This window comes from Lampris incognitus, chromosome 9 (genome assembly GCF_029633865.1).
Source record: "Lampris incognitus isolate fLamInc1 chromosome 9, fLamInc1.hap2, whole genome shotgun sequence".
Classification (NCBI taxonomy): Eukaryota; Metazoa; Chordata; class Actinopteri; order Lampriformes; family Lampridae; genus Lampris; species Lampris incognitus.
Genome location: NC_079219.1, coordinates 31,232,653 through 31,376,831, shown reverse-complemented (window position 1 = coordinate 31,376,831; position 144,179 = coordinate 31,232,653). Strand labels below are relative to the sequence as shown.

Sequence of the window (144,179 nt, the reverse complement as noted above, 5' to 3'; positions counted from 1 at the left end):
TCAAAAGAAGCAAACACGTGTTGAAGTCGAGGGCTTTTTTCATTTAGATGTCATTTGCTCAAGGAATGTTAAATGGTTTTGTGTGCAATGTGAATACTTGCAATTAAGTAGAGGAGAGATGAAGCATCTCCATTTTGTCCCCTGGCTTTATCGGCGGTACTGTACAGCAGATGATCATGAAAGGCAGCAGATATGTTGTGACTGCGGGGCATGCAGACCCTCTCTGATAGAGGGCAGTGCCAACACATCTCTTATTATACCCCCCCCCCCGATAATCACCAACAGAAGGCAGCAGGAATGTCTCTCCACATGCTGGTGGTTTCTGCCCCCCCCCCCGCTTCCCATTGAACACAGAGGAATTTAGGTTTCATACCCGGCAAACAAGAAATTGCTCTCATGATGTTGCCTTCTCAGAACGCCCTGGCTCACTTTGAAAATACCCCTTTAATGACTCTCCAATCTAAGTGATAAAAACATTATCGGAGGAGCAAAAGAAGAGAGCTTTATTCTTCTTATAGTTCTCTCAATCGCTTTGTGGAAGTGGCAGTAGTTTTTGTTTTGTTTTTGTTTTTTATCAGTTGTAGCTCTGTCTAGAGGTGGATGTAGACAGCGGGGTGGTGGGGTCCTGCAGCATGTGGTCTCTGGGGCTCTGGGCCAGGTGTTGCTGTTAATGCAGCAGCCCTCAGAGCACCTGTTCTGCCCACTTTCACTGTAATGCAGCATCCACATGCAGGGAGCCTGGTTTCCCTGCACACCAACATCAACCTCTTTAACTAGAACGACCAAGTGATTTTGGATTTTCAAAGTTTAACAAATTTGTTGGGGGGGGGATACAGATCTGCCGCTCCTTGAATGCGCCTAAAATCGTCTATATTTGCATTAAAATAAGTTTTAGATCATCCATCCATTCCATTATCCAAACCACTTATCCATACCCAGGGTCATGGGGAAACTGGAGCCTATCCCAGCAGTCATTGGGCAGCAGGCGCGGAGACACCCTGAACAGGTGTAAATTTTAGCTCAATTGCACAAAAAAAGTTATTATAAGATCTACCTAAAACGACCATGACCAGGGCTCACAATTTGCGCGTCATGTCACTATTTATGACGTGTGTTGGTCGCGTCATTTCCTTCGCGAAGTTCATTGCTCTGTCCTAGAAACACAGTGTTCTCCAGTGCATAGTAACAGTCTAAACTTGATTTTTGATTATTGCCAACATGTCTGGGTACAGACGCCGTTTCAGACGCACCATGACTACCACCGAGGCGTTGCAGTATTTACAGGCATTGGACAGCGGCCATTTTAAATTGTTTGAAAAATAGTATTAAATCTATTAAAATGTTAATTTTGGCATCAGTCGTTTCTTAACAGACATACTAACATATGCAATGCATTACTATCTCAACTGGGTATTTATCTTGACAGAATATAGAGTTTAAAAACCGAGGGCGGTCATTTTGACCACCCATGGTCGTTCTAGTAGTTTTTAAGTTCAGGTCGTTGTTTGGGACTGTTTCAATATTTATTTTCAGTTCTTTTTTTACGTTTCACATTTGATAGGGCTTGTTACATTTGTTAGATTAGCAATATGTGTTTTCTGCTTTGTTTTTCAGGTAATATTTTCACTTTTTAAATTTTGCTATTCAAGTTCGACCATTTCTCGCTGAAGTTTAAATTGTTTAAAAATAATATTGTAGTTATTAAAATGTTAATTTTGGTGTCAGTCGTTTCCTAACAGACATGCTAACGTATGCAATGCATTAATATCTCAATTTGGGATTTTATCTTGACAGAATATCGAGTTTAAAAACCAGTTGTTATTTTGACCGCCCATGGTGGTTTCAGGTAGGAGTGAAATCCCGGTCGTTCTGAGCTGAAATTCAGCAACGGTTACACCTTTTGTCATACTTACCATCACATGGTTTCATGATTTCAGTGTGGGATCAGCAGCAGATCTAATGTCTGTTTGACTGGTACAAATAAAAGTTATGATAGTCAAGAATTGACAAGGCAAGGAGGACTCTGTCTCTCTCTCTCTCTCTCTCTCTCTCTCTCTCTCTCTCTCTCTCTCTCTCTCTCTCTCGTTCTCTCTCTCTCTCTCTCTCTCTCTCTCTCACTCTCAGCGTAAGTTCATCCAGGAAGAAAGATGTTCATTCTAATTATCCTCACTCACCTGGTCGCCACCTCTCTATTGTCATCCAATCATAACTCTCCTTTAGGTGGGCAGGCTTTACCGTCAGCCAATGGTCACTTGCTAATAGCATTTAAATATCTTGACTGACTCTTCTCTTCACTGTCATTACAGTCTATGCTGCTCGGCCCTCCACCAACCCGCCGCCGCCAAACAGTGTGAAGGCCCTACTATGGCTCCGCGGGGCAAGTTCCCTGAATCTGAATTCATTTTTAGGATCTTTTATAACTTATAAGGAATCAGGAACACTTTATTTATCAATGAAACGAAATATTGTTTTCCCCAGCCCACAGCAGTGCAACACAAAGACAAAAACATTATCCAAAAACTACAAGAACTTCAAGAACATGCAGACTAACTAACACACACACACATATATATACACTACCGTTCAAAAGTTTGGGATCACCCAAACAATTTCGTGTTTTCCATGAAAAGTCACACTTATTCACCACCATATGTTGTGAAATGAATAGAAAATGGAGTCAAGACATTGACAAGGTTAGAAATAATGATTTGTATTTGAAATAAGATTTTTTTTACATCAAACTTTGCTTTCGTCAAAGAATCCTCCATTTGCAGCAATTACAGCATTGCAGACCTTTGGCATTCTAGCTGTTAATTTGTTGAGGTAATCTGGAGAAATTGCACCCCACGCTTCCAGAAGCAGCTCCCACAAGTTGGATTGGTTGGATGGGCACTTCTTTGAGCAGATTGAGTTTCTGGAGCATCACATTTGTGGGGTCAATTAAACGCTCAAAATGGCCAGAAAAAGAGAACTTTCATCTGAAACTCGACAGTCTATTCTTGTTCTTAGAAATGAAGGCTATTCCATGCGAGAAATTGCTAAGAAATTGAAGATTTCCTACACCGGTGTGTACTACTCCCTTCAGAGGACAGCACAAACAGGCTCTAACAGGTACTATTTAATGAAGATGCCAGTTGGGGACCTGTGAGGCGTCTGTTTCTCAAACTAGAGACTCTAATGTACTTATCTTCTTGCTCAGTTGTGCAACGCGGCCTCCCACTTCTTTTTCTACTCTGGTTAGAGCCTGTTTGTGCTGTCCTCTGAAGGGAGTAGTACACACCGGTGTAGGAAATCTTCAATTTCTTAGCAATTTCTCGCATGGAATAGCCTTCATTTCTAAGAACAAGAATAGACTGTCGAGTTTCAGATGAAAGTTCTCTTTTTCTGGCCATTTTGAGCGTTTAATTGACCCCACAAATGTGATGCTCCAGAAACTCAATCTGCTCAAAGAAGTGCCCATCCAACCAATCCAACTTGTGGGAGCTGCTTCTGGAAGCGTGGGGTGCAATTTCTCCAGATTACCTCAACAAATTAACAGCTAGAATGCCAAAGGTCTGCAATGCTGTAATTGCTGCAAATGGAGGATTCTTTGACGAAAGCAAAGTTTGATGTAAAAAAAATCTTATTTCAAATACAAATCATTATTTCTAACCTTGTCAATGTCTTGACTCTATTTTCTATTCATTTCACAACATATGGTGGTGAATAAGTGTGACTTTTCATGGAAAACACAAAATTGTTTGGGTGATCCCAAACTTTTGAACGGTAGTGTATATATAGCCAAACTAAAAAAAAAAAAATCACTTTCCAAGCGAACAAACGCCAGCCATAATGACGATTGGAACTGCTGGTCTGCATGGGCTAGCAGTTAGCTTAGCCTGCCCCGCTTCCACGTCCTGTCAGACCGCCCTCAGTGCTTCCTCCTCAGGCACAACTCCAGCCAGGAGCCGTGGTCCTTGGGCCCACTGGATGCAGCACACCAGGCTCTCCCAGCCTATCCAACGCCAGCTCTCCCTGCCAGACACCCTCGACACACCTTTCCGCACTCCACATGACGACACCAAAAACACCACAGTTAATGCCAAGTGAGCCTGCCGCCAGACCGCCCCCAGTGTTATCGGAATTGCTGGTCTGCATGGGCTAGCAGTTAGCTTAGCCTGCCCCGCTTCCGCGTCCTGTCAGACCGCCCTCAGTGTTACCTCCTCAGGCACAGCTCCAGGCAGGCCATGGTCCCTGGGCCCACAGGATGCAGCAGACCAAGCTCTCCCAGCCGATCCAGAGCCAGCTCTCCCAGCCATCAAACAAAGACAAAACTTAGATGCAGACGTGAACAAAGACACTGCATGGACGGTACTGGGTGGGGCCACCGCAAATGTGAATTCGCGCCACCATCTTCCCACACCAGTACTGGGTGAGGCCGCTGCAAACGTGAATTCGTGCTGCCATCTTCCCACACCGGAAGCGGAAATCATTATTATGAATTATAAATTGCTATCAGTGACAGGGTCAACGCAAAAGTTCTTTTAAATATCGTATCATACATTGTTCCTACTTCACTTTTGTTGTTGAGCATCTTTCCTGATTGGACTATTTATTTATCCATCTATCTATTTCCAGCTGTTTCTTCATCTCGCTCCCTTTGTCCTTTGGCTCTCCTGCTGTTTAATATGTAACCCTCAGCAGAACTTTATAAGACGTTATGACCTCTTGTTAAACAGTGGCACTTTAAAGTAGCCTTCTCCGCTGCACTCCCTCAATCAGAGCTCCTCAGAGACCAAGTTCTTGCCAGAGCTTATCAAAGTTAACAGGATTTTAATGGGTCCAAGGAGACTAGTAAAGAGCCTACCAGGGCCAGGTAGCCAGCCCACAGATAGGCTGCTGCTCCAAGCACGGCCAAATAATAAACAGATGGCCACCACCCATTACAGCCAGCTTTAGTCTGCTACTACAAAGTGACCCCAAAATGAAATGATAGGGTATTAATTCGGGGTGGATACAATTTGCAGGTCAAAATGGAATGGAAACCTTTTGTGGGGCAAATTGGTAGCTAACCTTTGGGGGTTATTGAATAATTCACAGCTGATGTTGCTCATGCAAGGCAAAGGTTTTGCTGTGGCACAAAATACTTTGGAGAAAAGTGAAACGCAGCAAGCGATGAAGTCAACTTGTATTTATGACTGATGTGTGTTTCTCATTTCTCTGCCCTCATTGTAACCTATCCCATCCAGAAATAAGATTGAATGAGTTGAGTTGGTTGAGGGCGGCATGGTGGCACAGTGGTTAACGCGGTCGCCTCACAGCAAGACGGTCCTGGGTTTGAGCCCCAGGGTAGTTCAACCTTGGGGGTTGTCCCGGGTCGTCCTCTGTGTGGAGTTTGCATGTTCTCCCCGTGTCCGCATGGATTTCCTCCGGGTGCTCCGGTTTCCTCCCACAGTCCAAAGACATGTAGGTCAGGTGAATCGGCCATACTAAATAGTCCCTAGGTGTGTGTGTGTGGGGGGGGGAGGTCCTGTGATGCACTGGCAGTCTGTCCAGGGTGTCTCCCCACCCGCCTCCCAATGACTGCTGGGATAGACTCCAGCATCCCTGACCCTGAGCAGGATAAGCGGTTTGGATAATGGATGGATGGATGGAGTTGGTCGAGGGTGAGAGGAGCGTAGTCACTCTGTCTTGTTTTCACATTTATTTCCACCAAATATAGTGTTGACGGCTGCATTGTTTGGTCTGTTTTCTGGTCCTGATCAAAACTCAGGCCTCCACGTGGCAATGAGATGTAAACTAAAATCCCAGATGACTGTGTACACAACGTCTTGTTTCAGAGAAAAACAAAATGCCATTCATTTTTCATAGAATTATGATTTCCTAAAAAAAATGAGTCAAGGTCCACTGTATTTTTCTCCTCGCTTAATGCATTTACACAAAGAGGCTGGCCTGTTTTCACGTTTCGCGAGGAATTAATCCATGCCCTAAACCCCCTTCTGCAAGAAAGTTTTATAATGCTAACCTTGTCATATTCAGCAGTTGTCAGCAAAATGGCCAGTGTACTGGGCCAAGCTGGGAAAGTGGACCATTCATTATCCTAATCTCATTAGTTAAGATCTGTTAAGTAGAAACTGGTTTTAATGCATGCTTTTCCCTTTTAATTATTGACCATAAATACATTGGAGTGCATTAGGGTCCTGGGGCGAGGAGCAGAGCGGTCACTGATAGATTAGAGGACAAACACATTATCTAAATGTACGTATCTAACTCATCATGCATCTGCAGCAGCCGTGTGGACACTGTGGCATCAACTGGAGTCTGGCATGTGGTCCTCATTGTTTCTTTGACATAGAGGTCCTGAGGCTGTCATGTCAGTGCTGCAAAAAAAACAATAATCCTAAAATCGTCTGTGCAGCGCAGCACTGTCCCTGAACCCCTCTCCTCTCCTCTCCTCTCCTCTCCTCTCCTCTCCTCTCCTCTCCTCCTTATGATGATTAAGCCTGTATTGTTATTTCTAAATAGCTCCATAGTTAATCATGTTAGCAACTGAGTCATTTGTGGATTAGTATTAAATACGTGAATGGGCATTGTATGAGCACATGGGTGATCTCATGGGGAAGAGGGGGTGATTCAGAGGGGCAGGAGCGAGGAGGTGAGGCAGGGTCTTGTATTTTTTTTTCTGTCTTTTGTTTTCACTTAATTGCTGTCTGTATACTGCACAGACATTCCACCATTCTTTCTTTCTGTCGCCCTTTGTAACACACACACACACACACACACCTGCATGAACACACACACACACACACACACACACACACACACACACACACACACACACACACACACACACACACACACGCACACACACACATGGTCAGGGACGGGACATGGTGCTATTCACTACATAGAGAGAATCTTTTACAGTTGTTTAAGAGCATTGTTTTAAAGAAGAATAAGGGCATCTGTCTGACTGACTGTTTTCTTCTCTGTTAAGATAGATAGATAGATAGATAGATAGATAGATAGATAGATAGATAGATAGATAGATAGATAGATAGATAGATAGATAGATAGATAGATAGATAGATATAGCTGTGTGTGTGTGTGTGTGTGTGTGTGTGCAGATTTCCTGCTCTGTAAGTATTTTGCAGCATCCAGCATCCTCGAGGCTGAGTGTGAAGTTGCAGTCAGTCCTCAGGTGGTTGTGTGTTGAATGGGTGCTGGCAGTGTGACTGTAGCATCAGGCCATAGAGCAGCTGTTGAACGCCACAGGACAAGCCTCCACTGTCTACATATCCTGTTGGAGATAAACAGAATAAGGACTATTGTCCAGATCAACAAGTTATCCTTAGTGACACTGAATGCGCACATATTAGCATGCTTGCGTTAATATAGCTGTGTGCTTATGTTTGTGTGTGTTTACAATACAATGCATGTACATACCATGCATGTGTACTGTATTTTCACGTGTTTGCTTATTAGCGCTTTACAAGACATCCATATGAGTATTATAACATACAATTTTGAACCCTTACATACTGTTCTGATCAAATTTATCCCATTTTGACATTTGAGAGCAGTTAAAACACCCTAAATGCCATTCTTTTAGCCTGAAATGTTCCCAAAGGGACCAAAAATTGGCAAAATTAAAATATTTTAACGACATTTTTTTTTAAGGAAAATATTTTTAAAACCCGATTTCCCCTCGGGGATGAATAAAGTATTCTGATTCTGATTCTGAAAATTTAGTTTGGTACGGGTGCTGCAAATTTTTGTACATTGATGTTGTTCCAGGTCAAATTTGACCCATATCTACTGAAATGGATTTTAGATCCACCAGTGTGGATCAAATCAAGGAAAATTGTGGTTTTAAGAAATCTTGAAACTGTACATGCCGTTGCTGTGTATATTTTGTTATGGGACAGTAGTGACAGAGTTCAAGAGGGACCCTGACACCGTCACGAGAACTGCCTGTGTTCCCACCACATTTATCCAGGTGCCCACCGAGACAGGCACTTGTTGGTCATTGAAGTGTCTCGGAGGAACCTCCAAACAGTAAAAATGTACAACAGCATAGGCATGATTATATGTGGTGCACATAAGGAGCAGAGGTCATAGGGTGCCTTGACACTGTCGCGAGAGCTGCAGCTACAAGCACAAGCACCTTCAGTGTTCAAAAGACAGTAGTGACAGTCACTAACCTGAAGAAAGTCACAATGGTGGGCACGGTGAGGTGGGACAAGCCTGAGCCGCCACCTGCTCTGATTGCAACAAGGGGGAGAGACGTCTTGTCTTCTAAGTTTGCTTTCACCCATGACACCACAGTTATCTCATATTCAGTTCCAATAACACTGAGGGCGGTCTGGCGGCAGCCTGGCCTAGCGTTGACTGTGTTTTTGGTGTCGTCGTGTGGAGTGCGGGAAGGTGTGTTGGGGGTGTCTGGCTGGGAGACCTAGCGTTGGATCAGCCGGGGGAGCCTGGTCTGCTCCGTCCAGTGGGCCCAGGGACCACCGCCCCTGCCTGGAGCTGTGCCCGAGGATGAAACACAGAGGGCAGTCCAACGGGACGTGGAAGTGGGGCAGGCTAAGCTAACCGCTAGTCCATGAAGACCAGCAGTTTCGACAGTCATCCTGGTGTTCACTCTCTTGGACGGTGATTTTTTTTTTTTTGTGGATATGTTGGATATATGTGTTTTGCAGTTCTTGTAGTTTGAATATGTGTTTTTGTCTTTGTGTTGCACTGCTGTGGGCTGGGGGAAATGATATTTCATTTCATTTCATGTACGCAAGTGCATGAAATGTAATGACAAATAAATGTCCCTAATTCCTGATATATGCAAAAGAAGAACAAGAATGTAAACCTTATGAGCACATTACGTAAGGTTGCAGAGGTCAGCACTCGGGAGAACAGAAACCAGCCAGCATCCTTGACTACAATGCCAACAAAGGAGGAGTGCACAACCTTGACAAAGTAACAGGCACTTACAACTGCAAGAGGAGAACAGCCCGCTGGCCTCTCGCCATATTGCATAACATCACTGACAAATCAACCTATGCCTTTATCCAATGGAGTGAGCTGAACCCTACCTGGAGTCCAAGCAAGAAGAACTGGAGGAAGTTCTTTTTGCAGGAGAGATTGGAAAGGCACTTGTGACTCCTTTTATATAAAGGTGACACAAACTTCCCTGCACAGCAGCCTCAGCAGCACTGGTAATGGTGGTGCATTTATCTGAACTTGGGCCCTGATCATGAAGAAGTCCCACAAGAAGCCACCACAAAAGGGCAGAAGAGAAGCAGATTCAACTTTTGCCCTGCCAAAAAAGACTGCAAAACAGGCACAACTTGCTGCAACAGTGGGAAACACGTACGCAAGGTTTCTTACCACTGTTTAGAATGCAAAGACTAGTTTGGAAGTAGCAATTATTTATTTATTTGTTTATTTATTTATTTTGTTTGTTGGTTTGATGTTAGTTAATGTTGAAATGATAGCTAATAGATGGTAGTTATGAGGATTTTGTATGACAAAGCAGTGAGGACAGTGTTTGATGGTTGTAGTACATGGTTATAGTATATGGTCATATAATAAACTCCACAGTTCCAGCATATTGCCATTTTCAGTTTAAATAAATATATATTGAAATCATGGCTATTATGTTTTCATGTATGGAAACATGTATGTATGAAGAAGTGCAAACACCTCTTCATACATGTTTCAGAGGGGTTTCATGTATGAAGAGGAAACACCAAGGGCGGTCTGACAGGACATGGAAACGGGTCATTCTCTGGACAATGTTTTGGGGTTTTTTTGGGATGTATGTGTTACTTTGGATGTGTGTTAGTTTGGATATGTGTTCTTGTAGTTCTTGGATATGTGTTTTTGTCTTTGTGTTGCACTGCTGTGGGCTGGGGGAAATGAAATGTGTTCCTGATTCATGTCTTAGGTAAAATAGGACATAATACTGTGTGATAGTAAATGTATTTTCTCCATAAACAACTGGTGTAAAACCTAAAGAATACACTCTCTCTGCTCTCTGAAACATCAATTAAGAATTATCAGCCATTTATTAATGTCAGATCGGCTATTTATAAATTCTAAATAGATCTGTAGTTCAAAATTTGTTAGACACTTGGTATGAGGGGATTTTTGGGTTGGGTCTAAATTGACCCAGTCCTTACTGTAAAGGTACAGAATATGAACAGTATGTAAGGGTTAAGCATAATTGCAAGTTGCATTGTAAATATTGATGGAATTATACTATAATGCTAACTAACTCAGGTAATATATATGACCAGAGTTCTAGGCTAACATGTATTGTCAATTTATCCAATTAGAAATTCAACATTCAAGATTACAAGTCAAAGGATATCCAAAGCGCCAGGCAATTTGTCTATTCAGGCTATAGGGAGATCTGTTTGTGTATGTCAGCTGATGGATTTACTCTGATGTTGATGGGAGCCCACACCAGTAACCATCACAGATCCCTGTGAGGTTCTCCAACACGTCGTCCTGTGACGTTGATTAAAAAAGTCATTCACCATACTGTGTTTGCATTCAATACACTGGTAACAGAATTATGAGCTCTCTAATGCAATCTGTCACTGAAATGCTGTATGTGTTTGAGCATGTTCTTGTGTTGGAGGGTGCAATAATACCCTTCTTCTCCTGGTAACCTATTTACCTGCTTCAGCATTACCAGTCTGTTCCACACACATTATGGTCTAATTCAACTCAGGCGGTTAGTGAAGGGATAACGTGCCGTATAAATGCACTGTATTAGAGAGGCCAGACTATCTGACAATCATTGGACAAAAAAAAGAAAAAGGTGTGTGTCAATAAGAGCCCCCGGCAAATTAATTTAATTACAGTAGTAACCTCATTAGGCCCCTTTTGCAGGAATAAATATGGGCTGGCTGTCATAATCTTAAAATGTTGTCAATAATGAGCAAAGTTACTATAATATCTATTGTCTGTGTGTATGTGTGTGCGTGCGTGTGTGTGTGCATACATTTCATTGTTTCTTGTCGATAGCAATTACTGTAGAGCAGCAGCTGTACTGAAGAATATGAATATGAATACTGAATATATATATATATATATATATATATATATATATATATATATATATAACCATCTCATCATCAGCTGCTTCTCCAGGGTCGAGTCGCAGTGACAGCAAGCTAAGTAAGGCACTCTTCCTCAAGATCTGGTCCTCTACCAGAGGCCTGGGAGTTTGAGGGTTCTGTGCAGTATCTTAGCTGTTCCTAGGGCTGCACTCTTCTGGATAGAGACCTCAGATGTTGTTCTTGGAATCTGCTGGAGCCACTCTCCCAGTTTGGGGGTCACAGCCCCTAGTGCTCCTATTACCACTGGGACTACTGTAGATTTCACCTTCCACATCTAATCTAGTTCTTCCTTCAGCCCTTGGTATTTATCTAGCTTCTCATGCTCCTGATGGTGCTGTTGCTTGGGATTGCTTGATTGAAGTCCCACAGGATCTTAGCTCTGCCATTCTCACCACCTTTGGTGTTGTCTCCCATTTCGATTTGGGGACTTCCAGTCTATTCAGTACAGATGTTCCTGTACACTATCCCAGCCACTTGGTTATGCCTTTGGGTGTACATTTTCCCAGCTAGCATCTTACACCCTGCTTCTAAGTGCTGGACTGTCTCAGGGGCGTCTTTGCACAGCCTGCATCTCGGGTCTTGTCTGGTGTGGTAGACCCCTGCCTCAACCGATATGGTGTCAAGTGCCTGTCTTGTGCTGCTATGATCAGAGCCTCTGTTCTGTCCATCAGTCCAGGCTTTACTAGCAACTGGTAGGAATTCTTCATATCAGCCACATCTTCTATCTGCCGATGGTACATCGCATGGAGGGGGCTTGAGCTTCCATGATCATACTCACTCAGTAATTCATCCTGGGGGGCTCTCTTTCTGATGTACTCATGGATGTTCCCTGTTTCATCCTCGAGGACTACCAAGATGTTAGTGACTGATGTAGTAATCCCGAGCGACAGCAACATCAGGAAGAAAGACTATGAGCAGGTAGAGAAATACCAAATGTTGAAGGAAGAACGAGATCGGATGTGGAAGGTGGAATCCACAGTAGTCCCAATGATAATAGGAGCACTAGGGACTGTGACCCCCAAACTGGGAGAGTGTCTCCAGCAGATTCCAGGAACAACATCTGAGGTTTCTGCCCAGAAGAGCACAGTCCTAGGAACAGCTAAGATACTGCACAGAACCCTCAAACTCCCAGGCCTCTGGTAGAGGACCTGACCTTTAGGAAGACACACACCATCCAAAAATGGTGAGAAGGAGATATATATTTGAGAGAGAGAATTGAATTTTAAACATTTCTTTATTTTACATAAAACAAAACTTAAACAATGACATAACAATTTCACAACATAAACATAAGTAAGAGAGAGAGCGAGCAAGACAGAGAGAGAGAGAGAGAGAGAGAGAGAGAGAGAGAGAGAGAGAGAGAGAGAGAGAGAGAGAGAGAGAGAGAGAGAGAGAGAGAGAACATACAGTACAGAGTATTTGAAAATAATAAAGATCAGCATTGCTTCTATTTGGACGTAAACTACTACACTGCATTTTCTGCTCTTTGGTGTGCAGCTTGGACATGCTGCTGACAGGTGACAGACATGAGAGCAACACGAGCGGCGGCTCGGTTTTCTCTGATATTCATATTTCCGCAAGCGTTGGCATCATAACTTAAATGACTTGCCCTCTTCCATGTCCACAGGGTTAATGAATTGAAACAATAAAAGGAATCATGCCGTTTAGACTTTTCATAAATAAAGGAGTAAACAAATAAATAAATAAATAAGAATAAAGCTATTCTTTTTTTTTTTTTTTTTTTTCAAATTAAGGAAAACACCCCAAACCTAGCATCTATTACAGAGGGAGATAATTAATTTGGGCACATTATTTAGATATAATTTACATATAAATGTGTTTTGGGTTCAAAATAAATAAATAATACAAATACACCATAGTGATAAGTGACACCCTCAAGACTACTGTTTATAATTAAAATGTTAGCAGTACTGATTATATTCAAGAACAATTTCTTCTTGACCTTTTTAACTCCGGTAGCATTTTGACTATGTTTGCCTCCGCAAATTAATGTTATTTTTGTTCATTTTGTCAGGGGGCACATTTCCTTGTTCTGAAAGCCTAATTGTTCTGACATCTCAACTAAGCTACATCCAGTTTACTTCACTTTAGTTGTTTAGTTGTGCGCTCAGTTTTCGATTGTACAAAGCTCCGACAACATATGACCTGCAAATTGCATCATGAATTATGTTTCCATGTCATGTGCTACATATAAAGTTGCAACCCCCCAAACTGACTTCTGTAAATGACTTTGAATCTTACATTACTTTAAGTATGCCTTCATAGCACACGAGATGGTGTACTGATTGACTGGCCAACTTTATCTGTCCCCTTGCACAAGAGAAACATGTGCTTTCCATGTCCACATGATGGCAGTAACAGTGTGTGGGCCCACGTTTATTATAGTCACATGCACTGAGTGTGTATCAGGAATCAGGAACATTTATGTCATTTCAATTCATGCACTTGCGTACATGAAATGAAAAGAAATATTGTTTCCCCCAGCCCACAGCGGTGCAACACAAAGACAAAAACACATATAACAACACATATATCTAAACTACAAAAAACACATATCCAACATATCAAAAACAAAAAATAAAATTCACTGTCCAGGGGATCGAACGCCAGCTGGGATGACTGTCGGAACTGCCGGTCTGCATGGGTTAGCAGTTAGCTTAGCCCGCCCCGCTTCCATGTCCTATCAGACCACCCTGTGTGTGTGTGTGCGTGCGTGCATACATGAGTGTGTGCACATTTGCATGTCTCCTGCATGAGGGTTTGTATGTAGGTTTGGGAGCGCGTGTATGTTTATGTTCACAGGGGTTTGATGGCGTCGATCTAAGCCGTGGCTAATGAGTGCAGCCGTTAGGGGAGAACTTTGCTGTTTTGCTGACACACACACTGTCACGGGCATAGAGGTGGAAGGGGACAGGTAAAAGACTGTCTTTACCACATGTCTTTGTTTTAAATAGGCCTGTATAGCCTGTCACATTATTAGTGACATATCAGAGCAGGGCCTGAAGGGCACAGATGCTCATTATCAGTTAGTGTTGCTTCAGAAGAGACTGGTCTGTGTCTTGTACGGGGCGCCACTCAGTAGCAATGAGAAAATGGCTCGAGTCATAAAGAGACTTAAACTAAGATGATAAATGTGGCACAATTTAGGACCTAAAAACACAACTTTTTTTTCTAAAAGATAAGAAATATGTGGTATTTAAGAGGTGTCTTGTCCAAACAGTGCAGGGTGTTGCCTTATTTGTTTAATAATGTTCCTGTCCATACAGTACCCTCCCCCAAGGTGCTTTCTCCACCCAGATAAGGTTACTATACATCTGCATAACTACCAGACAGCTTTTATATATATATATATATATATATATATATATATATATATATATAATGAGTAATTTGATATTTTGGCATACACAGGCCCCCGAGGCAGAGTTGAACCCCGTTATGCCTGACATCACCGTGAGTGTTTTTAATCAAAAAACACCAAACGGCACAATGCGAAATATGAGAAAAATATTTGAATTTCAGTTCCTATCATGTTCCCCTTCTTTCACACAGACTGCATATTTGGAATGTGCCATATTCGTCTACCCAAGGATGGGAGGAGTCACTGAGCATTAAGATGAAGAGCTAGACTGTGGACTAAATGTGGAGAGTAAAAACATGTACAGCATAGTCTGTTTTCCCAGCACATTTGATAAAAGAGTGTTTGGTGAACATTAATGATACCTGTTGCACTTCAGTGTGACTGACCCCAAGACCCCTGGAGCATCTATTGCTTTCATAGTACAGGAATATTTAGATGAATAGCGGACATATAGAGAAATATACTTCTTTTGCTGGATTTAGTGCAGGACAGAATAAAGACAGCAAGACAAGACAGACAGACAGACAGACAAACAGACAGACATAGACAGACAAACATAAATAGATACACTATATGTACAAAAGTAGCTATAACAGCTTCCACTCTTCTGGGAAAGCTTTCAAAAAGACTTTGGAGTGTGTCTGTGGGAATTTTTGCCCATTCATCCAGAAGAGCATTTGTGAGGTCAGGCACTGATGTTGGACAAGAAGACCTGGCTCGCAATCTCCGTTCTAGTTCATCCCAAAGGTGTTCGGTGGGTTTGAGGTCAGGGCTCTGTGCAGGCCAGTCAAGTTTTTTCCACACCAAACTCAGCCAACCATGTCTTAATGGACCTTGCTTTGTACACTGGGGCACCGTCATGCTGGAACAGAAAAGGGCCCTCCCCAAACTGTTCCCACAAAGTTGGAAGCATAAAATTGTCCAAAATGTCTTGGTATGCTGAAGCATTAAGATTTCCCGTCACTGGAACTAAGGGGCCTCGCCCAACCCCTGAAAAACAACCCCATACCATTATCCCTCCTCCACCAAACTTTACAGTTGGCACAATGCAGTCAGGCAGGTAACGTTCTCCTGGCAAACGCCAAACCCAGACTCGTCCATCAGACTGCCAGACAGAGAAGCGTGATTCATCACTCCACAGAACTGCTCCAGAGTCCAGTGGCAGTGTGCTTTACACCACTCCATCTGACGCTTGGCATTGTGCTTGGTGATGTAAGGCTTGCATGCAGCTGCTCGGCCATGGAAACCCATTCCATGAAGCTCCCGGCACACAGTTTTTGTGCTGATGTTAATGCCAGAGGAAGTTTGGAACTCTGCAGTTATTGAGTCAACAGAGCATTGGTGACTTCTACACACTATGCACCTCAGCACTCGTTGACCCCGCTGTGTGACTTTACGTGGTCTGCCACTTGGTGGCTGAGTTGCTATTGTTCCTAAACGCTTCCACTTTTCAATAATACCACTTACAGTTGACCTTGGAATAGTAGGGGTGACATTTCATGAACTGACTTATTGCAAAGGCAGCATCATATGACAGTACCACACTTGAATTCACTGAGCTCTTCAGAATGACCCATTCTTTCACAAATGTTTGTAAATACAGGCTGCATGGCTAGCTGCTGGATTTTATACACCTGAGGCAATGGCTCTGAATGAAACACCTGAACTCAGTGATTAAGAGGTATGTCCCAATACTTTCGCACATATAGTGTCGCTAGATAAAGAAAAATATTTTAGACAATAATGATCACTTTCTCCACTAGATGGTGGTATTGTCCTTAACTGAGATCATACGCTGCTTCCAGTTGAGCAGGGCTACACATGTACTAGCTTTCAATACCTCGTTTACTTTATTTACTTAGAACTGTTTAACTATTTCCTTCCTTTTTCTATCATCATAATGCAATATCCTATTCTGCTACAACTCTGATTGAATAATATGAAATCAAGGCGATATATATTGGCCTTTCACCACTTTCATGTAGTATGGGGGAACAGTGAGCAGTAAAGATTTTGTTTAACCTATAGGTTTATTCATGTAACATCTTCTTCTTCTTCTTCTTCTTCTTCTTCTTCTTCTTCTTCTTCTTCTTCTTCTTTTGGCTGCTCCCGTTAGGGGTCACCACAGTGGATCAACCGTCTCCATCTCTACCTGTCCTCTGCATCTTCCTCTGTCACACCAGCCACCTGCATGTCCTCCCTCATACATCCATAAACTTCCTCTTTGGCCTTCTTCTTTTCCTCTTCCCTGGCAGCTCCGTATTCAGCATCCTTCTCCCAATATACCCAGCAACTCTCCTCCACACATGTCCAAACCATCTCAATCTCTCCTCTCTTGCTTTGTCTCCAAACCATCCAACGTGAGCTGTCCCACTAATATAATCGTTCCTTATCCTGTCCATCTTCTTCACTCCCAACGAAAATCTTGGCATCTTCAACTCTGCCACCTCCAGCTCTGCCTCCTGTCTTTTCTTCAGTAAAATGCATACAACGCTTAAAGTACTGTGGTGACTGGATGGAGGGTAGTCACAGAATTCATTCCTGCAATTCAATATTTAACCAGTAGATGGCAGTAGCCAAACGTGAACCAAGTGCACCCAGTCTTGATTGAAACATTATCAATCATGAATCTTTTTTTCTCAATACTAAAGCTGTTGAAATGGGTGTGAAAGGTGAGGTTTTTGTGCACCTACCCATTTTTCCACATCCGTTATAAGCAGGAGCATGGCTGTCGCACTTCCTGACTGCATTCTGTCTTTTTCAAGCTATTTATTATGGCCTACATGTTGACATAGGTTACTCATGAGCCACGTGGCTTTCAGCTGAAGAGAGACGACCTGCTTCTCCAATAAGTCCCTGTACCCCCTCGAATGCAGACAACAGCGTGACCTTCATCAAACAATGCCCCAAACTCACCGGTGGTACTTTCATCAGAGTATGGTTTTAGTTGGCTGTCGTCACACTTTCCACCTGCTCACTCGGGACCGGCCTCTCTTCACAGTTCTCCTCCGATTGCTTTACATTCCCCCAGTGATGCCAGCATGGCAAACCGACGTGTTGCTCTCTGTGGTGAGGACTCTGTGGTTCAGACATCTGCAAGGTAATACTGTATTTTCATGTCAGAGACATACAGAAGGCACGTCCAAGGTACACATTAAGTCTTTTCAGCTGTGTTGTTGTCCGCTACTATTACTTTATCACAGCATTGATGCAGGGCATAGATTGCTTCTATGACTTGGTAGAGGCCCTCTAAAATAACGCGTCAGAGTACTATTTCATATTTGTTTTGACACCATGCTCAAAGACTTTTGTTGGCAAAGGAATTGTTACATGTGCAAATAAATAAAACTTATTTTTTGCGGCAAAGCATTGAGGGGGTGATTACCTCTGGAACACCTTATTAACCTGAGATGTCATCATGAAAGTCCTGCTCTATCTTATCTACTTTTTTGTTTGATTGTTTTTTGTTTGTTTTTTATGGGGGTGGGGGGGGGGGGTTCCTCCCTTTCTCCCTTTCTCTCCCCAATTGTATCCGGCCAATTACCCCACTCTTCCGAGCCATCCCGGTCGCTGCTCCACCCCCTCTGCCGATCCGGTGGGGGCTGCAGACTACCACATGCCTCCTCCGATACATGCGGAGTCGCCAGCCGCTTCTTTTCACCTGACAGTGAGGAGTTTCACCAGGGAGTCATAGCACGTGGGAGGATCACGCTAGTCCCCCCTGAACAGCCGCCTCGACCGACTAGAGGAGGCGCTAGTGCAGCGACCAGGACACATACCCACATCTGGGTTCCCACCCGCAGACACAGCCAATAGTGAATGTAGAGACGCCCGACTAAGCCAGAGGTAACACGGGGATTCGAACCACTGATCCTCGTGTTGGTAGGCAACGGAATAGACCGCCACGCTACCCCACACTATTAATAAAGTTCTGCTATTCTCCAATTCTAGCCTCCACTGGATGTGGTTTTCATAGAGGGTAGACAACAGATGAAAGATCCTTTATCATGGCTGCCCTGTATCTTCACCATGGAGCATTAACTAACACATGGTTTTGTAAACTGGTGTTCCACACTAACCTGCTGTCTGGTGTGGGGCTGAGAGAAGTGGGACAGCGAGGAAAGGAACTGACGTGGGGCTGCAGGAGCCGGCTCTCTAAGAAACCACATCATGGAGTGGGAACTGGCCTACAAAAGCCTATTTCGGTAAGCGAGTTTCATAACTGTCTGGACATTCAGTGAAGGCCACCTTGCCAGTCAGTCTGCCCTGGGTACGTAATACGAGGTATAGACACAGATCTGGTTCACAGGATGATGCGGAACAGCTTGCAAGAGGGATTTTCCACCTCAGGGGTCTAGGAGCTCACACACACACACACACACACACACACACACCATGTCAACCTATACTTGTGGGGACCCCTCATTGACTACCTTCCTTCTGTAGCCCTTAACCCTAACCTTAACCATCAGAACTACATGTCTAGCCTTAACCCTTACCCTGACCTTAACCTAATTCTAATTCTAACCTTAACCCTAAACCAAAGTCCTAACCCTAGAATAGACCCTTTTCTTCATGGGGACCCATAAAAATGTCCCCACAAGGTAGGTGGTTTCAGGTGTTTCCTATCCTAATGGAGCCCAAATTTCCCCACCAGGATAGAAAAACCTGGCACACACACACACACACACACACACACACACGGACACACACAGACCTGCAAGTACACTCAAACACCGGGCTAATGTGTTCCGACAGAGGGCTGCTCCAGAGCCCAACTGATGCAAAAGAGGGGAAACCTTGCTCGTCTGGAGGTGTCCTCCTCATTCGTATCCTGGCTTGGCTTTTCTGGGAAGTGTGGAAAGCTGAGGCACTGAGTCACTCACAGACGCTGGGTCAGTCTGGTTCGTAAAGAGCTGGAGGAGAACTGCGCTGGTGAGGCCAGTATGCGGTGATGGTCTGTTCTCGGTCCGGGTGTCAGGGATTCCCTCTGACAAGACCTGAGTCTCATTACATCTCATAACAGGAGTTATGCACAGTGTGTTCTGGCTGCAGCGAAGGTGTGTGTGAAGGTGAGGATGTGTGGATAGAAACTGCTCAGACATATTTGCATGTTCAACACAATTGTACAAGTGGAAAGAATAATAAAAGTTCCCGAAGAAAAACCTCTTTGTATGCGTGTGTGTGTGGGGAGTGGTATAACGGGGTGTGTGTGTGTGTGTGTGTGTGTGTGTGTGTGTGTGTGTTATATTTGGATTTCTACGTACATTTTTGCACATGTGCATTGCTCAGCATGCCCATGTGTTTATGTTTGGCAGCATTGCTGGTCCTGATCTCGTTTTACTGGAGGATGATTATGGGCCCAGGTGGTTTCCCAGAAGCCCTAGCAGTTACGTAGGTAGTGGCAAGGTTGTGACACATGGGAGCTGCTGAGTAACCCTGCCTCCAGTTGCCAGGCCTGTTGATCTAACACATCATGAAGGCATGCAGACGTTCAAACTCTTACCCAACCTTGAGTTTTACAGGAAGGGTTCATCTTAATCAGAAATGCATGCGTGCAGGTATCCTGCAGAGTTCAGTACTATAACAGACCCTCCCCTTAGGGGATATCGTGCCATCATTGTTGTGTTAAGTAAACCACTATGCTATTTCTTATTATTCAGCCATCTATCCATCCATTATCCAAACCGCTTATCCTGCTCTAAGGGTCGCAGGGATGCTGGAGCCTATCCCAGCAGTCATTGGGACTGGTTTGGGAGACACCCTGGACAGGCCGCCAGTCCATTACAGGGATGACAAGCAGACATTCCCTCCTAGGGACAATTTAGTGTGGCCGAGTCACCTGACCTACATGTCTTTGGACTGTGGGAGGAAACCGGAGCACCTGGAGGAAACCCACGCAGACACGGGGAGAACATGCAAACTCCACACAGAGGACGACCCGGGATGACCCCCCCCCCAAGGTTGGACTACCCCGGAGCTCAAACCCAGGACCTTCTTGCCGTGAGGCGACCACACTAACCACTGCGCCATCGTGCCGCCCGCCGATTATTCAGATTTGGTTTATTTGTTTTGAGCAGTAAATAAAGCTCCCACACAATATGCTTATACATTATGGATCCTTATAAACATTCTGTACAGAGAGGATTCTCTTGCAGAAACTCCCTATTGGGAAGCACCAAGTGATGCTTTTGTGCTGGAAGCACTTTGCATTCACCAAGGCATATGCCTTTTACTTGCCGTATCAATAGATGCATCCAGAGGCAAGCACATAGGTACACAAACTCTTCCCTGCCCGTTGAAAATATAAGTATAGTATACATTCAGTAGGACAAGGTTGGAGGAAAGCATCCTGATTTTTCTGTGCATGAAATATTTGCCAAGTTGCCCCCCCCCTTTTTTTTCTCCCTAATTGTACTTGGCCTATTTTCTGAGCCGCCCCGGTCTCTGCTCCACCCCCTCTGCCGATCCAGGGAGGGCTGCAGACTACCACATGCCTCCTCCCATACATGGGGAGTCGCCAGCCGCTTCTTTTCACCTGACAGTGAGGGGTTTCACCAGGGGAACGTAGCGCACGGGAGGATCACGCTATCCCCCCAGTTCCTCCTCCTCCTCCCGACCAGAGGAGGCGCTAGTGCAGCGATCAGGACACATACGACTTCCCACCCGCAGACACGGCCAGTTGTGTCTAGGGACACCTGACTAAGCCGGAGATAACAATGGGATTCGAACCGGTGATCCCCATGTTGGTAGGTAACGGAATGGACCGCCACGCTACCCAGACGCCCCATATATGCCCTGTTTTACCTCACCCCTTCCCTGAGCAAATCATTACTACCCATCACACAGTTCCAGCAACACCAGACCCCTGCTTTACAAGAATGTGAATTGCTCAAGAATCAGAGACACGTGAATCATATTTTGAGTCATTCTACAAGAATATCTGACGATGATGAAGTGAGTGCAGTAAATTGGGGTGTGATTAGCAAACGTGACGGTAACACGGATGGACGGTCTCACTCAACGAGGTAGAAATAATAAAATGATCCCAGAGGCCAACAGCTTTGCAGTGATTAGATGGCTGAATTGTAATTTGTCTTGTTGCACCGCTCGCTGAAACGGCGTCATTAGAATACAGAGAGTTAAAGTTATCAACAGGGGCAGCCACCGGCACTCCCCCGCCAGTGTGTTTCCTGGAGTGGGGTGCCTCATTATGCAATTATACTATTGGGTTTCAGTACGGAGGGGTCTAAACTGCAGCATCAGGCGATTCCTCCTGATTGGGATCACTGTCTGAGGTCAGGAACACCACTTTCACATTCGAGTGAAAAACACAGCAAATGATCAGGTTTCCAGAGATGGTGTGGAAGCTGCCGGGCTGCCGACTGGAAAGGGAAGGACCTCAGATGGCTCCGCAGCAGAGAGGAACAGACTCTCCCTGTGGACGCAGCTCATCCAGCGGCACTTGATTATGTCTGCTCAGATATGAACGTGTTTTAATCACTTAGATTGAACTGAGACAGAAGGAATACGGCCTGTCCTCTCTTGATTCATTGTGTGTGTGTGTGTGTGTGTGTGTGTGTGTGTGTGTGTGTGTGTGTGTGTGTGTGTGTGTGTGCATGCGTGTGTGTGAGACCGTGTTTGCATGTGTGAGATGACTATAGTACATGGTGTTTGTGAGGCTGAGTCAATGGAAATTGGCGACCTCTGAGTCATACTGGGAACTTCATCTGGACACATCCTAAACTTGTGTGCGTGTGCGTGCGTGCGTGTGTGTGTCTGTGTCATACTTGGAACTTCATCTGGACACATCCGAAACCAGTGTGTGTGTGTGTGTGTGTGTGTGTGTGTGTGTGTGTGTGTGTGTGTGTGTACATTTAAACAAACAATATGCCCTTAAGCAGACCAAAATATACAAAAAACATGACCTTAATACATTGTGTGTGTCCTCTCCCATGAGCACGTGCAGCACACATCTGTGTCTGCAGCTCTTACACATGTTTAAAATATATGTATGGATGCTATTAAATCTTGCAAGGCCTTACAAAGCTGAACACAACCTGAGGTGAGGCTGATAGCGGTGCTCTCGGTACCCAGGTGTCCGTGTTACATGCTAGAGATAAAGTCAAGCAGAGAGCTGGAGCCCCCCCCCCCCCCCATCTATACAACACAACATGTGGCTTCATTCTCGACGCGATCCATATTCACTTAAGTCCTTTTAGAGCCAGATGAGGGGTGAATAAGTTGAAGGGCTGAATAATGACACTGTGTGAATCACAGCTATCTTTTGACATGTTGCTGTGATAGCTCACACAGCCATCTTTCTTTTTTTTTACAAAACACCTTGAGCGTGTCATTTTCACATGTCGGCAAGCGAGCAGCAGCCCGAAGCACTTTGGTTGACAGATGATATGGTCAGTATCACAACACTATCCTCTTACTTTTTTCCATGCGTCAAAAAACATGGAAAAGGCAAACATGAAAGCATAACGCATCCCACCCATATGCTAACCCCGCAACCTTCCAGCCACCCCCCCTCCTCCACGACCTCCATGACCCCTTACCCCCCCTCTCCCTAAATCGAAACCCAAAAACGGACAACTGGGCAGCTGCCAGGTTGCTGAGCAACTCACACAAATAGCAGGAAACAGACGAGGGGATTCCATCACAACAGCCGTGAACAAAAGGCCGCCATTCGCCATTGAATACAGGCTGGGAGAAAAAGACAAAAAAAGGCAGGGGGGGGGGGGTGTCTCAGATTCAGCAGGCTCGCCAAACCCCCTGCAACACCACCGCCACCATCGTCATTGTGGCACTTATCTTGGATATGGAAATGTTTTGCTTGTGTTTTATTTGGACAAACCACACAGTCCTGCTGAAGTATATTTGGTTTGTTGTGGTTGAGCTTGCGCTGAACTATTTTGATCTTTTTTTTATTTTTTTTATGGCACACTGCTGGTAACCTAAGGACAGTTTACATAGTCCCAGTCACAATAGTGCAGTGTAGCTTCCCTTCCTGACCCTCACTATGTAGATGAAAGACCCCACAAATAACATGGTTACACATGCTGCAAGATAGATAATTTTGAATTGCCCTCTTCCTACATGTCAACTGCCACAATTTAGATGTCAGAAAAATGTACTTCTATTGCTTGTGTTGGTCCTACTCTGTGACCGTGAAGAATGCAGCTCAATGACACTAACTTGACAGATGAGATCCTGTTTCAACTTGTTCCTTGTTCGTTGTGCTGTATCCTACGTTGGCTCTTGGTTGGCTACATTGTGTGATGGACATACAATTGTTGTGCAGTTGGTACAATGAAGATACAAATATGAGCACGATATCTGAAATAGAATAGCTTTAAGGAAATCAAAATTAATCCAACAGATGTATTGTACCATTAAATACCCTCAAAGAGTCCATCAAGCCAATATAATGCAGACTAACCAGTCTGCAAAATGTTCAACAAGAAATCATAAATCTGTTTTAGGGACTATAATTTCTTTGCAATTATCATTTGATCTTAATTCCTGTCATTTTGATGGCATGGAGTCGATTGAACAAACAGTGTACAAGTCTTCATACCTGTCATTGCCAGGTTAGAAAAAGTAGCGCCTGCAGATCTTGGCTAAGCTTGATGAATGAAGCTTTGTGTCAAAGAGAAAAGTCATTATTCAACACTTGCAAAATGCTTCAAGGCCTAGAGAGAATGAATTCAACCCTGTGACTAACCCTTTAACATCAACCTAACCAGGACCCTGGCTGTGTTGGACTCTATAAAGGCATTTAATGTACTGCAGCGAAGCTGGAGAGGCCTGTAATAAAAATGGCCTTGGCATATATACTTGGGTTTAAATCATTGTAATGGACCTTAATGTGACAGTCATAGGCTAGAAAAAAGGAACCATCCACTCTCATAATTCCATACCATGACTATGATTTGCAACAAAACTGAATGGATATGCTTTTTAACAAAGAAACGAAAACAATGTTTCTCATCTCATCTTGTCTGGACCTGACATGATGATCTTAGCTGGACATCTCATCTGAAGAACTGCCATAGAAGTGATTTAGTTAGACGTACTTTTGTCTCAGTGGTCAAACCCCAATAACTTAGAACACTGTTATTGGCAACACATTTTGGATTAGAAAAACAACAGCACAGGCTCAACGGAGCCAAACACATAAAAATAAATGATGCAATTATGTAGTACTCTTCATAATGTGAAAAAGATCTAATATATCACACTTGAGCATTTCCTGAATGCTTCAGTAATAATCACAGCTTGTGTCTCCATCATTCCTTCGATTCATGTGCGTTTCCTTGACAGTGTATCAGTTCATCCAGGGATCATTCCCTATTTTATACAGCGCTGCAGAGTCAATCTTAGTCAATGGCCGTGTGATGGTGACAACTCCAGCTCAACAGTTTGAAAGCCAGACATGCCATACTACTTATTACTCATAAGAGGAATCTATGAAAAAACCAGTGGCTAAACATATGGCAATGTCCAGACATGCCTAAGATAGCTCCAAGTTGTTCTTCATTGTGAGCTGTGCAGCAGTGTAGTTAGTACACACCACTTCAAGTCTAATTTCTAACACAGGAAAGGAGAAGTGGGGAAGTGTGTACAACCCTGGTTGTGAGTACTCCAGTCATCAAGAAGGAAGTAGTCAGATAGTTGACAAAAGACATTCAGAAGTTGTGTGTTTGAAACACGTACTTCTCCATTTAGTGACAGCAAGGGCTGTACCAGACAACAAATCCAGAGAGGGTGAGCTGCCTTTGCAGTCGATGCTAGTTATGCCTCAGGGTTAAACGTACGGGTTAGTTAAGTAATAAGCTCCTTCTTGTCACAACATTGTATACATTTATGATTGCTGACAGCTATCATTAAAAGCAGTCAGATTCAAGTTACGGCACATAAGAAGTGTAATGTAGGACTACTGAGAAAATAGATAATAATAGTGCAGGATGAAATGCTGTTGTACAACATACGTTTCCCAGGATACATTAAATGTGAATTATATGTTGTAAAGGGAGAGGATTAACTGTACAGCACTGAGTGCTGGAGTTTTCAGCTTTGAATATCATGTATTAACAGAGAGTAAGTTGCTCTTTTCTTAGTTTAGATGTCTGGTGACCTTGTCTATATTCCTCAAGTTGTTTTTCCTCAGTGGTGCATTCTTGACGTCAGAATCAGAATCAGTTTTATTAGGCCAAGTATGCATAGGGTTACACATACAGGGAATTTGACTCTGGTTCCTCCACCGCTCTCCATGTATGTACACAGAATATACATACAGCTAAAACAAAGACAACAAGGTAAACATAAACATTTAACTACTATGTACAGATACAGATGTATATAAAAAGTATTGTCTTCTTCTTCTTCTTCTTCTTTTGGCTAGTTCCCTTTTTCTCAGGGTTGCCACAGCAGATTTTACAGTTTCCATCGGTACCCAGTGAGGGCACAGCACCAATGGCAGTCATTGTTAACCTGGGCCTCGACTGAGCCCATATGAGATCTTGACCAATCTGGTATGGTCTTGTCAATCCATGTAATGATTTGGCAAATTTTTTCAATCTGCATGTTACCTTTAGGAAATCTGGTTAGCCAGTTCAGTTGCTTCTCTCACCACTGCTACGCTGATGGCATGCAGCTGAATTTATCAGTTAAGCCAAATGACATGGGTAATATTGATACCCTTCATGACTGATTGACAGTTATTAAGGAATGGCTGTCGATCAATTTCCTTCTGCTCAATTCAGTCAAAAGTAAGGTTGTACTTATTGGTCCTAATAAGTTTGTGTCAGAAGTCAAACCCTGTATCAGCCCTCTGGCCACCAATGTTAAACCCTCCTCAAGAAATCTGGGTGTACACTTTGACCAAAATCTTAATTTCGACCTACACATAAACAAGCTTATGCAAACCTGCTTTTTCCAACTCTGAAACATTGCAAAAATCAAATCAATACTATCAACAATATATATAAAATGCAGCCCATTTACCATTTACCATCTTGAATTACTAATCCATTACTAATCCAATTTTCTCATGCCTTGACTACTGCAATGCTCTTTTCTCCTGTCTCAGCCAAGCAGCCCTGTCCTGCCTGCAACTCATGTAAAATGCTGCAGCCAGGCTGCTAACCAATACCAATCTTAGATCCCACATCACACCAATCCTTGCATCCCTTCATTGGCTCCCAGTAAATAGATTTCAAGGTACTACTTTTTACATATAAAGCCCTACATGATTTTGCCCCATTATACATTTTCGAACATTTGCATCCTTACTCCACCTCTAGGCCGCTCAGATCTTCCAACCAGGGTCTCTTATCTATACTCCGCTCCCTCTGCAAATCCAAGGATGACTGTGTAATGGGGATGTAATTTTTACTTTTCTGCATAACTGTATGTGTATGTTGTTTGTTTTTTTCTAAATCTGTATCTTGTGCAGCAGCACTTTGGAACTTTGTTTTAAAAAGGTGCTATATAAACACACACATCAAACAAAAGCAGTGGACTAACAAAAATAAACAAATGCAATCAAAAGCAAGTGTTGGGAGTGAAACTCTACATTTACTTGTCTAAACTTCAGTATTGTACCTAATGGAATGGGTTGGTTTGTGCGTGTGTGTGTGTGTGTGTGTGTGTGTGTGTGTGTGTGTGTGCGCGCGCACGTGCGTGCGTGCATTCATTGGTGATTGTCTTGGTTTGAGGAATGGCCAGAAGATAAAGGGGGAACCACATCAGTGACAACCCTGTCACTAAAACTGGAAGCAATGAGCGTCTGTTTACAAGAGATGAGCAATAATCATTTTCTTTGAAAAACACAAGCAAAGAGCAGGCCAAGGCCACTCATAAATCTGAGCATAAGACAAACTATGTGTCTAATGCTCTCTGCAGACATGTTGTGGCTGCTCAGTGTGTGAGATGTCATGGGGCCAGATGTAGCAGCACCATAATTTGCATTCTCTCAGGAAATGTATCATTATGGTGAAGTAAAGACGACGACCTCAGAATTCTCTAAAACTTTGAAAATGCCCTGTTATAACTTATCTACCCCTACCCTATAAAACAGATATTCATTTAATCACATTAGTCAACTAGAGGAGTGCGCTCAGTAGAGTGCAGATCTCTGCCAGGCGTAGTATCTCCCCTTTTCCGGTGTTCCAACTGGGTGACAAACCCTTTTTTCACCTACCAGGAGAAGGGAAATACAAGCACACATGGACAGAAACACCAATGTTTTTCCTGCCATTATAAGACTTTTGCACAGGGTCCAAGTCGATTGGACGGGACATATGGAAAAAAACATCTTTTTAGTATGCAGCACTCAAACTAAAAACAAACCCTACCTAATAAACAAGTTTTGCCCATTAGTCTGTGGATGTGCAGCCTCCTAGGCAGACCCTCGCACGAAAGCGGCCAAGTCTGACATGAAATGACAGAGATCAGCCTATCATAATTTCAAAGCCCTTATTAAAAGACTACCAATGTGTTTAACCGTCACGGTTTCATGATGTAAAACGATTGAAGGCGAATGGCTGCTCTGCTGATTGACTTTCATTCATAAAACAACGGTAAGAAAACATAGCTCAGCCATGGGATATGTTTTACTGTAGCTACTGAGCTGATTTCCAGCTGCGACTGTGAATAATCCTACTCTTGAAATTTTATTTTTTATAGCGGAGTTTTAACATTGGAGACGATGCCACTTCGACTGGCGACCTGTCCAGGGTGTCTCCCTACCTACCGCCCAATGACTGCCGGGATAGGCTCCAGAATCCCCGCGACCCTGAGAGTAGGATAAGCAGTTCGGGTAATGGATGGGCTGGATGGGCTATGGCGCTTTCTTGTGGCAGCGAAGTGAATAAGGTGAATAATTTGTGGCTCATCCAGTGTTCCTCCAGTTCTCCTGTGCTGAGATCAGCAGTGAATGATTTGCTGGCTTGCGAAACATTCTCGTTAACTTCTCGTTTACTTTCAAGACACGTTAATGTTTCCACTCAATCGTGGTTGCTGATGCGCACGGCAGCGGTAAGAAAACATAAACCAGCTGCCTGGCGGTGAGTCGCGCATGCGCACTGACTCAGATCGGGCGGCGACAGGAAGCAGCGTCTGGTTGAGCTAGCTGGAGAGCTAATGGAGAAAGGGAGTGGCGATCGCAAGGACAAACGTTTTTTGAAGGTTTTTAATCACCGCAACCACGAGAGCGTCCTCGTCATACTGTGCTCGATGGTGTTTTAAGCCCCCAACGTACTCTTCAAGGCAGCACTGCATGGAAGGCACTCCCCGCCCCCTACAGTTTCAGCCAATCACAGCACTGGCGCTAACCCTAACCTAACCCTAACCAGTGCTGTGATTGGATGAAAGTGTAGAGGGCGGTGAGTGCCTTCCATGCAGCGCTACCTTGAAGAGTACGTTGGGGGCTTAAAACACCATCGAGTCATAAACCTGCGCAAAAGATTTTTGGTTGATAGGTCCCGTAGTTTGAGCGATTAGCTGCGGACGGCGCGCGTGCGACCAAAAAGACACAACCCCCTCCAGGCTACGCCTGACGGAGATAACAAACTGGAAAGACTCAAAGCCAGACAGACATGACAAAGATCGCTGGAATTGGATGCTGTTAGGGAATGTGACACAATGCCTAATAATGAGAGGTGCCGTAGTTACTACTAATAGCATAGGCCATGTACTCTCATACCACTGAGTTGGTGTCAGGGAGACCATTTGATACGTGAAGCCTGAACTGATTGATAAGCTGTCTGATGGAATTAACAGACACTGAACTAATGGTAGCATAGGATCCATCAGGATATGCTTCAGTTGCTGAATGACTAAACCCATGCCGCACTGCAGGGTTGTAAGTGGTAAACAACTAGATATGACCCTATACTGCCAATCAGCTATGCAGTAACTTATTTTTCCCCCTCTTTGCACCGTAATTCATCTTTTAAAAAAAAAGTATGCGATGGCGCTTTTTTTCATCTCTAAACTCTGAGACGCACATCGGCCAAACCACAGCCAATGCCAAAAAAGCTACTGTAGGCAAAGAAAACACAGTGTACCATTACTTTCCCCCCGTGCAGTCTACTTATGCTCACCCCACAGCCTGCCCTCCAAAAGCAGTCTGCTTCTGATTATACGTGATGATCCTTAGTGCTTAAACTTGCCAGCTACATTTCAGGATCACGGGAGTTTTTTTTTTAAATCTGGCCTCCATTCAAAACAAATTACTCCGCGGATTATCTATGCCTTCATAGCTATATTTCTGCTTTACTAGCGTTCCCTTAAAGCAGTCTCTCTCAATTGCAAGTTTACTGATCTTCATCAATGTCTCAACGTATCTCACCTAGATTTTATTGATCACCACATCACATTGACAACAGGCGGCACGACGGTTTAGAGATCAGCACCGTGGTCTGACAGCAAGAGGGTCCTAGGTTCAGTTCCAGCCCATGAGTGTGCAGTCTATTGTATTTTTAAATCGCGCATACATAACACAGTCTGCATGTGTGTCGTGTGGTTTCGGTCCCACAATCCAAAAGACACATTTCAGGTAAAATTAAGTCTCTAAATTGGCCATAGGTGTGAATGGTGTGTGAACCCTGCACTAATGGATGGTGACTTGTTCATTGTATCTCCCTACCTTCTGCACAACGTCAGCTGGACTAGACCTCCTGCCCCCCATGCCTCTGACTTGGATTAATGGATGGATGCATATAGGTTATGGAATGCATTCAAAGTCGACATTGGAACAGATATAAGATCCAATTAAGCTGAAAGAAATAGGCTTAATGATATAAAAATGTTACTGTTGGTGAAGAACCCTTCTATCTGGGGTTTGACCGGGTCTACAGTGATCACTCATTACATTTTAGGCAGATTGGCGTATGGGCCTACATTACCAACTTTCTGTGATGACATCTAACGCAACAACATATCCAAAAGTCATGCTGTAGGTACGTCATAAATGATGAGAAACGTCAATCATTTATGAGATGACGACATTCTGAATAATGCTAAGGATCAAATTAAGCCATTTAGGAAATTGCAGGAAGGCTGTAGCTGACAATAGATATATGTTGAAATCTGAAAATATTAAACGAACATTAAATGTTTTTATGGGAATTTACTTGTATAATATGTTGTGTGAATACAATAGGCCTATGCCCCCCCCCCACAAAAAAAAGAAACTGGTTTTGGTCAGTTTACAATTTCTGTCTATAATCGGAACACATTAACTGAATGTGTTGAATTTTAGGTGTTTTATTTGAATTTCGTACATCTGTTGTGTTTCCGGGCAAACATTAATCGTGTCTACATTTCTTTCTGCCCAGTAATGGACCTACCAAGGGCTTTTACGCATGCGCAGGTTATTGTAAATTTGCGGCTCTGGGACGTGTCGGCAAGGGAGGACAAATCGTACACACACACACACACACTCTCTCTCTCTCTCTCTCTCTCTCTCTCTCTCTCTCTCTCTCTCTCTCTCTCTCTCTCTCTCTCTCTCTCTCTCTCTCTGTCTCTCTGTCTCTCTCTGTCTGTGTCTGTCTGTCTGTCTGTCTGTCTCTCTGTCTGTCTGTCTGTCTCTCTCTCTCTCTCTGTCTCTCTCTCTGTCTGTGTCTGTCTGTCTGTCTGTCTGTCTGTCTGTCTGTCTCTCTCTATTTCTCTCTCTCTCTCTCTCTCTCTCTCTCTCTCTCTCTCTCTCTCTCTCTCTCTCTCTCTCTCTCTCTCTCTCTCTCTCTCTCTCTCTCTCTCTCTCTCTCTCTCTCTCTCTCTGGAGCCAGTCCCCGTGCCAGTTCGCCTCCCACCTTCGCGGATGGGATCCCTCAGCGGAGGAAGCGGAGCTCTGCCAGCTCTCCAGCAAGGAGCAGCCAGCGACGTCACCGGTGGGCTGGGCGGCGCAGGACGGACGGGGTGTTTTCCGGCTTTAAAAAGAGCGAAGCCGGCCCCTTTGCGTCACACATCGGGAGTCTCGTCAAATCTTAATTGGGCTCAACACACAACCATAGAGAGCCAAACTCACCTAAACACGCCAACAGCATCACTTAATCCCCCCAATGTTGTCAGACAGGTAGCCGGTTTACTGCCGTTCAAACTCGGTCTTCCCTCAGTTCCTCCTGGTCTGTCCCTCCTATTCACTTAGCGCGCTCCCGCGCAAGGGCAAGAGTATATATTTGCACCGGTTAAAAGTGTTGGGCAAATGATGCGTTCATTTGTACGTGCATTCAAATAAAGTAGCACCTCCACCCTGTTTCCGAAACCCTACCTGTTCATCGTAGTAGTCCGCGGAGCCGTGCGTCGCTTGTTGAATGCAGAATCCCGTCTGCCTGAGCGTCAACTCCAAGTTCAGCTTTGGACCTTCGGGGGAGCACCGAGGACTTCAGTTTCGCACCTCCGATATGAAGTCTGCAGAGGAAGGTAACTCCTATTTTTCCGCTCGTTTTAAGTGGCGATTAATTTCAAGCTGCTTTCTTCACAGTATTCGCCTGACAGGAGAAGGATATGTGATGCATGGTTGCAACTGAATGGGAATTTACAATGCTGTAGCACATATGCATGGTCGGTTCATACTGCAGACTGCTACAGTGCGTTTGAGTTTTAACTGTACCGTCACGGTGCTGGAGAGGAGCAGCTCCTCCACGTGCGCACATACAGGCTAAATGAAGTTAAACGTTGGCGGTGCATTCTGCGTATTTGTCCCACCTGGATGACAAGGTCTTAGCGAAGCCTTCTGAGGTCTATTTGAATAGGTAACCATATTATCCGCTGTTATTAGAGTAGCTTGATTTTTTTTGACCTAGTTTGTAAAAGAAATATGCAACATTTGATCCTTAAAACGGTCATTCACTCACTTAATTCATAGTCTTCCAGTGCTGATGTCATGGATTTTTTTCATTGTGTGTGTGTGTGTGTGTGCGCGCGCGTACGTTCGCGCGCGCGTTTCTGTGTGGATTTGGGATTTTCATTTTGTCTGAGGTTTCAGATGGATAGTTGTGGGCTGTATTATTATTCATTTCAGTCCCTCACTCTTAAGCCTCATAAATGGTAACAGACGGGAGAGGGAGCGAGAGAGAGGGGGGGGGGAGAGAGAGAGAGAGAGAGAGAGAGAGAGAGAGAGAGAGAGAGAGAGAGAGAGAGAGAGAGAGAGAGAGAGAGAGAGAGAGAGAGAGAGAGAGAGAGAGAGAGAGAGAGAGAACTGTGAGGCGTTTGTTCAGGGTAGCTTGCTTGACAAGGAGATGTGCCTAACCACACACAGCTTCAACGGTCTGCTGACGGCTGCATTATTATCGCACTCATACGTAAACACAGACGCTCACGCACACATCCACCAGCGGTGACTTTGCCATAGTCAGCCAACTGCAAAATGTGGCCCTGAGGCTTTTTACTTCCAGAGGCTGCAGATGACTTCCATGGGCGACCACCTACCTCTCCCGAAGGTCCCTCCTGTCTGAGCCCATGCAGCGCAGACCGCAGTCCCGATGGATAAACCCAAACCCATCTTTAGTCACACAGCTTTGGTTCTGGGTAAAGAGTGTTTTCATGGTGATAGGATAATTGAGAAAAATTGTGGAGGAGAGGGAAAGCACACTGTAATCTGTGTAACAGTCAATATTTTAAAATGAGCTTCGCTTGTACCACGTTTTGAACGCATAGGAGTAAGAGTAGGGATGAGTTCATTTATTTTTTTCCCCTCTCGTTTGTTTTAGCCCACTAATTGCTGCTGTTTTCTTAGTTCAGCAAACAAGATATGTGACCCTGAGATGTGGCGTTCAAGATTGAACGGCGCGCTTGAGTTACCTAGTGCAGCGATTCCGCCAGGCTCCCCCTGGTGGTACGCAAGAGCCTTGCTGAAAGGCTGAACAATTGCACTCCAACTGGCCCAAGTCCTTAACTTAAAACCAAAAAAAATTGTAATTTAATTCAATTTTATTACAGATAACGCTTATTACATCTTCAAATCCCATTACAATGATATAAAAATTACTTGTTAATCATTTAAATATTTCAGAAAAGGTGCCTGTGCTTAGCCACGTAGGGGGACGTTACGTCACGTCCGACATAGCATGAACTAGTAAGGCGTGCTAACAGACTGTGCGATTTTAGCAATCCTATAAGTTTATCGCAAGCCACACTGTGCGATACGCATCTAATAAACTTGGGTGCGACATCAGGTTTTATGTATGTAGCCTGTACGATAACGCTTACTGAACTGCAGGCTACGACGCAAGTCCATAAAAAAACGTCATCAACGTGCGTGCCGCGTAACGCAGACCTTGACCTTGACGCAGTCGGATTCGGACTCCTCGGTCTTTGATTTTAGCTAGCGTAATTAGCCTGTCATGATTAAGTACCGCAACCGAATGGATGCAGTCAGAGGCAGATCTGTGGCTCATGCTGACTGCACTCCCACCTGACATTCTGAGACTATGCCAACGCAACAAGGCTCATCGGTCTCACTGAAATGGTATGTGTATTATTATTATTATTATTATTATTATTAGTATTAGTTGCAATAGCAGTATTAGTGGCAGTAATAGTCAGGGTAGGCAAGGTGGCTCTGTCATTGTTTCGTTGTTGGTATCTGCAGTGGGAAGTGGTACTTGGGGAATTTGGTTTGGCACATAAGTGGCACATGATCTGAAAAGTTTGGGAACCTCTGGCATAGTGGAAGGGGTGTTAGAAAAGAAGAATATTTTTCAGTAAAGTGCATTGAACATACATGCACAGCCATGGGACACTTCCCTCCCTTCCAAACACACACACACACACACACACACACACATAGGCGTAACTAGTCAGTGCCGCACCCCGATGCAATATGGTCAAAGCAGGCCCTGGCCTGCCCATCACAATCATAACATGGGCATCTGGATGGCATGGAAGTCTATTCCGTTTTCTGCCAACACGGGGATCGCTGGTTCGAATCCCCGTGTTACCTCTGGCTTAGTCCCTGCAGACACAATTGGCCTTGTCTGCGGGTGGGAAGCCGGATGTGGGTATGTGTGTTGGTCGCTGCACTAGCGCCTCTTCTGGTCGGTTGGGGCACCTGTTCGGGGGGGGGGCTGGGGGAATAGCGTGATCCTCCCACGTGCTATATCCCCCTAGTGAAACTCCTCACTGTCAGGTGAAAAGAAGCGGCTGGCGACTCCACATGTATCGGAGGAGGCATGTGGTAGTCCGTAGCCCTCCCCCGGATCAGCAGAGGGGGTGGAGCAATGACCATGAAGGCTCGAAGAGTGGGGTAATTGGCCGGGTACAATTGGGAGAAAAAGGGAGGAACCCCCCCCCAAAAAAAACAAAAAAACAAAAAACAATCATAACATAACGTAGTTTCAGTGGCACATGAAAGAAGTGAAAGCATACAGCTTTAAAATGACCAGCAACAGTGAAATGCACTACATAGCTGACACCTAAGGGTGCTTTCACGCTAGGGACCCAGGCCCAGAGTCGAGTACACTTGACCCCAAAGTCCAGTTCGTTTGAGTTGTGGGAACACTGTGTACCGTGCCTGGGTCCACTTGAAAAGGTGGTCTCGAGTACGGTACATGTGTACTCATGGTTAGCATCAGGTGTGAAAACAACTGTACCAAAACACGGAAGTGGACTGCTATGCTACAGAGGTAGTTTGCTGCCAGTCTCCTCCAAAATCTGCTTATGTGCTCAGCCCGAGCCAATCTCGTGTGTAGATACACAAGTGTACCCGGGTACGGAACAACATTACTAAAATGAAAGCTGACCGGTGGAGGGGCAGTCGTACTCAGGCAGGGTATGAAGCAGTCATACCTAATGTGGAATGCCCTAAATGAAGTGATTAGTAGGAGGCTATCGTGCTGTAGAAGAGGAGTCATAATAGCAAGGCCCGGATAGTGACAGACTAGCCAACTGAACAACATCTGGTGTCAGAGCTCCATAACAGATGAAAACATAATCGGTGACGGCACACCTGCACATTGACGACATTATTCATGTCTGTGCTTAGGGCTTATAAACACAAAACACAAGTGTGTGTGTTGATTATTAGTCTAATAAATAATGAATAAGTTCTACTTACATCATAGGTGCGGTCTCTGGGCTTCTCACTGTGGGAAGTCTTGACACTTGGCCAGCTAGCTACTGTTCTCTGTGGATTTTTCTGCACAGTAGTACACATGTCCATAATTACGTGCAGGTACACTTTGCACATTTTTGAACACACTGTATACTGTAGACTCGGTGCTTGAGATCTTTGATACGATAATGGTGAAATAAAGAGGGGTCCGTGTGTGTGGGCCCTAAAGTGTTGCAGGCCCCAACGCAGCTGCCTTACCTGCATTATATGGTAGTTCCCCCCCCCACACACACACACATGCTCTCGCTCTCTCTCTTGCTCTCTCTCACTCTCTCTCTTTCTCTCTCGTGCTTGCGTCTTCCTGTGTGTTCTATAAGACATACAGCACAGGAAGACACTTAAAAAATCTGCAACTGCAAAGTCAGTCAGGCCTGTAGACAGGAGGTGTGTCACACTCACTTGCGTGGGCAGGGGAGCATCGGCTCTATAGATTGAGGACAGGGGAAAAGAGCCAGAAGATTAAAGGAGCTGAAGTCAGACAGAGATAGAACTTTAAGTAAACAAGGTTTTATGTTGTGAGTAGGGCTGCTCTTATCACTAAGAGATGAGTTTCCAGTGCGACGGAGGTGAGAGGACCTCTCCCTCAGAGTTTGATTTCAGCTATCTGTTTGAGTACGGCCAAGGTGTGGAGCACAGATCTGAGCGAGGTAGGTGAGGAGGGGCGACGGATGATTTCTGTGTATTTTTGTACGTAGCACTGTATACACAAGTACAGGTGTATTCCCTGATTATGGCACTGCTATTTGAATCTGGTGTGTTTGCTGCTGTCCAGGGCAATGACTGAGAGCTGTATTGACCGTACATAGCCAGCGTAAACTCCATCACCCAGAATGTGTTCAGAGATCACACACTTTGCCCCAATTTGGTAGCTATTTACTCTTTATTGACCCTCAGAAAATGGTAGACTTCACAATTTATCAGAGAAGATAATAATAGTGATGGTGAGATGAAGTGTTATGTGACTCACGAACAGGTGAATTAGTTCATCCCTCATCTAAGTGACCTCTTCAGTCTCAACTGACTGCAAGTATCCCCACCCTTATAAACAACACAGTGGCATAATGACCGAAAACAACAACTGGTTTTATATGCAAATTGCCATGGCCATTAACTGCAGTCAGTTGAGAGTGAATAAGTCACTTAGCAGATGAACTGATTCAGCTTTCTGTGATTTCCTTACCTGGATTATAAAAAACACAAAGTGTTATATGCCTTTCAGACTGTCTGTATCTTAAGGTCAAACAGCAAATCTTCGGAGGCTTCACTGAAGTAGTTGTGCCGTGCACATTCGATAATCAGACCTGGAAATAGGCTGTCATAAACTAATTTTAGTCTGCCCACGCATTCTGCGGTGTGTGACAAATTTATCATTTTGTGTCGCAGAGCATTGTGGTTAACAGATATAGTACACAGCAGCGAGGGGAATACCCTTAGCTGCTCAACAGACTCTAAATGGTACTCATTTTGTGACAACACACATCCTGATTGAAACAATCCAAAAAAAAAGGCTGACATAGTGATTGATAGTTCTTTGCAGAGCACCCAGACTGAAGGATATATACAAAGTGATGCAACTTCCTTATATGCTCAAAGGAAGTAAACAGTTGTTGTATTTTCTTGTGTGTGTGTGTGTGTGTGTGTGTGTTCAAGTGTGCGTGCAGCTCTGTGATTGTCTGTGTACCTGAGCGAATCTGTGATGCTTCCACAGCTGTAAGCTCCCTTTGACTGACACACAGGTTGAGAGCGATGTGAAAGTGCTGTCAGTTTACCACAGGGGATGCCCTAACTCACTCAGTGAGTGATAGTCAATCAATAAGATATCCATCACCCGGAGATAGAGTCACTATAGACAACACATGACTGTGGGGACTGCCGAGCTAACAAACCTACTGTACAACACATCACTACACATGCTACATATGCTTTGATGCAGTTGCAGGGTTTTTCCAGAAATGTTTGTGTAAAAGATTTAGAGGAGAGGCAGTCATTTTCAACAACACAGGTTGACAGAATTTGTTTAGCAACCATAAGCGGCAATACTAATGCAAAGTAACTCCAAAATCTCGTACATTTTGAAGTTGGACCGGAATCTGATGTAATTTTTCTAAAAACCTTGAACGAGTAATGAAAAAAAAAATCAGCAACAAATGTTTATGTGCAAATGATTAAGATTGTGTGGTTTTGGTTTTTTTTGTAACTTTATTTTTAACTGTTCTCGGTGGGCTTGAGAAATGTAAGTGGACTACTCCTCATTAATATTCATGAGATAACCTTTGAGTGATAAGTATGGACAAACCAGTGCTGGTGAGGGTGGGCGGGGTTTTGATGATTTGATATGATTGGCTATATGTTAATGAGTGTATCTGATGACATGATGAGTGGCTGAAAAGGAGCTGAACTAGGGGGAGCTCTTAAAAAAAGAGAAAGATGGAAAAACCGAATTCTACCCTTTTATAGATGCATTTTCTCAGTTGAAAGAGACAGCGAAAATGTATGATGATTAAAGTTGTAAGTTATGTTTGAAAATATTAGGGTTTCAATTTTGGCCCGACTTTAAAGGGTGTAAAAGTTTTGCAGTCCCAGAAAGTATAGATTCATACATTTAAAATTTACTTTTTTCCTCTGTTTTTTTTCCTTTCTTTTTTCTTCAGAAGCATACAGCTACACACCAAATGTCAGCCTGTCCCTTCCACTGGGCATGGGAAACCCCTGTCTGGCCACGCAATACCACACCTTGCAGTCCAGCCCGGTAATCTCGGTCTCCTCATGCCACCAGGCGGGCTACGGCCTCCAAAATGACAACATAGCAGCCTCGGGCTATTACCTGCCCCAAGGCTTGAGACCCAATGGGGCTCCAGCCCTGGAGAGCCCCCGCATCGAGATCACTGCCTACAGCCCGTTCCCTGAGGAGGAGGTGGAAGAGAGCAACGTGGACCATATCACCAAACGAGGGGTGAACTCCATCGTCACGCTGACACTCCCCAACGCTGATGGTTACCGTGACCCCAGCTGCCTCAGCCCCGCCAGCAGCATTTCCTCACGCAGCTGCAACTCTGAGGCATCCTCCTACGAGTCTGGCTTCTACAACTACGACAACTCCCCCCAGAATTCCCCCTGGCAGTCTCCCTGTGTCTCCCCGAAAGGCTCTTCCTCACTCCTGTCCTGCCCACATGCCGGTGGCCCTGTTGTATCCCCGCAGCACTCCCCATCCACCTCCCCCCAGATAGGGGCAGTGGCTGAGGAAAGCTGGGCTTGTCAACCTCGCGGCTCCAGGTCCAGCTCCCCGTCTTGCAGCGGAGGTGGTGGTAGTGTCGGATGCGTCGGCGGCAGCACAGGGAAGAGAAAGTACAGTTTCAACGGCGCCCCCTACCGTCAGATATCCTGCTCCCCCAACCAGTCCCCTATCCCCTCCCCGCACGGCTCCCCCAGAGTCAGTGTCACAGATGAAAACTGGCTGGCCAACACCAACCAATACACCAACTCTGCCATTGTGGCAGCCATCAACGCCCTTACCACAGATGGAGGGGTAGACTTAGGGGAGGGTATACCAGTCAAGGCCCGTAAGACCGCGCTGGACCCCAGTCCCACTATGAGTTTGAAGCTCGAGCCTAGCGGAGAGGAGCTGGATCCCGGCGGTGAGCTCTGCCATGAGGACTACGCCTCCCGCCTAGCCTTCAAAAAGGAGAACTACTGTGGTAGTTTCCTGGATGTGCCCCAGCATCCTTACACTTGGTCAAAGCCCAAGCCTTACCTCAGGTAGGTGGATGTATGCCAGCTGCTGCTGCTGTGCAGAAGTTAAACGCTTGAATCCACAAAAATGAGACGGCATGACTTCAAAGCTGAACTGGCCACTTTGAAAACCACACAGTAGTCTTCTATTCTAAATTGCCTGAAGGGACATAATGAAGAATACAAAAGTGTTTACTTATTTCAACAATTGTGGACAAGCATTTAGGCAAAGGTTTTCATCTTACATATATTCCAGACAATACAAAAAAAAACATCAAATAGTGCCAGTGCCTTACCTAATTATTGTCCTCTCTTTCTCATATTCAGTATTTATTCATTGCATGGACAAAACTGTTAGTTTTTTTTTATCTTCAAAACTCACGTTGAAAGGTATCAATCCAAATTCTGTATTCTCTTTGCGTCCAAAAGGATTTCTCTTTGAAGATCAAAAACATTTCATAAATCATATTTCGCAGAGATGAGCAGCACAGCATGCGTGCTGCGGTTGCTCCGACAACCAAGACACAAACACAGACACACACACACACACACAGCCCTATAATTGATATCCGACTTTTGAAAAAAAAAAAGGTAACCCTCGTGAATTCAGCACATCCCCTCGTATTTGGCTTTGTCGGGGTTTTTTTTCTTTTCGCCTTTCCTTGCCAATAGCATACTTTCCTGTCGGAAATCAAGTGTTTGATTAAGATAGTGAGCGACAGGAAGCAATGGTGACAAGTCTGGTGAAGGGAAAGCAGTCTGTGGGCTAATCAGCCAGCCTTGTTGCTCCGCTGTGTCGCGACGTGAGCACATCTCTCGCTGCCGCTACTATGATGTCATGCACAGACCGCTCCGATAAATCCCTGCGGGGGGAAGTCGGTTCATTTTGGGTCAACAAAAAGCCTGAAAGTTCCAAGAGGATGCCAAAGATTGGTTTCAGGCAAGCCCCCATAAGGTCAGGGGTTCTTTACTTAACAGGCATCCGGCACAGAGAAATATTGTCTTGCAAATGTTTGTTTTGGTTTAGATATCGTCACTCTGGCCTCTCCATCTTAGAACAATGATGTTAAGAGGAGACGACTGTGGCTCCGAAAAAGCGATAGCACAGAAATCCCAAAGACCAAAGAGATATACCACACTCTTAAGGCAGGGTGTATTCGGCTTGCTGCAATGTAATATTACATGGTTTTTGCTGCTCTTCATCTTCTTTTTTTAGTGATCAAAAATAATACTTTATACTGAATAGGAAAAATAAAAATGTAAATAATAAAAATACTTTATATTGGATGAATATTGGTGGATTTATGTGCTTGCCTTTGGCATCCATGTGTGACATTTGTTATTTTGCCTCAGATATGTCTGAGCTCTTTCTGACTCTTACCACCTACAGTAACACAAATAATAACACAAAACACACCTCACTGTTTCCAGGGACACATGCATCTCTGTTTTATTTTTCATAAAGGGGACAACTAATTACTAGCAAGGCCTAAAGAGTTACACGATTCACAAAATGACTTCAACTGATTAGATTATAGGCTACGATGAAATGGAGACGGCTTAAACATTAAACTGGTTGGCTTTGAATGAAGTGTCCTAATTCGAGGCGGAGCTTTTCGATTTAAACTTTCTTGGCAGAAATGTGAAAATTGAGGGCTTCTATTTTGGCAAATCAAATGCACTTTAAGCTTTTTATTTGAAAAAGAAAAGAAAAGCTAGAGATGAAAAGAAAAAATAGGAAAATACCTTAAAAAAAAGAATGAGGGGAGCCAGAGATAGGAAGACCCACACCCAAATTCCATCTCCTCATTTGTTTGTGACTGTGTTTGAATGTGTAAACTGGAGCAACCATTGTCTCATTTAATCTTTTTTTTTTTTTGGTGTCTTTTAGCCCATCTCTGCCAGCCCTCGACTGGCAGCTGCCGTCCTGCTCTGGCCCCTACAGCCTGCAGATCGAGGTGCAGCCCAAGTCCCACCACAGGGCCCATTATGAAACCGAGGGCAGCCGCGGTGCAGTGAAGGCTTTGTCTGGAGGCCACCCTGTAGTGCAGGTATATCTCCACTCGTCACTTCATCTACAACTGCACCAAACACAGTCCATTTCTTGTCACCGATATTAAATGATTATTTCAAGTGAAGGAAAATCTTTTCATGGTAATATTTTTTTGGATTATTTCGATTATAAAAGCCACCGCTGCAGTCTTAATAAGACTGTGTGGGCCATCTTTATCATTCACCACAGCAAGTGTGTACACACAAAACAGACGGTGTGTTTGTGTTTGTTATGGGTGTGCAGAGAGTCCTGTGTCTGTATCTGTTTTCACATTCAGATAAAATCAGTAAAGGGCACATCCTAAACCTTTACGTTATACTGTATTGGCAAATATTTGCAGTCTGACTGCACTCAATATTGACTGTAAAGCATATCTGCAAACTTTTTTGAGATGTTTAGAGTTGGTAGTAGAATATATACTTTTGAATATTTTAGAACATTTTTTGAAAGTTAATGTTTGAATAGTAAGTGAAAAGTAAGTTTCAAAAACTGAAAACAAGTTCTTGAACATGTATGCAATGATGGATTCCAATTTGAGTGCATCCTCATCCTGTGTGCGTGTGTGTGTGCGTGCGTGCGTGTGTGCGTGCGTGCGTGCGTGTGCGCGCGTGCAAATGTTTGTGTGTGGGTGTGTGTGCGAATGTATGTGTGTGTCTGTCTGCGAATGTGTGTGTGTGTGTGTGTGTACACGTGTATGTGTGTTTGGCTGTGCTATGCCATTAATGGACCCTGAGGCCAAAATTCAATTTTCTGCAGTAAAAGTCACTCTGACCTGCAGCAGTGCATATTGACTCAATTAGTATGGAGCAGCACCATCACCTCTGAGTATTGTGCTTGGCAAAGCATAAAGTGCATATGACAGGCTCACGAGCAGCCTTGCACAGTGCTCAATTCTATTCTATGCTGTCACCACACGATTCTGACATCTTGGTTTGCTTAAGGTGGGGGAACTAGTAGTCGTGTGTGTGTGTGTGTGTGTGCGCGCGCGCGCATGCGCTCGCACGTCTGTGTCCAAGGTTCAGCATTAATTCACTAATGCATACAATTACCATGCAGTCATGGCCAATAATATTGTCAACCTTGTCGCTGCACTGGAGCACAGAAAAAGAACGAAAAAGCTCCCTAAAATAGCTTGTTCTTCACAGAGCTCATGAAATGGCCTTGACTGGCAATTTTTTAGTGAATAGATATTGTTTACATTCAGTTAGGCAATTTCCCTTTACTGTGGAATTAAACACACCTGTGGTGAGGTGTGACTGTGAGATAAAGTAACTAATTTCTCCAGTTCCAGTAGGGAAAAGAGCTCATTTGGCTGCATTATTTCACCTGTGCCGTAATAAAGATGGGGAAAAAGCAGCAGGTAATGGTCAGAGGAGACCAGACACAAAGCTAGAACATAACATGAATAGTGTCAAGGCTACTAACACTAGAACGACCAAGCCAGTCATTATGACCATTTTGGATTTTTAAAGTTTAATAACTTTGTGGGAAAAAAAAGATACAGACCTGCCGCCCATGAATGCTCATAAAATTTCACATATGTACCTAAAAAGATCATGAGCGGTCATTTTGACTGCCCATGGTTGTTTTAGGTAGGAGTGAAATCCCAGTCGTTCTAGTGCTAGTCCACCTTCAGACACCTTGGAGTTTCTCATCCTACAGTCTGAGATGTTATCAGGGCACAGTGCCTGCAGAGGTCTAGCCAATATCCAAAGATGTCCCCACAAAAGATACAGCGGTAAAACATCACAGCACAGTATGATCAATGGCTGGAGATTCAAACTCATTTTTAGGTAGCCGGTTTGTAAGTTTCAATCCTCATTATTTGTCACTGTCTCAGTGAAAGATGGTTATCTGCTTGGATGCCCAGAAAGAGTTCGTTGCTAAAATGGAGACATCCTGACTGGAGTTTGTCAATACAGATCTAGACAAGCCTAATTTTTTATGGATGGTTGTTCTTTGTGCATTTGAGTCCAAATGAGATCCTATTGTTGAAACATGGCATCTTTATTTTAAGAAGAACCAAGTCAATGCATCAAAGAATCAATCACCTCAGCCGGTGAGGAAAATTGGCTGATGTTTTGGGGTGTCTTTGCTGCCTCGGGAACTGGGTGCCTTCAGCATGTGCTTAGCCTTGTGAACTCAAGAAATATTATGGAGTGCAAAGTGGAAGCAAGTGTCAGAGAGCTGGTTCTTCATCAAAGATAGTTGTTCTCCCAGAAAGACGACTCAAAATGCACACCAGAGAGCATCAGGGAATGGACTGAGAAGGCTGAGGGCGCCCTTCTTATAATGATAAACTGCAGTGCATTTCCATCTTCTCTCTCATACTTTAGCATTAGAGATGTAGTGGAGGCTTGTTCATGGCTGTAGGACCTGCTTGATTGCAGCTGTCTAAAAAAAGGCTGTAGTTACAATCATTTAGTCTAGGATCTCAGTTATTTTCTCAATCGCTTTTCCTTTTATTTTCTAAGTAGAGCGATTTAACAAATTCTTTATAAAACAGTTGGTCTGTGATTTTTATTTTTTGGTTATGTTCAACATATTTCACAAGAAAACTGTGAATGAAAAAGAAGAGGTTCCAATAATGACTATTATTGTTAATGAAAGCCCCATCAATATTCACTCATAAGCTGAAATATGTTATTGACTGGAGCTGAGAGAGAGAGAGAGAGAGAGAGAGAGAGAGAGAGAGAGAGAGAGAGAGAGAGAGAGAGAGAGCGAGCACATGTGCCTCATGGCACAGTGGCCCAACCCTACGATACCATTTTGCAAACACAGCAAATACTGAATTTCAAGCAATGTTTTAGACCAGTGTCGGTGGACTGCTGGTCTCTCCCTCCCACATGTAGTGTTAGTTGCTCTCACCTCCACAGCTGGTAAGTAAATAGGTGTTGTCAGCACGTCTTTGCCTGCTCAATGTCAGACCTACTCAACTGCTGTAGCACAACAAGGTCTTGTTATCATGGGCCTGTCAACCTTCAGGTTTTCTCTGTAAATACAGGTAAATATTCCCCCTGTATTACAAAACCCTGTATGTCAACACGCCGGCTCACTCACGTTTTGCACTTGCACCTCCCCATTCTGTAGGGAGAAGCCTTTGTAGTGCCCAGACATGTGTGCACCACCATGTTTGTCTTTAACGACCGGAATTTCACTCCTGCCTAAAACGACCATGGGCGGTCAAAATGACCGCCGGTTTTTAAACTCTATATTCTGTCAAGATAAATAACCAGTTGAGATATTAATGCATTGCATATGTTAATATGTCTGTTAGGAAATGGCTGACACCAAAATTAATATTTTAACAAATATAAAACAATTTCAAACAATTTAAACTTCAGAGAGACATGGTTGAACTTGAACAGCAAAATTGAAAAAGTGAAAATATTACCTGAAAAACAAAACGGAAAACACACGTTGCTAATCTAACAAACGTAACAAGACCTATAAACATTAAATGTAAAAAAGAACTGGAAATAACCATTGAAAGATTCCCAAACAATGACCGGAACTTAAAAACTGCTAGAACGTCCATGGGCGGTCAAAATAACCGCCGGTTCTTAAACTCTATATTTTGTCAAGATAAATACCCAATTTAGATATAAATGCATTGCATTTGTTACTATGTCTGTTAAGAAACGACTAACACCAAAATTAACATTTTAAAAACGTTAATACTATTTTTAAAACAATTTAAAATGGCCGCTGTTCAACGCCTGTAAATACTGCAACCCCTCTGTGGTAGTCATGGTGCGTCTGAAACGGCGTCTGTAACCAGACATGTTGGCAATAATCAGAAGTCAAGTTTAGACTATTACTCTGCATTGGGGGACGCTAGTGTATTTCTAGGACAGAGCAATGAACGTCGCGAAGGAAATGACGTGACAAACACGTCATAAATAGTGACACGACGCGCACGATGACGCGCAAATTACATGCGGTCATTTTGACCGTTCATGATCGTTTTAGGTCGATCTTATCATAACTTTTTTTGTGCAATTGATCTTAAACTAATTTTAATGCGAATATATGTAATTTCAGGAGCATTTAGGGAGCGGCAGGGCTGTATCTTTTTTTTCCCCCCCACAAAGTTTTTCACAAAGTTTCACAAACTTTGAAAATCCAAAAGTCAAAATGACTGGCTTGGTGGTTCTAGTGTGTAACAGTACTTTGTTACCCATACAAAGGCGACAGGTTTAGAAGTGATGGCTTAGTATCCTGGGTAACTGGGTATTCACAATGTTTTCCAGATAAACTTTGATAAGTTGGTTTGTTTGTGCCCTGTTAAAGAAAGCACCATGGTAAAAGAGTCCAGTTGTTGCACGCTGAAATCAAATAAAGTGCAGTGCCAACTTTGAGAGAATATATTTTGCCAGTTTACTGTGTCGAGCAATGATGAAAGGAAGTAGTCATACAGAAAATATGATGACAGCCACTTCAATGACGCACAATCAGCCCCCCACTCACATAGCTCAGATTTTACTCTCACTTTTATTGAACAGTGATTTAATACTTCTGATATCCCGGGTGAAGTGGATTTGGGTTAGTGAGGTTTGGGGGGGGATCACTGGCATCCTGGCAATCAACTGTAAGCAGTCTTCGATTCACAATACAAGTGAAAAATGTAAAAGCGAGGGTTTAGAACCCCATAATATATCAAGGAATTTGTTTAATTGCCACACAACCGCTCATATATGTCCATGCGCTCTATTTTATTTCAGTTTTTTTCACCCCCCTTTTTCTCCCTAATTGTATCCAGCCAATTACCCACTCTTCCGAGCCATCCCGGTCTCTGCTCCACCCCATCTTCCAATCCAGGAAGGGCTGCAGACTACCATATGTCTCCTCCGATACATATGGAGTTGCCAGCCACTTCTTTTCACCTGACGGTGAGGAGTTTCACCAGGGCAACGTAGTGTGTGGGAGGATCACGCTATTCCCCCAGTTCCTCCTCCCCCCAGCCAGAGGAGGCGCTAGTGCAGTGATCAGGACATAAACCCACATCTGGCTTCCCACCCACAGACATGGCCAATTGTGTCTGTAGGGATGCTCGACCAAGCCGGGGGTAACACTGGGATTTGAACCAGCGATCCTCTCTTTTCTTTTTCTTTTTCTTTTTTTATCTTAGTCTCTTTCTGTTTATCTTCTTGTCTTTTGATAGGGCAGGTTGTGGTCCCCGGTGCCTTGTGTTAATGAGAGGCATGCACTGAAAGGGTGAGGTGCAATCATTGAGAATAAGTCAACAATGATTTGAACGGCATTGGTGTATGAAGCAGGTACAGAAAAGAACTGTGTGCGTGTGTGTTTTTGTGCTCAAGTCTGATGGGAGTAGGGGTTGGACAGTGATGGACGAGAGAATGAAAGAGCGGGTGAAAGAGAGAGGGAAGGCACACAGAGTCACCAGACAGACAGGCAGTCGGGGCTTGGCTGAGTCACCCCTGGAGAGGCTCTGCTTCCTGCTGATTAGAGCACGGGTGGCCCCTGGGTTGGGTGAAGGGGTGTGTATGTAGGGGGATGACAAGAAGAAGAGAAGTCAGAGTCCCTGAGCACATCAAATTCCACCTCCTTCCTCCCCTCCATGCACTGCTACCTCCCTCCTACCCTGTGTGTGTGTGTGTGTGTGTGTGTGTGTGTGTGTGTGTGTGTGTGTGTGTGTGTGTGTGTGTGTGTGTGTGTGCCTCCATGTGCCTCTGCTTCGCTGCAAATGTCGCTCCATGTGAGTTGCTCATCCTTCAAACGTCTCCCAAACCCGCACCGGAAGGCCTCTCATTAAAACCTCAAGCTAACGACAGTGCAGAGCTTTCTAGCTTTCTAGCTCATGGTTTGGGAGACATGTATCTATGAGCGGTTGTGACATGTGTATTGGAAAGCATCAATGGATGAAAAGTGGTGGCAAGGTGAAAAATAAGGAAGACACACAACTGTTTCCAAAGCATGCTAACAAAGTTTTGTTATAATAATAATAATAATAATAATAATAATAAATTAAACATATATAGCACTTTTCTAACACTCAAAGTCGCTTTACAATAAACAGGGTGAAACAAGACGACAGATAAACAACACAGACATACAGGGGTGGTTGGGAAGGGGGGTTATGAGAGGGAGAAGCGGCAGCCACAATTATGCACCACTTGACCCCCCCCCCCTCCCGAGAGGGAGCGAGCGAGCGAGAAACAGTCACAGCATCAGAACGTCAAGAAATCCATGTAGTCTTCCTCCTCTCCTTTTATCTCTCATGTACTCATCTGTACATGTTTTGAGTTTTTCTTGATTTTATAGCAAATTCAAAAGGCTTCCCATAATGGAAGTTTTCGTTTTTGGTGGGGGGGGATTTTGCCCCCTTTTTTTCTCCCCAATTGTACTTGGCCAATTACCCCACTCTTCCAAGTTGTCCCAATCGATGCTCTACCCCCTCTGCCGATCCGGGGAGGGCCGTAGCCTACCTCATGCCTCCTCCGATACATGTGGAGTCACCAGCCGCTTCTTTTCACCTGATAGTGAGGAGTTTCACTAGAGGGAAATAGCACGTGGGAGGATCATGCTATTCCCCCCGTTTCCCCCTCCCCCCGAACAGGCGCCCCGACTGACCAGAGGAGGCACTAGTGCATCGACCAGGACACATCCCGTTTCCTACCCACAGAGACGACCAATTATGTCTGTAGGGAATCCGGACTAAGCCAGAGGTAACACGGAAGTTTTCTTTTCTAACAGGCTGACGTCATGCTCAGCTAGGTCACTGCACTATCACCACTGTGGTCTCTGCAGGCTGGAGATACCCTGATGAAGGAGGTCTACTTTCTAGCCGCATGCAAATGAAAACATGTTGTCTATGAGTTCAGCGATTTACTGCCCCTCCGACACTAGCACCAGCTCTCTGTGCTCCTCATTCCAACCTTGCATCATTTATCCCGGGGCCACTTCTTTTCCTTCCCCATGCACTACCTTCTCCTCTTCATCCTCTTCCTCCTCCACAGCCTCCCATTCTTGTGTGATCTGCTGATGGTGTGTGCCTTTCTGCTGTATTTACAGCGGCGGGCCACAGTAAGTGGCTCTGGGGTGCTCTACCGACTCCTTCCGGTACAGACGAGGCTCGCCTGGTTCGCCAAAGTTAGACTACAGGATATATTTTTTGCCGGAAAAAAACCCCCATAACAACTTAGTTTACCTTCACATCGACTATCAACACGACTGTGAATGATGGGTTTTTCCAGAGGAGGAACAAATGGAACAGTAGAAAAAGGAGGTATGACATAGGATTGTTTTCATTGGGAGTACAGTTTTGCTCTTTATCAAGTTTTGACGCCGTTTGTACCAAAGATACAAGAAGAAGCAACATACTTTTAAAGTAAATCAGGAAATATGTAAACTCATGTCGAGGCCTCAGTGAAAGTTAAAACCTCACCTATCATACAGCAAAGCCCTGCCTGTGGCTAGTGGGTATAGTATAATGACTGCCCTCTATCTCTCTCTTTTTTTTCGCTCTCTCTCTCTCTCTCTCTCTCTCTCTCTCTCTCTCTCTCTCTCTCTCTCATTAAGTCTAAAGCAACAGCAGACATGGTGTAATTTCGACAGGATGTGGCCATCATCGCTATTAACATGTGCGTGACTTATTACCCATGCCTGCTCCCCGACAACTGTGTGTAATGTACAATAGACTCTGTATGTTTCCACCTCGAGACCTTGGCAAACATGTGCCGGGTTCTTAACATGTGTGGTTTCACCCTGCGTCCTGGTGCTACATCCCAGCGTTAGGCCATAAGAAACCCTGATCTTCCACCGCCCTACACTGTAGTTGCTAATTTGTTGCTCATTAAATGTGCTGCCACCTTTCTGTTTGATCTTCTAAAATGTCTGTGCGCCCTGCAGGGCTGTTAGGCTTGTGGCAGGGCTGTTTAGTCAGGCCCACAGATTTATGAGATCCGATACTGGTGGGTACTTATGGTATCAGGGGTACAGCAAATCCTTCCTTCATCCCCTTATTTAGGTCTTTTGGATGCTGGCAATGTTGTAACTTATGGCGGGCTATGATTGTTACAAACTCTTTTATATGGATTTTGGACCCTTGCTGGTATAGACTTGGGCCTGCTCTTAAAAGTGTGTCTTCAATTAAAAAGATAGAATAAATGGAGTGTTCAGTACAGTGCAAACTTTGGGGGATATGGCAGTTTTAGTTGCTCATAAAAAAAAATGCGTTGGCCTATGGAAACCTAATACATTAAAGGCTGGCGTATGTTGTCATATATATTTAGGAGAAGGCACTTGGCACAGTACAGATGGGAGTGTGATTGAGTTACGGTCTGGAAGGAGAGACAACTTGGACGAGTGTAGATTTAATTGGGTACAGTGAAGGCTGGCAGTGTGACTGTCAGTGCTGCACAGGGACAGCGGCAGGACAACAAGCTGCAGCCTGCTGTGCCGTTCTCCTGCCCTGCTATGCTCTCATACAGTCTCTTTTGTCTTTTCTCTCTCTCTCTCTCTCTCTCTCTCTCTCTCTCTCTCTCTCTCTCTCTCTCTCTCTCTCTCTCTCTCTCTCTCTCTCTCTCTCTCTCTCTCTCCCTTTCTCTCTCTCTCTCTCTGTTTGTCTCTCTCTCTTTCTCTCTGTCTCTCGCTCTTGCTCTCTCTCTCTGTCTCTGTCTCTCTCGCTCTCTCTGTGCCACGTGGACTATGACATTTCTCCAGGCTGTGATGAAATCACTGCCGAGAGATAGAAAGCAGCCCCATTGCAGGCCAACATTTTCACACAACCCCGTCTAGCCAGACCAGACAGATATGCTTACCAGCAAGTCCTTATTAACTATTACATGTAATTCTTTCCTATAACTTAACAGGTGTAAGCAATGTTGAACGTGTCAGGCTCACTAAAGAAACCTTTTGAATAGTGGGTGATAAAATAGGGCTGAACAAAATTTGTTTCAGAATTGACATGGCTATAAACACCTGCACAATTCACGTTGCAAAGCATGCAATGTATAGCAAGTTGGACTCGGGTTGGACCCTTTAGTTGACTGGTTAGCGCAGTTGCCTGTGATGCGGGTGACCCGGGATTGGCTCCCAGCTGCAGCAGTGGTTCCTGGCCCCTGAATTCGCTACAGTATATAATGATTTAAGGCATCCGGGTGGTGTGGCGGTGTATTCCGTTGCCTACCAACACGGGGATCGCTGGTTCGAATCCCCGTGTTACCTCTGGCTTGGTCAAGCGTCCCTACAGACACAATTAGCCTTGTCTGCGAGTGGGAAGCTGGATGTGGGTATGTGTCCTGGTTGCTGCACTAGCACCTCCTCTGGTCGGTCGGCGTGCCTGTTCAGGGGGGAGGGGGAACTGAGGGGGAATAGCATGATCCTTCCACGCGCTACGTCTCCCTGGTGAAACTCCTCACTGTCAGGAGAAAGGAAGCGGCTGACAACTCCACATGTATCGGAGGAGGCATGTAATAGTCTGCAGCCCTCCCCGGGTCAGCAGAGGGCGTGGGGCAATTGGGGTAATTCACCAAGTACAACTAGGTATAAAAAGGGGGAAATATTTTTTAAAAAGCAAGTTGGGCTCCTCAGTCGTGTTGCACCAGAACTCTTCATATTTGATAGAAATCAAAAACTAACAAGGTCTGCCTTCTGTATGACTACTCTCGAAGAAACATATTTTTACAAACAATATTGCGCATCTGACAAATAACATATTCATTTGATTTAATGATTTCTTAAATATCTGCCCTATTATATCCTCCTCTAAATCACCAAATCATTGCCAGCGGTAAATTCTTTGCAAATGGAGCTTTTTAAGGTTAAAAGCATCACATATCTGGTTAAATTATGTAACTCCTTTTTATGCTTTTGTATTGCAATGCATATTGCAAAAACACACAAATATCGCAATGTTGATTCCCCCCCCCTCAATATTGTTCAGTCCTAAATAGAAATTATGCCATCTCTCAAATGGAGGAAAGAAAAAAAATTTCGCCATTATTGCTTCAAGACTTAGAAAAAAGAGGTTTCATACGTGTGCAGTAGCATGTGATGAATTCGCGGAAGTGGCAAAGGGCAACTTGAAGATTAATAAGATGGAAGTGGACGGGCTTTGCTATCCACTGCCCTTTTTTTTTCGCTTAACGCTCCCTCACATCATCAGAACTGACCCAGACAACACAGCTGCACACAATTACACAATTAAAGCATCAGCTGCCATGTCCGCAGTATTTTAGTTGAGCCTGAGCTATGGAGAAAGGCATGCACTACAGTGGCTTGTGGTGGAAGCTGTAAATGGATATAGCTTGCACAGTGGCATTATAGCTGGCGCTTTGAAAAACAGCTGCAAATCAAGCTTTGTTTCTGATTTTGTTTAAATTAAATCAGAGATAAATCAAATGTGTTCCAGAAAAACTAGCTAAGAAAAGCTGGTCAAAATTAGCCATTCCTCAGCTGGCCTTTCAGACAGCTAGAGACGCGCAGCACTAAGTTGGATTCATAGGCGTGTGATGCTTCACTGTTTGCCCGCACTTAATGTTTTATGACATTATCTAATTTTTTGTGGCCATCTTATTACTACTTTGAGGATGCGAGAAACTAAGTATTGTGGGGTGTGCTTGAACCAACCATCACGGCACGGCTTCAGAAAGAGACTTTGGAGGTGCGCGGAGAAGGTCAAGGGAGCACATATGGTAAAGGAATTGGGGAAGGTTGCCCATGGGGGGGGGGACTACTTGACCGCCTTTCTTGGCTTGCTGGGAAGGCCAGCGTCACTGAGAGAGGGCTGCATGACCTCATTAATCACTTCCTCTCCTTCATGAGGTCACCGTGGCCTAGACTTGGGGTGCCACTGTCATTGCGCACTACCACAAGGCGAGTGAAGGGATAAAGAGCGCCCCCGCCCCCCGACCCCCAACTCCCTATTCCAACCTGCCTTTCTTGTGGCTCTCTCTGCAGCCATGTGGAGGCTGAGGTAATGGTTGGAGGTCACCGAGGAATTAAAAGGGAGAAGTCTTGAAAGAAACTCTCCACAAAAGCAAAAGACGACATGGCTTCGCAACGCCACCGCCTGCATTTTATTAAGTCATAAAGAAACGTCATGCAATTCAACGCTCAGTTTTTCAGATTTGTACCTCATGCTCCACCATAACATTTCACAGCTATTATTTTTCTTTTCTTTCCCTCTGTGTCTCTCTCTGGTCTATGCGAAAGTAACTGGTAGCATGTGCAGCTATGGATAATTACCTCTGGTGACACCATAAGTAAAATATAACAAGCAGAGCGGGGTCTGCTGGTGAGATCACTGCACAGATGAAGTGGTCCCCGGGGACACGGAGACTTCAAGAAGCGCCTGACCCCAGCCTAACTCACTGATGACTAGCATGTGTGACTACCTCCCAGGTCAAGACAGCTGCTGGAGACACTGTGTGGAGAGTTGAGGAGAAAAAAACATATATACGCACACACACACACACATACACACACACAGATAGGTATGTGTGGCGTGTGTACTGGTGGAAAGGGAGACGTATGACAGCCACGGTTTAATCACTCTCTGTGCATCCTCTCAATATCTGGATCAAAGTGGGAGGTAAATAATTTTATCAACCAATCAGAATTTGCAATATGTTATGAATGTCATGGCTTTTTTTGAGGGAGGAGACATGTTAATTAGCAAAATGTCCACTGCATTAACTCATGACCATTCTGTCATCAAATATTGGCAAAGTACTGGGTGTCAGGCTAGCATAGTGGTCTATGCCGTTGCCTACCAACATGGGGATCGCTGGTTCGAATCCTCGTGTCTCCTCCGGCTTGGTCGGGTGTCCCTGCAGACATAACTGGCTGTGTCTGCTGGTAGGAAGCCGGATGTTGGTATGTGTCCTGGTCACTGCACTAGCACCTCCTCTGGTCGGTCGGTGCACCTGTTCAGGGGGGAGGGTGAACTGGGGGGAATAGTGTGATCCTCCCATGTGCTACAGCCCCCTGTTGAAACTCCTCACTGTCAGGTGAAAAGAAGCGGCTGGCGACTCCACATATATCAGAGGAGGCATGTGGTAGTCTGCAGCCCTCCCCGGATCAGCAGAGGGGGTGGAGCAGCAACCAGGATGGCTTGGAAGAGTGGGGTAATTGGCCAGATACAATTGAGGGGGAAAAGGGGGAACATTTCCAAAAACAAAAAATGTTGGGCAAGTACTTGGGGTGTAGACAGGTTGCACTGCATGTTGTTTGGATTTAATACAGTGTTCAGACAAATTGGCCTGACATTAGATTGGCTTGACATGTACATTAGATTTCTGTGGCACTGCAAAATTAATTAACACATTTTCAGTGATATAATTCTTCAGCTCATTTCCAACCTTCCTCTTCCTCCTCTTCAGTCCCCGTGCATGACACCCCCTCCATCACAGAGGTAATTATAAACATATTAATCAGATTATGTCATATATTACATATGGCCTGCATTTTGTTATATATGACTCAGTATGTTAGATAAACAAAAGGGTATTTTATTCATTTCAACAGATCCACTGTTTTCTAACGGATAGAGCTCAGGGGGAAAATTGGTTTAAAATGATACGCTCCGGTGTGCTGAGATAATTGAGCAATTTGTGGGATTTTTCAGTTGGCCTTTGTTTTGTTACTGTCTTGAGTTAAGTGATCTCTCTTGGTGATAGCCCATGTGGTGGAGCACCTAGCTAGTGTTTATCCATGGAGCTGTATCGCTGCTCAGTGAGAAGGTTAGCCCTCCTTTCTTTTTTGTGCCAAATGGATTCTCTGGTTTTCTGAGGGTTTTCTTAGGTTTGTAGAGTCTTTCCAACCCCAATGAAACGCCTGTCTTTTCAGACGCCCCTTGTCAACATTTAGAAGTATAGGAACTAGCATATCCTGGGAGGTCTACAGTGATGACTTGCTTTCATCAGAAATGATCCCAATATGGCAAGCAAATTACACCGGTCAGAAATCACACACTAAGTATCAGTTGTCCCTCAGCACACCATGGAATCAGCAGCCGTGCCAGCACCTCCATATTTCTGACCTAATACTCACTAAGCAAAATAATCCCTTTCTGCTACTTTCCCCAAAATGAGCCTCGATTAGTTTGATGTTTAAATAATTGCCAAGCCAGGCCTCCTATTCGGAGCAGTGTCGACATGAAAATTAGCAGCTTCTTAAGCTATTTACTGCTTTTCTTTTCTTTTTTCCTTTTCTCAAGATTTTATCTGTTATTTTTTTATTGGTAGCAGTAGCAGCTAATAGTGGCGTGTTTAAAGGAAGTGGTGCCTGTTTGAAGTGGTGGTGCTGGTGCAGGAATCTCTTTCATCACAGCTGGACACCGTCTCTCAGCCTTAATGAAATCATAATGCACTTTCATAACTGCCCACAGGCCACGACGGATGGCTCCTGTCTGCATGCTATGCAACGCAAAGTTGTTTTTTTTTGCAGTTTTTCACGAAAGTATCACATTCTGGTGCCATGTTTGCTTTAGCATTTTTGACACGTATTTGATAGCATTTATTTGTTTTAATATATTTTGTGTGGTAAGTGGTCACCAAGATGGCCAAAGATGAAATGATTTCATAGTCACAGACATTTTAATAATATTTTCATGCAGATCTTAAAGAAATACACAAGCAATGAGGAATGGTGAGTTGTCATGGTTGTCATTGCTCATGGTTAAATGGTATTTCATTTAAGGAGATCCATTTGGCACTTCAAGATTCAAATTTTAGCATGATGTGTGCCATGTTTTTGTTGAATGCATGCGGGAAAGGGCATCACTGTCATTGTGTAATGACAAAACCGTGCCTACTTTGTAAAGAGATTTGCATTTGATTAAACATATCACTTCACCCTAACGGTGGAAAGAACTCGAAGTGAATTTGGGATGAACCAATATGCTGCTTTCAATTCCATCCTATGAGATGGAAATAAGAGCTAAGCACACAAATCAGTTGAGTAAATCTCATAAACCATTAGTCAGACATGAAACATAGGCTTGGTTTCTTATTTTGTCCATTTACTCACTCGTGCTGACGAATTTCCGTTTCTGAGCAATAAAATCTCAGTCTAAGGGAGATTACACACATATATATATATATATATATATATATATATTCTCTAAAGGGAAGTATAACTAACCAAAAAAAAAAACCTTGAAGGGGAAAAGGGGTCTCCAACCCAACCAAAACACAAAGAACAGGGCTTATTTTCACAAACTCTCCGCCGTCTCAGAGCTATCATTAAAGTCCTCGTTAACTATCTGTTACTAATGTGCATTCAGTCTATTTCCCAAATGAAGGGGTTGTATGAAACCGGGGGTGGGGGTTGTCTTTAAAACCCTTGAGTTGGCTCTCACCTGGCTCACTTTGTTCTCCTGCCAGCTTTACGGCTACATGGAGAGCGAGCCCCTCACCCTACAGCTGTTCATAGGGACTGCAGATGACCGCCTCTTGCGACCGCATGCCTTCTATCAAGTCCACCGCATCACTGGCAAGACTGTCTCGACTGCCAGCCATGAGGTCATGCAATCCAACACCAAAATTTTGGAGATTCCCCTGCTGCCTGAAAACAACATGAGAGCCATGTGAGTGCCCATTTTAAGCCTCTGCAAGTTCACTATCTGTCCACACGCACACTTTTTTCTGTCTTTTTCAGTACCTTTCTATTTTTCCTCAGCTTTACAAATGGACCACCTGATGACAGGTAGAACACAGACATCTAAACAGGCCCTAGAAAGTGATTTTATTCAGAAAATGAGAGCCATGATTTCAGAGGCACTGAGTTCCTTGCAGCACTTTTCAAGGGCAACAACAACCAGATCTTCAGAGTGACATCCAGAACAAAGGCTCCCCTCCACACATATTGCCATTGTTCAGTTAATGCCTCTACTTTCCCTACAAATCACCCCTTACCCTGTCTCTCCTTCCCATGAGGCTTACACCAGTCCAGAGGGGGGTTTGCTCTGCAGTGTGTCCAGGCAGGAGCTCCTGTCATGGCACTCCATTCAGATTACACTGGGTTTGCTGGATTGGGGCCCAAAACGTTATGAATAAAGCTGCAGTAGCTGAATCTTAAGTTACTGACGCATGTTACCATCTTCTGTACATGAGATTAATTTCTTTACAGTTTCAAATAGAGAGATATATACGTTTGTAAAAGATTGATAAAGGTTTACTGAGTCTCTATTAAGTCACAGAGTAGTTAAACATTTGTTTGAATGTTGTGGGAATTCATTGAAGATATCTGGACAGTTATAGGATATGAGAGCCTTTTGAATGGAAACTGGCCCTTTGCGGTTGTCCATGGCTGATTTTAACATTCATATTGCCTTACAGCAACATTTCCAACAATAACACAATATCCTTTTATATTGGGTAACATTGGGTGGCACCCCTCACCCATTTGACCTGACTTGTCCCATGAGGATAAATCTGATATTATAGAAAAAGAAAAAAAAACTATTACAGGGAATTTCTTTGCACTTTAGTCATGAGGCCAAGCACCGAAGGAAAAGAAGTCAATGCCTTGCAGCTCCTGGGGACTTTGGCTAAAGATCAGTGTCTAAGAGAAGCCTCTGACTTGTGGCTCTGGACTCTTTTCACTGTGTTGTTTAACAGTCATCTTGACAGAACAGCAGCCATTTCTCCCCGCTCACACCAATACTTATTTGCTCATAGTGTGAAAGGCATTCAGTGGGAGATTATGGTCCAACTTCAGACCACTCCAGCCCCTCTTTCCTCTTTTGTAGTGGTGTTTATGTAATCTCATACTCTTAGGGAAACTCAACTAACTTTAAAATAAGCACTACATCATGGGCGTCGGGGTAGTGTAGCAGTCTATTCTGTTGCCTACCAACATGGGGATCCCCGTTCGAATCCCCGTGTGTCCTCTGGCTTGGTCGGGCATCCCTACAGACACAATTGGCCGTGTCTGCAGATGGGAAGCCGGATGTGGGTATGTGTCCTGGTCGCTACACTAGCACCTCCTCTGGTCAGTCGGGGTGCCTGTTCGGGGGGGAGGGGGAACTGGGGGAATAGCGTGATCCTCCCATGCGCTACATCCCCCTGGCAAAACTCCTCACTGACAGGTGAAAAGAAGCGGCTAGCGACTCCACATGTATCAGAGGAGGTTGGTGGTAGTCTGCAGCCCTCCCTGGATTGGCAGAAGGGGTGGAGCAGAGACCGGAATGGCTCAGAGATTGGGGTGATTTTCCAGATACAATTAGGGAGAAAAGGGGGGGGGGAGTGAACTGTGGAGTAACCATTTGACTGTTATCGCCTCAGTTACCATGCAGAAGAGTATTTTCCATTGACATTACTGTGTTCTTACACTGACATAATCGAATCTCAACCACTCTTTGCAGAAGATATATTTATCCCTCATACTATATAAGCTCTCATAACCAATGTCCTTTCTACCATCCATTTGACAGTAAAGTAATGCATGGCTCTTCCATCATTTAATGTTTGTTTTAACACCATAACTTTCAGACTGGATGCTTCCATCATGCGGGGCCATTTGAGATTGTAGTCAGTTGTCTGCATTATTTTTCTCTTCATTGGAAATCTACTCACCAAAGTAAAGGAAAAAACAGATTTGTATAAAACCTGACATTTACCATGTTCCAGGAATACTGCCCAAAATGCCAAAACATACCCTGCATGTATTCCCTCAACTTTTACCAGCCTCTCTGGGGTTTTATTTCATTTCTTGAAAGACCTCTTGGAAAGCTGATGCTTTTTTTCCCCAACTGTAAAAAGGAGGAAGAACCCATGTGGCTCCATGTGGCAAAAAATAAATAGATTAAATAATTAATTAATTAGATAGATAAGGACAATACCTGAATGCTTTTTAGTTCGGGAGTTAAAAGTGGTGTATATAGTAAAGGGTTAAACCCATTAAGTATTTCATATATCAAAGCTGTGAGGCTGGATGGTGTGGAAGTAGTCAGACAGCAGTATTGTGACTGTGAGGGTGGTGACTGCATCTATGGGCTTTTTCTAATGCTGTTTGAGAGGTTTTGAAAGTGGTTTGGGTTTAGTGGGGGAGCATGGGGTTGGGGGCTGAGCCCTGAGCTCCCCATCAGAGAAGACGGAGTCCTTCCTATGTAATTACATTTGTGATATGAAGCAATTTTTTTTTGAGGTGCTTGGGAATTGGGAATGAGGCAGCTGTGTTCCATTGGACTACCAGTTCATGATCTAGAGGAGACATTTCCACTGGTGATGCTGTATAGGGAAACAAGGATCAGTAGCCACATTATGAGAGGAAACCCTCTGTCTGGAGGTTTGAAGTTGTTAACATTATAAAACTTGGTAACTGTCAACATTCCAACACTAATTAACATTATCACCAAAGAATAGATTAGAACACGTGTCCAACTCGAGGCCTACGGGCAAAATCCAGTCCCTCGCAAATTTTGATCCAGCCCACATATCAAATTGTTACCAATAAATTTTGGTCTGCGTAGTTGTAGCTGTGGTATGCACAGCGATACATCCCATGCGTGTGCCAAACCAAACAGACGAGTGCGCCTTCACTTCACCTGAATGCTGCAAGCATGACTAGGAAGGGGAAAGCCCTTGCCGAGCTTGAGGATGAAAAGTGGTTATGTGACTTGTCTTTTATGTGTGACATAATGGAGCATCTCAACACCCTGAATATGAAACTGCAGGGACGCAAACAGCTGATCACGGATATGCATGATGCCTTCAAAGTCTATTGACAAAATTGCATTTGTGGGAGAACCAAATACAGCAGGGAAGTTACATTCCCTTTCTGACCTTTCAGTCAGTAGCAAATGCCCTCACCACTGCTTTCCCAACAGAGGCTACTACTACTACTCTCAGCTGCTCCCATTAGGGGCCTCCACAGTGGATCATCCGTTTCCATCTCTTCTTGTCCTCTGTATCTTCCTCTGTCATGCCAGCCACCTGCTTATCCTCCCTCACCACATCCATAAACCTCCTCTTTGGCCTTCCTCATTTTCTCTTCCCTGGCAGCTTCATATTCAGCATCCTTCTCCCAATATACCCAGCATCTCTCCTCCACACATGTCCAAACCAACTCAATCTTGCCTCTCTTGCTTTGTCACCAAACCGTCAAACCTGAGCTGTCCCTCTAACATACTCATTTCTAATCCTGTCCTCCATCTTCACTCGCAATGAAAATCTTAGCACCTTCAACTCTGCCACCTCCAGCTCTGCCTCCTGTCTTTTTGTCAGTGCCATCATCTCCAAACCATACAACATAGCTGGTCTCTCTACCATCTTATATACCTTCCCTTTAACTCTCGCTGGTACCATTCTGTCACAAATCACTCATGACACACTCTTCTCCACCCACTCCACCCTGCCTGCACTCTCTTCTTCACCTTCCGCACTCCCCGTTACTTTGAACAGTTGACCACAAGCATTTAAACTTATAAGTCTTTGTTTCCACTACTCCTTGCATCCTCACCATTCCACTGTCCTCCCTCTCGTTCACGCGTAAGTATTCCATCTTGCTCCTACTGACTTTCATTCCTCTTCTCTTCAGTGCATACCATCACCTCTCCAGGCTCTCCTCAACCTGCAACTTACTCTCCCTACAGATCACAATGTCATCCGCAAACATCATAGTACACGAAGACTCCTGCCTGATCTCATCCGTTAACCAGTCCATCACAACTGCAAACAAGAAAGGCCTCAGAGTCAATCCTTCACTATCCCCACATCATCCAACCTTCTGTCTCTCATTTTCTTCATTCATCAGCCCCTCAAAGTACTCATTCCACCTTCTCAGCACACTCTCCTCGCTTGTCAGCATATTTCCATCCCTATCCTTGATTGCTCTAACCTGCTGCGCATCCAGCTTGGTCCCTCTGTCTAGCCAATCGGTACAAGTCATTTTCTCCTTCCTTATTGTCCAACCTCTCATATAACTCACCATATGACTTTTCCTTTGCCTTCACCGCCTCTCTCATTGACTTACACCACATCTCCTTATACTCCTGTCTACTTTCTTCATCTCTCTGACTATCCCACTTCTTCTTCACCAACCTCTTCCTACGTATACTTTACTGTACTTCCTCATTCCACTACTCCTTGTCTTCCTTCCTCTGTCCAGATGACATGCCAAGTACCTTCCTAGCTGTCTCCCCCACTATTTCTGCAGTGGTTGCCCAACCATCTGGCAACTCTTCACTACCACCCAGTGCCTGTCTTAACTCCTCCCTGAACTCCACACAACAGTCTTCCTTCTTCAACTTCCACCATTTGATCATTGGCTCTGCCTTCACTCTCTTCCTCTTCTTGGTATCCAAAGGCATCCCACAGAACACCATCTGAGGCTGCCTAGCTACATTCTCCCCTGTCACCACCTTGCAGTCTCCAATCCCTTTCAGATCGCACCTCCTACATAAGATATAGTCCACCTTCTTGAAAAACATTCACCACAGCCATTCCATCCTCTTTGCAAAATCCACCAACATCTGTTCTTCCACATTCCTCTCCTTGACACCATTCGTACCCATCACCTCCTCATCACCTCTGTTCTCTTCAACAATATGCCCATTTAAGTCCTCTCCAATCACCACTCTCTCCTCCTTGGGTACACTCTCCACCACTTCATCCAATTCACTCCAGAATTCTTCTTTCTCTCCCATCTCACACCCAACTTGTGGGGCATATGTGCTGATAACATTCATCATCACACCTTCGATTTCCAGCTTTATACTCATCACTCTGTCCAACACTCTCTTCACCTCCAACACACTCTTGACAGACTCTTCCTTCAGAATTACCCCTACCCCATTTCTCCTCCCATCCATACCATGGTAGAAGAAATTGAGCCCACCTCCGATGCTCCTGGTTTTACTCCCCTTCCACCTGGTCTCTTGCACACATGGTATATCTACTTTCCTTCTCTCCATCATATCAGTGAGCCAGCTCTCTCCCTTTACCAGTCATAGTGCCAACATTCAAATTTCAAACTCTCACCTCCATGCTCTAACCCTTCCTTTTCTCCAGCTGCCTCTGGATATGCCTCCCCCCCTCTCCTTCTCTTTCACCCAACAGTAGCATAGTTACCACTGGCACCCTGCTGGCCAATGTTACCGGTGGTGGTCATTGGTAACCCGGGCCTCAACCGATCCGGTATGAAAATCTGATTTATGATCCGCTGAGTTTTACGCCGAAGGCCCTCCCTGACATATCCCTCCTCATTTATCCGAGCTTGAGATTGGAACTAAGAATGCACTGGCTTGTGCATCCTCAGTGGCTGGGGAGCTATCCCAACAGAGAGAAGGGAGGAAAAAAAACTTAAGACCTCAAAGCATAATGCGTCAGGAGATTTGCTGACTTTGAGACTCAGAAATTCAGATTTGAGCTTTTTACAAATCCATTTGCATTTGATGTGGACTTACAATTAGATTTGATAGAATTACAGTGCAATAAGGCCAAGTTTGACTCTGTCGGGTCAGGCAAGTTCGCACCATTCATCCCAAACACGATACCACAGCTCTGCCTTCAGGCTGCCTGTATCCTGAGCATGTTCAGGAGCATTTATTTGTGTGAGCAAATGTTCTCTGGTGAAGATCAACAAATTCTCTCACATGTCTCGCCTCACTGACAAACATGTTGCCTCCATTCTGAAAGTGGCTACAGCTCAGCACTTTAAGCCAAGAACTGATGAACTTGCATCAACGAAAAGATGTCAGGTGGCTGGAAATAGGCCAGTCTATGTGGCTAAATAGCATGCCGACATTGATGCGCCATATTTAGGTCTATGATATAGGCTGCATGTGGGATATGCTTGAGTGCAAAGTTTATTTTTAATTTTTAGGGTTTTATGTGCAGCTGATTGCATGCCAGAAGGTATGGGATATGGTATGGGACATGTAAACTATGATCCAAGATTGATTTTTCTGTTAAATGTCCCACACAACCATTGAGTTGTCATATTCAGGCCTGTGGAACAGGTTGTTGTGAGTTGGCTGTATGGTAGCTTACTTGTAAAAATGTATTCAGAATGCATTAAATGCATTATTTTGCTTGACTAAATGCTATGATGGTTAAGCAACTTTTTTGCTGACTTTTGTAGGGCTTTATATTGACCAAATTGTATGTGAGAAGGCTATATGGGACATACAGCAGTATAGTCAAAGATATTTTATTTTTATTTTTTAGATTAATTAAAAGCATGTCAATAAGCTATGTATGTCTGGCCCTTGATGTGATTCTCATTTCCCAGTGTGGCCCTTAGTGAAACTGAGTTTGACAGCCCTGGATTAGAGCTTTTCTGGACATACCCTGTTGACAAGTCCTTATCTACTAGCGTAAGAAATATGTGGTGTTTGCTGCATATGGATTTGGCAGCATTTAGCAGAACATTCTCTGCCTCCAAGTGATGTCCGAAATGTTGTAATAATGGCTTTAGAGAGCATGATTGACTCACAGAGTTATAACATACAACTGGAAAAGTTGGGGTTTTTCAATACAGGATTTGTTGATGGGATGTTTAGTGTAACAAAGATACCTTGTCAACCATTGATCATAAATGTTTTAGTGTTGTTTGGTATTGTGCTGCATTATTTGTTAATTAGATTAGATTGTTTTATTAGCCACATGACCAGGGCCGGTGGAGTTTGTTTGTGGTACACATTAAACTCTGCAGCACAATACATATACGGACAACAACAGACAGTCCACATATTTTCACGAACAATGCAGTTACACAATAACAGAAATAAACATATCACACATAACAGTTAGGTGAATGGTGGTATTTATGCCAAAGGCATGTGAGGAGGGGACTATAGGGAAGAATTCAGAGTCCTGATGTCTAGGGGAAAAAAACTGTTTGTGAAGCATTTAGTCTTAGTGGCCAGTGACCTGTAGCGCCTCCCTGAGGGAAGGAGCTGGAAGAGGGGATGAGCAGGATGTGAGGGGTTGGAGATGATCTTCTTTGCTCACTTTACAGTCCGGTGAGTATGTAGAGATTCAGCTGAGGGGAGTGGGTTGCCTATGATTTTGGATGCCTTGTTGACAATCCGCTGCAGTTTTTTCCATGTTTGACTGTCCGTGCCACCGTACCATACTGTAATAGAAGATGTTATGATGGACTCGATAATGGCTGAATAAAACAGAATCAGCAGTTGATGTTTGAGCTGGTATTTTTTTAAGCTGGCTAAGAAATTAAAGTCATTGTTGAGCTTTTGCAATGATGTGTTCAGTGTTAATTTTCCACTTCAGGTTATTGATGATGCATGTTCCAAGGAATTTAAAAGAGGCTGTGGTGGTGATGGGGTCTCCGTTCATTTGTATGGGTGTTTTAGGATTCGGCATGCATCGGAAGTCAATAATGAGTTCCTGGGTTTTGGCTATATTAAGCAGAAGGTTGTTGTTTGCACACCAAGTGACAGCGTGGTCTACTGCAGTGCGGTACTGGGTTTCATCATTGTTGGGGATGAGGCCTACAATGGTTGTGTCATCTGCATATTTTATTATTTTTACAGAGCTATCTGTGGATGTAAAGTGGGTGGTGTAAAGTGAGAAGAGCCAGGGGGAGAGAACACAGCCCTGAGGAGCCCCTGTACTGAGGGTAAGAGGGCGTGAAGTTAGGTTATTAACCTTCACCCTCTGTGGCCTGTTCCACAGGAAGCTCTGAATCCAGTGGCATATGGCTGGGTCAATGTTCTTATCCAAGAGTATGGTATCGAGTTTGAGTGGGTCGATGGAGTTGAAGGCAGAACTACAGTCTATGAACAGGATGTGTGCATAGGTGTTTGTAATTCCAGGTGTTGCAGGGCATGGTAGAGGGCTTGCTAACTGCATCCTCAACAGACCAGCTGGCTTGATAGGCAAATTGATATTGGTCCATCATTGGGGAGGTGCAAGATTTCTTGATAGGCAAATTGATATTGGTCCATCATATTGATATTGGTCCATCATTGGGGAGGTGCAAGATTTCAAGTGTGACAGAGTAATGCGCTCAAATGCTTTCATGGCCACAGATGTTAGGGCAACTGGTCTGAAGTCATTGAGGTAGGTGATCTTTGATGAATTTGGCACAGGAATGATGGTAGAGAGTTTGAAGCACTGTGGGACTGTACATTGGCCTAGAGAGGTGTTAAATATGGTGGAAAGTATTGGGGCCAATTGTGCTGCACAGTGGCTCAACAAAGCAGGACCGATGCCGTCTGGCCCTGCTGCTTTCCTAATGTTCAGCTTCTTGAATGTTGCTCTCACCTCATCCTCCTGGATGCAGAAGGGTGGCATTGGAGTGGGAGTAGGGGGGATGGCTGGTGCAATAATAGATATAGTTATAGTTTTCTATTTCACATTAATATCTTTTTATGCATTTTTGTCCTCTAAATATCACAGGCAATTTCAAAGATTATATCAACTATTCGTAATCATGCAAGAGGTTATTCATCTCGCTACAGAAGATGTCACGTACTGTTCATGTCTGATTCACATTTTCTCTTCTGTCTTTGCCAACTGATTGCCACAGCAAAACACAACAAATATAAAACAGTCACAAAAATACTTACCAAGTGTCTGACCAGAAGCACCTGAATGCGCTCAAAATGCTCTTGTTATAGTAGAAGCTTATAATGAAAGCAGCAACTCCTGCAGCCATGAAACAGGAGATGTGGGGCACGAAAGCTGAACCACAATGGCACTTATTTTAAGAGCTGTGAGGCCCCCCCCCCAAAAAAAAAAAACCAAACAAACAAACAAAAAAAATCAGTGGATTAAAGTCCATAGACTGATGAGAAACTGTTGTTTCCTCTCAGTCGACAAACTCGGAGAGATTATTCCATTTAAGATTAAAGATTTAGTAAACCCTCCCCCATTAAACATTTTAACCCCCCCCCAACAAAATTTCAATTTGAATCGGCTAATTAATTCTTTTGTGTTTTCAGATGACATGTTTCTATTTTAAAGGAGCCATTTTGCTGGGTTTTTTTTTTTATTTTTCCCCCCTTTTTCTTCCCAATTGTACTTGGGCAATTAACCCACTCTTCTGGGTTGTCCCGGTCGCTGCTCCACCCCCTCTGCCGATCCGGGGAGAGCTGCAGACTACCACATGCCTCCTCTGATACATGTGGAGTCGCCAGCTGCTTCTTTTCACCTGACAGTGAGGAGTTTCACCAGGGGGACATAGCGCGTGGAAGGATCACGCTATTCCCCCCAGTTACCCCCCCCCCAACAAGTGCCCCGACCGACCAGAGGCGGCACCTCCTCTGGTCAGTCAGGACACATACCTCATCTGTCTTCCCACCCACAGACATGGCCAATTGTGTCTGTAGGGACGCCCAACCAAGCTGGAGGTAACACAGGGATTTGAACTGGTGATCCCCGAGTTGGTAGGCAATGGAATAGTCCAGCACGCTACTCGGACAACCCCCATTTTACTGTTTGAATGTGCTGTAATGCTCCATGTAAAGCCTGTCCTGCTTTTCTCTGCTCAACAAAAACATCCTTTGTTCCACATTGCAAAAGAATAAAGCGGTGGAGGGACAAATGCATGCTCCATATGCTTCTATTTCATTTTATACATTTCCAATTTTTTTTCCAGCCATTGTTTGTCAATTTACTGTCTTCATTGAAACCCAATACATGAGCATTTAGCTTGATCTTTGATTTATCTTATCGGTCACCACCAGGTCCAATATGAATTCTCACATGGATTAAATGTTGACCCTTGCACATCCTTGTTTCCATCAGAATTGACTGTGCAGGGATTCTGAAGCTGCGCAACTCGGACATCGAGCTACGCAAGGGGGAAACGGACATCGGCCGTAAGAACACGCGTGTGAGGATGGTGTTTCGTGTTCACATCAACCAGCCCAATGGCAGGACGTTATCCTTGCAGACATCCTCCAACCCTATTGAGTGCTGTAAGTCAGCTTGAATACAGATATGCACACACACACACACGCACACACACAGAAACTCACAAACTGGCACCAGCATGAGGTGGCATCTATTGTTGTGATACAAACGGCAATAAACCAAACTGGTAATTTATTACCTACTGGACCACATTCACTACTTCTGCACCTCATAAGCTTTATATGAAACCAAAAGCAATTTGTCAAGGCAATAGGTGTATTGTATATGACGCCAAACGTGTTATCTATCTCCATATACAGTTAATGACTGCACACATTTGGTTATTTGCTGGCTACATCGTTAGCACAAGTTTCACACAGATAATTTGCCAGCTTTAGTTCTGACACCATTGACACACTGATCTGACAGAGACCTCTGTTCCTTTGTCTTTGGTTTGTTTGTTTGGAATGATATTATGTGTACTCCTGAAGCCAAGGGCGTTATGTAGACCATGTGAGATTTCCCCAGATGTTTTGGGTGTCCGGGTAGCATAGCGGTCTATTCTGCTGCCTACCAACACGGGGATCGCCTGTTTGAATTCCCGTGTTACCTCCAGCTTGGTCCCTGCAGACACAATTGACCTTGTCTGCGGGTGGGTAGCCGGATGTGGGTATGTGTCCTGGTCACTGCACTAGCGCCTCCTCTGGTCGGTCTGGGCACCTGTTCAGGGGAAGGGGGAACTGGGGGGAATATCGTGATCCCCCCGCGCGCTACGTCCCCCTGATGAAACTCCTCACTGTCAGGTGAAAAGAAGCGGCTGGCGACTCCACATGTATCGGAAGAGACATGTGGTAGTCTGCAGCCCTCCCTGGATCGGCAGAGGGGGTGGAACAATGACTGGGACGGCTCGAAAGAATGGGGTAATCGGCCTGATACAATTGGGAGAAAAAGGGCGACCCCCCCCCCCCAAAAAAGAAGAGATGTTTTTTGTTTTACTGTGCTTGAGTTTTTTCCCAGAATTTAAACCTCAGAGTTTATCTCCTATGATATTATGCAATCTTGAGATTGCAGGAAAAATTAAAAGTTGAAAGGAATAGTAATGAGGTAATGGTTGCATATTGTGCGTCTCTAGCTGTGATTCTCATCACAGTAACCCAAAGCCCAGAGGAGAAGCACACATGGCTATATTTAATCCAATCCATAGGCACATTGATTAAAATTCTACTGTGTCTGGATGTCTTTGTGTTGCCATAAGGAGCGTCTTTTGATCAGTCCTCTTTTCCCTTTTCACTAGAATACGAGCTTCTATCAAAAGCAGTCGACTACAGGGCTTTAAAAGTCATTATGGAATCGATAAGCCTGTTTGTCTGACAGAGAACTGCTGTGAAGAGTGCTGTGTGTGTGTGTGTGTGTGTGTGTGTGTGTGTGTGTGTGTGTGCCTCCCATGGGTAGCGCTGGATGTCTTGGGGTGGATGGGGATAAGGCAGTGGGTTTAGAGGTCTGCATTGAAATGTGCGGCTGTCTGTCTTTCTTATCAACAGCCCAGCGCTCAGCACAGGAGCTGCCTTTGGTGGAAAAGCAAGGTTTAGACAGCTACCCTGCCACGGGAGGCAAGAAGATGCTCCTAAACGGCCTCAACTTCCTCCTTGATTCCAAAGTGGTGTTCGTGGAGAAGGCCCAGGGTAAGCTATAGCACGCACTGGACCACTTTTACTGCCTCCCCATTTTCCCTTTATATCTCTTTCAAATTTCTCTCTCTCTCTGTCTGTCGCTCTCTCTCTCCTCTCTCTCACTCTCTCTCTCTCTGTCTGTCTCTCCGACACACGCTCTCCCTTCATTGTGTTTCCTCAGTCTCTCCTCCCGTCAAAATAGAGCAGATCTTGCCAGCACATGTGGTGTGCATTAAGGCGCTATATTTTTAACCAAAGCATATTTACATTTGCTGAAGTTTCCATTGCCTGTTCACTGACGCTTGCCACAAGTTAAGGAATGAATCACAACCAGGGCATGTGCTCTCTCTCTCTCTCTCTCTCTCTCTCTCTCTCTCTCTCTCTCTCTCTCTCTCTCTCTCTCTCTCTCGCTCTCGCTCTCTCTCTCTCTCTCTCTCTCTCGCTCGCTCTCTCCCTCTGTCTCTCTGTCTCTGACTCTTCCTCTCTCTCCGTTTCACACTTACCCCCTCCTCACTTTCAGTTGCTCCTTTTTCCATCGACTCGACCAATTTCCTCCCTTTACCTCTCTTCAACTTAACCACACACGGAGAAGATCCCACTGGCTCTCCCTTTTTGCTCAGCTCCTTATCGCTGAATCAGTTTTATTATTGCCATTTCTCATATTTGGACCATGCATTTCCTCCCTTGTGTGGGAGGACACAATGACGTCAACGCACTAATGATCAAGTTTTAAAACGCAGCCATTTCCTCAATTGCTCCCACTAAATCAAAGCAAAGGTCAAAGACAGCGTTACCCTCCCCAGTCGTAGCCATGTAAACACACGCTGACATTAATGATGGTAAGGATGACAATGATGATGATGATGATGATGATGATGAGCATGGCTGTGATGAGTGAGCTGAAAAAATATTATCGTGGTGCAAAAGGGATTACTAGTTGATTACAGTCTTGATAAGCGGCTAAACGTAAGCGCAGTGCTAAGACAGGAGGTCACTGCAGCGGGCGTCTCATCGACTGGTGTTGAAAATCGGCATATCTTTGTGTTGCTTTTAGTTTCCACAGTGCAGCTTTTAAAAGAAAACCCTCTGCTACAGAATCACGCCGCCTTCACGTTATTCACCCCCCATCAACACTTTCCTCTCAGTCCCTTGAACTCCAAGCCACCCCATCCAACCTCCAAGAGCAGCTTGCAGGGACTTCCCTCGCCCCTGAGAGATCACCTCTTCACCCCTCGGCCACTGAGAGCCTGCTGGGGTTAGGGGTGGGGGGTGAGAGAGGGCTAGATTTACTTGTTAATGTGTGAGGGATATCCCTGTCTTTACTTAGTCATGGGGGGGGGGGGGTCCCGCTGAGGGGAAGGCCCGTACCATACTAGACAGGCCCTCTCCTTGGCCCCTTCCGGGTTGAATTTCCTTCTCTCTCTCTCTCTCTCTCTCTCTCTCTCTCTCTCTCTCTCTCTCTCTCTCTCTCTCTCTCTCTCTCTCTCTCTCTCTCTCTCTCTCTCTCTCTCTCTCTCTCTCTCTCTCTCTCTCTCTCTCTCTATCACTGTTTTACTTTACCTCTGCCTTATCCTCCTCCTCCTCCTCTCACCTCTATCCTCGATACCCGTGAAAGACATTAGCTGTTGTGGAGGTCTGCACTGGTGGGATCTCCACACTCCTGCCCACTATCAGCATTTCAGTGGTTTCTTTTTCGTCTCTGCGGTATTGAGAAGGGAGAGGGGCAGAGAGACAGAGATGGAGATATTTGTCTGACTACTACTTTTGCCTACTGTTATATAAACTTTAATGACCCACCACTTGTAAGATCTCCTAAGTCAAAAACCCATTACACACACACACACACACACACACACACACACACACACACACACACACACAAACTTAGAGATGCACACACACACACACACAAACTTAGAGATGCACACCCAAGCACACACAACATCCACTAATGGCCACTGAGTGTGGAAAAGTACTTACTTAGTATTTATGTCCTAAATATGCTGCAGAATGCTGCGTTTTGGCATTTTAGTCAGTGTCCTGTTGTTTCATAATGATTTTGAAAGAATACACAGAGTGTTGATGTAAGGAGACCAAACTGGGATAAAGAAGAAACAAACAAAAAAATAAAAAACTCAAAATGATTCTGTAACTCAGGTTTTATATTTCCCTTAGAAGAGTTCATGACTGGATGTGGTCCATGCCTGTATGAAATACAGAGCGTTTTAGTGCAATAATTATATCTGTCTCTCTCTCTCTCCCTCTCTTGCTCTCTCTCGCTCTCTCTCTGTCTATCTCTCTCTCTCTCTGTCTATTTCTCTTTTTCTGTCTCTCTCTCTTTCTATCTCTGTCTCTCTCTGTCTATATCTGTCTGTCACTCCCTCTCTGTCTCTCTTTCTGTCTATCTCTGTCTATCTCTGTCTATTTCTCTCTGTCTCTCTGTCTATCTCTCTGTCGCTCTCTCTCTGTCTATCTCTGTCTACCTCTCTCTGCCTCTCTCTCTGTCTATCTCCATCTCTCTCTCTCTCTGTCTATCTCTCTATCTCTCTCTTTGTCTATCTCTCTCTGTCTCTCTCTCTCTCTCACACACACACACACACACACACACGCGCGCGCGCGCACGCGCACACACTTCATCTCTTAGTACAACACAACACCAATCACTGCTTTTGCTGCAGTGGTGACAGTCATTACTGGCGCTGCCATCAAAGGTCAGGACGACGGCTCATTTTCCAAGGCTGACTCCAATAAACACCTCCCAGAAAATTCCACATACCCTCAGGCCCAACAGACGGGGCTCGAGCTTTCTAATCCAACTTATGTGAATAATTATACACACCGAGAATCGTCCAGCTCGAAGCGAGATCACACACAGTACAAAAGTCTCTTGGCACATAAGAGGCAGCTCACCGTCCAATGTCTTATTGCCTTCACACATTAGAGGGTGTAAATATTATATCTAGTCACTGTGCCTTTTCAGGAAAGAATAAATTGAGAGACGGGGTCGTCAAACCTTCTGCTAACATGTGGCAATCTGAAAGGAGACTTGTTCATCTCCCTATTTCACCTCTTTCTTCCCCTGCCTCCCTGTCCCTCTGTGTTGTTTTGTTGTCTCCCATCCTCTTGAGACACCCTACGTATCAAATGAGCGGAGAGCATAGATGATGCCCCTGCTGGAGACCTTCACGCACCCTGAGAAATAATACTTCTACTTTCCCAATGCCACAGCTATTCCCCACTGCTCCACCAAGGGACATGCAGGAAAACTGATGCAAACCCTGCACTGTGTGTGTGTGTGTGTGTGTGTGCATGCCTGCATGCACGTGTATGTGCATGGGTGTGTGTGTGCCTGCATGCACGTGTATGTGTGCATGTATGTGTGTGTGTGTGTAAGGGTGTACGTGTGTGTGTGCGTGTGTGTGCCTGTGTGTTTGCCGGACTGGTTGTTAGCCTGCAGGCCTGTTTGTGTGTTCACTAGGAAGTGTTTTCAGTGAGTCATCTGTGAGGGATTCCCTGTAGATGGCTGAAACGGAACAGACGAGACCCTCAGAGGCAGAACGGAGAGAAGGGAGTTGGGGGAGGGAGGGCAGAGGAGGAGAGAGGAAGAAAGGGGAGAAGACATGAGAGGAAGTGGAGGATGACAATAGAAATGGAAATACTGTCTCCAGCCACAATTCTTATTTTTGAGGAATCTCGATTTTAAAAAAAATGACAATGCCCCCCCCCCCTCATAGCATTGACTCTGAATGAATGAATGAATGAATGTGGACGAATGAAAGTCAGGTAGATTTTAATTATGCCCAGGTCTACGCAAAATGTTTTGAACATCAACTTACTCGTGAAAGGATCCGTAGATGAGCTGTCTTCATTACCATCAATGGTTTGACTGGAGTGCTGTTGCTCAGTCTTGCAGACCACAAATCCACCCTATGAGAAAGGACAGCGGGAACATCAGGCTGCAGTAATGTAATATGAAATGCTTTCAACCCTGAACTCTATCTGTGAACAATGTTTGCAGCAGTAATTACAGTTTGAATTTTGAAAATATCATCTGTGTGGCTGGTATTCATAAGACTTTCCATCTTCTTTTGCATTTCTGCTCAGTTTCATTTTGGGGTTTTTTATATATGTGTGTGTGCATGTGGATTTGTGTGTTTGTGCACGTGCGCGTGCTCACGTGTGAGCGTGTGCATGTTGGTTTTGTGGGGGTTCATGTCGACATGAGTGTTTTTGGTGTGCCCAAAACCACTCTTTTGGCATAGGAGCTGAACGCATACCTGGCACACCTTTTGCAATTTCTGCTCTGGCTTGCTCTGCTTTCTGTGGATGGAAGGAGTGAGGGAGGGATGGAAAAATAGAAAAGAGAGAGAGAGAGAGTCGGGGAAAGCCTACGCTCTGACTCAAAGGGGAGGTGAGGGAATTCCCTTGTGTGCAGGATAGTTTTTACATCTGGTTGGACTGGAGCCCTGCCTGGAGCTCGGCAGCACCACACAGCTCGGGCTGAAGCGGAGAGGAGTCTGGTCTCCTCCGCCCGCCTCGCCTCCGGCTGCTCCAGCACACAGCCAGGCCTTTGAGAAGCCTATGCTTTATTTTCCTCAAAGAGAAGGTCGCCAACATCCACAACCCAAATCAGAAGTTCTGTCCGTCACCCTCAGAGAGAGTAAAGTCTCATAGTTTTGTAATCACTCTGTCATCTCGACATTAAGAAGCAGTAGTCCGTTAGCACCCCCCCCCACACACACACACACACCACTAAAGCAATCATGGTCTGCAAACTCTGAAATGCACACATCAGCCAAGTCATATAATTTTGTTGATGTGTGTTAACAGTAGGTCTGTGGTGTAGCGTACATAAAAATCAAACACACACTTGGGTCTCATGCTCAGGTAGCATTCATAACCTGCATCAGCAACACTTGTTTCATTTCATGCACATGAAACGAAATATCGTTTCCCCCAGCCCACAGCAGTGCAACACAAAGACAAAAACACATATTCAAACTACAAGAACACACATACTAACTAACACATATATCTAATCTAACACATACATCCAAGCTAAACAAAAAAAAAATCACAGTCCAAGGGAACAAACACCAGCCAGGGTGACTGTTGGAACTGCCGGTCTGCATGGGCTAGCAGTTAGCTTAGCCTGGCCCACTTCAGCATCCTGTCAGACCGCCCTCAGTGCTTTGTCCTCGGGTGCAGCTCCAGGTAGGGGCCGTGGTGGGACTTGGACCCACAGGACACAGCAGACTAGACTCCCCTAGCCGATCCAACACCAGCTCTCCTAGCCAGACACCCTTGACACACCTCCCCGCACTCCACACGACGACACCAAAAACACCATAGTCAACGCCAGGCGAGGCCGCCACCAGACCGCCCTCGGTGTTATCGGAACTGCCGGTCTGCATGGGCTAGCAGTTAGCTTAGCCTGCCCTGCTTCTGCGTCCTGTCAGACTGCCCTCGGTGTGACCTCCTCGGTCACAGCTCCAGGCACAGCTGTGGTCCCTGGGTCCACAAGATGCAGCAGACCAAGTTCTCTTAGCTGATCCAGCGCCAGCTCTCCCAGCCATCAAATGAAGACAAAACTTAAACGCAGATGTGGACAGAGACACTGCATGGACAGTACTGGGTGTGGCCGCTGCAAATGAGAATTCGTGCCACCATCTTCCCACCCCGGAAGTGGAGATATATAGTTATATATAGTTATAGTTAAATATATAGTTATAGTTCATATGTAGTGGAACATATAGTTATCACACGTTAGCAGACAGGGTGACTTCCCACCACTTTCCAGGCTGTCCCACATGCAGCACACTCAGACAGAGACCTGTAACAGTGTGTCTTTATGCTGCTTATTCAGGCTGGCCCCACGCAGATGAGAGGATTAATGCGGTTTTAAAGAGTCTTATTACAGGGTCAAGCTTTACAGTCTGGACCATTGGCTGAAACTGTTTAAAAGTCCTTGCGTTCCAGCACACTTCAATTAAAAAGTCATAGTTTTGACACGTAGAAAGCAGCAGCAGAGTTGATGCCGAGATAGAGAAGACAGTCACCATGTATAAGCAGAAATGAGAGAATATATCACCGAAAAATCATTTCTGGAAAAGTAACAAAGCTGAAAAATGAGGCTGCTCCATAATTAAGCTTTTGAATCATATTTTCCGTTCCCAAAACTAGCAGAGTGAACATTCTTTGGCCAGGAGGAGTTGTTTTGCTGTCAGAACGTACAACACGCTTTGTAAAGGGAAATGTCATTGGCTGTCAATCTTGAAGAATTAATTGATTCTCGAATGAGCAATAGCAAAACATAGTGATTAAAAATGAGCGAATCCCACTGCAAAGTTGGGGCATGTATGAGAATTTGACTGCTTGGTGGTGCCCTAATACATGAATAACATACCTTAGGGTTGTCCTGTCTTGTTGCCATTTACCACCATTACAAACGATGGGCTGAAAATAAAACAAATGAGATCATTTGTTTTGTGTGTTGCTGAAGAGCAACACGGTGACAGTGTTATCGCTCGCTGCATGTTGGCCACAGTAAAGGGACACAATCACAGTGAGTTTTGGGGAGGGTGCATCTGACTATGGTCAACTGGAGGAGGCCTCACCCAAGACCCCATCTGACATCCTGATGAATAAGTTGTTATCCATTGTTATCCTGCTTGTCATGGACGGTGTTAGCCTTTATGAACCCTCCACAAATGAGTCATGTACGGCAATAGACAGTTGGGTAATTTGCCTTAGAGCTTTAACCTGAGACAATGGATAAGGGTGTGCGTCTGTGTATGGATGTGCACATGCATTTTTGCAAGCATGCATACACCGATGCCTGTTTGTGCTGCTATTGTGTTGGAAAGTCCCAAGATTCCCTCAATTATTATTTTTTATTGACTTTGATGAAGGCCATAATAAAGACGTAGATACTGAGTGTGGGTGTGCACGTACCTGCATGTGTGCACATGCTAAGGGTCTGTATCTCTGTGTGTATGTGTGTTATTATGTGTAGTGTTGTGTGTAGCATTGTGTGTGTGGGTGAAGGCTCTGTGAAGGAGGAGGTGTTGTCTGAAACAGAAGCATTTTGCAGATGTTGTTAGGAAGGAACAAATGGAAAGTTCTGTGGTTATCAGTCCTGCAGCACTCTCTGACTTTCAGAGGTATGCCACTTGTGGCACCGTCCCAATTTAGTCTGAAACGAAAAACAGAAAGCAAGGGGACTGTTATCTATCTATCTATCTATCTATCTATCTATCTATCTATCTATCTATCTATCTATCTATCTATCTATCTATCGATCTATCGATCTATCGATCTGTCGATCTATCTATCTATCTATCTATCTATCTATCTATCTATCTATCTATCTATCTATCTATCTATCTATCTATCTATCTTTGGAGAAATGTAGAGATAGAAATAAAGATGGGAGGGAATTGGTTAAAAGGTTAAATAAAATGGTTTAAAAAAAGCGAAACAAGAGAAAGGTAAGCAAAAGGTAGGGAAGGATGCCTGAAAAACATGTTTACTTGTTGGAAGGTTGACGTCGCAGTCTAAGGTTTCCCTCTTGGAGTGTCTCCCAGAGCAGAGGTGGCTGAGATTCCCTCCTGGTTCCTCTAGACGTAACACAAGGAACACTCATATCTCTCTCTCGCTCTCTCTCGTTCTCTCTCTCTCTCTCCCTCTCTCGCTCTATCTCTCTCTCTCTCTGTCGCTTTCTCTTTCTATTTTTCTTTGCTTCATCTACATGTTACCACTATCCTATGAGCACCATATTTACCTGCATGTATATATATATATATATATATATATATATATATATATATATATATATATATATATATATATATATATATATATATATATATGCAGAGATATACAGAACATTATTACTGTTCCACATGTTAACCCTATAGACGTATTACCCTGCTGCCATTTCACAGTTGTGTGCACTCTCTCCACCATAACAATCTACATTTCTCCATATGCACGGATCCTTTACTCGAGTCCAAAAGGAGAGCTTTTATCTGGTCTCTTTCACTGTCTGGTTTTCTCTTTCCTTTTGCTTTTAATATGTCCTTTTTGGAAAGAGATATCTGCTGATGTTCTCTCTGAATAATGAAACCCACTAAAACACACACACACACACACACACACACACACACACACGCACGCACGTACACACACATGCATGCATGCATACATGCACGCACAGTTCACCAGTAATAGGCCAGCTGTGACAGGAATATTTTATTCTTTTGCTGTGAGATGTGAAAAACACAATGCTATGGGGGAAAAAATGGATTTAACATCTACCAGAACTTTCAACTAAGCAGCCGGTTATTATGATACTGACTCTTATCATCATCTGGGGCTGGCTGTCACTTGGAGTGCACAGTGTTATTGCAGTGCTGTATAGGTGAAGGCAGGGCTGCAGCACGCTGGGCTGGGACAGGGGTGCCACCGTGCCGTTTCCGCACACTGTCCCAGCTGAAGTTATTCAGCTCATCGTGTGCCAAATACACGAAGGCTGCCCTGTGTCATTTCTATTTCTGACAGTTCTAATGAGTCATTGGCCTGTAGAATAATGATACTGTGGTCATGCTGATTGACCTAGCAGAGCCCGGTGTGTGCCTGTGTGTCTGTTCACTAAGGTGTGGCATGAAATCTCACAGAGAAAGCCAAAAGAAAACGAGCTGAGTGTCTACAGGCTCCCAACAGCTGCAGTAGCTCATAGGCTTTTTTTATTGCATGGCAGCAAGGGAAGCCTCCTCACCACAACAAGCTCAAGTTTAAGCACAAAAAGCCCCCAAAAGAAATAAGAAAGGAGAAAAAAAATTGTTGGGAGAGAAAAAATGTTAACTAAAATTGGATTTTAAGAGGGGATAGAAATACAGCATGAACGTCACTGAGAAAATAGTTGGAAATACATTGCAAAAAAAAAATAGTTTAATGCCAGCAACTAACATCATGTCATTATCAATGGGCGAGGATCCCCAGAAGAGATGGAAATGTACCCCCCCTCCCCAAATGAGCCCAAGCCAACTTCAGCTGTACTAGTAGCAGCCATAGCAAGGGTATCAGTTACAAACACACAAATACCTCTTCAAGGTCTCTAATGTCTTCTTTTAACCCCGCCTCTTCTTCTATTACAGATGGACATCACATGTGGGAGACCGAAGCCAAAGTCGACAAGGACTCCATCAAATCTGTAAGTATGTCTTGGTCACACGAGATATTAGAAGCGGTCTCTCCATCTCCACCCTCCCCTGCTCTCTCCTCACCTCTCTCTCTCCATCTCTTCTCTCACCTGTCCCGCGATGATGTAATCATTGTTCAGCTATTACATGTGAATGCATAGGCTCTGTTGATTAGGCCATGCAATCATTAATGGAATTTTCACAAAATCCACGCCACATCTGCTTGGATGGTGTAAGCGCTGGTTGTTACTATTTCTTAACTTTGGTCGCCACCGAACAGCTTAACCACTCATACAAGTACACAGTAAAAGCACACAACAAATTCAAAAAAAGCATACACAGTGTTAAAACACAAAAAAAATAAAACAGATGCACAGAGACATGCACATATACAAACACATGTATGTACGTGCATGGATATAATCATATAGGCTTTAATAAGCTCTGACACACACTATACGTTGGCCAGCGTAGCCAGACATCTACTTCATAGTGAAGTGCTCTGGTGTGGTGGATTAGACGTAAACACTTCATTTGAAATCTGCACTGTGCCCAGGCATCAGCCAGCAGCGGATTAGCCCCCTGCTTCTTTAACTGCTGCTTTCATGAGAGACGCAGTTAGAAAACACACATGCCCACTGCTCCACCAACATTTATATTTTCTTAATAAAGTTAAGGGTATATATATAATATTATATTATATTGTATCAATACAGATGCAGGAAAAAAGTTTTAATACATAGCAGTACAGGCCTGTTTCGTGCTTCGCGCACTCATCAGTTGCTAATTATATATATATATATTCCACCACTCATTTGTTGAGCACTTTTATCTACACCATTGATGGTTTCCGGGAGATTAAAAAAAAACGCTATATATATATATATGTATATAATTTTTTTTTTTTTGCCCCGTGATGGACTGGTGCGCGTCTCCCTGCCTGCCACCCAATGACTGCTGGGATAGGCTCCAGCATCCCCGCGACCCTGAGAGCAGGATAAGTGGTTTGGCTAATGGATGGAATGGATGGATGGATGTGTAGTAGCTGCATCTGTTGAAAGTATTTTGCTCGTGTGTATGTGTTGACACGTTACGTTGATTGGCTGACAACATTCATCACAGCTGTCCCGGTCCCTCTGAGCACCCAGCTGCCAATAAAGTCACTTTAAATGGAATAAACCACCCATGAGTAAACCCCTCAACTCAGGGGTGTTTTCTGTTGTTGTCGTCGTTTCTTTTTCTTCATTCAGATCAATGTTTTTGTTGCATCAGGCGTGTTAAATTTGGACTCTCTGATCCTTAATTGGCCTAGAGGGCTGGCTGGTGCTGAAGCAGGGGGGTGCAAGATACTGGAAAATGCGTGTGGCTGTAGGGCTCCGCTCAGGGTGGAGGTTGTCGAGGTGAGGTGCCATAGGTGAAAGACAAATACAGTCGTACAGTTATTTGAGTCTCAAACAAAAGATGAGTGTAGAGAGATGGCAAGCGAGAGCTGGCCTTTCTCCACTGCCAGCGCAACCAGGTCACCCTATAGTTCAACCTGTGTGTCTGCTTGTGTTTTAATGGCCGTCTGGAATGTCCCAACGAACTGGGTGGCAAGGAGAGGGGAAAAAGGAGGATTGAGCCATACACACTTGTATTTGGTTTTCCCTGGCTATCACCCACTGGAGGCAAGGCCTATGGATGTAGGCATAAGGATGCATCCCCACCACACACACACACACACACCCTCCAATACATATAATTACACACACAATATCACGCCATCCACGCCCTTCTTTCTACTCACTCTTCTACATTCACAGCGCTGACCAACCAAAGCCCTGTAAAGGTGCCCTGTTCTGGCCTGTCTGGACCCCATGAGAGAAAGTCCTCCAGAAATATCCAGAAATGAGGAAACCAGACAAACATGATCACAAAGACAAATTCCTTTTTGCGTGTGTGTGTGTGTGTGTGTGTGTGTGTGTGTGTGTGTGTGTGTGTGTGTGTGCGTGCGTGCGTGCGTGCGTGCATGTGTGCATGTGTGCATGTGTGCGTGCAGGCATGCATGTGTGTGTTCGTGTCCTGTGGGCCCCTGCATTAGAAAGCATTCAAAAGTTCATGTCCGCCCAGATTTCCCAAAGGTCTGTTCCTGGGGGTGGAAGGTAAGGTCGTCCCACAGGGGCGCCTGGCTTTTAAAACAAATAAGCCGGCTATCTGTGTCCTTTTGCACGTTATAGGGACAGGAGAAAAGCACCACGGTTTTCCTCGGAGACAAACAGCGGCATTGGACAGGGGAAAAGTTGTCAGTATTGTGCCTACAAAGTCCAGATGACCCAATTTAGACTAATCTGCCAGTTCAATGTGCTGCCTATAAGTGCAGCCTGTGGAAATGGTGCCTGAAAGCAGGCCAAGTGCAAAATAAACAGGGCTGTTTAATTAATGAACCCTCACATGATGTAGTAAGTGCCACTCTGAGCTACATTTAGAGACGCTTGTAAAGGTTTCATAAATGAGACACAGATACATGGAATCAGATCAGTGGGATTCTTATTTAATACGATAACTATCAGCAGCTAGTGAACTGCAGTACCGTACCTTTTATTTTTGGTTCATGTAAATTGGTCTGTATTTTTTTTATCATTTATTTTTAAATTTTATATATTTTAAATTTTTATAATTTATATATTATTTGATATTATTTGATTTTTTTTTTTTTATTATTACATTTTTATAAATTGTGTCTACATTTTTGCTTTCAGAATGCACTTGTTGTGGAGATTCCTCCCTACCGGAACCAGAGGATATCCAGCCCGGTGCAGGTCAGCTTCTACGTCTGCAACGGCAAAAGAAAAAGAAGCCAGTACCAGCGCTTCACCTACCTGCCTCCTAATGGTAAACATGATCTTTTCCTCTTTCCCTTCTTTTTCCTCATGTCCATTGGTCAAAGTGATGTCTTTTCTTCTTTGCGGTACTGAAATGGCGCTAACGGTTTGGCACACCACACGTTGTCAGTTCAGCGTGTACGTATGTACACAGTATTGTCACCAAATGTCTTTTAACATTCTATCCGAAACACTATTGTCTATGGCAGCTGTCAGGAAAGCATTTTGAAATTTGGGGCAGTATTTTTATTTACCCCTTGGCAGCCCTTCACCGTGGCCTGTGAGTGAGAGCAGAAGATGTGAGCAGTGTTTATTCTGTGGCAAGGCCACGTTCCCCAGTGATGAGGTATATCTGCTGACTGACAGAGCCTCCGGGCATGTTGATTTTGAGGAGTCAATCATCATCGACCTGACTTTCACACCCTAACCCACCTCCACCTCACACACCTTTCGCTCTCTGACACACCTACTGTAGTTAGAGAGAAAAACATGTGTACGCACACATGCACGCGCGTGCACGCACACACACACACACACACACACACACACAAAGGGAAGGCTTTGCTCTCATTCATGTAGCAACCTGAAATCCCAGTAATTCCTCTCTGTGCACATCATGGCTTCTGTGTTTATATATGGCTTTTCACTTTGGAATTTAAGGAATATTCGGTAGAGTGTGGGGAAACTTCCTGGGGACCTCTACTCTAAACGTGCATTGCCACCTATTGACATGGTTTGCGCCGCAGTTAAAAGTGAGCTGTGCGGGGCTTTGATGCTTGTGAAGTGGCCTGCTTTGTGTTTCAAGCCTATTGCGTCTAATAAGATGGGGAGTTAGATTGTTACCGGTTGTATTTATGGCCAGAGGAGATAAGCAGCAATTTTGGTCTGTGGACAAGGCTTTGAGAGAAAGTGGAACAGGCCCGTATTTGGAGATGCCCAAATTTATATGATGAGCAAGGGAATTGTGGGTAATTGGATTAGTGCAGCACCAATAAACTGCCGCCATAAATAGCATCTCCATTTCATATACCGTCCACCTGATACAGAGAGAGGCAAAGGAGATGAAGATAGAGAGGCTTATCAGCCTCATCCCTGCATCAAGTCATTTGACTGAGCGAAAAACATGACTCTAATTAAAAGAGGACTTTTTGTGCTCTCGCTTTTGCTGCCAAGTAAACCACAACTACAGTGGAGACCACACAAGCAGGGTGATGTCTTCATGAGAGAGAACATAATTAACTCACAAGTGTCACAGCCAAAGGGACCATGTAGCACAAACTATCCAGCGGTATTTGGAGATTTACTTTACAATCGTTCGGTTAACACATGTGTGCATTAGCGTGGGAAGGGGGGCTGGGGGGCTGCCCCCCCACAGTAGTCGCAGATGGCTGTGTAAGATCATAGACCCAACAGTATGCCTAACTTTTCCTAATGTACAAATGTAAAAAAAATAAAACCTACCTTTATTTTCAGCAGTGTGCTAGGGCTTTGTGGAATGTACATTCTTAATAGTAAAGTGAGTAAACACTCCATCCCAAATCTGCTGCACACGCACCTGACAAACAAAACAATGTCGTCATACTGTAGTGACCGGGGGGGGGGGTCGCTCTGACTGTCGGCGGTTCTGTGCTGGGAGAGCGCAATGGCTGATGGCACTGTAATGTTAGATTTAAAATTGTGTTTTAATGATGTGGTCTTCATGTTGTGGTTATTCTTGTGTTGTTGTTTTGGGGGTTCGACTCACACTAAGTAGGAGACCGTCTACTGATTGACTGTAGGACCATGACTGGGGCTGATGTTGCCACATAGGGGGTGGGGGTGGGGGGGCTCGTTACGTTGTTGTCAGTTCTGGTCCATTCTGGCCGGGTGAAGTGAATAAAAGAGCACTCCCGACAACATGGGAATCGCTGATTCGAATCCCCGTGTTACCTTCGGCTTGGTCGGGCGTCCCTACAGACACAATTGGCTGTGTCTGCGGGTGGCAAGCCGGATGTGGTGTCTGTGTCCTGGTCGCTGCACTAGCACCTCCTCTGGTTGATTGAGGCACCTGCTCGGGGGGGGGGGGATGGGGGGAATAGAGTGATCCTCCCACGCGCTACGTCCCCCTGGTGAAACTCCTCACTGTCAGGTGAAAAGAAGCGGCTGGCAACTCCACATATTTCGGGGGAGACATGTGGTAGTCTGCAGCCCTCCCCGGATCGACAGAGGGGGTGAAGCAGCGGCCGGGACGGCTCGAACAATAGGGTAATTGGCCAGGCACAATTGGGAAGAAAAAGGGGAAAAAAGCCACAAAAAAAAGAGCACTCCCAGGGTGGTGCGGTGTATGGGGGGCATGGGAGTTGCGATTAAAAAGAGATCTCTGCCTCTCGACTCATTCTTCCACACCGGCTCGCCACAATACTTTTCGTTTTATTTGGTAGCCCCCAACTTGAAACATCTTCCTACATGCCTGCATGTGTGTGTGTGTGCATCTGTTTGTTGTGTGTCTGAGTAAGTGTATCTTGCAGTATAGTAGAAGTGGAATCATGCAACAGGACTATCAAACCCACACGTGGCTGAGAAAGGTATTCTCTCTGTAGACTACATGTAATGGTACAAATAACCTGGATAATATATGGGTTTTTGCAGACATCAAACATAGCCACAGTTAGTTTGTATTCCCTTGGAGTAAACGGGACAGGAGAAGTTATGACTATATTACTCTCACGGCTTGAGTATGCCGACAAAAGATGGTGGGGAGCCTTGTGAAGTTGTTTGCTTTTGAGGGTTTCAGCACGAGGGTGTTTAAACACAGAGAGACAGTCAACACTGGAGCCAGGTATGGCAAGAATGAGGTGGATGGAGATGGATGTGCACCTATGCACACATGCACACACTCACACGCACACCGCTGTCATCGCTTCCCCTGCCTGCGTGCATGAAAGACAGCCTTCCGGCCGACTGTCCCACTTCAACCACACTTGTGGTCGCTGATGCTGTTAGAAAGAACATTTCACATACCCGTGTCTGCTCATCTATAAAAAGACAAAACTGACACTCAAAATAGCCGAGCTTGTTTGGAAAGCGGAAGGATGAAGTAAACACTATCTGGGCTGCAGATGCTAGTGAAAACAACCTTTATTATCCTACCTTCTGGTCATGTGACCGGCGTGTTATTTGCTGTCGACAGGGCATACGTGTTGAGGCGGTGATGTTTTCTGTTAGGCTGTGCCGTGGTTAACACTTGAACATTGTTGGTATTTAAAGATGCGCTTAACAGAATTAAATACCCAAGGATGAAGAGGGTATTTCATATATATATTTTATATACACTACCGTTCAAAAGTTTGGGATCACCCAAACAATTTTGTGTTTTCCATGAAAAGTCACACTTATTCACCACCATATGTTGTGAAATGAATAGAAAATAGAGTCAAGACATTGACAAGGTTAGAAATAATGATTTGTATTTGAAATAAGATTTTTTTTACATCAAACTTTGCTTTCGTCAAAGAATCCTCCATTTGCAGCAATTACAGCATTGCAGACCTTTGGCATTCTAGCTGTTAATTTGTTGAGGTAATCTGGAGAAATTGCACCCCACGCTTCCAGAAGCAGCTCCCACAAGTTGGATTGGTTGGATGGGCACTTCTTTGAGCAGATTGAGTTTCTGGAGCATCACATTTGTGGGGTCAATTAAACGCTCAAAATGGCCAGAAAAAGAGAACTTTCATCTGAAACTCGACAGTCTATTCTTGTTCTTAGAAATGAAGGCTATTCCATGCGAGAAATTGCTAAGAAATTGAAGATTTCCTACACCGGTGTGTACTACTCCCTTCAGAGGACAGCACAAACAGGCTCTAACAGGTACTATTTAATGAAGATGCCAGTTGGGGACCTGTGAGGCGTCTGTTTCTCAAACTAGAGACTCTAATGTACTTATCTTCTTGCTCAGTTGTGCAACGCGGCCTCCCACTTCTTTTTCTACTCTGGTTAGAGCCTGTTTGTGCTGTCCTCTGAAGGGAGTAGTACACACCGGTGTAGGAAATCTTCAATTTCTTAGCAATTTCTCGCATGGAATAGCCTTCATTTCTGAGAACAAGAATAGACTGTCGAGTTTCAGATGAAAGTTCTCTTTTTCTGGCCATTTTGAGCGTTTAATTGACCCCACAAATGTGATGCTCCAGAAACTCAATCTGCTCAAAGAAGTGCCCATCCAACCAATCCAACTTGTGGGAGCTGCTTCTGGAAGCGTGGGGTGCAATTTCTCCAGATTACCTCAACAAATTAACAGCTAGAATGCCAAAGGTCTGCAATGCTGTAATTGCTGCAAATGGAGGATTCTTTGACGAAAGCAAAGTTTGATGTAAAAAAAATCTTATTTCAAATACAAATCATTATTTCTAACCTTGTCAATGTCTTGACTCTATTTTCTATTCATTTCACAACATATGGTGGTGAATAAGTGTGACTTTTCATGGAAAACACAAAATTGTTTGGGTGATCCCAAACTTTTGAACGGTAGTGTATATATATCTTTTTTTTTTCCCCGAGTTCATTTGAGAGCATATTTCCTGGAAGACTGTATTTTTTCTTTCTTAATCCAACCGTCTTGACACGCCCTAATCTTGGAAAAAAGATGATTATCAGATGAAATCTGCATTGAGGATATGGGGACATGAGGAGAGTTTCACTGCAAATCAGCATGTCTGTGGTGCGACTGTTGCAATACGGTCCTAGCATTGACTGATCTAGAAAGGGAGAACAAATTAGTTTAAGTTCTGTGTCCTTGTCAGAGGCAAATCCCTGAATCACTTGGAACGATGGCGTGTCAATGAGTAAAATGAGTTGACCTTTAGAAGGGTTAGTCACATGGGAATGAATAAGAATTTAGCAATTCGTAAATAAGTAATGAATAAATAAGAGCAGCATGGTGGCGCAGTGGTTAGGATGGTCGCCTCACAGCAAGAAGGTCCTGGGTTCGAGCCCCGGGGTAGTCCCAACCTTGGGGGTCGTCCCGGGTCGTCCTCTGTGTGGAGTTTGCATGTTCTCCCTGTGTCTGTGTGGGTTTCCTCTGGGGGCTCCGGTTTCCTCCCACAGTCCAAAGACATGTAGGTCAGGTGAATCGGCCATACTAAATTGTCCCTAGGTGTGTGTGTGTGTGTGTGTGTGTGTGTGTGTGTCAGCCCTGTGATGGACTGGCGGCCTGTCCAGTGTGTCTCCCCGTCTGTCGCCCAATGACTGCTGGGATAGGCTCCAGCATCCCCGTGACTCTCAGTAGGATAAGTGGTTTGGATAATGGATGAATGGATGGATGAATAACTAAAAATGGATCCAGCGGGGGACCATATCAAGTAATATATGTATATTACTTTATTATTGTCTATATTTTTTTCTTCTTCTTTTTTTTTTCTTCTTTTTTTGGAGCTTACATTGTTTCAGAGACAGCCCATCGACAGCAGTGGTGTGTGGAGCCACAGGAGCTTGTATCAGCTGTGGAGATGTTCAGTGTGCATGCAGCAGCCGTGTCCTGTCTGGCTCCCTGGAAAACCAAACGCTTTTCCGAGCTCCTTTCCAATCATTCTTGCGTGAGCAGAGACGTGACGTGTTGCTCCCTTCAAATAAGAAACTGCTTTCACAAACCACATTAACCAGCAACTGCGAAAAAGGGCTGGCGATGACCAAAATCTCAAGTGAGGAACTTCTCGTAATCCCCTTATTTTTATAGGCCAATTGGAGATTCTTTTGTTATATCAACTTCTATTCTTAACGCTGACGGCTGCTGACCCCAACCCCCCCTCTGTTGGTTTGTGGTCGGGAGTTTGGAGCGGTCGAGGGGAGAGTGAGAATCATGTTCTGCAACACATACGGGAAAAAGCTGATGAACCACACATTGTTCTTTTTTTTTAAACATTTGCACATTTGCACAGTCATGTTTCCCCAAACCGGCTGGACTGAACTGCGTCTGTTATGTCTACTGTTTTGGGCGGTGTCAGATGCACCTCCACTAAAGCCCACGTGTGCTGGGACACCAGCTGTCACACAGATTGCCCACACAGTGGGATGTGGCTTTCAAAGCACCTGCAAGCTTACAAATAAGGTAGGTGGTAACCAGCCTGCCTCATTTTAAACATCACTACAGTCTCACACAAAGCTTTGTTAGGTGTGGCGTGTATTGTTTTTTAGTGCTGTGAATTTGTGCCACAAACCATTGTTTTGTATCCCAGCTTAGTAAATGGGTATCAGAATCCAAATCCCAGAATTCCCATGTCTTTTTTTTTGTGATCCCCCCCCCTTTTTTTCTCCCCAATCGTATCCGGCCAATTACCCCATGCTTCCGAGCCATCCCGGTTGCTGCTCCACCCCCTCTGCCGATCCGGGGGAGGGCTGCAGACTACCACATGTCTCCTCCGATACATGTGGAGTTGCCAGCCACTTCTTTTCACCTGACAGTGAGGAGTTTCACCAGGGAGACGTAGCACGTGGGAGGATCACGCTATCCCCCCCCGATCAGGTGCCCCGACTGACCAGAGGAGGCGCTAGTGCAGCGACTAGGACACATACCCACATCCGGCTTTTCACCCGCAGACACGGCCAATTGTGTCTGTAGGGATGACCGACCAAGCCGGAGGGTAACACAGGGATTCGAACCGGTGATCCCCATGTTGGTAGGCAACGGAATAGACCTCCACACTACCCAGATGCCCCCAATTCCCATGTCTTTGAACTAATGTGACATACTTTATACATACGCAGCATGTCTCCTTGACATGCTAATCAGCAAGGCTGCACCTCTGGCCCTGGTTCGCTCACATCTTCCCAATCCAAATCCACTGAAGGCACACACACACACACAATGATGCATACAGACCAACACAGTCTCATTCTTTTTCTTTGCGCGTGCAGACACACACACACATACACACACACACACACACACCCCACCCTGTCACTGTTTTTTTTCCCCTCGGAGGACACAAGAGCTCAATAAATACCCAGATCAGGCCTGATCAGTTTAATAAGAGCAGACAGAGGGAAACTGCCAGAGATGGTGGAGAAAACCATGTGCAGCACATATACTGTCTGTGGGCCATAACCCACAGGTTGGGAGGAAATGGAAGCCAGCTGAGGATGGGACTCACATGGTGAATCTGCTTTCTCTGCTCTCTCGCAAAACAGAGGGGAGACACAGATGGAGGAAGCCAGAGGGGGGAGGATTGAAATTGAGAAAATGTGTGACTCTTCAAAAGAGAGAGAGAAAAAAAAGTTTTTTTAGACTTTGAAGGAGAGTAATCACGCAAAAAAAAGGGATTTGATTTCCAGTTTTACATTGTTCATCATGGTCATGGGCACTGAAATTAAAATGTGCACTACTGCAGCTGCCGTGATATACTTATGTCTCACTATACGCATTTTCACGTTTGCACCTCTCATCCCCGCAGTGAGTCGCCCCTGAATTCAACCCTGCTTGCATTCACATTAGTCCCACCCCGGGGAGAAACTTCACCCTGAGTTTGGACAAGATTCATTTCAAACGGCACATTTTCGACCTGGGGAGAGAGAACGTTGGCCTCTTTGGCTGCTTTCAAATTTAATGCCCAAGGTTGTGCAAATGATGTAACCATAGAAAGCCAAATCAGCCATGCCAGAGGTCGCTATTTTAGCGGTAAGTTAACTTAGCAACAGGCTATCTGCAAAATGGAATCAATTAAAGACATTAAAATAATGCTACCTTTATATGTGTTTTTATTACTTGGGCACAAGCAGCCAAGGGCATATAGGTGGTACATGGACTCAGTAAAGTCCTGCAAGGCTCAGCAGCATGAACCATACAAATATTAAAGGACTGTTACAGCAGCAGCAACAACTGCCATCGGCAATATGATGGCAACAAAAGTTATTGGGCAGACTATGAGGGCGATGGAGAAAAGTGACCACTTGTAGCGTTCAAGGCGTAGGTGTCATCGTTGCGCTTATCGGCAAAATACAAAAAAAATGAGAACAGTCTCTGTTTGTCGTCTTGGTTATGTTCCAGCTGCAACACATTTTCACCCCCGAGCAAGCTCGACCGCGATGTGTTAACACTGTGTTCTGCACCCCGGGTCGAAGCTCTCAACCCAGGGAGAACATTTCTACCCTGGTCCCCTTGCAGGGTTGAGGTCACCCCGTGTTGGAAATGTAATGCAAAACATCACGTCTGTGGGAAAGGTGAAAGGTGCCAACATAAAAACGGCTTTTCTGAACCACTGCTTCACTCGTTTTAACGTTTACCTAGCTACACACCAAATGGTTTAGAGCTGTGTTGTAGTTTACGGGGGTGGTGCTCCATAGTCCTTGCCTGCAATTTGCCATGAAAAGATGAAATGAGCGGCACCAGGGAGGTGACTGGTGATCCGCAGTGAGTGTGTGCCATGTGCCTCGCCTGTTATTCCCCAGGCTGGGGAAACGGGCCAATGCATCATGGGACGTGCCTCACGACGCTGCCCCAGACACCACGGCCTGATCTGTGGACTCTGATAGCAGATAGCTGACGTAAATGAACTCTCTGTTGGGTGATCAGGGCACCTCGGGTCCATCCCCACAGGACAGAGCTGTGAGAGTTGTGGCACACTGACAGGGTTTTTTTTTTCCTCAGGACTCTTCAAAGCTTGATGCATTTTGTTTTTATCCTCGCTACTGTCTCACATTCTACCTGTGAGAGCACTTGTGAGATTATAAATATATATTAAAAAAAAATCTGATTCAGTATTTCAAGGCCGAAATGTAAATTTCAGATGGAACAAATTTGGCCAGAAACACTTAGGACTGGCATCAAACGCTCACCACACCCGTTAACATGGTTTAACAATAAGCAAAAATAGAAACAGTACGTCTATTGTGACTCAGAAGCCTTTGCTATTCATCTGGGTATGATAATGCTGGCCTGTTAGTAGTGTCCAGGCAAATTCATGAGCATGTGCACTCACTATAACTCACAAGTGAGCTATTCAAAGTGGGTTTACACAGACACAGACACAGACACAGACACACACACACACACACACACACACACACACACACACACACACACACACACACACACACACACACACACACACACACACACACACACACACACACACCCTCTTTCCCTGTCTCTCATTGACTATCACGCATCAAGTGGAGACCGTGTTCCGAAAATGCAGCTAATTCAAAATTCTCTCAGTTCCCAAAAGTTTGACTCGGTGACAGAGCGGGAAGAACGGGATGAGTGTCAATCCAAACCAATCAGAATCTTAATGCAGACAACTTGAAAATGGACCGGGAGTTGGAGGGAAGGAGGCGAGCGTGATCAAGAGGGGGCCATGGCACTCTCCTGCATCAAGTAGAGGCTCGGAGGCTCCTGAAACCACAAACACATCACTGCAGCCTCACATGGAGCTCCGGATGCCTCATCAGAATAAAATCAAATCATCTCTTCACTCTTCTCTCTCTCTCTCTCTCCCTCTCCCTCTCCCTCTCCCTCTCTCTCTCTCTCTCTCTCTCTCTCTCTCTCTCTCTCTCTCTCTCCATCTCCATCTTGAGATCAACAATTACTTTCAGCGCTGGGGGGGCTGAGGGGTTCAGGAGCCCTAGAGCAACAACAGCAACCCAGTCTTTTATGGGATATCAGAGCTGAAGGAGAGTCCAAAGAAAATAGGTCTCTTCATTATTAGAGCCAGCTGTGGCTTTCCGCACTGATGACTCATCCATTTTTCTTTTTCCCCTATTCTTTTGCTTTTTTTCCCTTTGTGGTGTGGTAAAGCTGTGCGTGCGTGTGTGTGTGTGTGTGTGTGTGTGTGTGTGTGTGTGGGGAGAAGGGGGTGCCGTGTCGGAGGGCTCGGCCAAATTGACATTGAGCCTGTATTTGCTGCTGGTTGTTTGTTTGGAGTAAAGAGGGTATCCTAGCCACAATCATGTCGGCTCACCCACTCCCTTTACTCACGATTGCTCACGTACTCATTGAGCCACGTGGATCCCCTGCACGTTTCTAACACTCCCTCCCTTTCTCTCTCGTTTTTTCTTCTTCTTCTTTTTTTTTCTTCCCCTGTGTCTTTTTTTTCCCCAGTGCCGATAATAAAGACAGAGCCCAGTGATGAGTATGACTCTCTGGGGACCCCTGGGCAGCACATGCACTCAACGCCATACTACAGCCAGCCCAGACTTGCACCCATCATGACGGTTGGGGATACCAGTGCCTGCCTGGTTGGGAATTACGCATCGTGCCCACCTTGCCATGCCGCCATGTCCAACCCCTCCCCGAGTTCCAGTCCCACACTGCGCGACCTGTCACCCGTGTCTGCATATAGCAAATGCCTCTCCAGCAGCCCCACAAATGTGACGCCGGCGTCTATCATCCAGGAGACCCCCGCTCGTCTTAACTTGAACCACCCTTCTTCCCCCGACCACAGCTCCTCCCTGGGAGTGCTGCATTCCCAAGGCAGCCCTGTCCAACTTAACAGCCCGGGACCCCACAGTTATCACACAGTCTATGCCAACAGCAGCCCCTCTTCCTCCTCAGGGTCCCAGCCCTCCACTCCGGGTGGTGGGACAGCAGAGAGTCCATTTGTCCAGGCCTACAGCCCTGGTCAGGCTCCAATAGCAGCCGGATCAGCTCAGGCCAGAGGGAGCTCAGCCCACCTCCTCCCGAAGGATGCCAGCTCCCCTTCCCTGGGCATCACCGTCAAACAGGAGCCCCAGGAGCTGGACCAGATTTACCTAGACGATGGTGAGTAACCACATCACGGTGTATCTGAATTGGTCATGGTGTCCACTGTCTGGACGTTTCCTGATGAATAGTCTGATGAATAGTCAGAAACACAATTGTTTATCTCTCTGAATACCTTTCTTCATGAGCCCCCATAGCAACCGGTTCCATTTACGTAGCACATTGCAGTTATTGAACACATTTTTGCTTATCTATGTGCCACCATACTTAACCGCACCCCGCCGCACTTCTCACCATTTCCTGATGAAATTCTGGCTGCAGATTTGCGTCAGATTTGTTTAATAATAGACTCAACTGAATTTGTTTGCTTTCACTGTAACGTTTGGCCGGGCTCATGTTGTCCAAGTAGCTGCTTTATTTTAAAACATTAAATTGCCTTGATGGGGATTTTGAAACAATCTGTCAAAACATTAGAGCAAAAGGGTCAGCCGGGGTGCAGCAGAACAAAAACAGCGGCACACGCGTACCAAACCAAACTGTTGACACAAGGCGTAATGAAGGAAGCAAAACAATGGGAAGGGGTTTCCTGAACCATGCCATTTCTCCCCCTCCCCATCTCTCTGCGAGGGATGTTGGGAGGCAGAAGGTGGAGGCTTTGTTTTCCCGTGTTTTCCCCGCGGAGCCTTCACCGCGCGGCTGTCGTCATCAGGGGAGACTGGGGGTCACCGGCTCCCCCCCCTGGAAATGAGCCTTGTCCCATCCCGGGGACTGTAGGGTTGGTGCACCCCATTCCTGTCTGCCTCACATGTAATTAGCTGGCTTTATTGGCTTAACCCTGGTGTGTTTTGGAGGACCCCCACCTGTTACTAGATGTTTGGATGGTACATTCTGTGTGCATGAAGCCCATCACACCCCACCCCACACCACACCACCACATACACACACACACACACACACATATTATCCAGCAGGAACAACATTCAGCTGAAGAGAAATTAGGTGTGTGTGTGTGTGTGTGTGTGTGTGTGTGTGTGTGTGTGTGTGTGTGTGTGTGTGTGTGTGTGTGTGTGTGTGTGTGTGTGTGTGTGTGTGTGTGTGCGCGCGTGCATGCTAAGTTTCACTCAACAGCTTGGAGAGCACAGGGGTGATGGGCACGAGGGGGGCCAGGGGAGTTTTACTGTGGAACTGTAATTGAGATAAAATGCAATTGTCAGCATATCTGTTAGTCCTGATGAGTCCCATTAGTCCTCACCTCGTAAACACAGTACAGAGAGGGGAGGAAGTGTGTCTGTTATCAACTCGCTATGAAGTCTAGTGTTTTGTTTAATTTCTTTTCATCTTTCGGTAATTGAGGTGCTACGGCGAAATAAAGAAAAGAGCGGCGCCTGGTCCCCTGGAAATGTAATCTGTGGCGGCGTTGGGACACGCTTGTGTATTACTTTCTAAAAATGTTTGCTGGCGATGGTGGACGTGAAGGGCCTTTAGTTCAGCATTAATTGAATGAGCCTGAAACTGGAGCTTTATTTTGCATTTGTAGAAGGGTCGTTAAACGATTATTTTACATCATCATAAAGGGCAGTATGGAAATAATCCGAATTCGCGACTGCACTAAGGTGAAGCCAACTAACCTTGTTTCACCTCACTACCGTTCCATTTTCTGTCACTTTATCACTCGCTGGCGCAGTAGTCAGATGTATTCAGCCAGTGATTACAGTTGCATTAGGGACGCTTAAGAATGTGTATTGATTGACCAAGGACAATGAGGCGGCCCCTTGCAAAACCTCAACGCGCTGGCGCTTTGCATCACCTAATATCTGCGTAGGCATCTGCGGCGAGCTCCTGGATTCCTGGTAAGTGTGTGGCGGTAACAGCATACACCAAAGGCATCTGTTCCTCCCGCGCCGGCCCCGTCCCGAACCCGGAAAATTAGCCCTAAGCTAAAATAAATAAGATTGGAAGGCAGCTCGCCGGGCGTCCTGCTCCTCTATCCCTATGCATTACCACAGCACGTTAGCGAGCTGAGCGCTCCATTAGAGATTGAAGGAGATGGGATGACCTCACCACAGCAGGGGTGATTTAACGCTAGCCGTGGAGCACAACGCTCCTCCCTGAGACTCATGGCTGGTGATTTTTGAGTCTACGGGAGCACACCCTGAGCTCTCCCTCACTTGTTTCTTGAGTGGAGTGCCTCCCACACTCTCGACTCCGAGGCCTCCGGCTCTCATCAGCCAGAGGAAATGTCTCTCACTGGCCAGCCCCTGGCCTTAAAGCAGCCCCTGAGAAATCACTCAGCTTATCACCGATGAGCTACTGTACCATGAGGAGCTCAGCCAGTGTGGAGAACGTCTGAGAGCTAAAGCCCATAACTGCCGCACACAGCTTCCATTGTAATCCACCAACCGGCACTCTTTCCTTTTAGTATAAAAGACATTTGAAATTTGATGCTTACTGCAGCAAGTGAGAAAGGGGAAGCAACATTTTTGGAGTCTTAGTTCAGGCTGTATACTTCTGTGCTGAATTGGTACTCACAGAATGTTAAATCGGGGTCTATAGGTAGATGTATCAGAGGCTGTGGTTGACCAGCCACCTAAGCATGCATGAAACTGGTGTTTCTCTAATTTTAGATGGTATCATTTTGATGGGCAGGGCACGTGGCAAATGCACCACGTGCATGTGGCACCAGGGCGGCACGGTGGCACAGTGGTTAGCGTGGTTGCCTCACACCAAGAAGAGCCCCGGGGTAGTCCAGGCCTTGGGGTCGTCCCGGGTCGTCCTCTGTGTGGAGTTTGCATGTTCTCCCCATGAGAGTGTGTGTGTGTGTGTGGTTGGGGGTGGGGGGCTGTGATGGCCTGGCGACCTGTCCAGGGTGTCCTCCCGCCTGCTGCCCAATGGCTGCTGGGATAGGCTCCAGCATCCCCGTGACCCTGAGTAAGGATAAGCAGTTTGGATAATGAATGAATGAATGAATAATTTTGACAGGCCTTTTGTTGATTCATCGTGTCCTGTAGGAATCCTGCCAGAGGATGAGCAAATCGGTCATATGTGCAGGTGTGAGAGTGGGACAGTTCCACAGGAACAGTTGACATGGGAACAGAAGAGTAAAAGAAAGAAAAAAAAAGTGTAGCCCAACACGCCACACTTATGCCAACTTGAAATTATTGACAAAAAAAGCAATATAGTGAAAGTTAAAAATAAAATCAGGCCTACGTTGAATACATCATCAATCTTGGAGCTGTGACTGATGCATAATCTCCCGCTCCTCTTTCGCTTTCATGTCTTTCTACATACCGCGGTGGTGCCGCCGATGTGTGTACGCCCGCAAGGCGTTGATACATTTATCTATATGCACAACTTTGTGTTGGACTCCTCCGTTGCTAGTTTCAGTTATTCACGGGAGTCTGAATCACCAACAGGAGAAAACGCAGGATAAAACTACCGAGGGTCTCCCTGCTGGGACATGAAGGGGGATTTTTGTTACAGGACTTGGTGGAACAAGGGCTTAATTCCATTTTCATTTCACAGTGCAAGAAGCCTACCTGGAAACATGGCCCAGGTCAGCAGAGGTTCAGGGAATGGAAGAAAGGTGTGTGTAGAAGTGAGGCTAGAAAGCAGCAGATTGCACTGCTGCTGGCTCATTGTCAAGAGCGATGCTCTGTCAAAATCATGTTCAAGAGAAGTTTTTGCAGACCTTACATAGTATATCCCACTCATTTCATCCAGCACGATTTGAAATACAGATGGCTTTGAGCACAGTACCATCCCAACAAGTGTAACATCTACATTTGTTTTGTTAGCATAGCTAACTGAAAAATTGTGGCGACGTCATCCCCTCTTGTCTGTAACAGGTACTGACACGCAGGTGTGCATGTGCACATGTTTGCATGAATGGACACATGCAGAAAGAAACACACATACTTTTGATTTTAGACTTGACCTTGTTTACACAGTAGATGTTGGGGCGTTTGGCCCACATTATGCCATGCAAACTGTTCACTTGCATCACTTCATTTTAGTTTAACGAGTGTTCTAGCTGGACAAATGTGCATGTATTTGTGCATACGCATGGATGTGTGCATGTGTGTGTATGTGTGTGTGTGCGTGCTCGCTCATGTGTGTAGTCCTATGGCGTGAAAGGCGTTTGGTCCTTTGAGGCTGTAGTGTGTCCTCTCTCATTAGCTGCTGGTGCAGTGGGTGATATCATGAAGTACAGCTGAACACAGCACACGGCAGAAAAACACCAATCAGTGGAGCAGATTTCAACCAGCTGGTCCTCTGAAAACAGAGGGCCCTTATTCACCGAAAAAGAAAACTGCAGCCAAATGGCCAAACAAGCTCTGGTGATATTTGACATTTGACATTTGCATTCTGATTGCCTCACATACAGGGCCAGTTTCCCTTGTGGTTGTGTCCTTTTCATCAAGGGTTTTTTTTGTGCATTTTGAAAAAGCAAAACTTGTTTCCTCAAATTCAAAACAGAATTTTTAGTCAGCCCTCCACTCCTCCCTCCATCCCTCCACCCCCCCCCCCCCCTTCTCCTTGAAAAGACAGCTTTCTAAAATTTCTGAGGATCCCCATCCACTTTTTGTTTTCTTCCGAAGGCAACTTGAGGCTTTTCTCATGGAAAGTTTTACACATCCTGGCGGGTTGCCCAGACCCCAGGACTCCGCAAAACCCGTAATGATGATTGAGAGCGCGTCCGCAGCACTCTGAAAATATGCTGAGTCGCTAACATTGGAGTGTGCCGCGAGGCTGGCTCTGGGGAGGGGGCAGCGGAGGAGGGGGGGCATTCAATTAAAGCGGAGGTTGAAGTGTCCAATGGGACTCACTAAAGCAGGGCTGCTCCTTACTATGAGTGTGTTTGTATGCATGCTCCTATGTACGTATGTGAATGCATGTGCTTCTCTTTTCGTTTCTCAGTCGGTGAGATGTGTGGAGGTATTACCGTAGTCCCCCTTCTGGGATTTAGTTGAAGCCTAGGCTTTCACGGTAGTCCACCTTTGACCCTCGGTGCTGGTGAGAGCATGGAGACCCTCAGCTCAGTGGACAGAGAGAAGATCTGTCTTTTGGTTAAGTGCTGTTGCCAAACAACAGAGTCTCCACCAAGTCTAAATGATATTGACAGGTATATGAGGAAGTGTGATGGCTTTTTTATTATTTATGACTAAAAAGAGGATGTGGACTTTTCTTTTTTCTTTTTTTTTCTTTTTTTTTTTTACTATTTGTTGTTACTGATGCGTTTTCATATTAGGAGTCTTCTTTTCCTGGCAGTGCTTGGAATGGCGAGGTAAAAAAAAATTGGTCTTTCTGGAGAAGTTTTATAGTCATAGGAAAATTTAATATGTGGCCATAGGATTGGCCTTAGAGAGTCATTGACAGCCTAGGCGATGGTTCGACAACTACAGTTTAAGGATCACCAAGAGAAATATCAGTATATTGGATTCAAATTCTTCTTAAGGGATCAAAAACCAGCTCTTTGACTCTGTAATTTAAGCAGCAATGTCTCTCACTGGCCAATACCATGAAAAACAGTCAGCAGTTGTAGGAATATTATTTATGAACTTCTCCGCCAAGCTGTCGACAAATATATCATACAGTTAAATAGCAGGACTCCGGCTGATTATTTGAACCTATATTGTACATAAGATATGAGATGTACCAAAATTTTCCACAATTTGAGAGGAAAAAATAGCAAATTTTACAACATGAAGTATCTGTGCCCTGTAGAGGAAGGAACCTAAAAGGACATATTTAAAATTGTTAGCACAGCATTTGTCATTGGTGTGCTTAAATACCAAATCAGTCTGTAATTAATTTTCACTTGTGTATGAAACTTTCACTATGAATGTATGAAACTGCCGCCCAAGGACTGCTGGGATGGGCTCCAGCATCCCGCGATCCGAATTCAGATAAGCAGCTTGGATAATGGATGGATGGATGGATGAAACTTTCAGTGGTGTTATTGGAACCCAGAGACCTCGAGTACATACCATGGTATATGTGAAAGAAAAAAGGAATACCTTTGCAGTTGGGTTGAAGTCATCTGGATTATCTAAGCATCCTCTGTTTCCTCTTAGATTGCTTTTATCTCCGTCCTCTTGGCCAGACATAAGAGCCTTTAGATTGCAGGTTGTGAGCAGCTTTGTTGAAGACATTATGAAACCCATTCAATTATAATCTGTATTGTACATGATTGCTCTCAGTTTAGCAAATAATTGATTCTAAGTGGACACATATGACAATGTCAATAGGATCTTGGTATTAGTGCTTTGATTTTTGGCCGTTGGAGAACCATGGGAAATGCTATTAGCAAGCAAGATGAATCTGTAGGAAATGAATCCATGCATTATCACTTATGCTGAAGAGTGAAGTGTGTGTGTGTGTGTGTGTGTGTGTGTGTGTGTGTGTGTGTGTGTGTGTGTGTGTGTGTGTGTGTGTGTGTGTGTGTGTGTGTGTGTGTGTGTGTGTGTGTGTGTGTGTGTGTGTGTGTGTGTGTGTGCGTGCGTGTGTGCGTGCGTGCGCACACGCGCAGCCTTGGCAACTGAACAAGAAGATCTGGTCTGGTTTCAGTCCCTCCATCAAAAAAATCCACAGTCACTGAGAAAGAATGTGTCTGCTGCAAATCTACATTTAAATTATCTAAACAAATTGGGTTTCTTTTCTGCTTGAATTCTATTACTCACACATTTAGATGCCAACGTACGATTTTGGTGTGAACTGTTCAATCCCCCGACACCCCACCCCCTCAAAGAAAAAAATTTAGGAAAAATGCATTAACCGGATTTGCTGCTGTGAAGCTGAGCTGTATGATGTTTGTCTTTCAAGCTTGTGTGTATATGGGCGGGCAGGTTGAATAGGTGTTTGATCTGATCTATGTGGAAGTAAATCCATGATGATGGCAAACAGATTTTATAGTGAAATATAGAGGAGTTGAGCCATGGACTTAGTATGTGTACATATGCTTCCCTCTACGTTGTATATACTATGTATGAATGTATGAGTCTCTTCATCTTCTAATATAATTTGTACTCCTCCAGTTTTTTGTTGTTTTTGGTTTGTTTTTTTTGTCTGTGATCATGCCATTTCTCCAAACACAACCATTTAGTGGCTGGGTTTCTGTGACTCATTCTGAGGTTTAGGAAACAGTCGTTGATGAGCCTCAGAGCTGGTTTTTTTTTGATGACAGCGGGTCAAGCCCCAGAGAGGGCTTGCGTCCTTGGCCTGACTGGCTCTATCTTTCTGCAGTCGTGGCTCCAGACACTCTCTTTATAGGATCTTTTAATATGACTTATGTAAACGTGGTTGACTCCTTCATCGGGAATGGTCACTATTGATTCCATTCAGCTTGAGTTTCTTTCCCTCGAAAAGCCATGTAGCTCTCTTTTTGCTCTTGCGAAGATATCGTATTAGGTATAATGTTAGCCTTCACTGACCCGAAACACCTTGCATGTGACTGCATGTGCAGGTAGAGCCTCACTAGCAACCTGGAGAGGTCTGCTGTCACTGGGGCTTGATCCAGAGAGTTAAGGTTCAAGAATGGTCTCCCCCAGTGGCTGTGCAACCCTGCCGCTGCACATCCGCTGTAACCACACTTCCGCTTTGAACACTGTAACCACACTTCCAGACTCTGCCGTTTGTACATGGCAGCCGCTCTTATAGACCTTACACAGTCTCAGTATTGGCACTCGTAGTTCCTTTGGTTGATGTTTTGGGAATGTAAATACCTGTGGCATCAGTAAACAGGAGCAGGTCTCCAGCCAGACCATTTAATAACAGCTCCTCATGTGAAATGTGTTAGCTCAGTGAAATAGTATCCTGTAGTGAGGGATGTCAAGACAGAAGTTTTACTCCAGCCTGGAGGCTTGTGGGGGGGGAGCCTGGCAGAGTGAGCCATCTCCTCCACTGACGGCTATAGTTTAAAAAGGAAGGGGAGGAAAAAAAGGATGTTTTAGAGAGAGAGCGTATGATGGAAAAGGATGGTATGAGTTACGTAGATTAAAGGTTTAGATGCAAAGGTCTAACAACTGAAGTATAGACCAAATGCATGTAGTTCTCCGATTGAATGCTGCAGGCCATTACAATGGTTATTCCTCACACAGGTGTTTGTATATAAAGGAAAACTGACAAAAAGTGTGTTTTGTTTTGTTTTTGTTTTTGTTTTTGTTTTTTTTCCTGGTGCTGGATTATAGGCAATGCCATTCATATTAATTTTGCTTTGTTATGTTGTCCATCTTAGGAGAGAGATCTGGCCTCTGTTGTTCTCTCTGAGGTTTCTTCCTATTTTTTCTCCCTGTTAAAGGGTTTTTTAGGAAGTTGTTCCTTATCCAATGCAAGGGTCTAAGGACAGGATGTTGTGTTGCTCTAAAGCCCCTTGAGGCAAATTTGTAATTTGTGATATTGGGCTATACAAGTAAAATTGACTTGACTTGACTTGACTTTGAAATTGCATGCAGTCCATTATTTTGTTGCATTATAGGAAGGACTTATTTAAAAATTAGAGTGATTAAACACTTGTTTTTAGGCTGACACTGTCTGCTCACATTTATAAAAGGGACAAAAAAAGGGGTGTAGATGGAGGTGTCCATGTATAAAGGATATAAAGGGGTGTAGATGTAGAGGAAGGTGATGGAAGTGTCCATGTATAAAGGATATAAAGGGGTGTAGATGTAGAGGACGGTGACGGTGGTGTCCATATATAAAGTATATAAAGGGTGTAGATGTAGAGGTCACTCATGGTGATGTCCATGTATGAAGGATATAAAAGGGTGTAGATGTAGCGGACAGTGACCGAGGTGTCCATGTATAAAGGATATAAAGAGGTGTAGATGTAGAGGATGGTGACGGAGGTGTCCATGTATGAAGGATATGAAGGGGTGTAAATATAGAAGACAGTGATGGAGGTGTCCATATATAAAGGGTGTAGATGTAGAGGTCACTAATGGTGGTGTCCCTGTATAAAGGCTATAAAGGGGTGTAGATCTCGCAGACAGTGATGGAGGTGCCCATGTATTAATTATATAAAGGGGAGTAGATGTAGAGGACAGTGATGGAGGTGTTCATGTATAAAGGATGTAAAGGGTGTAGATGTAGAGGACAGTGGTGGTGGTGTCCATGTATAAAGGATATGAAGGGGTGTAGATGTAGAGGATCGTGACGGAGGTGGCCATGTATGAAGGATATAAAGGGGTGTAGATGTAGCGGACAGTGATGAAGGTGTCCATGTATAAAGGATATAAAGGGTGTAGATGTAGAGGACGGTGATGGTGGAGTCCATGTATAAAATATATAAAGGAGAGTGTATGTAGAAGACTGATGGAGGTGTCCAGATATAAAGGGTGTAGATGTAGAGGTCAGTGATAGTGGTGTCCATGTATAAATGATATAAAGGGGTGTAGATGTAGAAGACAGTGATGGAGGTGACCATATATAAAGGGGTGTAGATGTAGAGGACAGTGATGGTGGTGTGGGTTAGACTGAAGGTGTCAGTATTGCAATACTAGAACATCTCATCCCAGCTTCCCTCAAGTTTACCCCGAGAGTTTACCTGGTTAACCCTAGTGTCTTGCCTTTCTACTCCATTCATTCATTCATTCATATTCAGTCGCTTCTCCTGGGTCGGGCTGCGGTGGCAGCACGTGTAGTAGGGCACTCCAGACGTCCCTTTCCCCAGTAATGCCCTCCAGCTCCTCCTGGGGTATCCCAAGGTGTTCCCAGGCCAGATTGGACATGTAGTCCCTTCAGCGAGTTCTGGGTCTACCCCGGGGTCTCCTCCCAGTTGGCCATGCCCAGAAAATCCCAAAAAGAAGGCGCCCAGGAGGCATCCTGATCAGATGCCTGAACCACCTCAACTGGCTCCTTTCGATGCGAAGGAGCAGCAACTCTACTCCGAGCTCCCTCCAGATGTCCAAGCTCCTCACCCTATCTCTAAGGCTGAGCCCAGACACCCTACGGAGGAAACTGATTTCAGCCACTTGTATCAGCGATATCACCTTTTCAATCACTACCCAGAGCTCATGACCATAGGTGAGGGTTGGAACGAAGATTAACTGGTAAATTGAGAGCTTTGCCATCCGGCTCAGCTCCCTCTTCACCACAACGGTCCGGTACAACATCCACATTACTGCTGATGCTGCACCAATCCGTCTGTCAATCTCCTGCTCCATCCTACCCTCACTTATAAACAAGACCCCGAGATACTTGAACTCCTTCACTTGAGGCAACAACTCATCCCCAACCCGGAGGGAGCAATCCACCATTTTCCGGTAGAGAACCATGGCCTCAGATTTGGAGGTGCTGACTCTCATCCCAGCCATTTCGCACTCAGCTGCAAACCACCCCAGTGCGCGCTAGAGGTCACCATCTGATGAAGCCAACAAAACCACTTCATCTGCAAAGAGCAGAGAGGCAATTCTGAGGTTTCCAAAACAGACACACTCCTCACCTTGGCTGCACCTTGAGATCCTGGCAATGAATGTCACAAACAGAATCGGAGACAAGGAACAACCTTGGCGGAGTACGACACCCACCGAAAACGTGTCTGACTTTGTGCCGAGAATGTGGACACAGCTCTCACTTTGGTTATACAAGGACCGGATGCCTTGTAGCGACTTCCCCTGTACCCCATACTCCTGCAGTACCCCTCACAGAGTGCTCCGGGGTACACGGTCGTAAGCCTTCTCCAAGTCCACAAAACACATGTGGACTGACTGGTCAAACTCCCATGCTCCCCTCAGCACTTCTGCAATGGTAAAGAGTTGGTCTGTTGTTTCATGGCCAGGACGGAATGTTCCTCCTGGATCAGAGGTTTGACAATTGGTCAGAGCCCCCTTTCCAGCACCCTAGAGTAGACTTTCCCAGGGAGGCTGAGCAATGTGATTCCCCGATAATTGGAAGACACTCTCCGGTCTCCCTTTCTACTCCCCCTTATTTTATTGGTCTAACACACACTACATGTGTCGTCTATGCAGTATGGATTTGAGTGATGTAGGTAAATCAGGGAGGGTTGATCTTAATGTGCATTTTCCCCAGAAGAGAAAGAAAACCTAGATTTTGTACCTCAATGCAGCCATGTGATGCATCTCTTTTTCATTGAATTTGTCACGTGGACCATTTTACCATCCAAGGGACACACTGACAAGTTTTCAACTTCAAAAAACGCAAGGAAAAGGTTAATAACCTCTTTAATCTACTGTTCCAAAAGACAGAGCCAGTAATATGGTGTAAGAAATGGGAAGGGTTTTCCCACTGGGCATCTCTTGAGACATTTCCTCAGATCCAGGCGTATTGATCGAGCATGAGAAGAAGCAGGTCAACCAAAGTACGAAAGGAAAGGCGAGACGAGACAGACAAACCAAAAGAACAAAGAAAGAGGGGAAAATCTGAGGTGGTAGAAAGTAGTGCGCAATCTTTGGTGATTTTCCCTGGCAGTTATTCCTTGTGTGCCTGTTCTTCAAACACAGACAGTACGTACTCCTTTCTTAACTTGAGATATTCAAACTGAAATGCTAGAATTATATATATATATATATATATATATATATATATACACTACCGTTCAAAAGTTTGGGATCACCCAAACAATTTTGTGTTTTCCATGAAAAGTCACACTTATTCACCACCATATGTTGTGAAATGAATAGAAAATAGAGTCAAGACATTGACAAGGTTAGAAATAATGATTTGTATTTGAAATAAGATTTTTTTTACATCAAACTTTGCTTTCGTCAAAGAATCCTCCATTTGCAGCAATTACAGCATTGCAGACCTTTGGCATTCTAGCTGTTAATTTGTTGAGGTAATCTGGAGAAATTGCACCCCACGCTTCCAGAAGCAGCTCCCACAAGTTGGATTGGTTGGATGGGCACTTCTTTGAGCAGATTGAGTTTCTGGAGCATCACATTTGTGGGGTCAATTAAACGCTCAAAATGGCCAGAAAAAGAGAACTTTCATCTGAAACTCGACAGTCTATTCTTGTTCTTAGAAATGAAGGCTATTCCATGCGAGAAATTGCTAAGAAATTGAAGATTTCCTACACCGGTGTGTACTACTCCCTTCAGAGGACAGCACAAACAGGCTCTAACAGGTACTATTTAATGAAGATGCCAGTTGGGGACCTGTGAGGCGTCTGTTTCTCAAACTAGAGACTCTAATGTACTTATCTTCTTGCTCAGTTGTGCAACGCGGCCTCCCACTTCTTTTTCTACTCTGGTTAGAGCCTGTTTGTGCTGTCCTCTGAAGGGAGTAGTACACACCGGTGTAGGAAATCTTCAATTTCTTAGCAATTTCTCGCATGGAATAGCCTTCATTTCTAAGAACAAGAATAGACTGTCGAGTTTCAGATGAAAGTTCTCTTTTTCTGGCCATTTTGAGCGTTTAATTGACCCCACAAATGTGATGCTCCAGAAACTCAATCTGCTCAAAGAAGTGCCCATCCAACCAATCCAACTTGTGGGAGCTGCTTCTGGAAGTGTGGGGTGCAATTTCTCCAGATTACCTCAACAAATTAACAGCTAGAATGCCAAAGGTCTGCAATGCTGTAATTGCTGCAAATGGAGGATTCTTTGACGAAAGCAAAGTTTGATGTAAAAAAAATCTTATTTCAAATACAAATCATTATTTCTAACCTTGTCAATGTCTTGACTCTATTTTCTATTCATTTCACAACATATGGTGGTGAATAAGTGTGACTTTTCATGGAAAACACAAAATTGTTTGGGTGATCCCAAACTTTTGAACGGTAGTGTATATATATATATATATATATATATATATATATATATATATATATATATATATATATATATATATATATATATATATATATATATATATATAAATGATATCTAAAGTTTTAGGCTTTTTTTTTATTTGGCGCACAGGCAATGAAAAGCAATACGTTTAGTCTGACTGATCATAACCAGTGCATTTAAACTGACTTACTGCTGGTATATAATCCTTGGTAATTAAAATAGCGTTGGGTTCCCCGACCATAAAAAAGACCCCAACTCCTCTCAAAAAATAATACTCGTCAATGGAGAAATAGTTTCTCACTTAGCTTCTCGATATGCACCTGCCAAATATACTGCAGGGCAGCGAAAAGTAAAATAGTTGCAACGAGAGGCACAATGATGCAACGCAGTACCCATACTTCACATCACAGGTAGGCACACGAAAAAAAATCTGGAGCCATTTCCGCTGAAATTATGTTTGTGTGTCTTTTTATTAAGCTTTAAATCCTTCAAAAAAAGATATCTGGATCCTATGAAGATCAAAGACTGCTAAACAAAAGAGCCGTTTTGTGCAGCGGTTTCCTCACTCCTGGGCTGCTACAGGTGAACAAGGTCCACGTGGGGCCTCTCAGTGACCTGCTTGGTTTGTATGGATCCCAGTAGGCGATAATGATTTAATGTTGACGGGCTGGTTTGGGGTCAGCAGACGGAGTGATAATCAGGTCACACCCAGCTTCAGCATAAAGCAGTTGCTGGTCCTAGATCACAAGAGCCCAGCAGGAATGCTGGACGATGTTGTCAACTTTTTATTTTATTATTTTCTGAACAGCATGAACACTTTAAGATTTAGTTACCCTCAGCCTACTATTCATTGCATATGATGTGACTTACTGTTAACCATAAAATAACTTTCTGCCCAAAGTTGTGATTCAGTAAAACACACCGCTGACCTTGCTGTGTTTGACACACACAACAAAGCACTGGAAAAAAAGGACATTTCCTTTAAATCAGTCCAGATCTTACAGTTCATTGTAATCTTTCAGTGTCAGCCCTTCATCAGACAATACTATCCAATGCTGATGAACAACGAGAGAACGACCTTGCTAGCACGGTGATCACTTTCGTGAAAGGGGTGCGCTGCAGATGTAAAGGCCGTGTTTTGTTTTACTTTGTTTTACTGCTTGAAGTTGGAGAAAGAACAGCAGTGGGCACAACACACTCCTTCTTATGGATAGAAAACTGGAAATTTGGGCCAGAGGCCATGACATGTACATTCACAGGCAAACAAAGAGGCACACTTGCTGTTTGAACAGCAAGGTGCCTCTCTCGGCCATCTAGTTGTGATGGTAGCCACCAATAAAACTCACACTGGGGTACAAATATATATTCAACTGACAGGCAACAGGTGATTTAAAGAAACAGAATACAAATGCTGATGTCATAAATCCCATTATATGCAGGTGCGCCGCCAAATTCTCACTCAGACAGCCATAATCTACTGAAGTTGATCGTTTCAATATGTTCTTTTTTTTCTGTATTTGGAACCAGTGAAATCCCTAGAAGTCTGCATCAGTCTCTCATAGAGCATACGTTTCTCATTCTGAATCAACCACAGTGAGTTTATCAGATGGCTGCGTTATTTTACCATGAACCCATTTGTAATGAGGCATACAGAGAGTTCTAATCTGTCTCCTTTCATTTCTCAATCACACGGATATGTGCCTGGTTCACTCGCTCTGCTGTACTTCAGACTTTGTTCTTGGCTTTGACTTTGTTAGGCTTAATTAGTCGCTTTGTGAAACATAACCCCTGCCCCAGTGTATATATATTTGTTTGGTTCAGTTGGGTAAAATTGACAATGCAGATCGTGATATATATATATATATATATATATATATATATATATATATATATATATATATATATAAAAGGCATGCGTGGAACTGGACTATTTCCAGCACAACTAAATCAAAGAGGGTCGTTACATAATACATACAATAGGAGGGGGGCGAAACTGTTCAAACTTGTGCGTTAATGTCTCACACATGTAAATCTTGATGCGTTCTCGTCTACCAGAGGCTCTGCAAGAAGTCTTAAAAGAGCTTTACAGCGTGAGGTGACTTCATTTCATAGAGATCAACAATGAGCCCTAACCATGTAAACACCTCCCCCTCGTTTTCCCCGGAGAGCGGGCCGGAGCAGGCACACCCGCGGCCCCCTGGGCTGGGGAGGAAGTGAGAGGAGGAGAGGGAGGTGGCAGGGTGACAAAGAGAGGAGGTGAGATAGGGAGAGAAGCACCACACCAGAGAAGATGAAAGTGAAAAGGCTATACTGCCAAGCCAAAATAAGCACATCAGTGACGGCGCGTTTAGTAACATCTGTTGTCTTTAGATTTGCTGTGTTCATTTCTTTCTTCTTTTTCTTTTTTTAACTTCAGAGTCAGTTGGTGCTGTGAGAGTTCAGTTCTTAAGGTCTTTGCATACCAAGTTTGGATTTTTTTTGTTGGAAAATGTCACATGTTAAAAAAAATATTCCTATTTTGTACACACTGACTCTGAAAATGTTTTTGGAACTGTTTCAATTCTGGTGTTTTTGCATCCGTCAAAGGAATCTCACTGTGTGCAGTGACGCTTTTCCTATGACACACACGAGGTGTGTGTGTGAGAGAGAGAGAGAGTGTGTGTGTGTGTGTGTGTGTGTGTGTGTGTGTGAGAGAGAGAGAGAGAGTGTGTGTGTGTGTGTGTGTGTGTGTGTGTGTGTGTGTGTGTGTGTGTGTGTGTGTGTGTGTGTGTCCCTACCATAAACATACCGCCAGGTTGTTCAGTATCAAATGGGTTGTGGTAATTGGTCCTCTTCTATTTAATGTGTGGTTTGAGTATTGCTAATGTATCAAACTGGGCCACTGGCATCCTGCAGTAAATTTTGATGTGATCAGGATTCAGGATAGTTCTGCAGCTCCTGTATCAGTTCATGAAAGTCTCCCTGCTCTTGATGCCCTCTCAGAATTGAATATACCCTGCCTTATAGAGCCTATTTACTTTTTGTTTTTATTTATTTACAGAAATTAGAAAAGCACAATGTTAACCTCAGTGCTGGAGGACTCATTTTAGTTTCATAATAAGAATTCTTACCACAAAAAACAAACAAACAAACAAACAAGCAAACACATTGTACTTAGTCTCAACGGTTTCTGTGCCTAATATTTTGTTTTGATAGTGGATTTTAAAAAAAAGCATATCAAAAATATGGATTTGTAATTCTTTATATTGGGCTATAAAAATAAAATTGACTTGACTTGACTTGGTCTACAAAGGCCTTTAATCTTAGCCAGGTAGACTCTTAAAATAATTTTTACCACTAGTGGCACTATAGAGCATGACATACGCTGCGGTATTAAGAGGCTCAAGTATCACTGAAAAAAATTAACACAAATCATAAATATCCTATCTATCTATCTATCTATCTATCTATCTATCTATCTATCTATCTATCTATCTATCTATCTATCTATCTATCTATCTATCTATCTATCTGTGATTAAAAGAATCATCCAACTCATGAATGGACCACTCACGTGCATATGGGGTCCGTTATTTACCTTTTTATCTCTGCTTTAACTTTTATTTCTCTTTTTTTAGCAGTCCCGACAATTCAGTTTAGCAAACATTTTTCACTGAGAAACGTAAAGAAATGAAACATGTGTGAGTGATGCCATGATTTAATAATAATAATAATAATGATTTGGAGTCAAAGGAGTAGGTTAAAAAGTCAGTGGAGGTGAAGTTGTAAATTGACCTAAATTGACCAAAAGCTGCAATACCTTTGCACCCCAACAGACAGGTGATCAGACTGGTGATCGGACTGGTCCTTTGCAACCAGTTCTCATGCCCAGCCTCCAGGTTGTCAAATAGCGACTCTTTGTCACGCCCCTCTGTGTCAGATACCGACGCAACAGGTACATTAAAAACACACAAATGTTGATTTATTTAGGATATTTTAATAAGTATCGTAGAAACACTATTTGGGGTTTTGCTCAGAAATGTCAGACACGTTGCATCCCAACAATTTTATGGCAAGACCTGAAATAATCTTTGTAATAACTAAAAAACTAAAGATCATATACATTCACTGAACAAATATTGTGAATTAAAATGCACATTTCTCGCTGCAAATACTATCAAAACGTATTTTCATGCCGAAACTCTTAAAACATTGCATTTTCCACTGAGAATAAAAGGAATGACATGACGCGGGCTCCAGCACCATTGGCTATAAGTTGAAATGTTGGGATGAAACGTATTTTTGGTTCAGAAACGTCGAAGTGTTAACGTATCCATCGTTTGGAGAAATACAAAATGCCAACATATTACTCTGGCTACTGGGTTGATGAGGAACATACTTTCCGGGTGGTAAAGCGTCTTATAACACCGAGGTCGGGTTAATATTGGAGAGAATGGGTGGCCAGAGCAGCTGTCCTGAGTGTCAAATATTGCTGCTGATGGGTTTACATTGTAGTTAGTAGAAAGTGGGTTTAGGGAAGGTATGTGACAGGGTGCCAAGACAGGAGGTGTGGTATTGTATGAGGAAGTCGGGGGTTGCGGAGAAGTATGTAGGAGTGGTGGTGAGGTGTGCGGTTGGAAAGACAGATGGGTTCAAGGTGGAAGTGGGATTACATCAAGGATCAGCTCTGAGCCCTTTCTTGTTTGCAATGGTGATGGACAGGTTGATGGACGAGATGAGGCAGGAGGAGGAGGACTGTGATATTTTCGATGACATTGTGATCTGTAGCAAGAGTAGGTTGCAGGTGGAGGAGAGCCTGGAGAGGTGGAGGTATGCACTGGAGAGAAGAAGAATGAAAGGCAGTAGGAGCAGGACGGAATACATATGCGTGAATAAGAGGGAGGACAGCAGAACGGTGAGGATGCAAGGAGTAGAGGTGATGAAGGTGGATGAGATTAAATACTTAGGGTCAACTGTCCAAAGTAACAGGGAGTGCAGGAGAGAGGTGAAGCAGAGAGTGCAGGCAGGGTGGAGTGGGTGGAGAAGAGTGTCAGGAGTGATTTGCGACAGAAGGGTACCAGTAAGAGTTAAAGGGAAGGTTTACACTATGGTTGTGAGACCAGCTATGTTATAGGGTTTGGAGACAGTGGCACTGACGAAAAGACAGGAGGCGGAGCTGGAGGTGGCAGAGTTGAAGATGCTTAGATTGTCATTGGGAGTGATGAAGAAGGACAGAATTAGGAACGAGTATATAAGGGGAACGGCTCAGGTTGGACAGTTTGGAGACAAAGCAAGAGAGACAAGATTGAGATGGCTTGGACATGTGCAGAGGAGAGATGCTGGGTATATTGGGAGGAGGAGGATGGATCTGGAGCTGCCAGGGAACAGAAAAAGAAGAAGGCCAAAGAGGAGGTTTATGGATGTGGTGAGGGAGGACATGCAGGAGACTGGTATGACAGAGGAAGATGCAGAGGACGGGAAGAGATGGAAACAGATGATCCGCTGTGGCGACCCCTAACGGGAACAGCTGAAAGAAAGCTCAGTGCATCTGATACAGAATGAAGAGTGTCTTATGCATTGGTATCAGACACTGAGGGGTGTGTCAAAGCGTCGGTATTTGACGACCTGATTGAGAACGGGTTGTCCTTTGAGGTGCGCATTTTGCAGAGGAAAACAATGCAACAACCAAAAAAAAAACTTAAACTCAAAGACAACACCACAAGCCTGTCAAACACATGTTATTCTCAGAGCAAAAAAGACATACCACTTCTTTCAGAATTGAGTTTCTATCCCGGCAGAGTAAATAAATCTTCTCATTTTTTCTGGTGTTCCCGTTAAGGGTCACCACAGGGGATCATCCGTCTCCATCTCTTCCTGTCGTCTGCATCTTCCTCAGTCTGACCAGCCACCCACATGTCCTCCCTCACTACATCCATCAACCTCCTCTTTGGCCTTCCTCTTTTCCTCTTCCCTGGCAGCTCCATATTCAGCATCCTTCTCCCAATATACTCAGCAACTCTCCTCCGCACATGTCCAAACCATCTCAATCTTGTGTCTCTTGCATTGTCTCCAAACTGTCCAACTTGAACGGTCCCTCTAACGTAATCGTTTCTAATCCTGTCCTTCTTCATCACTTCCAATGAAAATCTTAGTATCTTCAACTCTGCCACCTCCAGCTCTGCCTCCTGTCTTTTCGTCATTGCCACCATCTCCAAACCACACAACATAGCTGGTCTCACTACCATCTTGTAAACCTTCCCTTTCACTCTTGCTGGTACCCTTCTTTTGCAAATCACTCCTGACACTCTTATCCACCCACTCCACCCTGCCTGCACTCTCTTCTTCACCTCTCTCCTGCACTCCCCGTTACTTTGAACACTTGACCCCAAGTATTAAAACTCATCCACCTTCACCACCTCTACTCTTTGCGTCCTCAACATTCATTCCGCTGTCCTCCCTCTCGTTCATGAATATGTATTCCATGTTGCTCCTACTGACTTTCATTCCTCTACTCTCCAATGCATAACTCCACCTCTCCAGGCTCTCCTCAACCTGCTCCCTACTCTCACTAAAGATCATGTCATATGCAAACATCATCATGAAGACTCCTGCCTGATCTCTGCCGTCAACCTGTCCATCACCATTGCAAACAAGAAAGGGCTCAGAGCCAATCCTTGATGTAATCCCACCTCCACCTTGAACCCATCTGTCACTCCTACTGCACACCTCACCACTGTCATACTGCCCACATACATATCCTGCACCACTCTATACTTACTTCTCTATACTTCTCTGCCACTCCCGACTGACTCATACAATACCAAATCTCCTCTCTTTGCACCTTGTCATATGCTTTCTCTAAATCACAAACACACAATGTAGCTCTTTATGACCTTCTCAATACTTCTCCATCAACACTTTCAAAGCACTTTCCTGGCATGAAACCATACTGCTGCTCACTAATCATCACCTCTCCTCTTAACCTAGCTTCCACTACTCTTTCCCATAACTTCATGCTGTGGCTGATCAACTTTATAACTCTGTAGTTGCTACAGTTCTGCACATCACCTTTTATTTTTGAAAATTGGTACCAGTACACTTCTTCCTCACATCCCAGGCATCCTCTCACTTTCCAAGATTGTGTTAAACAACCTAGTTAAAAACTCCACTGCCATCTTTCCTAAACATCTCCATGCCTCAACAGGTATGTCATTTGGACCAACTGCCTTTCCACTCTTCATCCTCTTTATAGCTGCCCTCACTTTATCCTTGCTAATCCACTGCACTTTACTATCACTATATTGATTGATGTGGGGATTCACTATCCCCACATCAACAAACTTTCTCTCTGATCTTATTTTCTTCTTTCATCAGCCCCTCAAAGTACTCCTTCCACCTTCTCAACACACTCTCCTCGCTTGTCGGCACATTTCCATCTCTATTCTTCATCAACCTAAACTGCTGCACATCCTTCCCAGCTCAGTCCCTCTGTCTAGCCAATTGGTACAAGTCCCATTCTCTTTCCTTAGTGTCCAACCTCTCATACATCTCACCATACGCCTTTTCATTTGCCTTTACTACCGCTCTCTTCACTTTACACTGCATCTCCTTGTACTCCTGTCTACTTTCTTCATCTCTCAGACTATCTCACTTTTTCTTTGCCAACTTCTTCCTCTGTATACTTTGCTGTATTTCCCCATTCAACCACCAAGTCTCCTTGTCTTCTTTCCTCTGTCCAGATGACACACAAAATACCTTCCTAGCTGTCTCCCTCACTATTTCTGCAATAGTTGCCCAGCCATCCAGCAACTCTTCGCTACCACCCAGTGCCTGTCTTAGCTCTTCCCTGAACTCCACACAACAGTCTTCTGTCTTCAACTTTCACAATTTGATCCTTGACTCTGCCTTCACTCTCTTCCTCTTTTTAATCTAAAGTCATCATGCAGACCACCTTCCAATGCTGCCTGGCTACGTTCTCCCCTGTCACCACCTTGTAGCCCCAATCCCTTTCAGATTGCGCCTCCATCATAAGATATATCTTATGCACCTGTGTGTGTGTGTGTGTGTGTGTGTGTGTGTGTGTGTGTGTGTGTGTGTGTGTGTGTGTGTGTGTGTGTGTGTGTGTGTGCGTGCACCTGCGTGCACCTTCCTGCACTCTTGTATGTTACCCTGTGTTCCTCCCTCTTCTTGAAAAATATATTCACCACGGCCATTTCCATCCTCTTTGCAAAATCCACCAACATCTGTTCTTCCACATTCCTCTCCTTGACACCATTCGTACCCGTCACCTCCTCATCACCTATGTTCTCTTCAACAATATGCCCATTTAAGTCCTCTCCAATCACCACTCTCGTCTCCTTGGGTACACTCTACACCACTTCATCCAACTCACTCCAGAATTATTCTTTCGCTTCCATCTCACACCCAATTTGTGGGCATATGCACTGACAACATTCATCATCACACTTCGATTTCCAGCTTCATACTCATCACTTTGTGCGACAGTCTCTTCACCTCCAACACACTCTTGACATACTCTTCCTTCAGAATTACCCCTACCCCATTTCTCCTCCCATCCATACCATGGTAGAAGAGTTTGAAACCACCGCCAATGCTCCTGGCCTTACTCCCCTTCCACCTGGTCTCTTGCACACACAGTATATCTACTTTCCTTCTCTCCATCATATCAACCGGCTCTCTCCTTTAACCAGTCATAGTGCCAACATTAAAAGTTCCGACTCTAACCTCCACACTGTTACCCTTCCTGCTGTCTTGCTGCCCTTGGACATGCCTTCCCTCTCCTTTGCCCAATAATAGTTAATAATAGTTTCCACCAGCACCCTCCTGGCCAACAGTACCAGTGGCAGATGTTGGTAACCTGGACATCGACCTATCTGGTATGGAAATCTGATTCGGCAGACTAAATTAATAAAGGGACTTAATTTATTTACATCCCTGCCCCCCCCCCCGTGTAGAGAAACCTGAATGAGTGATTTAATGCCAAAGATTCAAACATAGGCAGATTGGTTCGCAGGGCATTTCAAACAGGATATAAATAATTTGACTTTACATACAGCAAGGTAAGCTTATTTGGTTTAAAAGGATTTTTTTTTTAATTTCACTATAATATTTTGCAAATTTAGCTTCTCCATACCTGATGCCCTCGTGCCACCTATGGGGCATGGTAAGAAAAGTAGGTCCTTTATTACTTGTGTCATGCATTCTACCGGCACAAGGGCACAACTGCAAGCCACGTACACAGGAGTGATTTATTACCACTTTTCTGTGGACATATAACACAGAAGAACATCTTGTTATTAGCTACACACCATATTGCCTCATGGGTAGGTAAACAGGAAAAAGTATGTCTATCCCAAAGACTTGACCATGTCACACAAATGAAGCGGTGAGAATAGCTAAATGATGTTTTACACTAGTTTCCCTGACTTTAACACTATTCAGCACTTTGTGGCTGTAATTGCCATATCTACCAATAAAAAGAGAAGAGAAGAAGATTGCAAGTAGATATCAACTATGCAGCCTTCAAAACAGTAGAAAAAATATTGAAATTGTTTTAATGACGCAGGAAATATATTCAACACATCTGGCAGACCTCATGGACACACAAAATAAGTTTGGTGAGAAACTTTGGATTTAAACAAAACTGAGGTGTTTAAAATGAAAACTCTGTTGGATACCTTTACGTTTAGAAGGTCACTTTGGTTATTCTGGCTCCCGTTAAAATCAGTTGGGCTGTACGACCCAATGAAGTATGTTTACTGAAACTCAATGCACATCAACTTCACCTTACCACATTGACTCAGCTCTACTCCACAGGGGGCGCTAGAAATATGCCACTGTCATTCGTCCATGCTGTGTCTGCTCTTTTCCCTAACTGGGCTGTTACTCTTGTCAGGCAATCAAAGCAATAAGATGAAACTCCTTATGCCACCACAGCTTTATCTATTACTGTTAATTTCTTCCCATTTTCCTTTCAGTTCTCTTCCTCCTCCTCAACATATATCTACTCCCACCCTTCGATACTCAGTTCGTTCGATCTTGCCTTGCTAAATCACCTACACTAGCCTTCGTTTTCTTATCTTTATTCTGTTTATGTTACTCAACCTTCAAACCTTCAGCCATGTCAAAGGAGTTTTTGTTCATCTTGGCGGTGGGTTGAGCTGGTTGGCTGCGGCCCACGGCATCGTGTGTATACGTGGTGCCGTGGCTGCTGCTGGAGAGCTATAAAACCTGAGCTTCAGCCCTTGCCATAAACTCCTATTTAAAACAAAGCCCTTCTCTCCAAGTCTTTCACTTCTTCTGCGCCTCTCCACTGTCAGTAGTCAAGACTGAGTGCTTCCACATGGGAAAGCCCAGAGCTTCACATATCAGAGTAGTGGTGGAGATGAAATATGCTGTCTGTACATATCATCACATCATTAGGCCCAAAGGGAGCCCTGGGATGGATTAGATGCTGTCTACCTGCAAGGCTCAGATGAATTTATGAAGCACTTTATCATGATGAAGCATTAGTGGAACACTTTGTCTCTTTCCATTTGTGTTTATCTATGGAAATAAAGATTGCAAACTTGTTGGTCTCCCGCTGTATCACTCTTCCTGTCTGTCTGTTTGTCTGTATGTTTGTCTGTCTCTTTCTATCTCTTTCTATCGTGTGCACTCTCTCTCTGCCTCTCTGTCTCTCTCTCTCTCTCTCTCTCTCTCTCTCTCTCTCTCTTGCTCTCTCACACACACATAGGAATAAGGACAGGTCAAGAGGTCAGAACACACGCATACATGACACTGTTAGTCATTAGCAGACGATGAGTGACGCTGTTCTGGCCTCTCCCTGCTGCTGTTTGACTTGCGTGGGAGGCAGCAGATTGTCCATCAAGTGTTTCTGCTGAGACAGAGAAGATTTGATATATTGGGGAAACAAAAGTAATATATACCAGGAAATTCAATTGTGCATCTCCACCAACTTCAAGTTTGGATTTGGCTTTCCCACCGTATCAATTTTTCATCCATACTGGGGTCACTCTAGCTTGGACATTCAAAGTGAGGTGTGTGTGCATGTGTTCGTGCATGTACATGTTTGTTTGCATGACCTTACATCCGTATTTCTACCACTTTCTACGTCTTTTTGTCCACCTCTTTCTCCATATCTTCTACATATGAGTTTTTGCACAGATTCTATGCCAGTGTTTTTGTTTAGTTTAGTTTTTTTATCTTTGTTTATATGAATAAGACTCAGGTTTTCTTCCTCTTATGACTCATATGGACTTCCTCATGTGCTCTTGAGAGCTGAAATGCCACAATGGGAGGAAACTGCATCTTCTTTTCTCACAGTCTCTGATCTGGTACTATAGCAGCTGGGTGGGTTAGCATAGGAAACATAACCCTCCGCAGTAGTGGTAAGGTCCGTGAACCTAACACCACTGTGGTTTATTCATGTAGTGAAAGTGACAGTGGCTTCGAGGAGGGTCTCCACCTTCTCCTCTGAAAAGAGACATCTTGCGTGGTGTGGAAGGCCTCGACAGGAAGCCTCGGTTATAACCTGGAATTCAGAGGTCATGTTTGGAGGGTCGACCGAGGGAAGTTGAGAAAAGGTGAAGTCAGCCTCTGCTAGGTCATTGCCAGTCAGTCCTGATTGGACAAAGTGGATCGGGTTACAACAGCAGAAACCTCCAAAGGGCTCTCAGGCCCCGGGACTCTGCGTCAGCCCAGACCACAGGGCATCCTCCGTTCTCTGAGGAAGCCTGGCTGGTGAACTCCCTCGCACAATGTTCCCCACAAGCCATACTAACTCAATTCCCAGTGCAGGTCAGGTTCAGGCTGAATGCATCATATATAATCACAGTAGCCAAGTCAAAATCTTCCATTTAAGATAAGTGAGTAACAGGAAAGTATAATTGAAATACAAGAGCTGCAATGGATTTTTTTCTGTTTCCTCTTAAGCATCTTTATCAAACTTAAATGGTTCAATGTGTCACCTTTCATCTCCCTTTACCATCATTTGCCAATTTTGGTTGTTTGATTTGCTGGGACTTGTCTACTGTAGAATGGAGTTCTGCTGTAGGCCCGCCATGCCTACTATAAATACCATGCCCTGCTGATATATGGCATTTAATATGTTCATGGAGTTTCAGCGGTGGTGTATAAAAGCTGCAAAATCAGCTGCACTCAGAGGTGACATGTTAACTTTCATCACGGATTACCATGGATAGCTTAGTGGCTATTACTAATGGAGATGTCAGTGAGCTTCAGCGATGAGTGCTTTATTCTTCCAGTAAGCATCAGTAGGCCTCCACCAAAGATCTACACAGTCCATCGGGCTGTTTAGAATGGTTGTTGCAGTATTAAAGCACACTTGTCTTGTTGTCATTCTCACACCTTCCTGCAATAAATCTCCCAGCAGCCTTGCTGCTTTGCAGTTCCTGTATGTAGTTTACTAGTTAGACTGGCACGTCAGCTAATAAAGGGTGTCACCTTGTTTAGAAAAGGGTTGCCTGCTGTGGTTTTTTAGCAGCGGTACATGTTCAGCTCAATTTTCCATTGGTTTTGTTAAGTCACGAGTAGAACCTTCCCGGCAACAACAATGAAATGAGAAATTAAAGAAAAAAGTTTGAGTGCCGTTGGATTCATATGACTGTATACCTATTTACACCAGGACAGGAAAAACAATTACTCTGAATCAATATGACTGAAAGTACAGGTGCCGGGTTTTGTTGTTTTTCGGATATTTATCTTTTGCACAAGTGCATGCCTATCTGAGATCATAACAGAAATTATCCTTTGGCTTGTTTTGTTGGTTTTTTTGCAAGTTTTGCAAAGAAGATTTCCAAAAGCCTGGTCTACACAGGAGAGCGGTGCCTGCTCCTTTCTCCATTATGGAATTGAATTTAAATATTTCCACTCTGATTAAAATGTTCCCCAGCATTTGTTATTGTGGCTGTCTAGTCATTTCAGTGAAGGTCGGTTAGACGCAGGGAGGGAGAGAGAGAGAGAGAGAGAGAGTCATCCAGGTCAGTGGGCTTTCCAAAGGAAAGAACGGCAATGCACGGACTTGCTGTGATAAGCTAAGTTTTTTAAGATAAGTTAAAGACAACGTAATGACAGCAGCATAAAACTAATCATGTGCAAGCAAATTTTATCAGTTTTGATTTTTTGTCGACTGTGTTTTTTTTTATTATGTTTTTTTTCCATTATTTAGCTTTGGTTTATTGTTCTTGAATTTTGTTTTATCCCATAAATGAGAGGCATTAACAGGTTTTGCACCCAACACCATTCATCCTCTATAAATAATCATTAGTTTTTTTTGTTTTGGTGTAACGGTGCTGTTTGTCTGTTTTTCACGTCTGCAGGGTGCACACATGAAACATGTGGAAGGACAGTCGTGTAGCCACACCGCTCTCTCTCTTTCATTTCTCTTTTTCATCTTTTTTTTTTCAAAATGGAAAACGTAAAGGCACAAAAATGGAAAATATTTGCTGATATACTGCAACAAAATAACAGTGTGGTTAATGTGTGGGCATAAGAGATGCCTCTGTTTTTACATTAGAAGAAGAAAGGCAGCAACTGCTTTTTTCCTCTGACAGAAAAAAAAAAGAACGAGCGTGTTTGTGGCTTCCTGCCACCAAGCTCTTGGGTTTCCCCTCTCCCTGCAGCATTACCTGAAGTTGTTTTCTCACCTCAGCCATAGAGATCAGCAGCGATATTAAAGTTTGATCATTTAATTGTTACATGCAGTTGCACCTCCTCAAAGCCATGTACAGGCAGAACTAAAAATAACAGCAGCGTGTAAATGCCTGTTTAGCCCTGAGCGGAATTCAGCGAAAACAGTTGGCAGTGTTGGCTCAGCTTGAATTTTTCCAATGGGAGTTCCTCCTGTTTAGGGAGGTGAGCCCTTAATATGTGTGTGTGTGTGTGTGTGTGTTTGTGTGTGTGTGTATACGCACACTCTTGTTCAGCTGTATTTGTGTATTTGTGCGGACCAATTTGAGTTTTTAAGCATCAGTGTGAGGACATTTTGTGTGGTCCTCACTTCTTTAAGGGTATATTTTAGGGGTTGGGATTAGGTGAAGGCTAGAGTAAGAGTTAAGGTTAGACGTGTAGTACTGATGGTTAAGGTTAGGGTTAACGGCTAGGTAATTAATGTAGTCAACGAGGGTTCTCACAAGTATAGAAAATGTGTGTGTGTGCGTGTGTGTGTGTGTGTGTGTGTGTGTGTGCGTGTGCATGCGTGTGTGTGTAAGTATCCAGTTACAACGTAAAACAACAAATTCAAGCCATTTTACTTGCCACACTGATGTTGTATCATAGAGACTGTTGTATCAGTCCCCAGGCACTAATATGGTTGTTATGGTTTGTAAGAGCCAGTCTTTAGACACCGGTCTCTGGACGTGCAGGTGGGTGGACTTCCTGCTTTGGCTCCATACAGTGGACAAAGATCTTAGTTGACTGGGTGGCGCATCTGTCTCTGTCTCTGTCTGTCTCTCTCTCTCTCTCTCTCACTCTGTCTTTGTCTCTCTTTCTGTGTGTGTGTGTGTGTGCGTGTCTCTCTCTCTCTCTCTCTCTCTCTCTCTCTCTCTCTCTCTCTCTCTCTCTCTCTCACTCTGTCTTTGTCTCTCTTTCTCTCTCTCTGTGTGTGTGTGTGTGTGTGTGTGTGTGTGTGTGTGTGTGTGTGTGTGTGTGTGTGTGTCTCTCTCTCTGTCGCTCTCTCTCAATTCAATAATGCTTTATTGGCATGACTGCATTAATTACAATGTTGCCGAAGCAGGTGACAGTGAAATAGGCTAATAGAATATTAAACAAAAATTTTTTTTAAATAAATGAAAAAAGGAATAGGTCTCTCTCTCTCTCTATGTCTCTCTCTCACTCTGCCTGCCTTTCTCACTCTCCCTGTCTGTCTCGCTCTCTCTCTCTCTGTCTGTCTCGCTCTCTCCACCTCTGTCTCACGCTGTCTGCTTCTCTGTCTCGCTCTCTCTGTCTGTCTCTCTCTCTACCTCTCTCTCACTCTGTCTGCCTCTCTCTCTCTCTCTCTCTCTCTCTCTCTCTCTCTCTCTCTCTGTCTCACTCTCTCTCTGTCTCTCTCACTCTGTCTGCCTCTCGCCCTCTCCCTCTATCTCTCTCTCTCTCCTCTCTCTCTCTCTCTCTCTCTTGCTCTATTTCTTTGACCAGCCTGCTTTATCATGGGGAGCCTCTTGTTTGCATTGAACCACAGGGCTGAGGGTCCATGGCATCTTCAGAGTCACTTCCCTCCTTTGTGCCAAAGTACACACAGCAGATAAAGGAAAGCTACTGCTCTCCATCTGTCTGAGTGTGGGAAAGACGCTGGCACAGGAAGTAGTACAGGAAGTGCAAGAAAACATGAAAGTGACATATGTGTACAGTATCAGTGTGTATCGTACTTTTCTGTGTGCACCTGTGTATGCACATTTCTGTATTTTAAGAAATCTGTTGAAATTTCAGTTCTTCAATTCAAAAGGGGGGAAAAAACACTTGAAAGCCGATGCAAATGAATGATGCAAATGGGTTTTCTGCTTGATTCGCTTCCCATGTGCTACGATGAAATAATGTCACAGAAAGGGTTCAAACATTTTTTAATTTCAACAGCGGAGAACAGTCCCAGTATTTACCATGTAAGACAACAAAAAAATGACCTCCCTCCTCTTGTTTTGTTTCCGCAGTTAATGAGATCATCAGAAACGACCTGTCCAGCATCTCCGTGCATACTCACGCTTAGATGCAGCGAAATCCCCAGCAGCACAACCCCGTCAGCAGGGACGTCACAACGACCCCCCTCACCCCGAGACCATGAAGAATAAATTATTGACTGGGATCTTCCCTATGAACATTATGACCACCACCGATTCCACTGCCAACTCTACCTTTTTTTCCTTGATCTTTTACTCAAAGGCTTACATGCAGAATCCTGTAGACAATCGAGGATGAGGGACTATGTAGCTATGTTTGAATAAATGAATGTTATATTTACAAAAGGGAAGTGATATCAGGAGCAAAAGTATGTGACTACACCTGCCTTAAATTCACATGATCTTCAGTGGACCAAACTGTTTGAGACTGAACACTGTTTCTGTCATTGACAAAGAGATATCTCTATGTTGAGAAATAGATATCTCCATGTTGACCAACAGACATCTCCATGTTGACAAATAGATAACTCCATGTTGACCAATAGATATCTCCATGTTGACCATTAGATATCTCCATGTTGACAAATAGATATCTTCATGTTAAGAAATAGAGATCTCTATGTTGACCAATAGAGATCTGATCTATGTTGACCAATAGATATCTCCATGTTGACCAATAGATATTTCCATGATGACCAATAGATATCTCCATGTTGACTAATAGATATCTCCATGTTGACCAATAGATATTTCCATGATGACCAATAGATATCTCCATGTTGACTAATAGATATCTCCATGTTGACCAATAGATATTTCCATGACGACCAATAGATATCTCCATGTTGTGTGATGTGTGTTGTGTGCTGATGCATGGATGGGCTAACAGGCACATCGAGTGTCATATGACAAAATTTTGGTCATTTTGACACGTGCAGTCACACCGTAACATCCCACATGGTGCCTTACATCGATTGGCCGCAGCAACGACAAAAAGCTTACAATGACAATATTCACTCAAATGCAATGACTAGTTGTTAATGGCTCATTGAGACCCAAAGTGGTTGCTTTTCTATATGACATTTTGTCATTTCATAATTTGTTTACAGGGAAAGAGAAAAAAAAGGCTGGAATATACAGTATGTAGGGAATATGTGAATAAATTAGATTTGTATTAATTTTCTTTTTTATTATACTATTGTTCATTTATACTGAATGTTATGTATGATATTCTTCCTTTTTTTGTATAAACATGTCATTGAAATGTTGTCATGTATGCCTTATCCTATTCGCTTGATATGCAGTTTTTCTATTTGGCTCTCAGTTTTCCATTTGTCTTCCCCCAAAACAATGTTTTTGTACCACTTCTATTCCTTTTCACCTTTGTGCCTATTCACTGCCACTAGTCTACTTCTTCATCATCGCTTATCGAATCTTCATACACAGAGATGCTGAGACAATCACATGTGTGTGTGAGCGACGGGGGCTGTGAAGGGAGGCGTCAGCTTGTATGTGTGTGTGTGTGTGTGTGTGTGTGTGTGTGTGTTTGTATGTATGTATGTATGTATATGTACTATGTATGTATGTATGTGTGTGTGTGTGTATGCATGCTTACCTGCTGACTTCAACGGGAACACTCCCTGACATGTCTTCTGTCTGTGCCTCTTGCACTGCAGGCGTGTGTGTAAAGTAGGCACACAAATAATACGGGATGGGACAAGCTTTCAAAACAAGTTAAGACAGCTAAGTCTGCCAAGAAGTGACCTCCTTACCTCAGAGGATTTGATCCATGATGCTTTGTCGTCTGTTCTCCTTGTTGATCAGTGAGGGAAAACTTAAAACAATTCCCAGGAAAGACAAACTAACAATGTGTCTATATAACAGTATGCACTTTACCACACAGAAGATTTTTTTTTCTTCCTTTCAGACCAAATGCTAAAACTGTTTTGTTGTGCGATGAAATGGAAAGCTCCTTCGGGCGACACCTAGTCTTCTTCCAAAGAGCTGTAGTCTTCTTCATGTTAAATATAATTTCCAAGCATGCACACTAACTGTTGTTCAGGGCAATTTAGATGACAGTAGCTTCCATTATAGCTTCCTAACACATTATAGACTTATGTAATAGCATGGCCAAAATGTATGTACACAGTTTCTATTTTGTGCCTTAATGTTTCTTGACTACACGCTACTCCACTATGCTTTTCTTTGTAGGCACGAGGTGAACCATATTTGTCTTTAATATGAAATATTTATGAAAATTGTGTTTTAAGTACATCCAATGTGTTCTCAATAATTAATTAATAAATGACATAAAGATGATAAGACTTTTGTTGTTCCATTTTTTACCTTGTTTCCAGGAAGGTGCACATACCTATCAAGCGATTTTGAAAGACTTGTTGTTTTGGTTTCATGTTGGGATCATTTTCCTCTTATCAAAGATTGGCTCGAAAAGTTTTGTATAGACACCAAGATCCTATAAAATAGTTTTGCTGGTTTGCTCGAGTGATCTGATGTCTTTAGATGTTTAATTTGAGCTTTTCGTCAATAGTATCAAAAAATACTAAATGAAAAGATTTTTTTTCCTAATGTGCCTGACAATGAAGATGATCTCTGAAGTACAAGGCCCATCACTTCCCCCAGCCCACAGCAGTGCAACACAACGACAAAAACACATATCCAAAAACTACAAGAACTACAACAACACATATATCCAAGCTAACACATATATCTAAACAAAGACAAAATAAAATCACTTTCCAGGAGAACGAACGCCAGCCAGGATGACTGTCAGAACTGCCGGTCTGCATGGGCTAGCAGTTAGCTTAGCCTGCCCCACTTCCGCGTCCTGTCAGACCACCCTCTGTGTTTTCTTTTTGGGCACAACTCCAGGCAGGGCTGTGGTCCTTGGGCCTACAGGACGCAGCAGACCAAGCTCCCTCAGCTGATCCAACACTAGCTCTCCCAGCCAGACAACTTCGACACACCTCCCTGCACTCGCACTCCACACGACGACACTAAAACACAGTCGAGGCTAGGCGAGGCCGCCGCTAGACCGCCCTTGGCGTTATCGGAACTGCCAGTCTGCATGGGCTTGCAGTTAGATTAGTCTTCCCCGCTTCCTCTTCCTGTCAGACCGCCCTCGGTGTTACCTCTTCGGGAACAGCTCCAGGCAGAGCCGTGGACCCTGGGCCCACAGGATGCAGCAGACCAAGCTCTCCCAGCTGATCCAGTGCCAGCTCTCCCAGCCATCAAACGAAGACAAACTTAGACACATACATGGACAGACACTGCATGGACGGTACTGGGTGAGGCCGCCCCAAATGTGAATTTGTGCCGCCATCTTCCCACACTGGGAGCACAGTTATGAAACACAATTATGTTTGGTCCATTACTCACGATCATGTCATTATTTTACCTTATATTATTCAATATATCATTATTATATATTATTGTCTTACAAAGCTTAAAATTTGGACATTTGGACACTAACGTTTGTTTGGTTTATCCATTTTTTGCCTGTTTGTCTATATCTAGGTATTTTCACATCGATATATACTCAATTGCCATTTATAAGTCTCTGTGTTTTTGTTTAAATTATAAAATCAAATTTATTTTCTGCTTAAAGACACACTTTATAAGGCAACAGTCGAACATAGTTTCAAACCTATTTGTCCGATATACGTCCAGACCTACACCTCGGTTCATACAATGCTGCAAAACTGCTAACATGCCACTGCGCACACGCGCGCACGTGTGTGTATATGTGTGTGTGTGTGTTCTTTTGCCTATTGTTAGGAGTGGGTGGTTATGGGAGTGCAGCAGCTCCTCGCCGTGGGAGCTGTGCCACACTCCTGTGTACCACCTGCTTGTCCTCCAGACTTTTTCCATCCAGCAAAGTTTCAAATTGCCCATCTCCACACTGACAGAAGGCAGGCCTAGGCGGTGCTCCCCTGTACAGCCATGGGAGGCCCAAAATAGCCCTACTATTTACAAAAGCTGTCCCGCCCCTTTTTCCTGGCATCCACGTCCCACCTAAAGTCTTCCTCTTGACAGAGCCACGGCCTTTGACACGCACGGTAGAGACAGTGCGATGCGTTGGCCATGACACATCTCAGGTGGAGAGAGGGACTTCGGCGATCTGTGATAATGAAAGCAAACGGGATCTCAGAGGTCCGTGCATAAGGGCTTTCTGTCTGGCAGAGGAAACGCAGGCTGATTTGTTTATTTTCACGTAGATGAAAGGCGATTAATAGAAGCCCCCCCCCCACGTGCCTTAAAAAGAAAAAGAAGAAGAAAAAGCACAGACCCTGCAGAAGGATTCTTGCACGTGCCATTCCTTCTCCCTGGGGTCCACGTGCACCCTTTACTGGGTGCAGGGCATGGCTCAGATGTTTCACTGCGTAGATTTACAGCATCCTTATGGCTCTGCTTCCTCCTCTATTGTATTCCCACAGAGCCATTGATTTGGGCTTTTATAAAGTGAGTGCATAGGGGCTCTTGCCCTCCTCTCACATCAGCCATCTGCAGGTAGTAAACCATGACTAAAGCTCTATTATGAAGGACATGTTAAAAAAAACCGCCGGGATGACTTTAAGAGATGGTTCTAGAGATAATTGTTTGACCATACTGAGGGACCTCTGATAGCTCTGTCCCATCGGCTGTCTCCACATCTGATCCTATTTGGAGATCCAAAGTCAGCACAACAAAGCAAGACGGTTCAGCGCTGCAGTTTCTGCACTGATTGATGGTTTAGAGTGTGAGTTGGTGGAGTCATTGAAAATAAATGAGTGTAGAGTAATTACAAAAAAACACACACAGCAGATTGTCTGATCAATTTCTTTCTTGATGATAAGGAGGGAAGATGAGGACCTGGTGTGTTTGCTCACACATGTGGCTTTGCGTCTGTGTTTACATGTGTGTTTTTTACATGCATGCTGTAGGTGCTGAGGAGGGTTGGGTGGCAGGGGGGTCAACAGGTGCACAGGGACCCCTTTCATGGGACCACTTCAACATGTGACAGGGCCAGCAGATGACCCACCGACATGGTCACATGATTGCGGTCACACAGACAAATCACCTTTTAAAAGACACTTTAAGAGACACTCAAAAAGACAACCAGATGGGGCTGGAAAATGTTGTGCCGTCTTTTATTCCTCCCATCTGCAGTCATTCAGCTTGATTCACTATTTCTTTTCTTTTTTTTCTTCTTTTTTTTGTGATGCGTGAAATATTGTGCAAGGATTTATAAAATTTAGCTGGAGGACACATGTTAGAGCTTAAAACAACTGAAAAGTGAGAGTCATCTGAAATGGTGTGTTTATAGGACTACAACCTGTGAGTTCTCCATCTTCCGCATCAAAGAAAGTGTAATTTAATGCCTCCGTTCCTGGAAGTTCCAGCCGACAGCGCTATCTCCTTGTGGAAAAACTCAGAGACGTCCATTCGTTGGTTCATTGTTTGCTGTAAATGTTTCTGCACACATGCTCAGTGTTGATGCTGAAGTTGGTCATAAGCAGCACACTTAGGGATGCTCTTAATGGGCTAAAAGCCCCTTGCAGGAAGAGTCCAGCAGGTGCACGCTCTCACTGCAGATAAAGGAGGCTGGCGATGAAGACGAGTTCACCACCATCACTGTGAGGCTCTTAGACGCCTTCTCCAAGCTCAATCTTCATTTCCCCTGACACTGATTTTGCAATAAGGATCCGGAGAAAAGAGGAATGTCCATCTATTCATTTTAATGAGCCCTTATTATTGACTGCTGGCAAGGAGGGGGCGGGCGAAGCTAATGATTCTTACTCTTTACTGGCCAATCACTCCTCTTAAAGGAATAATACTCTCCACAGAACTGCTAATGGATGCCCGGCGTGACCTCAGATTGACCCGCATACAACACATGTCGGTAAGTCAGTTCACACAGCCCATGTCAACTGACTTACTGACATGAAGTCCACCACTCTTGTTTCAACAGCATCTCTTTATTGGCTTGTTACGAGCTGCCCAGATCATACCAAAAGAGTTTAGAGAGAAGAATCCAGTCTTAAAGTATCTTAAATCATCCGGTTCGAATCCCTGTGTTACCTCCGGCTTGGTCGGGCGTCTCTACAGACACAATTGGCTGTGTCTGTGGGAGGGAAGCCGGATGTGGGTATGTGTCCTGGTCGCTGCACGAGCACCTTCTCTGGTCGGCTGGGGCACCTGTTCGGGGGGATAGCATGATCCTCCCATGTGCTACGTCCCCCTGGTGAAACTCCTCACTGTCAGGTGAAAAGAAGAGGCTGGTGCCTCCACATGTATCAGAGGAGACATGTGGTAGTCTGCAGCCTTCCCCGGATTGGCAGAGGGAGTGGAGCAGCGACTGGGACAGCTCGGAAGAGTGGGGTAATTGGCTGGGTACAACTGGGGAGAAAAAGGGGGGAAAATCCAGAAGAAAAAAAAGCATCTTCAGTCAAGAGATCTTCTGTTGGAAATGACCTGACCCAGTATCTGCCAGTCATATCACATATAATAGACATACCTAATAGTTAATCCCAATACTGCATGTGCTAGTTCAGATTTACTGAAGTCTTAAATAAGCCCAATTTTTTATTTATTTATTTTTTTGGTCGATTCTCCGACCGGAAACCTTTTAACGTCTAGATATTCTCTTTAAACAAGGCAGTGCATGACCAATGACTAACAGGTTCAGAGTTACCCCGAGTTACACCGAGTAACCCTGAGTTACCCCACTTTACCCCGAGTTACCTAAAGTTACCCTGCTCCACAGCCCCAGCAGAGGACTCACCGAGATCTCTCTTCTTTATATGCATGCATACACACAGACACACACACACACACACACATACATACATATACGTATATATATATAAATAATCCGCTCCTCATTAGTTGAGCACTCAACACCACTGACGGTTTTGGAAAAAAACGCTATATATATATATATATATATATATATATATATATATATATATATATATATATATATATATATATATACACTACCGTTCAAAAGTTTGGGATCACATTGAAATGTCCATATTTTTGAAGGAAAAGCACTGTACTGTTCAATGAAGATAACTTTAAACTAGTCTTAACTTTAAAGAAATACACTCTATACATTGCTAATGTGGTAAATGACTATTCTAGCTGCAAATGTCTGGTTTTTGGTGCAATATCTACATAGGTGTATAGAGGCCCATTTCAAGCAACTATCACTCCAGTGTTCTAATGGTACAATGTGTTTGCTCATTGGCTCAGAAGGCTAATTGATGATTAGAAAACCCTTGTGCAATCATGTTCACACATCCGAAAACAGTTTAGCTCGTTACAGAAGCTACAAAACTGACCTTCCTTTGAGCAGATTGAGTTTCTGGAGCATCACATTTGTGGGGTCAATTAAACGCTCAAAATGGCCAGAAAAAGAGAACTGTCATCTGAAACTCGACAGTCTATTCTTGTTCTTAGAAATGAAGGCTATTCCATGCGAGAAATTGCTAAGAAATTGAAGATTTCCTACACCGGTGTGTACTACTCCCTTCAGAGGACAGCACAAACAGGCTCTAACCAGAGTAGAAAAAGAAGTGGGAGGCCGCGTTGCACAACTGAGCAAGAAGATAAGTACATTAGAGTCTCTAGTTTGAGAAACAGACGCCTCACAGGTCCCCAACTGGCATCTTCATTAAATAGTACCCACAAAACACCAGTGTCAACATCTACAGTGAAGAGGCGGCTGCGGGATTCTGGGCTTCAGGGCAGAGTGGCAAAGAAAAAGCCATATCTGAGACTGACCAATAAAAGAAAAAGATTAAGATGGGCAAAAGAACACAGACATTGGACAGAGGAAGACTGGAAAAAAGTGTTGTGGACAGATGAATCCAAGTTTGAGGTGTTTGGATCACAAAGAAGAACGTTTGTGAGACGCAGAACAAATGAAAAGATGCTGGAAGAATGCCTGACGCCATCTGTTAAGCATGGTGGAGGTAATGTGATGGTCTGGGGTTGCTTTGGTGCTGGTAAGGTGGGAGATTTGTACAGGGTAAAAGGGATTCTGAATAAGGAAGGCTATCACTCCATTTTGCAACGCCATGCCATACCCAGTGGACAGCGCTTGATTGGAGCCAATTTCATCCTACAACAGGACAATGACCCTAAACACACCTCCAAATTGTGCAAGAACTATTTAGAGCAGAAGCAGGCAGCTGGTATTCTATCGGTAATGGAGTGGCCAGCGCAGTCACCAGATCTGAACCCCATTGAGCTGTTGTGGGAGCAGCTTGACCGTATGGTATGCAAGAAGTGCCCATCCAACCAATCCAACTTGTGGGAGCTGCTTCTGGAAGCGTGGGGTGCAATTTCTCCAGATTACCTCAACAAATTAACAGCTAGAATGCCAAAGGTCTGCAATGCTGTAATTGCTGCAAATGGAGGATTCTTTGACGAAAGCAAAGTTTGATGTAAAAAAAATCTTATTTCAAATACAAATCATTATTTCTAACCTTGTCAATGTCTTGACTCTATTTTCTATTCATTTCACAACATATGGTGGTGTGACTTTTCATGGAAAACACAAAATTGTTTGGGTGATCCCAAACTTTTGAACGGTAGTGTATATATAGCACGTGTGTGTGTGTGTGTGTGTGTGTGTGTGTGTGTGTGTGTGTGTGTGCATCTTGCCTCTCTGGCTTGTCAGGTCATAGCTTATCAGTCAAAGTGATTAAGTCTTCCAACAATCTGTCCAATAGCTTTAAAATGCGTGCTTCAAACCAATTAAGAAGAACACTTTGGTATCATTTGTTCTTCCTGCATAATGTGATGATATGTGGGGCAGCAAGTGTAATTACAGTGTGGGCATTTATCTACCGTTTATCTCTTTCTGTCCCTTAGCCATTGCATACAGAAGCTGACCGCAAGACAAGCCTATCATCTGGAAGACAGCCCTACCTGTCTACTGCACTGTATATGAATGTTTTATTATAAAAGCTAAGTGCTAAGTGCCCTCTTGATTGTTGCTTTTAACTTTGATTACGTTCTGTCTGTTGCGAAAGAAAATAAATAAAAATACCCAAGTGGATATAATGGACATAACAGGAAATGTAAAGTCTGTTTGAAAGGAAAGGGTGCAGAGGAGTTGTCCAGAGTGAGTTGAATAGGTCTGCAGGAAGTTGGGCCCTCGCGGTGTGTCAGAGCAAACCCAGCTTTGGTCCCCATAGCCTCAAATAGGGCCGAGCAGGTGGAGAAAGTTAAGCAGGGAAAAAGACATGACATAATCATATAAATAACACAGCATGGCACGGCACGTATATGTTCCATATATTTCTGTCTGTCAGGAAATAGATGTCAAGCATTGCCGTGTAAAAAGTCTCATTTACCAACATTAAAAGCAGTCCAGCTTAGCATCTTTGCATTTGATGTGGTGAATCAGCTCTCATTTGGCTCAAAGTGACAGTTCAGCTGTTCCTCTGTATGCCATAGTTTAGTCTTTCTTTTATATTGTCTTGAATCATTTAGAAAAAAAAAATATTTTTCTACCTCCTGGTCCAGACAGAGACGCTTCCAGCTCCCCCCTTCAACTCCTACCAGACATGGCGTTGTGAGAGGGGAATGGCCGATTGCATAACGGCAGGCGAGACTTGATGGTTCTTGGCCTTCTCACAGAATTCAATCATTCTCTGCATTCTCCAATTCCATGACGGCCCATTAAAGAGCAGCGCGGGCTAGGATTTCCCCTCATATGTTTTAGATTGAAATTACGATCACAAAGTCTGCCGTTTCAATAGAGCTGAAGGGACAAGGTGCTTGGGGAAAGTAGAGATATTGGTGTTAGAATAGTTCATCCGAGAGTCTTAAGTTTATCGGAGAGACAGACAGAGAAAGAGAGAGAGAGAGAGAAAAAAACAACAGAGACAGACAGAGAGAGAGACAGAGCGCAACAGAGAGAGAGAGCAACAGAGAAAGCGAGAAACAGAGAGAGCAACAGAGAGGCAAACAGTGCAACAGAGACAGACAGAGAGAGAGAGAGAGACAGAGAGAAAGAGCAACAGGGAGACAGCGAGAGAGAGGGAAGTAGAATGACGGAAAGACATTGCTCTCACTCTTTTTGCTCTTTTTAATGCCGTTTTTGCTATCATCACTACTCGTGTTTTCCTGCCACCCACCTGCATATCAGTCAGACAGGTCATCCTCTAAAGCCCAGAGCATTGTGCAGGGGATCTGTTTTAAAGCTTATGGTTAGGTTATTCTGTTCCCAATACGCTTTAGTCATTGACGCCACAGGGAGATACCAGGAGGATACGTGAGGGTTGAGACACCATATGGGGTTGATGACCCCAAATGTTCAGTGAGGAACCACTGGGATCTGAGTCAGACTATGACTAGCCACTGGTTCCTCATTCCTATTTGTCTCACTGGACAACAGGAGTGAGACATACACAAGTGCATACAGACACACACGTATTTTTGCATGCACATACACAGACACAGACACAGACAGACACACACACACACACACTCTCTCTCTCCCTCTCTCTCTCACACACACACACACACACACACACACACACACACACACACACACACACACACACACACACACACACACACACACACACACACACACACACACACCTGTACAGATTAAGCATTCACACTGATTTACTGTGTAGAGGGGGAAGCCATCCAGACATGACTGCAGTGACCTGGGTAAATATTCCAGAGAGATGCATCACTCCTACACAAACCTGAGGCTGCACAACATCTCTGAACTTCTCTCACATATGTGGATCTGAGATAAGTGATACACAATGACACAGCCTACCATGACACAGTACTCACACAAAGAGAGCTCGTGTTGCAGCAGAATTTGATGTACCCTATCAAAGCTTGTACATTTACCAAAGGTGTGAGAGATTTTAAGATTGTATGCTGGGAATTAAAGCCACATATATAATTCCAAATAGTTGAAAATTCAGCCACAGGCAACTTTTATGCTAAGCATTATGAAGCATTATGAAGTAACTACTTTGCGTCAAATTTAGTGTCAAGTTCTCTCTCTAATATTGACCATCAAAACTGGGACAAAATTGGGTCTTACTGCAAGGCTGTAGATGGCGTATGACTTCATCTTATAATCATATAGCGACATCTAGTGGTTATAAGTAAGCAGTTAACGCAAAAGCCAAAAAAAGACAAAGCTTTATTCTGTATTTTTTATATTTCATAATACAGGCTGAGGGCGTTGTTTAATCACTGCAATAACGTGCATATAGTTAAAATGAAAACGGCTACTTACACCGTAAACTAACACAAACTAAAATGAGATCATCTGAAGTCATACACATATATTAAGGCACATTTTAATGCTAACAGTGACAGCTCTGTACAAAAAAAAGCCAATTATTTACATATCCATCACATTGTACATACTTGTTCATATTTCATTTGAAGGATGGCTTTGATTGCTTGATTGAGAAGGAATTGTAATGAGCTCAGCAATAAAATATACACTTCTTTATTATCTTTGGGATGTTCAAAGTCTGGCCTTGTTCCGTCTCACACATTGACATTGTAGGATATTTCCCAACTTCCCATTTCCCTTCCTCCATAGGCCAGTTAGTACACATCACATTACGGGACCGCATACAAACATTCTGACTCCAACACTGCAAATCGTGTAGCAGTTACAACATGACTCCCACATTTCTAAAATCAGTGCCTTTTTGTGTTTCTACTGTTAGTAGTGAATGACCATCTACAATAAAAGTTTATCCTGTAACTACAGCGGACACTTGGTGTTACAGGGGTGGCCTGACTTGAACAGTCCATAGACACTGACCAGCGGAAACATGGACATGGCCCCAAGCATCGAGCCCAGCTGCACTACCGCTCCACACCACACGAGGGCACTATGCCCCTCATCTCGCAGAATCACCCCGATGATCACCTTCACATAGGACAGGCTCAGGACAAACAGGATCCAGGCTATTACCTGAAGCAGAGGACAGGAAAATCTTACATACAGTTTTGAACCACTGCGGTAAATAAAAAGGGTATTTAGGTAGATATGATGCCTATATGAATGAGATTACAGGGGGCATCTTTTTGCTCTGCCATCGTCAAGAAATCTTGTTTGACCCCAATGTATAGGCCCCTATGACTCAACATGACACCAGCTTGATTATTTAATTTAAGATACAGCATGTTTATTTCTTTGAGTTACCAAACAATTGTTGTTGTTTTTTTCAGTCTAGACAGAGAAAAAAAACATATATTCAGAATTACAAAGATTTATATGAGTAAGAAGAAAGCAGCCGTACTATGACTGCAGTTCCAGAGGCACTGTGGACCAGCACAGGGCAGGGACTCAGAGCAGCCATGGCCATGATGTAAGCCCCGAAGCCTGTCCCGATCAAGGTCAAAAGACCCATAAAGAGAAGGGATCTGGAGACAAAGATGTATCAGGTGAAACTGTAGAAGTAATTGTCATAAAGAATTGTTATGGTGGAGTAATGACAGCTGTGACATTGTGGATGACATTGTGATCTGTAGCGAGTACAGTGCAGGTTGAGGAGAGCCTGGAGAGGTGGAGGTATGCACTGGAGAGAAGAGGAATGAAAATCAGTAGGAACAAGATGGAATACATATGCGTGAATGAGAGGGAGGACAGTGGAATGGTGAGGATGCAAAGAGTAGTGATGAAGGCATATGAGTTTAAATACTTGGGGTCAACTGTCCAAAGTAACGGGGAGTGCAGGAGAGAGGTGAAGAAGAGAGTGCAGGCAGGGTGGAGTGGGTGGAGAAGAGTGTCAGGAGTGATTTGCGACAGAAGGGTACCAGCAAGAGTTAAAGGGAAGGTTTACAAGATGGTTGTGAGACAGTGGCACTGACGAAAAGACAGGAGGCGGAGCTGGAGGTGGCAGAGTTGAAGATGCTAAGATTTTCACTGGGAGTGTCGAAGAGGGGCAGGATTAGAAATTATTATATTAGAGGGACAGCTCAGGTTGGATGGTTTGGAGACAAAGCAAGAGAGGCAAGTTTGAGATGGCTTGGACATGTGTGGAGGAGAGTTGCTGGGTATATTGGGAGAAGGATGCTGAATATGGAGCTGCCAGGGAAGAGGAAAAGAGGAAGGCCAAAGAGGAGGTTTATGGATGTGAGGGTGGACATGCAGGTGGCTGGTATAACAGAGGAAGATGCAGAGGACAGGAATAAATGGAATTGGACGATCCACTGTGGTGACCCCTAACGGGAGCAGCCGAAAGTAGTAATAGTAGTAGTAGTTGTAGTAGTAATGACAGCTGTAATGCAGAAATACTACATGAATAACTGATAATATTAATATCTAAATGCAGTTGATGTTGTACTAAGACATTTATAATAGATATAGAGCTTTATAGACCTATGTTACATTGTACTGGCTGACCGATTGCACAAGTGCACCAACACATTGCCAATGTTTAAATTTTAAATTTAATCATCCTTCATTCTGTTTGTAATAGAAATGATTCATAGTGACATATTTCAAATAAAACAAAAAACAGCAAATGCTGCTTACCTTACAGGCATAAACATGGCAATAAAGCAGGCCACGGGGTTAGCAACAGCTGCCATAGCGGCAGCCAGATGGTAGGCCTGGTTGCCGTATGGCAGACAGGAGTAGGACTGCACGGAGGGCAGCACAGCATTGGTCAGAGCATTGACCCAGGCCAGCACCACAAAGATGAACCCCACCTCCAGGCTGCTGTACACCCCCGTCCCGAAAGAGCACCTTCGCTCCCTCCTTGGGACCTCCAAGGGGCTGATCATTGGCTTCTGTTCTGCTGTTTGGTTGTCCAGAGACAGGCCTTGCTCTCTCTTTTCCAGTTCCTCACTGAAGTACAAAGCATTCTTTCTCTCGCGGGCCACGGCCGGATGGTGGTTGAGTAGGATGAAGGCTACCAAACACACCACCATCATGGCGGAGAGGAATAAGAAGAAGACCTCAGCAGAGAAGTTGGCTGGTTGGTAGACGGCTTGCAGATCTCCACTGCCATCTGCTGTGGCATTGTCAAATGTCTTGTTGGCTCCATCAGCCACAGAGGTGTTCTGACAGTGGACTACTCCAACGCCTTGAATGAGAGCCACCAATGCAGGCACTAAGCCACTGAGCCCCTCCCCTGCAAAGTATGTTGTGAGGTACTGCGGACGAAGTCTCATCATGAAGGGCAGGAATGTGACGGAGGAGGTACAGTCTACTGCAGACAGGAGGAAGCTTAGCACCAGGAGGGGCACACTGTGCAGAGAGTCTCCTACTATTACTGTGTACTTCCAGAAGAAAGCCAGGAGGAAAGTGGCGACAATCCCCAATCCCACAATGCAGTAGATGACCGGCCGCTCATCCAAGGTCCCCGGGCGGAAGCGATGCATGAGGGTTATGAAGAGAGGGCCGATATTGGCCATCTGGATGAGAACAGTGAGGTAGGAGGGCAAGTACCAGCCCTCTGGGATCTCCGGTACCACCAAGGGCAGCTCAACCCACATCCCGTTAATGGCCACCCATGAGCCCATGCCAAACAGGCATGCCAGCACATGAGTCAGCAGTGACATGATGATGGTGAGACCGGGATACCGGGAAATGTGGATTTATACAATCTGAAACACATAAATAGAAAATCCATTATTACCACAAGAGAGACTGAACCAGAAAATAGAGAGTTCAGAAGTGTTTAAATTATGTTGTTTTCTGTACAAGCTGTATTGTTTCATTTGAAAGAATTTGATATTTAAGCAGTAAAATTGAGTCTTAAATTGTTGAACATTTTAGCTAAAGAGGCATGATTGAGCATCTTTGATATCACATGTAAACAATCAGTTACCACTAATAATAGCACACATTACACAATCAAACCAGAGGTTATATCATTCAGTGTCTTTTCCTTAATATAATGATCATCTTGTATCAATACCCTATGGTCATTTTTAAAAGGTGCTGTCCTTTCAGATAGTATGTGACAAGTAACCCCCCTCCCTCCCAAAAAAAAAAAAAAGAATCAAAATCTGGTCAGTGTGTGATGCAAGTTGCAGACATGCATGGGAAAGAAAAACTGCAGAGAAAACAGCAGATCATGCAGAGAAATATCCTAGTGGCATGCCAGTAATGAATCTGATCATGCATTTGGTCCATGATATGACAGTTAAAAGGGACATCACATGTGATCAGTTCATCACATCTTTGCCAAGAACTATCTCGGCTGCAGCTGACTACAATGGCAACAACCAGACAACCTCCCTGTAGTGATCAGGAAAAGCAACAGAGCTTCTCTCTGCTTAATCTTTGCTCTCAGTCAGTTAGAGGCCTGGACAAAGCCAGTGACTCTTGCATATGATGAGGGTCTGATGGCCACCTGCCATCTCTTCAGAAGGTATTGAGGGACTCTGCTGTAGCGTGTAATGAAATAAACCACAAATCAAACAGAAAACCCTTTAAGAGGAGAGGCTCTCTTTGCCAATTTGGTAAACGTGTAAGGAAGCTTTAAAATAGGTGCCTGTGCTATTCTACAAACTACAACTCAAAAAAATAAAGATACATATCAAAGGAACGCACTTTATCAATTTTAATGGTATATTACTCTTAGAAATTGTCGTCGTCGTTGGCATCTCTCATGTCCAAGGATCCATTCCAAGAGATTAAGGTGTGTGCTTAAAACGAAGATGGCTTGACAGTTCAAGGTGAGAATAGAAGAGGCTGGAACAGTATGAACAAGGGATAGTAGTAGGTGGACCCATTCCTGCGGCTCTCTGTACTTGGCGGGTTTTTCAGCGGCGGCGCTTTTCTTCCGCATGTGTTCGTTTGTCTGTTTCAGCCTTGATGGAACCAGCCAGGCAGGCAGCTCTCCAGTGCTTTCGATTTTCTGCTACTTTTTCCCCAGTTCTTAGGGTCGATGTTGAAGGTGATCAGCGTTCCCTTGATACAGTCCTTGTAGCGTTTTTGGGAGCTCCTCTTTTTCTTTGACCTTCAGTCAGTTCGGGGTATAAAATTTGTTTCGGGAGTCTGTCGTTTGGCATCCTCTGGATGTGGCCAAGCCACCGCAGCTGGTGATGTTCAATTGTCATCTCAATGGAAAGGAGATCGGCTCTTTCAAGAACTTGATTGTTGATGACCCATTCTTGCCAGGAAATTCCCAGAATACTTCTCAGTTTTTGCTGGTGGAAGCGTTATAGTTTATGGATTTGGTATTTGTAGAGGGTCCAGGCTTCACAACCATAAAGGAGGGTTGAAAGAACCACTGCACGTTAAACCATGATTTTGGTTGATGTCTTGAGATCACAATCATAGAAAACATGGTGAGAAAGTCGGCCAAAGGCAGTGTGGGCAGCTTTCAGTCTGCTGGTGATATCCGGTTCTAGCCTGCATGTTTCTTTGAGGATACTTCCAAGGTACTGAAAGGATTGAACTTGTTCTATAGGTTGGCCATGGATGGTGATCTGAAGCAGAACTCCTGGGGTATCCTGAGGCACAACAGCAAGCGTTTTGGTTTTTTTGATGTTCACAGAAAAGCCAAAAGTTTCATAGGCCTGAAAAAAGGAGTTGGTGATCGACTAAAGACCTTCTGGAGTCATGGCAGGAGCAGCATTATCATCGGCATATTGAAGCTCAATGATGGTGTTGGTGGATGTCTTGTTTTTAGACTTCAAGCGCTGGAGATTGAACAGGGTGCCCTTGAAGCAGTAACAGATGTTGACTTTACCATCAAGTGACTGATCTGTCTTCTGCAAGAGAGCAGCCAGGTATAAGGAAAATAACGTAGGTGCTAGAACACAGCCTTGCTTTACTCCACATTCCATGGGGAAAGGCTCGGAAAGGGTTCCACGGAAACAAACACAGCCTTTCATGTGATCATGGAGGGCGTGAATCATCTGGATGAAGTGGTCAGAGCATCCAGATTTGGATAGCACATCCCACAAAGTGGCTCTCGGAAGAGAATCAAATGCTTTCTTAAGGTTGAAAAAGATGAAAAAAGATGAAAATAGGGCTCTTAGAAATAGGGCTAGGCAATATAGGAATTTAGGATATACATATATATATATATATATATATATATATATATATATATATATATATATATATAAACTTTGTTAAAAGAAACACTCAATGGGGGCATCTGGGTAGTGTAGCGATCTCTTCCATTGCCTACCAACACAGGGATCTCCGGTTTGAATCCCTGTGTTACCTCCGGATTGGTCGGGCGTCCCTACAGACACAATTGGCCGTGTCTGCGGGTGGGAAGCCGGATGTGGGTATGTGTCTTGGTCGCTGCACTAGCGCCTCCTCTGGTCGGTCAGGGCTCTTGATCGGGGGGAGGGGGACTGGGGGTGATAGCGTGATCCTCCCACGTGCTATGTCCCCCTGGTGAAACTCCTCACTGTCATGTGAAAAGAAGCGGCTAGCGACTCCACATGTATCGGAGGAGGCATGTGATAGTCTGCAGCCCTCCCGGATCGGCAGAGGGGGTGGATCAGCGACAGGGACAGCTCGGGAAGAGTGGGGTAATTGGCCGGATACAATTGGGCCATATGCAATTTTTTGAACTTATTAGACTGGTCTAGCTTTTATATTATTTGTTTCTAACTGTTTGGACATCCACATTACCAATATGTCACTATGTAAATATTTTGTGAGAGCAACAATAGTCATCTCTACAATATCATCAAAATATCAGTATCAAGGTATTTGGTCAACAATATTGTGATATTTGATTTTGTCCATATTGCCCAGCCCTACTTAGAAACTAACCACACACACACATACACACACCATCACCATCTTCATCCTCCCTCCCCAACACCCGTGTCATAAATGATTTGGCCCATCTTTGAGAGATGGTGTTCATGAAAAACGTTGAACTTGAAGTAACTGTTGAATAGACTACCCAATTCTTTTTAAAGAGTAACTAAACCCTAGTACATTATAGTGAGTTTGTTGATGTCTGCAGGTTAAAAACCAGGTTAAAGACATGGCAGGCTGGTCTTGGTACTCTGTGATGTTAACAGGATAAACACAGCTGCAAATAATAGCATTAATAATGGCTCTGCTGGATGTAGCTGTACCAAAGAACCACAATTGACAGTTGCTAGTGCTCTTTGTCTGTCTGTGCTGATAGGTGTGCTGGTATACCTAAACAGAGATCTCATCCAAAGCAAGCTCAGACAGACCTAAAGCAATACCACCACTCACCATCTGAAGACAAACATATCAAGCTAACATGTTTGAGATAGAGCAGCATCTGCATTCATGATTCAAAGCTAGCTGAACAAAGATCGCCCCACCCTGGTTACAGTTTTTCACAATTGTTTAAACACATTAATTAGAACATCAGACACAATGTGCACAACCTGAAACTAATGTACCAACTACCTAAACCAATTCTGCTGAACTCCAAGCACATTTTCTGCTTTTGACTCAGATTCCCATTCCATACCACACATTTCACAACACTACACACAATTCTCTATATCTTGCACACTCTTCCTGAATTCCCTCTCTTGGTGTTCACACAGAACACACTGCCAATCACATTTCTAAACCCCAAAGGCTGTTGTGCAAGTTGCAATCAGCAATTTGCTATAGAAGGTTCACAGATGAGCCTCTGGTTTGTTTGGAGAACAATGGATGGTGGCAACATTGAAGAGAGAGGTGAGCAGCAAGGCAGAGAAGTGAGAGTAAGAGGAGGAGGGAGAGGACAAGAAGGAGGAGGTGGAGGAGGAGGAAGAGGACGAGGACAAGGAGGAGCAGGACAAGGAGGAGGAGGAAGAGGATGACAAGGAGGAGGACAAGGAGGAGGAAGGAGAAGAACCATAATCTCTGATCAGATTAGGGCCACTGTCATTGATCATGTGGTCAACCATGGTTTGGCCATGAGGGAGGCTGAGTATACATAAAAACATTATATGGTAATATTTTACATCCAACAGGTGAAAGTGTAACACTGAACATGCAAAGGCATGATTCTACTGATAAAGCATTCATATAGTGTTTTCCATTCATACTATAGTGTTTTCCCTTCTGCACATCAGTGTTCAATGGGTGCTTAGAAATGTCTACTCATATGATGTATGTGTTTGTCATTTGAAAAGAAAATACAATTTAGTGAAGAGTTAACACTGTTTTGAGGGCAAAGTGTGCTTTTGCAAGAGAAGTGTAGGATTCTGCATTTTGTGTGTGAGTTTTGTGATTTGTGTTTAGAGTTTTGAGAAAGTGAGGTAGTCTATCAGGAAATGTGTTTAAGCAACTGTGAAAAACTAATAAAACAACATTCAGAAGCAAACCAGCAAAATGTGGCATTAACATAGGAGTAGCAGCTTCCAAACTACTTTGACCTCAACACAAGAAAGTCTTGTTTACAGATGGGTCAAAATTTGAAGCTTTTGGTTGTAATCATGGGGCTTATATAATGCAACAGTGCATAAAACCAACAGTCAGAGATGGTGGTGGTAGCATTCAGGTTTGGGTCTGTCTCGCCTACTCCAGTTAGTTACTTGCAGAGGATAAACTGCATCAGACCCAAGAGAAGAACCACTCTGTTCTTCTGAGGCATGGTGTTCATTCTGGCTTAAAGTTGTGTGGAAGATTAATTTTCGAGCAAGATAATGATCCAAAACACTCATCAATGCTTTGCCAGGACTATGTGAAGTTCAAGGAAGAGCAAGGAGTGCTGATGTGTAGGACAGTCAGCCACAGATACATCTGAACAAGAAAAAAGAGAAACATAATGTACCATTACAGGATAGCCTCTCAAATGCACTCAGAGTGCTGGAATAATTTGGATTCTCAAATTCTGGATAAACTTGTTGAATCAATGCCAGACACAATACAAGCTGCTTTTTGCTTCCGGTGTGGAAAGATGGCGGCACAAATTCACATTTGCAGCGGCCTCACCTAGTACCAGTGTGGGAAGATGGCAGCGCGAACTTACGTTTGCAGTGGCCTCACCCAGTACCGTCCATGCAGTGTCTTTGTCCACGTCTGCATCTAAGTTTCTGTCTTTGTTTGATGGCTGGGAGATCTGGTGCTGGATCAGCTGGGGGAGCCTGGTCTGCTGTCCTGTGGGCCCAGGGACCATGGCCCAGCCTGGAGCTGCACCCAAAGAGGAAACACCGAGGGCGGTCTGACAGGATGCAGAAGTGGGGCAGGCTAAGCTAACTGCTAGCCCATGCAGACCAGCAGTTCCGATGACATCGAGGGCGGTCTGGCGGCAGCCTCGCCTAGCGTTGACTGTGTTTTTGGTGTCGTCGTGTGGAGTGCGGGGAAGTGTGTCGGGGATGTCTGGCTGGGAGAGCTGGCGTTGGATCGGTTGGGAGAGCTTGTTCTGCTGCATCTGGTCGGTCCAGGGACCACGGCCCTGCCTGGAGCTGTGCCTGAGGAGGAAACACCGAGGGCGGTCTGGCAGGATGCAAAAGCGGGGCAGGCTAAGCTAACCGATAGCCCATGCAGACCAGCAGTTCCGACAGTCATCCTTGCATTTGTTCTGGACAGTGATTTTTTTTTCTTTTTGATATGTTGGATATATGTGTTTTGTAGTTGTTTTTTTTTGTAGTTTGGATATACAGTGCTGCTTGAAAGTATGTGAACCCCTTGAACGTTTAGATTTTTCTGTTGTTTTACCATGATTTTCTTATTCTATCGTCACCAGTTTTCATGTATGAAATGTCAGATATATGTTTATCAGTTGCATGTACTTGTTTAGTGGGACTTATTTAAGTAGCCCAAAAACTACATGAAACATGGAATTAGTGTATGTGCAAAAGTAAGTGAACCCCCAGCTGCATTGGTTAAGTCAAGCAGGTAACAGACTCGGGGTGAAACACATTTGGGTGCTTAATTAATCATTTAAGCAGACCAATGAAATGAGACATCCTTGGGAAAGGGTTTGGCCTGCACTAATTAAAAGAGAGAGGAAACCAACCAAACCACTGTGGTCCCATACAAATCAACAACGCCGAGAGCAAAGGAGATATCTGAGGACATCAGTCTGGGGAGGGATATAAGACCATCTCCAAAAGATTCCAGCTCCATCCATCCACTGTAAGACAAATAATTTACAAATGGAGGGCCTTCAACATGACAGCAACTCTGCCTAGAAGTGGACGCCCATCAAAACTATCACCCAGAAGCACCAGAAAAATAATAAATCAGGTAAAGGCCAACCCACACATCACCTCTAGAGAGTTGCAGACCTCTCTGGTAGCATCTGGGACAAATGTGCATGCGTCTACAATCAGACAAAAATTGAATAGCCATGACATTCATGGGAGGGTTGCTAGAAGGAAGCCTCTGCTGTCAAAAAAGAACAAAGCTGCCCATTTCAACTTTGCCAGAGAGCACTTGGACAAACCAGAGACCTTCTGGAAGTCCATTCTCTGGACAGACGAGTCCAAAATAGAATTATTTGGTCACAATCAAAACCAACATGTTTGGAGAAAAGCCAACACTGCATATGAAGAAAAGAACCTCCTCCCAACAGTGAAGCATGGTGGTGGAAATGTGAAGGTCTGGGGCTGCTTTTCTGCTTCTGGACCTGGACGACTCCAATATTATCCAAGGAACCATGAATTCTCCGGCATATCAACAAATTCTTGACCAGAATCTCCTGCCATCAGTCAGGGAGTTGAAGCTGGGACGAAAATGGATTATGCAACAAGACAATTACCCAAAGCATTCCAGCAAAACTACAAAGGAATGGCTTCAGAGAAAGAGGATTCGTACTCTGGATAGGCCCAGTCAAAGTCTGGATCTTAATCCAATTGAAATGTTGTGGCGAGACCTGAAGAAGTTGGTACATACCAAATGTCCCTCCAACCTCTCTCAACTGGCTGAGTTCTGCGAGGAGGAGTGGGCAAAAATCCCCATAAGCAGATGCGAGAGACTGGTTGGTGGTTACAGAAGACGTTTGGTTGAAGTAATGGCTGCAAAAGGAGGAGCCACAAGCTACTAGTACAAGGGTTCACATACTTTTGCACATGTTAAATTTTCAGTTTTTGTGAAATAAACCACCTTTGTTGAATTAAATAATGAAAATATATCTCTTTTTGTGTGTGTGTCCATTATTTGGAAGGTGTGCTTTACAAATTGGGATTTGGATGTATGTGTAATAAGCTTATTTTAATGTTTTTTACAAAAAAAGTGACCATGTCTGGAGGGTTCACAAACTTTCAAGCAGCACTGTATGTGTTCTTGTAATTTGTGTTTTTGTCTTTGTGTTGCACTGCCGTGGGCTGGGGGAAATGATATTTTGTTTCATTTCATGTGCGCAGGTGAATGGAATGAAATGACAAATATTCCTGATTCCTGAGTTAAATCAAATGGTGCACATACCAGACACTGGGAAATTCTGACATTGTTATAGCAAAATATTTTGACTTGGTTAGCAAAAAAAAAAGTTTTTTCGATCTTGCTTCAATTATATCAACTGAGTAAAACCTTTGTGTTAGTTATCCAAAGGAGTTGAATTAAGTGCAACTGGACTTGGTATATATCCGTGAAGACGATGAGACTCAGAATTTATCCTCTTTGGAGTCGTTGTCAGAGCCATGGACATCTATAGCTCTGACAACAACTCCAAAGAGGATACATTCTGAGTCTCATCACCAGCCAGTCAGACTAGCTTGGTCTAGTCAGAAAGGCACAAACTGAGGAAGCCTCTTGGATGAGAGGCGAAACATCTTCACGGATATATACCAAGTCCAGTTGCACTTGATTCAACTCCTTTGGATAACCATGACCTGGATGAATGAGAACATTCACAGACACTTTGTGTTAGTTGTGGATCAGCGATGAAAACCAACAGATCTTTTTTGACCCCACTATATGTATATCCCCAATGGAAAATTGTTAAACCTTTCCCAGTGTGAATCCCAACCTGTCATGTTATCAACATGCATGACGCACAGCAAATGATTATCTTTCAACTAATTCTGCTTGACGCTATGAAAAATGGCTATTACATTGCTTTGAATTTTAGATGGTCAAATGCTTTTACACTCTTGTCCTTTACATGTGTTGCTATTGGTTGCAAAAGTCTGCCTGGACTCTATGCACCCATATGGCCACAAGCGACCTTCCCCCTTTTATGCCCCCTACTCTTAAAACCATTTGTCCTTCCCTACCATTTACTCTCGCTCTTTAGCTGGCAAAGGACACATGACCTTTCACATACTAACACACTATTCCTGTCAAAGCCTCTTGTCATTGTGAAACATGCACATAGACACATGCTTCTACATAGAGAGAAAGGACAAGAAAGAAATAGATATCAGTGAGAAGCTATAATGCTCACCAGAGCTTTACACACATGTGACCACACATCCCCATTGATGACCACACGAATGTGGTCATTAATTGAGCCAAAAATGTAAATACTGTGACGGGGGGGGGGGGGGGTTCACAGTTGGACCTTTCCGAAACACCAACACACAAGCGTAAAATACTTCAGGCAAACCTTGCTTGTTTGATAGTAATTCAAAACTAAAATAATGGGCCGAAACTCTGATGACAATATTTTTCATAAAAACTCATTCACAACAATGTATTTAACTATTATCTTCCAACTCAAAGAAAGTTGAATCAGTTCATCTGGACACAATGTTTATTGAGAGAAACGATTCATCGCTCATCTAAGTGACCTCTAAGTGACCTCACTTATAGATGAGCATCTTTCAACTTTCTGTGATTTCCTAGCCTGGATTATTGAGCATACATAAAGATATTATTATTATTATTATAAAGATATTATCTTCCAACTACCAGATTTCTCCATCTCCATGGCAGGAGGTGAATGAAGCAACCAGCACCAATTTAAAACCCAACACCTTCTACAATACCATTCTGCCTGATAGATAGATATTTCCCTATGAAGACAGTGAAAATATATCCTTTTGAGAAACCATGGATCATACCCAAGACCAACCACTTGAGCCACCAGAGACAAAAAACCTTCAAGACTGGAAAATCATGTGCCTTGACAAGGTTCTACAGATATAAGGTCCAAAAGGAAATATACATGACACAAAAAAAAACCCACACAATTCTACAAATCCGAAGTGGAAGGCATGGAAAAGGTGAATTCTAGTTTTTGGCACAATAGTTAAATCGATGTGCAAAACGGAAAAAGGTGGACTGAATCAATGTCCTTGGAATTTATGACAATTGCTAATGCAATCAACAAAGTTTAAGTTCCCCAGGTACTTCCACCTCTCAAACATTCAGCTCTACCTCCTTTCGTGCCATCCTCCCCTCTGCCTGCTATTCCAGTGTGGGATGTGTATAGCAGACTGTCCTCCATCAACTGCCACAAATCCCCTGGCTCAGACATGATTTCCCCAATAATATTGAAGGAGTTTGCATGCGAGATCAGCATTTCTCTCTGTGACTCCTTCATCAACAATTTGTTTGATGAAGGGGTCATCCCTAGACAATGGAAAGAGGCTATTGCTGTCCCCATACCAAAATTTTCCCCACCAAACATTGATGAAATGAGGCCAATCTCATTAACAGCTCAGCTCTCTAAACTATGCGAACAGTTTGCAGCACATTGGATCCTGAATGACATCACACCAAATCTAGATCCCATGCAGTTTGGCAGCCAACAGAATCATTCTACAACACACTATTTAGTCAAGTTCACTTTATTGTCATATACATATAAAAAAAAGTACCACGTACCTTCCAATGCAATGAAATGCATATGCCCTGGCTCTCTCAGCCCTTAAAACTATATATTTAATGAAATAATAAATAATAACAATAACAATAAATAAGAAATCAGAAATCTCACAGATTAATAAGTCAATGAAAGTTATGTAAGGTGCCTACTGTTCATTATTCTGACCGCCTGGGGATAAAACCTGTCTCTGAGGCGGCTGGTCTGAGCGCTGATGCTTTGTAAGAGTTGTGCTGAGGAAAAAGTGAGAACAGACTATGTGCTGGGTGGTTGGTGTCCTCCATGATACTTACGGCCTTCCTTCTGCAACACGTGGTATAAATGTCCTGAAGCTGTGGCAGTGCTGTTCCTATGATGTCTGAAGCTGTTTTTACTATCCTTCTCAGTTGTTTGTGGTCCTGTTCAGTCGGGTTTCCAAACCACACCAGTATGCTTCCAGTAAGGATGCTCTCTATGGTAGTCTAATAGAAACTGACCAGGGTTCTCTGTGAACATTCTGAATTTTTTAAGACATCTCAGAAAGTATAC

General features: G+C 44.1%; 2 protein-coding genes across 3 annotated transcripts in view; one reads left to right on the top strand and one right to left on the bottom strand.

Annotated features, from left to right (window-relative positions):
* Positions 1-31,795: 31,795 nt before the first annotated feature.
* Positions 31,796-90,655, top strand: LOC130118520 (nuclear factor of activated T-cells, cytoplasmic 1-like). Its single transcript, XM_056286971.1, has 9 exons — positions 31,796-31,923; positions 38,266-39,370; positions 41,235-41,394; positions 55,748-55,950; positions 66,080-66,252; positions 67,729-67,869; positions 77,016-77,071; positions 79,799-79,931; positions 89,988-90,655. Exons 1-9 carry the CDS (start codon positions 31,815-31,817, stop codon positions 90,653-90,655), a joined length of 2,748 nt encoding a protein of 915 aa, XP_056142946.1. The 5' UTR covers positions 31,796-31,814.
* Positions 90,656-130,172: 39,517 nt separating this feature from the next.
* Positions 130,173-144,179, bottom strand: part of zgc:91890 (solute carrier family 52, riboflavin transporter, member 3-B) — a 16,540-nt gene continuing 2,533 nt past the window's right edge. For both annotated transcript variants that reach the window (XM_056286283.1, XM_056286282.1), the window contains exons 2-4: positions 132,512-133,587; positions 131,274-131,397; positions 130,173-130,945 (exon numbers count right to left, since the gene is read on the bottom strand). In XM_056286283.1, the coding sequence (XP_056142258.1) occupies positions 130,733-130,945; positions 131,274-131,397; positions 132,512-133,542 (1,368 nt within the window). In that variant the 5' untranslated portion in view covers positions 133,543-133,587 and the 3' untranslated portion in view covers positions 130,173-130,732. The remainder of the gene's footprint in view (positions 130,946-131,273; positions 131,398-132,511; positions 133,588-144,179) is intronic.

Coding starts and splice junctions, on each gene's coding strand:
- LOC130118520 (XM_056286971.1), top strand. CDS start 31,815: ATGCAGAATCCCGTCTGCCTGAGCGTCAACTCCAAGTTCAGCTTTGGA. Junction 66,253..67,728: donor CTCCAACCCTATTGAGTGCT/GTAAGTCAGCTT, acceptor TCTTATCAACAG/CCCAGCGCTCAGCACAGGAG. Junction 67,870..77,015: donor GTTCGTGGAGAAGGCCCAGG/GTAAGCTATAGC, acceptor CTTCTATTACAG/ATGGACATCACATGTGGGAG.